The sequence below is a fragment of the Schistocerca americana genome, chromosome 6, assembly GCF_021461395.2.
Source record: "Schistocerca americana isolate TAMUIC-IGC-003095 chromosome 6, iqSchAmer2.1, whole genome shotgun sequence".
NCBI classification, from domain to species: Eukaryota; Metazoa; Arthropoda; class Insecta; order Orthoptera; family Acrididae; genus Schistocerca; species Schistocerca americana.
In genome coordinates, this window is record NC_060124.1 from 376,852,582 (window position 1) to 376,996,760 (window position 144,179).

The window sequence follows — 144,179 nt, forward strand, 5'->3', positions numbered from 1 at the left end:
TCGATCCTTATTATACCTGTCATGAAATGGATAAAATTGAGTAGCTATATTTTCTTTTATATTTGGCCATATGTTTTCCTAAAATATTATTGGAGGCATCCAAAAAATTTTCTAGGGCACTCCAGTGAGCCCTGGGGCACACTTTGAGAACCACTGATGCAAGGAATGCCCCACAGTTGGCAGCATACTACAGACAAATGGAATACAGCCACAATACTAGTTCAAAATGGCTGCCCCACTTATGACATGCACCAAGAAAGAACAGCAATCTGTCCTATATTTTCTGATCAGTGAAGGTATGGAACCTATTTAAATACATTGGTGAATGAAGGTCTAGTGCAATGATACACGTCTGTCATGGCAGCAAGTGTATGAGTGGAGTAGAAAGTTTGGGAAAATGCGTGACTTCTGTGACAGAAGCTCAGTGCCCGGGTCAGGCACACCGCTTTGTGATACCAGAGTCTACCAGTTGAAGCTGTTGTGCTGGAAAATTGCCATTTCGTAGTGGATGAAATAGCTGCAGATTTGAACATTACTCATCGCTCAGCACATCACATCACATCACATCACATCATTCATGAAGTGCTTGGAGTGTCTGCAAGAAGAGTGCTGCTGTAGTTCAGTCCAGAACTGAAAGAGTGACACATTGACATCTGTGAATAGCTTTTGCAGTGCTTCAAAGCAGAAGGTGATGTCTTCTTTGTGAAAATTATTACAGGAGATGAAACCTGGGTATGCTAACTCCAACCCAAAACAAAAAGAGCAAGTATGGAATGGTGCCATTCCTCATCACCAAAACCCAAGAAGTTTTGGAAGCAGCCATCTCCAGAGAAGGTTTTGCTGACTATGTTTTGGGATGAATGAGGTGTTGTTTTGGAATACTACATAACTTAGTTAAACTCGATCACCACTGTGCCGTATTCTGATATGTTAAAAATCAGCTTCAGCCTGCAGTAAGATCAAAGTGATGTGTACTTCTGAGTACAGATGTCGTTTTGCAATATGACAATGCTCAGCCTTGTACTACCTGTGCAACTGTCAGTGAGCTGCACTTTGGTATTCTGCCATATCCACCATACTCGTCAGATCTCGCACTGAGTGATCACCAGTTAGATATGTTTAGACCACTCAGAGAGGCAATGGGAGGAAAGAAATTTCATTACGATGACAAGGTGCAGCAGTGAGCAATAGTAGCTGCGCATACAATCACACATTTTCTGGTGCACGTACATCCAGTACATTTTACCAGTAACTGCTGTGCAGTTCTGTACTGACTCTTCTAACACTCCCTGTTAAGGGGGTTGCCTTCTTTGAAAGCATGAAAAATAAGTGATTTAGATGTGTGCAACTTGCCCCCCCCCCCCCCACCCAAGAAATAAAATATAATGGTAACTCCGATAATAGTTTGATTTCTTACACTTTTGTCTTTAAGAAATCCTTTCTGTGTCGACAACAAACATTCCTTGTAACTGGTGCACCAGGTGGAAGGACTCTCTGCAGCTTGAACATCAGTCATCAGCGGGAATTCGCGAATCCATCCTATTGTAGCTGTAACAAAACAATTTTGTGTAAGTTGTTTTCACTGTGTTTTGTATCAGCATACATAGGATAACGGGAAAATATTAAGTTCTAAAAAAAAGGGTGACATGTTGAAAAACATCATTTATTTCACTCAAAACATCAAAACAAAGCATGCACTGAGGATAGACTTTTCATGATATTGCAAAATGGCTACTTAGCGCTGATTGAGAATTCAGTTTGGAATGCCTGCATCTAATTCCAAGCAAAATCGTATGTGCCATTCTAAACATTTGTTTCCCATCAGATTGAAAAATATGGTTTTGAAAAATACATTTAAAAATTCGGGTTACATCTTTTGCAGCGAAGTTAAACATGCCTCTAGTCACCAGTCTCTGAGCCATACAGCGATTGATCCAAATATAAAAGGAGGTCCTCCCCCATCTTCTTCCTGGCCATAGTGGTCCTGCTGCCCTCTTTGGCAGCTTCTGTCATCCACTGCACTGCTTACTAGATACACTTTTCATCCAATTTTGTGCAGAAGTTGTAACATTGGCCGGTCCAACCTCAAGTTCAAGCGTTTTCGTAATGTCCTCAATGCATGGTAGGCCATCACTGAAATTACATGCTGCCACATTGGCCACAAAGTCAACCATTTTGGTGAATGGTTTTTGCAGACACTTTTTTCACAGATCATCTTGTAACTCTACTACAGAGTTTCTGGCAAGCTTGGGATGAACACGGCAATAAAGTAGATGTCCAAAAGAACATTGTAAGCAAAAATTACCCACTTAACATACAGTATTGTGTCCGCTTTACAGAATCATAAATTCCTTATTGCTTAATGAATACACTCCTGTTTATAAAATGGTAGCATTTTCCTATTCGGATATCTCAACAAAAGCAGCACAATGTACATGGTAGTTGTTGTTGTTGTTGTTGTGGTGGTCTGAAGACTAGTATGATGCAGCTCTCCATGCTACTTTATCCTGTATTGTCTCCAAATAACTACTACAACCTACATCTTTCTGAATCTGCTTACTGTATTCATCTCTCAATCTCCCTCTATGTTTTTTACCCCACCTCCTCACACACACACACACACACACACACACACACACTCTCTCTCTCTCTCTCTCTCTCTCTCTCTCTCTCTCTCTCTCTCTCTCTCATCTCCAGTATTAAATTGATGTCTCAGAATTTGTCCTATCAACCGATCCCTTCTTTTGGTCAAGTTGTGCCAAAAAAATTTTGCCTCTCCAGTTTTATTCAGTAATCCCTCTTTAGTTGCATGTTCGACCCATCTAATCTTCAGAATTCTTCTGTAACACTACATTTCAAAAGCGTCTATTTTCTTTTTGTCTGAACTGTTTATTGTCCACATTTCACTTCCATCATGGCTACACTCCAAACAAATTGCTTCAGAAAAGATTTCCTAACACTTAAGTCTATATTTGATGTTACCAAATTTCTCTTCTTCAGAAATGCTTTTCTTGCCATTGCCAGTCTACATTTTATATCCTCTCTACTTTGACCATCATCAGTTATTTTGCTGCCCAAATTGCAGAACTCATCTATTACTTTTAATGTCTGTCACCTGATTTAATTTGACTACAGTCCATTATCCTTGTTTTCTGATCCCCACATCATCTGATTTAATTTTACTACAGTCCATTATCCTTGTTTTTCATTTATTGATGTTCATCTTATACCCTTCTTGCAATGCACTGGCTATTCCGTTCTGTTTCTCTTCCAAGTCCTTTGCTATCTCTGACAGAATGACAATATTATAGGCAAACCTCAAAGCTTTTATTTCTTCTCCCTGAACTTTAATTTTATTCCAAATTTGTCTTTGGTGTCCTTTACTGTTTGTTCATTGTACAAATTGAATAACATCAGGGGTAAGCTACAACCCTGCCTCATTCCCTTTTCAACCACTACCTTCCCTTCATGCCCCTTGACTATTATAACTGCCGTCTGGTTTCTGTACAAATTGTAAATAGCCCTTTGATCCCTATATTTTACACTGCTACCTTCAGAATTTAAAAGGGACTACTCCAGCCAACAATGTCAAAAGCTTCTCTGAGTCTACAAATGCTATAAATGTAGGTTGGCCATTCCTTAATCTATCTATGGTAGGGTCAGTACTGCCTCGCGTGTTCCCACTTTTCTCCGGAATCCAGACAGACCTTCCCCAAGAGGTTGGCTTCTACAGTTTTTCCATTCTTCTGTGAAGAATTTGTGTTGGTATTTTGTAACCAAGACTTATTAGACTTATACTTTGGTAATTTTCACACCTGTCAGCAATTGATTTCTTTGGAATTGGAATTACTTACATTCTTCTTGCACCCTTAGGGTATTTTGCCTGTTCATGCATCTTGCACACCAGATGGAAGAGTTTTGTCATGGTTGGCACTCCCAAGATTGTCTGTAGTTCTGATGGAATATCGTCTACCCCTGGGGCCTTGTTTTGATGTAGATCTTTCAGAGCTTCATCATTCTCACAATATCATATCTTCTTCCTCCCCTTTCCCTGAAGGTCTCTTTAATTTTCCTGGAAGTGGTATCTATCTTTCCCTAGTGAAATATGCTTCTAAATCATTACATTTGTCTTCTCACCATTCCTTCTTAGCAGTTCTGCACTTCCTGTCAATCTCATTTTTTAAACATTTGTATTCCCTGTCGCCTGCTTCATTTGCTGTATTTTTAAATTTTCTCTTTTCATCAATTAAATTGCATATCTCTTGTGTTATCCAAGGATATTCATTGGCCTTGTCTTTTTACCAATATGATCCTCTGCTGCCTTCACTCTTTCATCTCTTAAAGCTACCTATTCGTCTTCTATTATATTCCTTTCCTCCATTCTAGTCAACTGTTGCCTAACACTCCCTCTGAAACTGTTAACAAACTCTGGTTCTTTCAATTTACCTGGGTTCCATCTCCTTAAGCTCGTACCTTTTTCCAATTTCTCCAGTTTTAATCTGCAGTTCGTAACCAGTAAATTTTGATCAGAGTCCACTTCTGCCCCTGGAAGTGTCTTAAAATTTAAAATTTAGTTCTTAAATCTCTATCTTACCATTATATAATCAATCCGAAACCTTTTGGTGTCTCCAGGTCTCTTTCATTTATAAACCGTTCTTTTATGATTCTTAAACCAGTTGTTAACAATGATTAAATAATGCTCTATGCAAAATTCTACTAGGCAGCTCCCTCTTTCATTCCTTTCCTCCAGTCCATATTCACCTGCTATTTTTCCTTCTCTTCCTTTTCCTTCTGTCTAATTCCAGTCCCTCAACACAATTAAATTTTTGTCTCTTTTGACTATCTGAAAGATTTCTTTTACCTCATCAACGGCTAGTTAGCAGGAATGTGCTTCATGCGTATCTTGGCTACAATAGTGTATTCACGATGCTGTTCATAGTAGCTTACCCACATTTCTATTTTGTTATTCATTATTAATCCCACTCCTGCGTTACCCCTATTTGACCTTGCATTTATATCTGTATTCACCCGACCGGAAGTCCTGTTCCTCATGCCACTAATTCCCATGATATCCAACTTCGTTGTATCGACTTCCTTTTTTAAATTTTGTAACCTACCATCCAATTAAGGGATCTAACATTCCATGCTCTGATCTGTAGAATGCCAGTCTTATTTCTCCTGATGATGACGTCCTCCTGAGTAGTCCCAATCTGGAGACCTGAATGGGGGACTATTTCATCTCCTAACTATTTTACCTAAGAGGACACTATATCATGTAACCATACAGTAGAGCTGCACGTCCTCAGGAAAAATTATGGCTTTAGTTTCCCCTTGCTTTCAGCCGTTCGCAGTACCAGCACAGCTAGGCCGTTTTGGTTGATGTTACAATGCCAGATCAGTCAATTATCCAGGCTGTTGCCCCTGCAACTATTGAAAAGCCTGCTGCCCTTCTTCAGGAACCACATGTTTGTCTGGTTTCTCAACAGATACTCTTAGTGGTAGTTGTACCTACGATACAGCTATCTGTATCACAAGCCACTCCACGAATGGCAAAATGCATGTTTTAGGGGGGGGGGGGGGGGGGCAGGGGCAGGGAGAGGGGTGTATTAGATACAAAAGGGGTGCTGAAATGGATCTGGATCCTTCATGTGAATACAATAACAACAACAACAGCAACATTAAAGTAATATAAAATGCTTCAGTACTTAACAATCACTACAGTGTGCATGTAGTAAGTCATTCTTCTTCAGTGGGGTCTTCCTCAATAACAAGATGAGATTTATTTTGGAAGTGTGGTAGGTGCTGCTCACTCTAAATATGAAACATAAAACGTGTCTACAAACACTGAAGAAAGACAAATTACATTGAAGAGTAAACAGGTAACAGCCGTTTCATTCAAAGTCGCCACCTTTCTAGATACCATCATTATGTGTGCAGCATCCCATGGAAGAGTCAGTGGAATTGCCCTGGGATATACTTTATTTTCTATCTTACTTTCCATACCTACTTCACTTTCCCAGGCTTCTTTAACAACAATTTCTCTGTGGCATAGAAAACCACTCCATATTTGTTTCCACATAATGTTTGAGCTGTGTCCAAATCATTTTGATGGGATTAAAGTGGCAGTGGTACACTGGAAGACTAAGGACCCTATGACCATGTTCTTTAGACATCTCATCAACAACATGTTGTTGAAACAGTGGCTCATTTTGCTTTCACAAGTTTCATGAGCTGCTCCTTGCACAAATTGTCCTGAACTTGGACAGACTGTCCTGAACTTGAGCAATGTGATGTTTCAACCACTCAATGTCAGTTTTTCCCTTTGCCACTGTTGGACCTTTACTATCTGAGCAGTATGGGGCATTACACACTGAAAAGCCAAAGAAACAGGTACACCTGCCTAATATTGTACAGGCCCCCATGAACACACAGAAGTGCCGCAACACGACACTAATCCTGCAGGGCTGTCCATAAACACGTAATAGTACGAGAGGGTGGAGATCTCTTCTGAAGAACACGTTGCAAGGCATCCCAGATATTCTCAATAATGTTCATGTCTGGGGAGTTTGGTGGCCAGTGGAAGTGTTTAACCTGTTGACTGCTGGAGGCACACCATCTGCTTGGCGCACTGAGGTGCCACAGCCTGCGGCATAATCTGGCTCTACCTGCACTAAGTGTCTCTTCCTTGAGCTGCTGCGAGGACCAGAGCGGCCTGTGCTGCCCAACTCACCATGTGCTGAATGCATCTGGACTGAATATCATTCGTGCAGAGTCAGGATGAATTTTTGGTGACTGAGCTGTAATATCTTGGAAAGTAGTTTTTGTTAAGAAATCAAATTCGTTCATCTTGTACAACTTTATGCGTTCTCTTAAGAATAATGATGAAAATAATTTTACAAGCCATATTGAGCCAGAAAATTGTAGGTAAAATCGGCTGAAAAAATTTTGAAGTTTGGCTTCTTGCCTCTCCTGGACTAATCCTATGATGCTGGACTAATCCTATGATGAATGTGAAACTTGGCATGTAGTAACCTAACAACACAAGGTTCTCAAATACAAAGTTTCATTTGCACAGTACTTTCCAGTACTGAATGAATTAAGCAGTAAATTGAAGATTTTGTAAAAATGTCAAAAATGCTGTATTTTTATTCTGATTTTGCTAAAAAACTATGTTCTATAAAAAATTCCAAGCTGTATAATTTTAATGAAAGTTGAGCCTGAAAGCAGTGTAAAATTCAGATTTGCATATCTAGTAGAGTGAACACATCATGAAAATGAAATTTAGAGTGCAATAGATTGATACCACAAAGATAAGGAATAAAAATTTTTATTTCCCTACTATTTTCCAATAATCTACAAGTTAGTCAAAAAGATGTTGATTTTTATGAAAAGATGAAAGTGGGGTATATTTAATACTTCTTTTACAAATACCATTTTCTATTAATGCTTTAAAGCCTGTCTCATTCAAACAATCAATTTTAAGCCCCCCACCCGCCCGTGAACAGTGAGTTTTAATTTCAAATATTGGCTAACAACAGAGGCAAAGTAGCAAGAAAAGTTGCACTGAGAACAGACTTTTAAATTCAGCATGTTATTTCTGGGATCAAAGGCGTTTGAAATCAGTTATGGAAAACAGGTTTTATGCAAGTAGACCAAATGTGATCTATATTTGTACTATTGAGAATAAAATAATATAACTGTCTATGTTATGTGTTAATAATTGAAATGTATCATACATATATCAATACATGGGTTTTGTTATACTGGCACAATGTACTTGGCGTAATTACATATGCCACAGTACAGATATTGCACCACTTCAATCACCAAGTCCATTCATTTGCCAGAAAACTGCTACATATGAAGAAGTCAGGCATTGTTTGAATAATTTTACACCTGTTGCAGCTATTTCCCATGCTTCTTTTCAATCCGGGCTTTGGACTGGCACTGACGAAGTAAAAAATAGATTTATATTTTCTTTTTTACATTTTTTCCCTTTTTTTAGTAATTCTTTCAGAAGTGTCAATAAATTTTCTCAGATTTAGTTCCCAATGATTAGTAATGCTCCTTTGTATGATAAGTCTCAAAGCAAGGTACAACACATGATGGAACGTTGCAAGTTTTGCACTGGTATCTAGTTTCCCAGTGCACTTTCTGTTTCGTGCAAACCACGCATCTGCACATTACTGTACTTTTCTGTGAATGTTCACTCACAATAACAGCTGGAAAATGTCTCCCTGTGAATCACAGAGGATTCTCGCCATCATAGCACCTTCCCCTACCAGCTTTCTTCCGTTCTGTAGCATATTTTTCTACAATCTCCCTTAAGAGAGAAAGGTGAAACTCTGTGAGTGCCATTTTTCACCCTGTTACCAACTGGTGGAGAGCATGAACATTTAGAATGCACAAATCCAGAGTGTTAAAAAAAATATTTCTTGTACCATTTCACAGTCTTACACACTGATCCCACTGAGCTCAGTAACATTTGACAAAGGTCAACTGCAGCCATACTCGAACTGTAATCTACAATTCCTTGCGGTTTCTTTATCTTTTCGCCAGTATTTCTGTCAGTCATCTCTTTTTCAACCATTTGTGTTGTTTAGCTTGTGGTCAACATGCACACCTCTCTCTTATCACACCACTTGATAGCAAGGATCTTGCCAGTGGACTTATACTCTGTATCTCCTCGTTTTAATTTCTTTTGCAGTTTTGGCATGTTGCGCCTATTCTTACAAACAGTGACACATGTGGATGTTCCATGGTTGTGATGCCAGAGGAACAGGTCCACACTGGAGTACCAATTATTGACATATGGGACCGTATTTGAAATACGGTCATATTCTATAAGAGTCACCATTTTTCCCTAAATTGTGGAACCCAGTTTCTGTTGTTGCACCTGTATATACAATAAAATCAAAAATATACCCACTCTGACAGTCACAGTACAAATGTCTTTATTCCAAATCTACTTCGCTTGGTTGGAAGAAAATGCTTACAAGATAATTGTCCTTAGAACAGTAAGAGACTTTCATCTATACAAAGCTTGTGCTGTGGATGAAATGAATTACGAAATGTCTTACCAATTTTGTCAACAATCGTCTTAATTTCAAATAGACAGTCACCTCCAGTACTCGCAGAGTTATCATTGAAGTGTAGCATTCTCAGAAGTAGATAAAAATGGTATCAGGATATAATTTCGCTGCAAACTGGTGTGTTCAAAAGTGTATCTTAACTTCTTAACTTGCACCATTAGGAGGCAGATAGCAACAAAACAATACATTTCCTCAAATTCAGTGTCTTTTCACACTGACAGTTGAGATTTCACAGATTCTGTAGTATTTTCTCTGGTGTAAACATAAAAAACGATTTCTTTTGTCTTCAGACATAAATATCACAAAGAATGAAAGAATGCTTGGATTAATATCTAGTTGACATTTGTGTTCTGAACTCAAGTCACCAAATTAATGGTTTAACGGCTGAAAATCGGTTTCTTTCTAGTCAAATGTGTCACTTAAGTGCGCTCTTTTCCGAAACATTTCACTGTCACTTTCTGATTCAAAGGAATTGCTGACTGTAATTCTTGCTCTCCCATCTGATGTAAAGGGCTGAGGACTACAGCTTCAAGATTCTTTTGAAGATTTGTCACTGCTAGCGGCATCAGATAACTCATACTCACAGTCACTCCTAGTGAGCATATCCAGGATCTTTTTGTCTGTGCAACCACAGCGACATGATATATCTGCCATGGAAAACAAGAAAATTGACAAAAACACAGGAATCAAAGTCAAATTCTGCAAAGAGGAACACAGTACTCTCAAACTCTAGAGTCAGACCACTGAACAGCTACTGGAAGATCAGGGCGGTAAGACAGCTCTGCATGTTTACATGACTGTCACACTCAGGTAGCTGTGACTCAGTGTGCCTAAACTCATCTCTAGAAGTGAAAAGGCCAGTGGCACAGTATGCAACATGTCCTTAGTGCTGTAGGGAAAACCCAAGGACAGCGCTTAAACACATCAGGCGCACTAGGGGAACAGCGAGGCTTGGCGAGTTAACACGTCCACTGCAGTCAAAGGGTTAAACTCAGAAGAGTGTTGTTGGATCCACTATGCAGCAATTCTGGACATACGGGGTGTTGCATTGTCCTGCTGGAATTGCCCAAGTCCATCGTAATGCACAATGTACATGAATGGATGCAGGTGATCAGACAGGATGCTTGCACGTGTTTCACCTGTCAGAGTTGTATCTAGACATATCAGGGGCCCATTATCACTCCAACTGCACATGCCCCACACCATTACAGAGCCTCCACCAGTTTGAACAGTCCTCTGCCGACATAAAGGGCCATGGACTCATGAGATTGTCTCCATACTCGTACACATCCATCCATTCAATACAATTTGAAATGAGATTCGTCCGACCAGGCAACATGTTTCCAGACATCAATAGTCCAGTGTCGGTGTTGATGGGCCCGGATGAGGTGTAAAGCTGTGTGTTGTGCAGTTATCGAGTGGACCTTTGGCTCCAAAAGCCCACATCGATGATGTTTCATTGAATGGTTTGCACACTGAAACTAGTTGATGACCCAGCACTGAAATATGCAGCAATTTGCCGTGGGGTTGCATGTCTGTCATGGTGAACAATTCTCTTCAGTTGTTTGCCCCTTTTTTGCAGGATCTTTTTCCAGCCACGGCAATGTCAGAGATTTGGTGTTTTACCGGATTCCTGATATTCACAGTACACTCATGAAATGGTCCAAAAGTAAAATCCCCACTTCATTGCTACCTCAGAGATGCTGTCTTCCATTGCTCATACGCTGACTATAACATCATGTTCAAACTCACTTAAATCTTGATAACATGCCATTGCAACAGCAGTAACCAATCTAACAACTGTGCCAAACACTTGTCTTATATAGGCGTTACCGACCACAGTGTCATATTCTACCTGTTTACACATCACTATATTTGAATACGCATGCCTATACCAGTGTCTTTGGTGCTTCAGTGTACATTACAGTGACAGTCAGATGATTTAACTCTCTCAACAGCTGGCCACTGAACTGCGTCATAAAACTAGTGTGCCTTACCTCCTCATGGCAACTGCTTGCTTTTCTCGATTTTTAAACCAGAGACATATAGGAAGTTGCAGCATATGAGACAATAATAGTTGTTTCCAGTCCCACAGGAACAACAGTACTTCCACATGTGTACCGTCGTCTCTCCAGTCTTTCATGCTTTAATGACTGGCATTTACCCACTTCACATCGAGCCACACAGTGCCCTCAGATGGTACCTTAATGATGTCTTTTCAGAGTGTATATGACCCAGGGGACAACCAGGAGATCCGGGAAAAACCCGGGAATTTTTTCATCCGGGAGAAAACCGGGAAAAACCTGGGAATTTTTCATTGTTTGTTTTCAGTTAAATTTTTGTAATTTTGACCGGTTAGAACCGACACTCTAACAAAGGATATTACTGCAGAATAATACTTCAACAATAAAACATGAACGAGAGTAAAAAACGAAAATAACTTAAATTGCAAAGGAAATGCGCCACATACAACCACACACAGTGCTCATGCAAGCGTCTGCCAACAGCAAAATGTGTCAAAGGCCTTAGGAAGACTATACAATGCTTCATAAGAGCGCCAAATTCATATTCTTGAGGAAAAGAACTTGTTTCACAAAATGCCTAGCGTCCAGCACATTTGTCTATCGATTATTCATATGAATATAATAGAGGGAAACATTCCACGTGGGAAAAATTATATATAAAAACAAAGATGAGGTGACTTACCGAACGAAAGCGCTGGCAGGTCGATAGACACACAAACAAACACAAACATACACACAAAATTCAAGCTTTCGCAACAAACTGTTGCCTCATCAGGAAAGAGGGAAGGAGAGGGGAAGACGAAAGGAAGTGGGTTTTAAGGGAGAGGGTATTTAAAAGTGTCTGCTTGTGTCTGTATGTGTGGATGGATATGTGCGTGAGTGCGAGTGTATACCTGTCCTTTTTTCCCCCTAAGGTAAGTCTTTCCGCTCCCGGGATTGGAATGACTCCTTACCCTCTCCCTTAAAACCCACTTCCTTTCGTCTTCCCCTCTCCTTCCCTCTTTCCTGATGAGGCAACAGTTTGTTGCGAAAGCTTGAATTTTGTGTGTATGTTTGAGTTTGTTTGTGTGTCTATCGACCTGCCAGCGCTTTCGTTCGGTAAGTCACCTCATCTTTGTTTTTATATATGATTATTCATATGATTTTGAAATGCTTCCCTGTTGGTTTTTGAACATTTTTGAACACATTTTTAGTTGATTTCTGAATGAATCACAAGTTGATTTTTGAATGCGTGATGTCTCTGTCAGGAGAATCCTCATCGTAACTAGATATAAACTTTCCGCAGACAAAAGGGGACGGGGCTATACGAGCTGAGCGAAGAAAACGGATGAATACGAATAATCAGTGTTGTTATAATTACTAGAGAAATCTATAGATTCAGACTACCAGAATGGAAATAAACAACTGACAGGAATAACAGGTGAGAAATATTACATATTATCTTCTCGGTGTATCCAAGCAAATGAAATTTTGACAGAAAATTTTTGGCCAGTTCGCTATACTAGCAAGGACCAGTTATACAGTCCCCAGCTAGCAGCCGCTTAAGTTATATTTTGGAAGTAACGCGGAAAACGAGTTGTACGAACACGTAATAGCTCCTAAACTGAAAATAATCGTGGGATAACTAAACCTGTGCCGGTCGGAGAGGCCGAGTGGTTCTAGGTGCCACAGTCTGGATCCGCGCGACTGCTACGGTCGCAGGTCCGAATCCTGCCTCAGGCATGGATGTGTGTGTTGTTCTTAGGTTGGTTAGATTTAAGTAGTTCTAAGTTCTAGGGGACTGATGACCACAGATGTTAAGTTCCATAGTGCTCAGAGCCATTTGAATCTCTTTTTTTTAAAATCACACAAAACAGCAAGTTATTAGCTAATAGGCAATATAGAGTGCAGATTTCCTGAAGAGTTCTTGTTCTCCCAATTACAAATAATCCCATCCGCTGTTAATTGCGAGATTTTTTTCAAGCAAAAAAAAGGGGGAGCAGTCTGTCAAACTGGCGGACTGGGAGGAGGAGAGGCAACACAGGACATTTCAATTTCCACTGTCCTGAATATAGTTTGATGGCATCCATCGCAAAATATACGCCTTTCAATTCCACAGAGCAAAATACATTGATGTGCTGCTGTAGAAGAATGCTTTATGAAGAGGTGTGGCACTGCAGTTTGGCACCCTTAAGACCAAATACTGTCTCTTAACATTTCCTCGAACACACAGTTTATGTTTCAGACTTTTCAGAAAGATATGCGCTACAAGATGAACATATTTTTGGAAATTCGATTTTTTTAGTATTGACCCGGTTCGCAAGTATCGTAGATCCAGGGCTGATGTGCATAGGAGTCTGAGTTATAGTGGGTAGTCTCCATGTAACCTGTGTTTATATTTAGTGATTTTGCTGTTTCCCCCTCGTTTACTCTCATGTCAAATGAAAACAAAACAGATATCTGTGGCCGGGAGCTATCAAGTGAATTACAATGCATTCATATAATTACGGTAGGCTAAAATATGTCATTAGTTTCAGATTTTATTTTATTTCCACTTTCCTGACAGTCAAGCATTAATCACCTTGCGGAACAATGAAGTTACTTTTGTCTGTTTGCTAAAGAAATTTGACTTTTATAAACTTTTTTCTGCAGAAGCAGTCAATGCATTTGAAACGAAATGTTTAATTCCACAGTACTGGCTAGTTTCAGCTGTTCGCAGCATTTCAAGTGCATGTTTTCATCTTCTAGCACATATGGCATTTTGCCATAATAAAGAACCAAATATGATATAATACAGTAATGGTGCTCCAAGAAAATTTACATCCTGAAAACCACACTGAAAAGCTCAATATTAGGTCGAGGTCTACTTCATTGGGAATCTGGACATACGAATGTGTACTTTAAGTATGCACTTTAAATGTGCACATTTTAGTATGGTTCATGAAATTCTGATGGTCGTGGAGTATCCTCTGATGTCTTGTTTCTGTTATGACATAGTGTATGATCTTTTAATATTTTACATGTACGTACATACGGGCTTCCTACGTCATGATGGCTGTGCAAACGCGGTGTCGCCTGTTATCTGTGCTCTTTGTCAACTGCTGAAACGAACCTATTTCTAACAGGTCGCGGGAAAATATTGCGAATGGTGGTTTGAAAAGCGTTACTTTGAAAGTAAATATCCTTTTACCTAAGTTGAACTATGTGCGAGAATGTACCATGAATTTATTAAATCACAGAGCATTTGACTCGCATTTAAAAATCAACTCTTTGATGACAAGCCATTTAGAAGAATTTTGAACCCTGAAGACCAGACATTTATGTCATTAAAAATTTTACTGGCTAATTTATGTGACATATCTCAAGTGTAACACGCGGAGAAAAGGTCAACATTATATGCGAAAGTTTGGCTTCTCTTGCAGCTTATTAACCTTAGAGACCAGTATTATATGTGAAAGCTTTACTTTTCTTGTAGCAACACTATGTGTATTAATTAGTGTAAATTGTTAACTTTCCCTGTTTTTGTGTTCGTGCTACTCACAGTGATGTTGCTGTTGGCTGACTACATCACGTGTCCTATGCTCTGAATATCGGCTGCCACCGCGTGCATGCATGTTGGTGCATATCAAAGTTATTTCCAAAACGTGTCTTTGTCCCTGAGTTTCGTTTTCTGAAGTGCGGGGAAATTCTACCCCCGTGTATAAAACCATAACTATTCAAAGGATTGATAAGGGAAAATGTACTGTCATTTAACACGGAAAACATGTGTTTTCACCCGGGAGAAAGTGTATTTTTAACCAGGATATCCAGGAAAAATCCGGGAATTTTTTTTCCTTGTCCACGTATACCCCCTGCTTTTAAAAACATACAATGCCACACAAGGATTTCACTTCTCTCCATTATAATTTTGCATCCCTTATTTTTTTTATACCTTAAACAGAGATCTCCAACAACTTTTTGACAAAGAAGTCTTGCTGCCACTAAATGATTCTGCTTCATGAATAGTTTTTGTATGATTGGATGTTTTTTTGCTCTCATAATGCTCATATATGAAGCGATGAATAGCAACTTATTGAAATGAGTCAAAGATCATTACTAGTTTTGTCTTCCTCTTTTCACCAAGTGTCTATAGCTTAGATGAACCAGCCATTCCTATTCTGCACAGTATTTTTCCTTACAAGCTTTCACAACAGTGTTTTTATGATCTTCAAAGCATCTACAGTCCTTTCCGCTACCTTCAACAGAGGTAGTAGTATGAAGACTTGGGCCAGTGCAGTGGCCCGTGTCATAGCTAGGGTATCTGCCACCACAGACAGCTGCAGTCAGTGACTTGCCGAGACAGCAGCCCAGCAGCAGCAGGTGCTTCCATGCGTTAACCTCCTTCTGTGTTGCTACAGCTGCCCTGCTACAGCTCCTCCCCCCCCCCCCCTTCCTCCCACCGTCTCCAGACTGTGGCTCCATGTTCATCACCCTGGGCAGTTCCGTGGTCCTCTGCTTGGTCGGCTCACCTGGCTTCAACTACAGATCACTGTGTTGCTGTGTCACCATCCTGACCAAGCAGCTGCTGAGTGTTGCAATGCAGAGGTAGCAAAGCTGTGCACTATCATTCACATCCAAGAGAATGGCATTTGTCAGCGCATCTGAATTGTCGTGCCTGGGGCCGAGGTTCAATCCTCAAGGCCTGCCTGCCGTATGCCTGCTGCAGGTACATTGTTCTACATTTTGTTCATGATTGGAGTTTCTACTTCACAAAATATTCCCGCACCAAATGTGCAAACTCATGTGTCTGACCATGGGAAATAAGAGACTGATGTTCTTTGTTTAGCAACCAAATTTCTCTGCACACTTATGCTGCAAACTTCAAACATTCTGAAGCATAAAATAGACTCACTGCACAGAGAAATGAAGCACACAGTAAAAGGGATCATAACTATTTGGCTGGAATGGCGACAGGACACAGCCTCTTGCAGATCCAGGTGGCACAGTGCTGCAAATCTTCTGTTTCCACTGCACTTAGTACAGGTGACAGCTACAGTGATGCATCATCTTCCTTCTACTAATAGCGTTTAAAGTAGTATTAACAGTGACTTCCACTGTTAGTTCACCACACTTATGATAAAACACTACTAGTTTCTACTGTTTGTTTCTCTTGTCATGCCTTCTTTATCTCCTCTTGTGTCAGCCAAGTTGTTGTTGATGTTGTTCCCCCACTGGCTGTTTACACAGATCCATGATCTATGCCTCCTTTATCTCCTCTTCATCTAAATCTCTGTGTCAGCCAAGTTGTTGTTGTTGTTGTTCCCCCACTGGCTGTTTTCACAGATCCATGGTGTATTGGTGTCACCAGTGAGGTTAGTTTGGCTAGTTTTCTTTTATCCTAGTCTAGTCACTCTCACGTTCTCAGATGTAGCTCTCTTTGTATCTCTTCTGGACATTTCATTTATTGAACGGAAATAAAAAGCTAGAATCAGTCTCAAACAGGTAATACTAGTCTTTAGTCCAACTGTGCAATAGGGGCCTGTAAACTATTGAAACAGATAATGTGAAAACAGCTGTAGAGGGTTGCCTGTAGTTTGCATTCCACTTGACATTTCAGGTTTCCCTAAATGCAAAACACTTAAAGTGAGGTAATGAAAATATTGTCGCTGAAATTATATAACAACAGTTCCAACACCTGGATTTTGGATAAGGGAAGCACATGAGAACTCGTGAAACTGAGCGGAAGGAGGAGAGTACTTCCCCCCATCCCCCCATCTCTCTCTCTCTCTCTCTCTCTCTCTCTCTCTCTCTCTCTCTCTCTCTCTCTCTCTCTCAGTACTGTCCTGCACCTTTTGTGAACAATCAGGTTAATTTGCTTTCCCACAGGGTGTCTGCAAGCTAATAATTATGTTTAACTCAACCAGTTTTTCCCATCTCGACTAAAAGCAATTAAGAACAATGTTCTCACACATTAATGGTAAAAAATCTTAACATGCTCTGATTTATTGTAGCATAACGTTTCCGTATGTTCCTTTTGACAGGTGAATGTAACATATTGTTTTATTATATATCTAAAAACAAAGATGGTTATAATAGAGGGAAACATTCCACATACGAAATATATATCTAAAAACAAAGATGATGTGACTTACCAAATGAAAGTGCTGGCAGGTCGACAGACACACAAACAAACACAAACATACACACAAAATTCAAGCTTTCGCAGCAAACTGTTGCCTCATCAGGAAAGAGGGAAGGAGAGGGAAAGACGAAAGGATGTGGGTTTTAAGGGAGAGGGTAAGGAGTCATTCCAATCCCGGGAGCGGAAAGACTTATGTTAGGGGGAAAAAAGGACAGGTATACACTCGCACACACACACATATCCATCCGCATATACACAGACTGTGTGTCTGTGTATATGCGGATGGATATGTGTGTGTGTGCGAGTGTATACCTGTCCTTTTCTCCCCCTAAGGTAAGTCTTTCCGCTCCTGGGATTCAAATGACTCCTTACCCTCTCCCTTAAAACCCACATCCTTTCGTCTTTCCCTCTCCTTCCCTCTTTCCTGACGAAGCAACCGTTTGTTGCGAAAGCTTGAATTTTGGTGTGTATGTTTGTGTTTGTTTGTGTGCCTATCGACCTGCCAGCGCTTTTGTTTGGTAAATCTCATCATCTTTGTTTTTATATATAAAAACAAAGATGAGGTGACTTACCGAACAAAAGCGCTGGCAGGTCGATAGATACACAAACAAACACAAACATACACACAAAATTCAAGCTTTCGCAACAAACTGTTGCCTCATCAGGAAAGAGGGAAGGAGAGGGGAAGACGAAAGGAAGTGGGTTTTAAGGGAGAGGGTAAGGAGTCATTCCAATCCCGGGAGCGGACAGGTATACACTAGCACACACGCACATATCCATCCACACATACAGATACAAGCAGACATATGTCTGCTTGTATCTGTATGTGTGGATGGATATGTGCGTGTGTGCTAGTGTATACCTGTCCTTTTTTCCCCCTAAGGTAAGTCTTTCCGCTCCTGGGATTGGAATGACTCCTTACCCTCTCCCTTAAAACCCACTTCCTTTCGTCTTCCCCTCTCCTTCCCTCTTTCCTGATGAGGCAACAGTTTGTTGCGAAAGCTTGAATTTTGTGTGTATGTTTGTGTTTGTTTGTGTATCTATCGACCTGCCAGCGCTTTTGTTCGGTAAGTCACCTCATCTTTGTTTTTATATATAATTTTTCCCACGTGGAATGTTTCCTTCCATTATATTGATATCATCTTTGTTTTTAGATATATTTTTCCCACGTGGAATGTTTCCCTCTATTATATTCATATTGTTTTATTATGTACAGAACCTGACCTTTGCTGTAACTACTATTTTATTTTAAAAAATAGAAGGCAGTTAGTATGAAAATAATGTTCTCTATTTAAGGCAGTTAATGTTGATTATTGACAGTGACTTTTTCTCATGTTTCTTTTTCGTTTTTGGTATTTCAAGTTTGCACTGTTATGTAACTACTCCTACCACCTGCAGTACTTCTAGCACAAAGGAAAATACTGTACATCATCTTCATTTCAGTTGTACACCTGGTAACACAGGAATAATACAACACTACATTGTAATTGTTCTCATCTAAATTCAGGACATTGTTTAACTGCCTCTACCTACGGAATTCGAATGTGCCAGATTTAAGAGAAATATCCTTCATACAAACTAATTCAGAAGAATATATTGAACTTTATGAAAGGATGACATAGGTCTATATGTTGGATGTAAGCTGGTAATGTGTATGTGGAGACACCTTCAGTCAGCCTGTTCTTATAAAGTTCTCATCTGGCACCAATAACATTTTGAAAATATTTTTAAAAAAATACAATTTTCAGTATGTTGTCACGTCTCGGCTACCACTCACATACGTATCAGTTTAGAGTAAGGAGAAAAATGAAATGAATTCCCCCCTTCTTCCCTTGCTCAGATGTGGGTTATGGTCTTGTGTTAGTTGCTTAAGATTAATTGGCATGAAAATCTTAAACTTTTCACCATTCACTGCAAAACTAAGATTTTCCCCCTTCCCCTCCCCTTGCTCAGATGCTGGATATGGTCTTGTCTTAGTTGCTTAACATTAATTGACATTAATAAGAAATTGTTTGATTTCATTGCTATTACATTTGCTCCATGTACCTTAATTATAATAATTCCATAGTTCATCACTGTGAAATGTGCAATAGAAACACAGTTACGAAAAGCACATTTTTAATAAAATTTTAAACATTAGAAATCATAGCTGTTATGTTTTATGTTCCAGGAAGCAACATATCACAAGACAAGACATTCAGTTGTAATACTCCTACAGATGAGCTACATCAGATGTTGAAAACATCAAGTGGTTTAGAATTTGATGACATTGAAAGTATCTACCTTTCCACCAATAAATCAATGCTCTCTGCAGAAGGGTTTGAAGAGTTTGATGCCATGTTATCAGACACAGAGTTTCAGGAATCCAGTGAACTGAAAGAAAACAAGGCACCGTCTTTCAAAACTCTTTCATCCAACACAGGTGATATTTCAGAAACTTGTGTTTCATCTTCAGCATTCGACCACGTGAAGTCAGCTCATTCCTCTTGCAGTAAATCATTTTATTCTCCTAGTTCACACTCAAGTCATAGTCAAGATATGAAGAAGTCATTACCAGAGATTTCAGCTATTGAGAAAATACAAGTTTGGATGAAAACTGTTCCAGATCCCAAATCTGAAACTTCTAATGTTTGTGAGAAACTTGTTCCAAAGTTACATTCAGCTGGTAATGACCCTGCCACAATTCTTTATACTAAACATTCTTCTGATTTGTCACCAAATACTGATTCATGCCATTCAGTTACCAACAACGAAGAATGTTCACTTGACCAGCATAGCTCTGAAAAGAGTGAAGGAAATTTAAATACATCATCCCCTGCACTTAGAAAAGATGAAAAAATCTCTGAATTACATGAAACTGATTCACAACATGATAGTGGTGATAATATATCAGATTCCTGTTCCAGATCTGACAATATTCAACAACTGACGGGTGATCAGCATTGTGGAAAGAGTTGGAGAATTACTGACTTGAATGCAGAGTCTAAGTCTGGTGAGGAAAATAGCTTAGATGTATTCACCTCACTGAAGAATGATGAATCAGAAAATAGTCTGTACAACAGTGCTCATCATGTGTCAAATTCTGGCTTATGTTTATTGAACAACACTGACTCAGCATCCGTTAATTCTCAACAAAGTTCTGAAAAACATGTGCAAATTTATAAACGGTCCTCACTAGCTAGTACCACTGAAGATGAAAACGTATCTTCTGTGTGCAAATTGTACACAAATTGTAGAATAAATAACATATCAAGTACCAGTGGATATGATTTATTAAACTCTGGGTTGCAGTCCTCTGCTGCTGATAATCAAGAGAACTGTAATAATCAACAATATGGTGAAAGGTTACTAAACGCTTTTGATACATCTGGCCCAAGTGAGAATGAAAATCTATCAGATGCAGGTCCATCAGTCGTATGTGGTAAGACAACAGATAAATCATGTAACTATCAGAAAGAACAGCCACTTTTTGATGTTATCAACTACCCTCATCGCAAACTAACAAACAGAACTACAGACTGCTTTTCTCCCTGTAGTTCTGAGTTTATTCCAATGTGTAATGATACTATGTACTCTAATTCCTGCGAAAACATAAAACTATCAGCATTTAATGAAATACCATGTGTATATTCTGAAACTAGTAATGTAATTCTTGACAATTGTGATTTGCTTCCTCAGCAAGACAGATCCATAGAACACATGTCTGTCACACAAAGTTCTTCCAAAATATTCAATACAGTCGTTATTGAATGCACTGAAGACATCCCACTTCCCTCTGCTGGTGACCTTGGAGCCAATGTAGTTGAATTTAGTGTGCTTAGAGGAGATCACGAAAGCAAAGAAGTTTATTGTGCATACAAAATTGTTAAATCTGATTCACAATACTCGTCTTACATGCCAGATGAAGACCATCATGTTTCTAATGTACTTGAATGTGAACATTGCAGAACCTTATCAGCTGAGCAAAGTAGATGTAACTGTTGGGAACATTGCAGAACCTTATCAGTTGAACAAAGTAGATGTAACTGTTGTGAACATTGCAGAACATTATCAACTCAACAAAGTGGATGTGAGTTTTGTGACACCAGTATGTGCAATTGCAATGAAGAGCAAGATATTTCATCCACGGGTTTATGGGCACCACCAGCTAATTCAGCAGATAGGATTTGTTGCATGAACTCTCGTTTACTGCAATGTGAAGAATGTTCTTTGACAGAAGTCAGCACCTCTGGTTCAAATCAAATGGAAATGATGACATTAAGAGAAATGCTGCATATACAAGAACCTATTGCGTCTCAAGAAATTGGGAGTAGTCCAGAGAACAGCAGCTCTACTGATCCACAACCTCACTGTGTGTCTCAGCAAGCAACCATAAATCAAAAAAGGAAAATAGACACTAACTCAGGAAAAAAGGCCCAGAAAAATAAAAGTAATAGAAGAAGTAAAGGGAAAAATAAAAGATTATGCATGCGAAAGCAAAGGGGAAAGACAGCAAGTAAATCAAGGTTTAACAAACAGGATATTGTAGCATCAGTTGTAAGACTTGATGTTTCTGATTTCAATGGAGATTTAGAACTGACTCTATTATAATGCACTTAAAAGCTATTTCCTGTTATTCATCCTTCAAACACAGTGTCACCTAGCATCTACATGAAAATCTAGTGAGTTGGAACTGTCAATGACAAATGTAAGGATATTTTTGTCGTCGTGTTCTTTCCTCAAGCACTAAGAGGAAACCCTCTCCCACATTCATCGTAAAAGAAGTTTTGTCTACAATCTAAAGTGTTAATGAAAACGGTCAAACCTGTAATGTGTCATTGTAACATTATATGAATAGCTAACCAAGAGTCCATATGTTTCACATATTTTACTAAAAAGGCTGAGTACACTATTTGTGGATGAGCAAGAAGAGACAAAAAAAAAGTTTATGTACTCTCTGCCTTTTCATTCGTACTCTGAAAGTCACCCTACAGTCTGCCAGAAGACCATTGTGTACCAGTTTAAGACGAATTCCTGCTGTGCAGACTTGAATATATCTAAGTTTACCATATTCTTCATCGAGTATTTATGGATATATGTTCCTTGTCTCCGAAAATTTGTTCACTATAGTTTCTTCAGCCTTTTTCATGGGAGTTTTGGAGAATTTCTGTGACAGTTTAAGTATGACTAAGATAACTCTTGATTGATTCAGATACAGTAACAGTACCCATGAATGGCTTGGACCAGTTCTGTAAGCAATAATATAATTATAATGTTCTACAACAAACCCCCATGACACTGTGTGTTACTTTTATCCTTATTCTGTAATGTGTGTGTGTGTGTGTGTGTGTGTGTGTGTGTGTGAGAGAGAGAGAGAGAGAGAGAGAGAGAGAGAGAGAGAGAGAGAGAGATATTAATGTCTGCCACAATTGTAGGCCTTTTAACAAATCTTGCGAGCAACTGGACTAGATTAAGGAGGTGCAATCTAAAACTGCACTTGTCTAATTATGCACCGTTGTCATTTCAACATACCTTCTCCTGAATTAACTATTGAGCATTATTACAGCTTGTGACTATGATTCAGATCACACCACATAAAGCTATTTGTACAAATAGCCTGTTTACTCTGAAATAGCATTAATCTAGTCACATAGAGACCAAAACAATGAAATATTTATGAATACAGCTGAGCACAATGCAGTTTAAACTGACACATACGGTATCAACAATAAATAAGGTTATTGAAATAAAGCAATCACTCCCATACTTTTATATCGCCACAGTCATACTACCTGTCATGTAAAGATATTCACATATGGTGTGATACATTGAATAATAAATGAAGTAAATAGTCTCAGTTTTCAAGGAAGCTACGTGACTCAAGTGCAGAGTCATCAGTTTAGTAATATAACAATGACTGCAATGAGCTGCAAAGTCTGTCACTATTGCACCTTCCTCCTTAGCAATTTACAGACTCCTTCATAAAGATATTGAGATTAATTTCATCATCTACTCCTGGTGTGAGAACTCTGACATCTGAAAGAAGTAATGTAGCTGTTATCATTGTTAATAAGTAACACTTTTCTAGTAATAAATTGTGTAAATGCATCATCAAAGAGATCAGCATGTCTGTCTAAACTCTTCAGTAGTGTCTACAGTTGTCATGCTTCATTGTGACAGCTTATAAGGTTACCAAACTTAGTGTTTCATCTGATGTCCCCACTGCCTTGTTTGGTGATTAAGTGATACATGTAGTAAAAAAAATTTCTGTGGTTAAGATGTCTCTTCAGAAATTTAAATTGCAGTGATTGTACATTTATTTTCTCAACCACACACATGATGATAAGCTTGAATTGTTTCACAAAATCAGGTCATTAACTTAGATAGATTTGAGGAGCACAGCTTAATAGTTACTGAATACTGACAATAAGTTGATTTCAATAGTGACTTTGCAATGTCTTGAGTGACATTTAAGTGACAAATTTCAGAACATAACTGACTGGCTGTTTAGCTGCTGCTACCTGTACATTGTTCACAATACCTATTTGAAATGCGCATAGGAATATTTCTAAAAGTAATTTAAAAATATTAAATTGTCTAAGTATGTATATTTATTGGATATCTAGAACAGGAACTAAAGCAGCACTTGTATGCATTTATGGATTAAATTATTCTTCTTTAATTATTGCCTAGGTATTATTTAAAAGCCTCTTGTATTGTCCTACTTTCTGAGCAGATTTTTGGTTGTGTAAATATCTTTCAGTTTTTTTAATAAATCCTGGCAATATTGTTATACAAGTACACACATTATCAGACCAAAAATACCCAGACACCATACATAATGCAGAATTGAGTGCTAGATGCCATGACAGATGGTTCCGCTTGAATAAAAGGAGAAGGGAAAATTGTGCTGTCTGTAGAGAAGCAGTAGCAGCATAGTGGGTCAGCCAGGAGAGCTCAGCAACTTTGAACATGGTCTAGTCATTCAATGTCACCTGAGTAGCAGATTCCTGAGGTACATTTCATCCCTTCTAAGGCTGTCCAAGTCAACTGTTGGTGATAATTGTAAAGTGTAAACATAAAGGAACAACCACAGCTAAACAAAGACCAGGTGGACCTCATATACCAACAAACAGGGACCATCAAGCATTGTAGAGGGTGGTTGCAAAAATCATATGAAATTATTGGAAGGAATCACTCACATATTCTAAAGTGCTACCAACAGACCATTAGTTCATTGACTGTACATAGGGAGTTTAAAAGAATGGCGTACAGAGTTCTACTGGTGCCTCATAATCCACACATTTCTGTAGTCAGTGCTAAGCAATGCTTGTGGTTGTGAAGTGTGACACTGCTAAACAAAGAATGACTGGAAACAAGTTATTTGGACTGGTGAATCATGCTATACTCTGTAGGAAACAGATGGAAACATTTGGGTTTGGCAGATGCCTGAAAAGTGTTTCCTGCCATTGTGTGTAGTGCCAACGGTGAAATATGGAGGAGGTAATGTTATATTATGAAGACACTTTTCATGGTTAGATGGTTATCTCCTTATTGTGCCTAAGAAAATGCTAAATGCAGAAGGATAAGAATATACGGGGTGTGGCATCATTCATTGTAGGATATTAAAAACACACCATCCGGCAGTAATTGCAATTCATTTATTATCTCTTGTGTCAATTAATAATTAAAGGTATGCCATATACTAATGTGTAAGTCATTGTCCATTGCATGGTGAGTATGACTCCTGTCAAATGATGCCCCCTCTGCACAACACATTCATCTAGGTGGCGTTGGAAGCTTTCCATAGCTCAGCGTAACATATTCCCTGGGACATTGCCAATGGCAGTTCTGATGTGATCCTCCAACTCGGGAATGGTGGCACAACGTGTTCGGAACACTTCTTGCTTCAGGTAGCCCCAAAAGAAAAAGACTGCACATGAAAGGTCAGGGGAGCGAGGTGGCCAGGAAATGTCACCAAAATGGGAAATTACTCTAGCGGGAAATGTCTGTTGCAAGAAATCCATGCAAATTCTGGCTCTATGAGAGGTCGATCCATCTTGTTGAAATCATACTTGTTCCACATCCACATCGACCATACCTAATTGGGGAAGAACGAAGTCTTGAATCATCTTTAGGTGGCGTTAAAGCCACACCGCTGTCATCCTCAAAGAAGTAAGGGCCAATAATCCCAAGGAAGCAACTCCACACCACACAGTGACATGAGAAGTGTGCAAGGGCTTGACGTGCAGTTCATGCGGGTTTACATCACTCCAATAACGCATATTCTGTTTATTCACTGAACCACATAACTCAAAATGAGCTTCATCTGACATCAGTGTGGTGTGCAAAATTTGTCGATTTTGGTGAAGGAGATCATGCATGGTTAAGCAGAATGTTTCACGTGAAACCCAATCACAAGGCCAAATCTCCTGAACAATCTGCAGATTTTATGGGTGAAAATGGAGATCTTCATGCAATATTCTCCTGAATGAGCGATTGGACATATGCACAGTTTGCGCACGATGATGAACAGATCTTTTCAGGCTACGCAATAGTGCAGCATGAACATTTTCCACAGCTTCTGGTGTCCACACAGTTCTTTCTCGTCTTCCCAGTTTGCAATTGCAAACAGAACCTATTGTTTGAAATGCACGAACCCGCCTCACAATGGTTCCTCTATCTGAAACTTTCCCATGATGTCCCTGGTTGAAATGTTGCCAAAATAGACGCTGGGTAGCAATAACAGAGTCATTATTCTTGAAATAACTTTCAACAGCAAAGGCACGATGCTGTGCACTCCAACGCTCCATATCACTGTCACACTCGAAATGGCAGCTCATTAGTACATGAATGTGGCACGAGCTGGTCCGCATTCCTGCAGTACATCATTGTACTATGCAAGTGAAATTATGTTATGAACACTGCTGCACCCTGTATTTTACAGCATTGTTCACTGCGTACAGTAGAGGAACAGTTCGGAGACAATGGTTTTGTCTCAGCATGACAATGCAACCTGTTATAAAGAAGCATCTGTAAGGCAATGGTTTGCAGACAGCAACATTCCACAGATGGACTGGCCTACCCAGAGTACTGGCTTGAACCAAATGTAAAATTTGTGGGTGAGCTAGAACATCAGCTTTGCTCCAGACAGCAATGTCCAACGTCACTATTTTATTTGGTTTCTGCTCCTGAAGAAGAATGGGTTGCCATTCCTAAGCAGACATCTCATTGAAAGTGTTTCCAGCAGCATACAAACTGTCATGAAGGTGAAGGGTGGACGCAAGCCATATTAATATCCACTAACAGGTGCCCAGATACTTCAGATCAGTTAGTGTGTTTCATCAAGTAAAAGATTTTCTCAGTAATAATATACATTTCTATCACCAGAAACATGAGGGCTAAAAAATGGCAACACTTGGTTTTTGAATAGTAATACTTCTTAAACTACAAAATTTTGAAAGACAACACAATCTTTTTCTGTACCCAGAAGAAAATAAGCATTTAAAATGAGGAATATTGTTCCAGCTTCAAACAGTTATTAATGGGGCCAAAATCTAGAGCTTGTAGTTTAACAAAGTCAAAATCATTATGACATTTCAGTAGATAATAATGTACAAGTATATGTATTAGATACAGAAACAGTATTTATAGTAGAAATTATATCAGAGAAAGTGTAGCTATTGTGCCTTGCTACGTTCCTTCACTCCTCAATTAATTGTAAAGATAATTATTGATAATAACTAGCTGCATAATCCAATATATAGTGTTACAAAACCAAAAATTTTGAATTAAAAATAATTACAAACATCCCCAAAATGTATTTATGTATTGTAGATTAACTACTTAAAGTCAATCATTAATGCTTATAAATCAAAAGTTTTTAACAAGAATATGTTACATCATATTAGATATGGCAAAGCTTTCAGTCTTTTCTTTCTAGATTAATATATTCTTCATATAAATTTACAATGACCAGACTTTATTTTTTTCTTTTAAAGTAGATGTGCTGTTAGTGTGTTTAGATGATCTCAAATATAAGAATGAGATTAATATACTCTGTCTGTCTGAACACCATGTAACTGTGCGGATGGGCAGTGTCAGTATAAATTGGTATAATTTAGCATCTTACACTTGCAGATCTAGCATGGATAAAGGAGGAGTTGCCATTTACACAAAACGAGGGTATAAATCCAATACTGTTGAAGCAAGCAAATTTTGTGTCGATCAGCACTTTGAAATTTGTGCATGTGAATACAGCTAGTGAATGTAGTGTTGATATTAGCAACAGTATACAGGTTCCCATTAGGAGATCGGGAGTTATTCATAAAACAGTTTACTCCCTATTATGCAGTCTGTCAGACAAAAATAAGTTATTAATCTGTGGTGATTGCAGTGTAAATTTTCTAAGCAATCCTGATAGGAAAAATGAACTAGAAGTCTTATTAATGACATATAACTTAGAATGAGTGATCAATTTCCCTAAACATATAGCTCAAGACAGTAGCACTCTAAATAGATAATGTATTTGTACAGCAAGAGAATGTAAAACTAACATATCCTTTCCCTGTCATTTATCAGATCATAATGCACAATTGATTAACTTACAAAACATAGCAGGGTGTACAGTTCAGAAACCATTAAGTAAAAGTGTAATGTTGCTCAACCCAGTAAGGTTTAATAAATGTTAATTGGTGAGATGTATATAATGAGCCATATGCTGATAATCAATGCAACGTATTTCTTCATAAATTTATAACACTTTTTGAACATTCTTGCCCAAAAGAGAATTACTAAATGTAACTCCAAACAGTTTTCAAAGAAACCTTGGATTAATACAGGTGTTAAAGTGTCTTCAGAAAGAAAAAGGAAACTGTGAGGCACCAAGAATTAGTAAAGACCCAGAAGTAATTTTATACTATAAAAATTATTGTAACATACTGAGAAAAGTCGTCAGAAAATCAAGAAAAATGTATGTTAGAGATGAAATTAACATCTCGTGCAATAGAATCAAATCAATATGGAATGTTGTTAGAAGGGAGACAGGAAAAGTAACCACTGGGCTAGGTAGTATTACTATTGAAAAGGATGAGACCCTCTTAACCAACAGTACACCAGCAGTTAATGTATTTAACAACCGTTTCTTTAAGTGTAGATGAAAAAATTGGCGAGAATAAATCAAAAGAAAAACCCAAGCAGTATATGGAAGAGTCAGTTTTGAGAAGACTTAGTCAGATTAATTTTTGCCTAACAACCTCTTATGAAATAAGGAAAATCATTAAATCTTTGAAAAATAAATGTTCTGTTGGAGTAGTCATATATCTAAGGAGATATTAAAACAATGTGGAGCAGTTACAGCTGATGTTCTGATTCACATATATAATGCATCACTAGGTCAAGGTATTTTCTCATACAGGTTGAAGTATGCCATTGTCAAGCCTCTCTATAAAAAAGGGGACACCACAGACATTAATAATTACTGACCAGCATCCTTGCTTACAGAATTTTCAAAAACTGTTGAGAAAGTAATGTACTCACGAGTGGTTAGTCATCTTAGCAGTAGTGGAATACATAGTAAATCACAGTTTGGATTTCAAAAATGCTGTTCCATTGAGACAGCAGTGTACAGTTTCACTGCCCACATAACAGAGTCCTTAAATAGTAAAATGTCACCAATAGGAATTTTCTGTGACTTATCCAAAGCAGGATATCACTGAACTTCGTTAATTTATACTAGTTTACAAATTCTATAGGTCAGTAAGCTCATCTTTTATTAGCTATTGGTTTGTCATTGTATTTGGTTGGCTCTGAGCACTATGGGACTCAACTGCTGAGGTCATTAGTCCCCTAGAACTTAGAACTAGTTAAACCTAACTAACCTAAGGACATCACAAACATCCATGCCCGAGACAGGATTCGAACCTGCGACCGTAGCGGTCTTGCGGTTCCAGACTGCAGCGCCTTTAACCGCACGGCCACTTCGGCCGGCCATTGTATTTGGTTTGTGTATTATTTCTCCTGGGTAGCTTCTGTTAAAGTATGCATTATTACTTTATGCCTGTACAATAGAAGCCCTGGATTTATTACCATGGGATCTGTCTTGTGTATTAAAATTTAGTTATTTTGGTAATTTTTAATTAAGGCCTCTTGCTCATTAATATGGCTATCAATAGTTCAGAAAAGTCAGATGATCACAAGTATATCAACAGATCCCAGAAATTTACAGTATGTTGCTATAACTGGCACTAAAAGTTTGGATCCTCTGAAATCTTTAACACTAGAAGTACCCCTTGGGTCATTTTGGGCTTTTCATGACTTCATTATTTATGGGGTTGTAGAACTCAACAAAATTTCATCCCCCTAGAGGCTCTTGATGTGGCTCCATAAACTTTCCCAGCATAGTAATTGAAGATATCCTCCCTCTGTGGGAAGGTGATATTTGAACTTGCAAGGAAGTTTGATAAACTTCGTAAGAAGAAGGAGAAGTTGCTGAGCACCCTCACTCTTCTGCGAATATGCCAGAATGAAGGTATAATACCTAAATTTGCCAGAATTGTTTATTGGGACAGAAATAGCCTACAAAAGTAAGAAGCATGCTGGTTTTGCCTTAGTGAGGGAGCACGTTCGTTTTACATGCAGACAACTGGATATCATATCCAAATATTTATTTTATTTGCGTTTGGAACACATTGCTACCTGTTGCATCCTGAGATTGGGTTGGCAGTTCGGCCTATGCAATGTCAGACTGGGTCTAAGCAAACACCATCAACAAGCAATCTTTGAAGCCTCAAGGCTTTCTTCTCAGTCGACAATAAGGGATGATGATACCTGTCGACATGTTGTGATTAATCTCCCAACCAAACAACTGGACCATGCTACATTGGCAGTATTGGAAAAAGGATTAAATTTTGCCCCTACATCTAGGAATGTTCCCATTACAAAATTCAATTCCACAGTTGAACAAGTAGTGTCCAGGTTTCCCAACAATTTAGCTGATAAAGCAAGAGGTCTCGCTTACGTTTTGTCGGGTGCCACCCCCGGTGAAGTAACATCTCCTCACTTGAAAGGGCCATGATTTAATCCATCAGAGAAGACCAGGATTTAGTAGTTCTACCAGTGGACAAGGACAGTGTAACACTTCTTTTTTCGTGGGATGATTATGTGGGTAAAATGGATCTTTCACGTGCAGACTTAGCATACCGAAGATTACAGAAAAATCCAATTGAATGTATAAAATGGAAGTTAATTATCTGACGGTACAAAAGCAAGGGGTTCCTCTTTGGCCTATTTTTAGCAATTTGGGCGCTCCTACTTACAACTTGCCCAAGTATTTAGCATTCTTTCTCAGTCCCCATGTTGGAAAATGTAAACATCATATTTGTAATTCTCTGGTTTTATTAAGCATTTGTAGTCTTTGTGTCTCAAGTCCCAAATGATGTGCTTGTTAGTTTTGATGTTGTCTCTTTCTACAAGTGTTCCTCGTGAAGATTCTTTGCAGTTAATTGGTGAAAAACTGAATGAACAAACAACTGAACTTTATTGTCATGTGTTGATTTCAACCTATTTTTTATTTAATGACAAATGCTTTGAACAAACTGATGGGGTGGCTATGGAGAGTCCACTATCCCCCATAGTCACCAGTTTGTTTATGGAAGAGTTGGAGAACATGACACTGAAGACATCATTCTTAAAACCAACTTGTTTTTGAAGATACATTGACAATACATTTATGGTATGGTCACATGGGAGGAATGCTCTGGATCATTTCCTAGATCATTTTAACTGTCTGCATCCCAATATTAAGTTCACAATGGAAGTTGAAAAGGATGGAAAATTTCCATTTCTAGGTGTCTTGGTCTACAATGGGACATTAGGACACAGTGTTTATCATGAGCCCACACATATGGACCAACATCTTCATGCATCAAGTTGTCATCCATCGTACCAACACATGGTGTCCTACATACATTGCTAAAAGGAGCTTATGCCATCTAAGATGCAGTTAGTTTGACACAAGAACTGGATCATCTAGAAGCTGTGATCAAGCAGAACGGTTATACCGACAATCAGATCCGCAGTGCTCTGTAGATTGGACCTTCATGGGAACCAACAGAAGATTCAGGCAAATCAGTTGCATTCCTACCTTTTATGGGAAGCATATCTTCAAAAATAGGAATAATGTTAAAGAAATTTGGTATTAAAGGTGTATTCAATCTGCCAGCTAAGACTACAACTCTTCTGGTTCAGTGAAGGATGATTTGGGTTTGAGGAAGCCCTGCCATTGTGAGAAAGCTTATATTGGACAAATGATTTGTACAGTCTGGAATTGATGTGTGGAGCACCATCACCACACATGTTTATTTCAGCCAGAAATATCTGTGGTTGTCTTACTGAAGGACATAAAATGTTGTACGATGAGACACAAGTGGTTGCCCCTGCATCGCGTTATTGGGACTGTGTAGTGAAAGAAGTGAAAAGGAGGAGGTCAACTCAATATAAATATAAAATTATCAGTGTGTGTGTGTGTTCCGATCATTTTACAGAGACTAGAAACAATGGACATGTGGTTACTATATGAGCCCCGTGGGGGCAGCAAACTCATTGTGTCAGAAAGTTTTGAACTCAAAAGCCTCAGACAAGTGATGCGATTTATTCGAAGAGAAACACTGAATTTGCAGTGTTGTATCACGAAATACATCAGCGTCAATGACAAGCTGATGTTGACGAACTTTTGGAAACAGTAACGTTCTTTCAACTACATACCTCCACTATAACTCCTGAATTCAACCCACATTTAGTTAAAAGTACGTATCAGCGAGAATGTATCACATCTCAAATAAGAGAATGTTATCATTTTGAGGTGAGAAAGTTACAGAAATAGCATTCAGCCAATTGAAACAAATAAATCCGTTGTCATCTTTTGGACAGAGTATTGCGATTTTAAATAAATTAAAAAAAAAAAACTGGACAAATGTCAGGACTCCCCACACTCTGAGGGTCCCATGCAAATTTAATTTTGTATACAAATAACAATAATATTTTCGTGTGGCTCAGCTCGATTGTATCAGCAGTGTGGTTTTGAAAATACACTCCAGATCACGCACAAAATACCAAAACGTTTTGCAGTGAACATTCTTGAAAAATTGAAAGCTATACACCAGGAGAAAATACCCACATGAAACTGTTGAGCATCTTTTAATATACACAAGAAAGTTTTCTCAAACAATGTTTTATTAATTAATCAGCATGGACATAACAACAATTACACACCTCAGAACACATAATAACCACCAAGAAATTGTAACACAACGAAGTAAACAAAAAAACTGTCGGTATCAATTTACATATTTTAACATGTCCCCTTAAACTTACATCAACACACAGCATGAAGTCGAAACGTACAGTCAGTCCTTCACTTATTTCACAAGGCCACAGTTTCTTACACATATTTCATGTCTGGCATTGCTAAGTGGTTTTGTGAAAGCATCAGCTAACATTTCTTCAAAAGGCATATGTTCAATGTTAATAACACCTGACTCAACATGCCTTTTTATGAAATGATACTTTTATATCTATATGCTTGGATCTAGAATTTGTCGTTAGATTGTTGGCTGACTGAATGGCTCCTTTATTATCACAATATACTGTAAATTACTTTATGACACTACTCGAATCTGCCTCAAACATAAGTTGTCTTAACCACAGTAAATCTTGAACAGTTGACGCCAAGGGCATATATTCAGCATCAGAAGTAGAAAGTGCAATATTTTTTTTGTTTTCTACTAGACTACAAAATTAAAGAGTTTTGCAATTTTGTGCGTGAACCAGGCTTACAGGGTGTCTGTCATTGATTTTATTTCCACACTCCGCGTCACTGAAGGCCATTATTTCTCCATCTAGAAAATTCTAACTTGTAGTCCATGGTGCCCTTTAAACATCTAAACAATCCTTTTACTGTCAACCAATGAATCTTTTTAAAGCAATTATTATATCTGATAAGGGGATTTACAGCAAAACCCGTATTAGGTGTGGAGATTTGAGATGGATATAGAAGACTTCCTGTTGCTTTTCGATATGGTACCTTAATATCACCTGATTTGACTGCTTCAAAGTCCAAGTCAACTTCAAGCGATGTTGACACCAGCTTGGCTTCACTCATTCCAAATTTATCCAGAATTTTTTTTGCATAGGACTTCTGGGAGATCCAAATTTTTCGTTTATCATGTCGGTGTTGTTTCCATGCCTAGGCATTGACTTATCTATCCTAAACCTTTTATCTCAAAAAAATCTCTTCAGAGAACGTTTAAAATGGTCCAAAATACTTCTATCAATTGAGGATAATAATCTTATCATCGACATATAAAGCTATGACGACTAGTTTGGTGCCATCTGTGTAAAAATAGATACATGGATCAGTGTTTGAACGGTTCGATTTAAGATTTCTTATCACCTCATCCTTCCCCCCCATAAACCATGGACCTTGCCGTTGGTGGGGAGGCTTGCGTACCTCAGCGATACAGATAGCCGTACCATAGGTGCAACCACAACAGAGGTGTATCTGTTGAGAGGCCAGACAAACGCGTGGTTCCTGAAGAGGGGCAGCAGCCTTTTCAGTAGTTGCAGGGGCAACAGTCTGGATGATTGACTGATCTGGCCTTGTAACACTAACCAAAACAGCCTTGCTGTGCTGGTACTGCGAACGGTTGAAAGCAAGGGGAGACTTCAGCCGTAATTTTTCCCGAGGGCATGCAGCTTTACTGTATGGTTAATGATGATGGCGTCCTCTTGGGTAAAATAGTCCCCCATTCGGATCTCCGGGCGGGGACTACTCAAGAGGACATCGTTATCAGGAGAAAGAAAACTGGCGTTGTACAGATCGGAGCGTGGAATGTCAGATCCCTTAATCGGGCAGGTAGGTTAGAAAATTTAAAAAGGGAAATGGATAGGTTAAAGTTAGATATAGTGGGATTTAGTGAAGTTCCGTGGCAGGAGGAACAAGACTTTTGGTAAGGAGAATACAGGTTTATAGATACAAAATCAAATAGGGGTAATGCAGGAGTCGGTTTAATAATGAATAAAAAAATAGGAGTACGGGTAAGCTACTACAAACAGCATAGTGAACGCATTATTGTGGCCAAGATAGACACGAGGCCCACACCTACTACAGTAGTACAAGTTTATATGCCAACTAGCTCTGCAGATGACGAAGAAATTGAAGAAATGTATGATGAAATAAAAGAAATTATTCAGATAGTGAAGGGAGACGAAAATTTAATAGTCATGGGTGACTGGAATTCAGTAGTAGGAAAAGGGAGAGAAGGAAACGTAGTAGGTGAATATGGATTGGGGGTAAGAAATGAAAGAGGAAGCCGCCTGGTAGAATTTTGTGCAGAGCATAACTTAATCATAGCTAACACTTGGTTCAAGAATCATGAAAGAAGATTGTATACATGGAAGAATCCTGGAGATACTAAAAGGTATCAGATAAATTATATAATGGTAAGACAGAGATTTAGGAACCAGGTTTTAAATTGTTAGATATTTCCAGGGGCAGATGTGGACTCTGACCACAATTTATTGGTTATGAACTGTAGATTAAAACTGAAGAAACTGCAAAAAGGTGGGAATTTAAGGAGATGGGACCTGGATAAACTGACTAAACCAGAGGTTGTACAGAGTTTCAGGGAGATCATAAGGGAACAAATGGCAGGAATGGGGGAAAGACATACAGTAGAAGAAGAATGGATAGCTTTGAGGGATGAAGTAGTGAAGGCAGCAGAGGATCATGTAGGTAAAAAGACGAGGGCTAGTAGAAATCCTTGGGTAACAGAAGAAATATTGAATTTGATTGATGAAAGGAGAAAATATAAAAATGTAGTATATGAAGCAGGCGACAAGGAATACAAACGTCTCAAAAATGAGATCGACAGGAAGTGCAAAATGGCTAAGCAGGGATGGCTAGAGGATAAATGTAAGAATGTAGAGGCTTATCTCACTGGGGTAAGATAGATACTGCGTACAGGAAAATTAAAGAGACCTTTGGAGAAAAGAGAGCCACTTGTATGAATATCAAGAGCTCAGATGGAAACCCAGTTCTAAGCAAAGAAGGGAAAGCAGAAAGGTGGAAGGAGTATATGGAGGGTCTATACAAGGGCGATGTACTTGAGGACAATATTATAGAAATGGAAGAGGACGTAGATGAAGATGAAATGGGAGATATGATACTGTGTGAAGAGTTCGACAGAGCACTGAAAGACCTGAGTCGAAACAAGGCCCCGGGAGTAGACAACATTCCATTAGAACTACTGATGGCCTTGGGACAGCCAGTCCTGACAAAACTCTACCATCTGGTGAGCAAGATGTATGAGACAGACGAAATACCCTCAGACTTCAAGAAGAATATAATAATCCCAATCCCAAAGAAAGCAGGTGTTGACAGATGTGAAAATTACCGAACTATCAGTTTAATAAGTCACAGCTGCAAAATACTAACGCAAATTCTCTACAGAGGAATGGAAAAACTAGTAGAAGCCGAACTTGTGGAAGATCAGTTTGATATTGGAACACGTGAGGCAATACTAACCCTACGGCTTATCTTAGAAGCTATATTAAGGAAAGGCAAACCTACGTTTCTAGCATTTGTAGACTTAGAGAAAGTGTTTGACAATGTTGACTGGAATACTCTCTTTCAAATTCTGAAGGTGGCAGGGGTAAAATATAGGGAGCGAAAGGCTATATACAATTTGTATAGAAACCAAATGGCAGTTATAAGAGTTGAGGGGAATGAAAGGGAAGCGGTGGTTGGGAAGGGAGTGAGACAGGGTTGTAGCCTCTCCCCAATGTTATTCAATCTGTATATTGAGCAAGCAGTGAGGGAAACAAAAGAAATATTCGGAGTAGGTATTAAAATCCATGGAGAAGAAATAAAAACTTTGAGGTTCGGCGATGACATTGTAATTCTGTCAGAGACAGCAAAGGACTTGGAAGAGCAGTTGAACGGAATGGATGGTGTCTTGAAGGGAGGATATAAGATGAACATCAACAAAAGCAAAACGAGGATAATGGAATGTAGTCGAATTAAGTCGGGTGATGTTGAGGGCATTAGATTAGGAAATGAGACACTTACAGTAGTAAAGGAGTTCTGCTATTTGGGGAGCAAAATAACTGATGATGGTCGAAGTAGAGAGGATATAAAATGTAGACTGGCAATGGCAAGGAAAGCGTTTCTGAAGAAGAGAAATTTGTTAACATCGAGTATTGATTTAAGTGTTAGGAAGTCGTTTCTGAAAGTATTTGTATGGAGTGTAGCCATGTATGGAAGTGAAACATGGACGATAAATAGTTTGGACAAGAAGAGTATAGAAGTTTTCGAAATGTGGTGCTACAGAAGAATGCTGAAGATTAGATGGGTAGATCATATAACTAATGAGGAGGTGCTGAATAGGATTGGGGAGAAGAGAAGTTTGTGGCACAACTTGACTAGAAGAAGGGATCAGTTGGTGGGACATGTTCTAAGGCATCAAGGGATCACCAATTTAGTATTGGAGGGCAGTGTGGAGGGTAAAAATCGTAGAGGGAGACCAAGAGATGAATACACCAAGCAGATTCAGAAGGATGTGTGTTGCAGTAGGTACTGGGAGATGAAGAAGCTTGCACAGGATAGAGTATCATGGAGAGCTGCATCAAACCAGTCTCAGGACTGAAGACCACAACAACAACACCTCATCAATTTTTTTATTCCAATTCCTACCAGCCTGATTGAGTCCATAAACAGCTTTCTCCAGCCCACGTACTTTTCCAGGAATTGAAAATTTTCTGGTGGAATGACATGAATTTCTTCATTTAAGTCTCCACAGAGATAAGCATTAGTGATGTCAACATTGTCGATCTCCAGGTCCTTTAGAGCTGCCATGGACAAGATATGTCTAATGGATGCATGCTTGACCACAGATGCAAAGGTTTCATGATAATTAACACCTTGAACTTGGGTGCATCCTTTTATCACTAGGCATGCCTTAAATGTTTCTGGTGTACTGCTAGTCCCAGGCTTTATTTTTAATACCCACTTAGTCTTGAGCGGTTTATGCCCCCTGGGTAGCTCTACTTCTACAAATGTGTTATTATGAACTAAAAATGAGAATTCTGTCGTCATTGCTTTTTTCCATTCTTCATTATTTGCCCCCTTCTAAAGCTTCCTAGACATTGATATCTTCACTTGGAAATCCTTCTTTCCTTCAGTGTGTACCCTCTTGAACTATGTTTCGACTGTCATAGCAGTTGTCTAAAGCCTCAGTTTCTATTGAATCACTATCAACGCCATAAAAGGGTTCATTATCACTGTCTTCTGATTTAACTTCTTCTTCAGTTTCACTGTCTTCTGATTTAACTTCTTCTTCAGTTTGTAAAGTACTGAGATCCTGAAGAAATGCCCTGGTCTTAGGTTCCTCTGTCTCTGAACATGAAAAATTCTCATCCTCCAGGAATTTTACATCGCTGTTGACAGTTATTGGGCCAGTCTCCCTACTGATGAATCGACAGCCTTTGGTTAACTTCTGTGACTTTTATCCCCTTCTTGTGATCTCAAAGTGTGGTGGACAGCAAATGATTTGACAGGTATGCAGCACACAGCTTCAGCCAAATATTCCTTTGGTAAGATCTGAGTTTCTCCTGGCGTATACAACTTTCAAATAACTTCCGGGAATTCAGCCAGGTAACACTTTCAGCGACCGCCGATATTTCGGCGGGAGAACACCCCGCCATTTTCAAGGCAAACTGCAACGGACAGGTGAGGACAGGTGACGTACATGCAAATTTAAAACCTTGGTTCCCGGACTGAAGCAGGAAAGATAACACACACAATGAACACTAGTGCCACCAAAGATGACCAGGGTAAGAGCTATCGATAGTGAGACTACGAATTCGCAGGTGAGGTAGCATTGAGTCTGTTCCTCTGTTTTTTTGACAAGGGAGAGAGCCGGATTCTGAACAGAGTTTAAACGGAAACCTCCATCCCTGTTAACGAGGTTGCTCGCTAATTTAATCTCAACTGCCTCTTTATAACACTGTCCCAATAGCTGGACGTGCATGCCAATATCTCGGTGGGGTGACCAGTATCCAAGCAATGTTCGGCAATAGCGGATCTACTTGACTGCTGTAATCGTGTGTGCCGTTTATGCTCAGTACATCGGTCTTCCACAGTCCTGATGGTTTGACCAATATATGCCATGCCGCAGCTACAAGGAATACGATATACACCCGCCTTACGCAGCCCAAGATCAGCCTTAACGGAACTCAAAAGCGCTCTAATTTTAGATGGAGGTCGGAAAAAACATTTCACATCGTATTTTCGTAAAATACGACCGATCTCGTTGGAAGTGTTTCCTACGTAAGGCAAAAAGGCAGTAGACTTAGGTGTTGATTCAGAATTATCATCAATCACCCGATGTACAATTGGTCGATAGCGCAATGCACATTCAATCTGTCTATCACTATAACCATTTTGACGAAATGTAAATTCAAGATGGGACAGCTCAGCTGGCAAAGTCTCAGCGTCAGAAGCGACATGTGCACTGTGTACCAAGGTACGAAGTACCCCTTCACACTGAGCTGGATGGTGACAACTATTAACCTGTAAGTACAAGTCGGTGTGAGTACGTTTCCTGAAGACTGCATGTCCCAATGATCCATCATCCTTCCTCCTAACCAACACGTCAAGAAAGGGAAGGCAACCATCCTCTTCCACATCCATCGTAAAACGAATGCTCGGGTTGATCGAGTTCAGATGTTCTAGAACAACATTCAAATTCTCCCGCCGAAATATCGGCGGTCGCTGAAAGTATTACCTGGCTGAATTCCCGAAAGTTATTTGAAACTCCTTTGGTAGGTTAGCATTGAACATCATGGTATGAGTTTTTCAACCAATGTTCTATTAGCTCTCTCAGCAACACCATTTTTCTGTGGACTGGAAGGCACAGTAAACTGGTGGATAGCTTCAGAAGTCAGAAGTCTTTTTAGTTCAAAATTGACACATTCATTTCTGTCGTCAGACTGCAACCTTCTTGATGTTTCTGCCCCCCTGTTTTTCCACCATGACTCTGAAGTTTTTAAATTTCTGTGTTACCTCACATTTCTTCTTCAAGAAATAAATGACTAGAGTCTTGAAATGTCGACAGTGAATATGAGAAAATAATGATTTCCACCAATAGATGCTGTCTACATTTGCTCATGCACATCAGAATATACTAAGTCTAAGATGTGTTTAGAATACTCTTTGCTAGTTTTGAACAGAAGACATGACTATTCCCCTATGGTGCACAACTCACTGGGATCCTTAACAGCTATGTCTTCATTTAGTTGAAACCTTTGACAATTTCAGCATACTTTTGCGATTCATATATCCTAGCCTGTGGTGCTATAAGAATCCACTACCTTTTGTTTAGTAGCAATGTTTCATTTCACTCGTATTCAAATAATACATGCCGCTCTTAGACATTTCTTTGGCAATTAGTTTGCCTTCCACATCGCAGAGGAATCCACCTTTTTTTTTGTTAAAAGTCACTTTATGCTCTTTGCTTACAATTTTACTAACTGACAGCAAATTTACATCTGGGTCTGGGTTATGTATGACGTCAGATGCTTCTACTTCTACAAATTTTATCACCAGTGTAGAGCGTCAGATCAACACAGTCTCTGCTACTAAGGCATCACCTCCCACATTGGTCACTGAACTATTACATGGCTTGACATTATGAAGCTTCCTTCCATCATTAGTAATGTGAGTCGACGCACAGGAAACTAAATGCCACATATCCTTTTCGTGAGACCGTTTAACATCAGCAGGATGAAAAGCTTTCTTTTGTTGTGTCTGTTTCCTAAATACATATCCGTCATCGTTATTTTTTCACGAGCTTCCTTCTTTTTCGTCGTCGCTAGAACAATATTTAGTAATGTGATTCGGTTTGCATTTGTGGCCTTTAATAACACGTTTTGTAGGCCTCTTCTTATTTGTATATAGAGCAGATTCTTCATTTCCACTTGCATCTTCGTGTTTGATGTCTTGTAGCAGTTTCATTTTAATAGAATATCTTGTGGCGTGTGTGCCACTATTTTCAAGTGCCATGATTATAGGCTGATAATGATCAGGTAACCCAGCCAGAAGCAACATTCCTATCCACTCTTCACGCACCACAAACTTCCTCTAACTCATAAGAGGTCGTTATTTTTCGATCGCTGTAGTCGTCTACTTACTTGCATTTGTCTAATTTGGTAGTGATTAATTATCTAAGCAACACTACTCTACATGTGAGTCCTGAGTATTCAAGTGCCTTTTCCAAGGCCATCCAGGCTTCTACTGCCGTCTCTGTGTCCCTTATGTGGGAATAAATCATCTTGTCGGCGAAAAGTATAATACAGGAATGTGCCTTTGTGTCTTCTTCCAAGAATTGTCCCGTTTCGTCAGATCCGAAAGAGGGTTTTCAACATCATCTCACAGTTCGTCAAGGGCCAAATGCGCCTTCATGGCAAATTTCCACGTCGAGTAATTTTCACGTCCGATCAACTTTTCAGTCACTGGAAGTCTAGCTGAGGCTGTACCGCTCATTTTTAGCTTTGAGTGAGGGAAAGAAATATCGTCAGTCTGCACGCAAGAATGATAAATCGGTAAAATATGAATGATAGGCACACGCATAACTTCCGTACCGGCCCTGGATTTCCGCGCACGACTTCGATTCCAACCTTACTTTCACACCTGTCCCTGGGCCCATAACCTTTTGCTGAGCATTTTTTAATATACACGTGAAAGCTTTCTGAAACAACGTTTTATTAATTAATCAGTATGGGCTTAACAATAGCTACACACTCCAGAACACATAATAATCGCTGAGTAATTATTAATCGCACTACCAAAGTTGAGCCCTGATGCTGTAGGTGGTGGGGGGAGCAGAATCGACCAAAGTCGAAAGACAGTATACGACTTTGTTTCGAATGTCTGCCAACCTTTCTCTAATATAGGTGCAGGGCAATACTGGTATTGTTGTTTTCAATCTGTGTTGCCTTCGATGTGTTGAGTTTTATGTTGTGCGCAAATACTGTTTTCAAAAGTGTTTCGTAATGAGTGGTGCTGGTCCTTCTGAGGAGTTATTAACTCCTTCCACTCCTAAATGCAAAGGGAGAAAATGTTGCGTAGCCAAACACATAAAATATTCGGCACTTATGCAGTTAAGCAGGTACGGAAAAAATTTATCAATTTTTTTCAAAATTTGATCGATTATAGTCAAATTTGATACGCTGATTACGAATACGATATTTATTTTCGCCCCAGTCAATTATTTACATCAAAAAAATTGTTTTAAATTTTTTTTTAATTTTTTTATTTTTCAATATTTTGTGAATTCTGATGCGCTGATTTCGAATATAACATCCATTTTCATTTTGCCTTGACCGTCGGCGATATCTTCTGCCCGATAAGCGCGGCGCTGCCGATGACGCAACATTGCGTAATACACTAACTAATCAGTATTTTCAAATCATTGGCGGCCGCTGCTGCGGCCGCATTCCAAAAAAAAAACTCCCAACCTAACCTCAAGTGGGCTACGCTATAGATCACTTTATTTATGAAAATACAAAGTACAATCACCAACAAACTTTACATATTCACCCACAAAGCTCTCCAAGCCAGATACATTTGGAATGAAAAATTTTTTCCGTACCTGCTAAACTGCATAAGTGCCAAATATTCCTTAAAGTCATAAAGTGCTGCAACGAAGAAAGAAAGCAGAAGTTGTTCTACCCACTTTCACAGGCGGGGAAGAGAGCTGCTAAGTACACAGGACGAAGTGAGTCGAGTATGAAGAGAATGGTAAAATTTACGAAAACTAATCCTGGCGAGTCTCCAAGAATGCCAAAAAGGAAAAGGTTAGTTTAATTTAGTGGTCTGCTGTTCCACTGTCCTTCGGTAGAAGCCTGTATTGGATATTAATTTTTCTTTTCATGTGTCGTTGATTACACTTAAATGATTTTGTGTATAAGTACTGTATTGTATTTCGATATAGTCACTCTACAATGCGATCAAAGTTTTGAAGAGGTGTTCCTTTCTTTCCTTAATAGGAGCTGTAGTACCATTCAAGAGGAACTGGATGAATTTGACAAGCGTGTCATTTGTGACGCGATAAGAGACTTTTATACTATACAGAAAGTTGTTCCCAGCATAACAAAACTGTTCCAGCATAACGAAACTGTTGCCCGTTCTGAGATCCAAGTACGATGTAATTGGTGTGGTAATTCGCTTAGAACAATTTAGAAGGCAATGGGCTTCATGTGGAAAACATCTCAAAACAAGAGGACATTGTCCCGGCGGAGGTTCGAGTCCTCCCTTGGGTTTGGGTGTGTGTGTTTGTCCTTAGGATAATTTAGTTTAAGCAGTGTGTAAACTTAGGGACTCATGACCATAGTAGTTAAGTCCCATAAGATTTCACACACTTTTCATTTCAGGAGGACATTGTTACTCGAACGTGAGGACATTGTGGAGTGGAGATGTCGTTTTCTTGTAGAGATAAAAGGCATTATGGAGGCAGGTAGCAAAATTTCCTACCTAGACGAATCTTGGCTCGATAACAATCTTACTTGCGGCAAATGTTAGCAAAGCGAAGACGTGGTTCGTGTGACAGCTTGGGGAAGAGTTTCTAAGAGATTAATAGTAGCATCTGTTGGTTCTAAGAACGGTTTTGTGACGGCAGCTGAGCTCAAGTTCTTTGCCAGAACCAGCCAAGGAGATTACCATGGGCAGATGAACTCTAATATCTTTGAAAAGTGGTTTGAAGAAATGGTTTTACCCAATCTCCTCCCCCCCCCCCCCCCGCTCAGTTATTCAGTTAGACAATGCGCCCTATCACAGTAGGCAGCCGGACAAACAAACCTCCCACATACTACGATCCCAAGGCGGAAATGCTCAAGTGGCTGAGGAAAAAAAACATCGAGTGCGACGTAAGCATGAGAATGGAGACTCTCTGCTCGTTAATTCGGCTACATAAGCCTGCAGATAAATGCTATGCTGTCGACACATTGGCTGCAAGCAAAAGTCACTGAATGATACGCTTACCACCCTGTAACTGTGACCTAAATGCATCGAACTTGCGTGGGCGAAAGTAAAGAGAGTGTTTAGGGAACAAAATGTCACTGGAAACATGTCTGCGGAAAATCTCCTTAAACTTGAGGACGATTCCCTTGTGCCAGTCATTGAGGATGACTGGGCAGGCTACTGTCGTAAGGAGGAGCATTTGGAGAGCGAGTACTGGACAAACGATGGTATTATGGAATTGCCATTGATAACATCAATTTTATTGTTGGATCAGGTTACTCCAGTGAATCGTCAGAATGCAGTTTAGATAGAGCTGAAGATGTTAGTGCAGTGTCTGACTTTGAATGACTTTGCACAGAATTCATATTCTTTCTTCCTAATTGCTTCATTTTCATACTGTATATTGTGCATATAAGAATATAAGTAAAAATCACTAGTAAACTTCTATTCCGTCTATCACATTTGCCTAAATACCTTCATACAGAGATTTCGTAGCTACTGCATTAAGCAAATTGTAGCAGTTGCTATGTTAATAAGCACGATGTTCAATAAGTTAAGACTTCTTTAACCATAATCACTGAAAGAATACGTATAACACTGATTCTGTCACTAACTCTCACACGTCTGCTATCGTAAACAAACAGATGATGCACTAACGCTGTAATGCTTTCTGCTAGCGTGCTCAGATTAGGCTGGCAAGGAGGGAAAGCTGTCACTGATGGTCGAATCAACCACCTCCTGTAAGTCAGCTCGCGGGGTCTCAACTTTGCACAATTAACATACCACAACGAAGCAAACAAAAAAATTGTCAATATCACTTAACATAGCTTAACAGAAATAATAGATGAGCATACAGAATTTATACACAGATACTACCTCAAATACTTTATTGAACTTTCAAGAGGACGAAAGTGGATGAATTAAGTTTGATGTTAATATATGAGCTCTTAGATCATTTTGTAGACACAGGGTTGGTAGATGATTGTGTAAATAATTAGTCTACACCAGACTATGTAAATAGATTATTTGGATATGTAATACTTTGGAAATATAAAAAACAAGGAAGTATACAAAATCATCTACTTTTCTCAGTGTGTACCATTTTGTGAATGAATGTTATATGAATGGAATTACAGTATTTGTAAAGTAGATTCAGAAAACAAGGTAGCAGATATTTCTACCAAATTTTTGAGCAAGGATAAATTTGGAAAATCTTGAGAAATGTTGAGTGTAATGTTATTTGCAGTGTACATGTAAGATGTGTTGGAGTGTGGCACATTTTTGTAGCCAGCATCGAGTGCTCTCAACACATACACACACACACACACACACACACACACACACACACACACACACACACACACACACACACACACATATATATATATATATATATATATATATATATATATATATATATATATATATATAGAGAGAGAGAGAGAGAGAGAGAGAGAGAGAGAGAGAGAGAGAGAGAGAGAGAGAGAGAAATTTTCAGTACTGCTAGCACCTAAGCTGAGAGAGTACTAACTTCCGTTGATGATTTGGTGAATAATTTACAACCAGTGGATTACAAGTAAACAGCTGCAAAATTCGAACGACACCTAATGGAATGCCATTTGCAATAGTGGCCCTAGCATTTACACTACAATGAATTCTTGTTGCCTGCTGCAGATTCGTTTGTGTTCAGTTTGGTGTAAAAGGAACTGTAGCAGGTGCCATGGAAAATTAGTTTTTGAAATACCTACCAACAAAAGGTGTAACTTGATACTGTATGTGTTTCACTTGCCTTGACATTTAGTCATTGTTCCAAGCTGATGAGCCGAAAGAAATGCTTGCACAACAGTTATTCATACAAGACTATGCCTCTGGGTCCATAGCCTGACAGAGATATAGCTCAGTGTGGTTGCAAGCAGTCAACACTCAAAGCTAAGAAAATTGGATTCATCGAATTTATTGTAATGTATTTGCTCACTCTTGGAAGTAACAGTCAAACATACATTATACAATTAGAGATAGGCCTACATGTATGATAATAGTTCTAAAACAAAGATTCTCAACTGTAGTTTTGTAGGAGCACTTATATTACATAAAAAATATTTAAATACGTATTGTGAAGCAAAAATTCACTTTATGAGCATGACCAATACAGAAGCACATGTGAATCACCAGCGAATCCAAATGAAACCATCTATCAGAGAAAGTGCTTTTATAAAGTGTACCATGTGCACTCTTGATTATCGATTGTGTCACTTCCACACAGCTCCCCACACCCCCTCCCAATGGGGAAGAACACCAGGGATGCCAGAGTACTTAAATCTGACCTCACACCCTGCACATGTATGGACGGTTGGGTGAGCTGGGTTGGTGAATAACTGACTATGCCTGCAGTTCCATAGTGTGAAGTTCAAGTATGGCACAGACCAGAGACGTTGGGGTCGCAGTTCTTTGAGGAGCAACATGTGAGTGCGTTGGGGAAGTGTTGGAATATATAAGAAGAGTGTTAGTTGATTTTACCCACCCGATGGAAACCTTGGTTGGTTTTTCCTGTAGAAGAGTGTCCACTATGTTTGTGTTTTCACGTTCCAAAACGTGGTGTTGTCTGGTGTATGGAAGTTGTAGAGAGGAGCTTAAAAGGTCCACTTGGAGCCTGACATGGGGACAGTTATCGAGAGAGTTGTTCATAAGAACTGGGTGAGGACCATGTTGTGATCCTGGAGGAGCACAAAATTTGGCAAAATGTTTCCAGAGCTGGTGTACCAGGTTGGATAACTGTATCACATTAGGGCATGGAACAGGTGCAAGAAATTCCAGCAGGACATATAGTGGTTCTCTATATACCAACTCCACCAATTGGCAACCGAGGACAATCCATGCATCCAGGAGTCTTCTTAGCAGATCAACATGGCGTTTAAAGTATTGTGCCACCTTTCCACCACGCTGTTGCTGGGTGGCAGTTTGTGGTTTGATTGTGCTGAAAGCTGTATAATCTTGACACTTCCTGAAAAAATGATAATTAGAATTGGTGCCCTAGTTGGCCATGATGAAAAAGGCGCACATAAAGCGCATCACCAAAATTTCGACGAACGACTATGCTGTTTTCTCCAAAGAATGTTTCTGCTCAGGATGGCCTCAGTCCACTGAGTCCAATGGTCCACCATGGTTAATAAGAGCCTACAATCATTTGAGGGGAGAAGGGACCCTACTAAATTAATGTGGGTGTGACCAAATCGTTCTGTATATGTCGGAAATTTTAGAGTGCTTGTGGTATCCCACTTTTCCGTTTTGCCACAGGATTCTTTTTCAAAGCTCCACAATGCGACCCATCACCAGTTTCAACGTTTAAAGCCACTTGCTGGAACTTGGATGTAATGTACAGTTGAGGTCTAGTACAGAAGTAGCATCATTTTGTAGCTGTGCCACATAGTAAACGCAGGCCAGAGGATTAGGCAGCTGCGGGCCGGAAAACTGGGCATTGGCTAGATCTGTATAGTTCAACACTTGTCTTGGTCGACTACTGCACAACAAATATCTGCCATGTAACTGTCAGCTCCTTGAACGTGACGCACATCTGTAGCAAACTGGTATATGTACTCAACATGGTGAGACTGATGGAACAGTTTGTCTCTGACTTGCTGGAAGGACACCATGATGGATCAGTGGTGTGCGAAAATATTGACAGGTCTGGCCCCTATAAAGGGGCGAAAGTCTTTGATGCTCATGTACATTTTGAAGCATTCCAGCGAGTTTGGACATGCTGTAGTTTCTGTGGCAAAAAAAACCTCAATGGCTGACAGTGTCTGCTCACTTTTTGATGAAGTGCTGCACCAATCACAAGCTGGCTGGTAACTACTAGTAAGGACAAATGTACGTGGGGATGGGATGTGATGTGTCATGTCAGCAAGGTTTTGTTTGTAGCTTCTTAAATGTAGAATCAATGACTGGCATCCACAGATGGAGGCGTTTGCCGCTTTTGTTGTGTCCAAATTATGTATTTGTTGGTGGTGTCTGAGTAGCAGCAGTTTGGGGAAGATGGTGGCTATAAAAGTTTGCCATTATTGCAACTTGCAGGGTTATTTGTAGTTCTGAGGTCATGGTAGAAAATGTAACACCTCCAACTTTTCTGGTAGAGGGGAGATGCCTTGGGCAGTACTCTGTAGTCAAGGAAAGTTACCATTGGCTCTTCAAATATGCTCTTATCTTCATTCAGCATGACTCCATCGGTACTTAGCCTGCTTTGCACTTCATTCAAATGTGTCTCATGGTCCTGGGCGTTTTCTGAAAATAGCAAAAGTCATCAGGATGAGCCAAGCAATAAGGCACTCTCCTCAGTACACTATCCAGAAAACGCTGCCAAACCTGTGCAGTATTTTAAGCCTGAATGGCATTACCAAACATTCAAATAGCCCAAATGGGGTAGCCACTGCGGTCTTCAGTATGTTTGGCTTTGCCATAGATATCTGTCTGTAAGCTTTACAACAATCTAACATACTGAAAACTTTTGCCCCAGCCAGTGAATTTGTGATATCTTCGACTTATGGTATCTATTTGGAATGGTTCTGGCAATCGATACCCAAAAGTGGATGCCATGGCCCATTTTTATTACATATGCAAGGTTCAGAGGAGAGGTCTATGGGCTGTCAGATGGGCATGTATTTGTCCTTCTTGTAACATCACACTGAAGATGCCTGTGATTTTGCATAGATGATCTAATGCTTTCCCAGCGAATGAGTGAGGAAACCAGTGGACCTGGCGTTGTCCAGGCATAGTGTACCATTTTGTGTTTGACAACACCTCTATCCGTCATTGGTTGCAGTGACTCAGAGGCTGTAGCAGAAGGTGAAAAATGACTCTTTGATGTTGTGCTGTGAGCCATTCCGTCGTTTTTCAAGTAGCCTCCAGGTTGGACTCCACTTCCAAAACAGCAGCCTCCAGAACTCTGTTCTCTCTACGTAATTCATTTGATTTACACTTTTTTGCTGCATTCTTCTCCTCCAATTTATGGATAGTTGAGTCCAGGTTTCTGTGATCATGCTCCCACCAAGTCTCATCTTTCAGGTGAAGCTTGCTGAGCTTGTTCACCCTGCTTTATACACAAAATGTCAGTTGTCCGGGTTTTTCATAAGGAAATTGGCTCCTAGAATGGGTAGGTCAAAATCGACGAGACAAAAGGTCCAATCATGCTTGGTAGAGAGTCCAATGTAAAGCACAACTCTTTTTAGTCAATTTGTATGGCAGAAAGGTTAACGTCTTGCAAGGGGTTGCATCAATACATTTGACATTGGGGAAGACACAAACAGGCAGTGAGCTGACTTTGTGCCCTCTGTGTATAGTGGTCATAAATGAATAGTCTTTGCACTGCCATACATCTGACCATTGCTGCGGAAGTCGACCGATATGCTATAGCATCACCCTTAATCCTATACGGCTAGTGCTTCCCAACACCAGCCTGTGAAGGTAAGATCTGTTGCACCTTGGGTGGGAGCATGGTGCTTTGCACCTCATAGCTTGAAAACCGAAAAGCCTGCAGAATCAGAAAAACCGTGTCTCGTTAGGTCCATGAGGTCCGAATTGCGAGTCTGCGTGACCAAGCAGTGTGCTTCTGTTTTTCACAGTTGCTGCATCTGCAGTTGTTTAGTCGATTTCTCGTCAGCAGCACAGAGAATAGGAAATACTTTGTGATACTCGGTGGTCGTCAGCTGGTCATGGCGGGGCAGGATGGCAGCACTGCATTAGCTGGATCCGGCAATGCTTTGTACTCTTTGTGAGCAATGGTAGTTGTGGTGGCGACCACGATAGCGTACGAGTCGGACAGGATGTGCCTTCTATTGGCATCTTGCAGTAACTCACATAATGGCCGAATTTCCTGAACAGTTAAGGTTAAACACAGCTACAAAGGAAACTGTTGCTGCCAAATGTGTAATAGGGGAGTGTCTGAAAGAATACTGGAATCAACCATAGCTCATAAGTGTCTACATAAGTCGGAAGACCACCTATCGTATCACTCATGGTAGAGAAGCGGTGTTAGTCGCTTATCCATTGGTTTCTTGGAACGAGAGATCAACACATCTTGAGTGTACTGTGGAGGGGATGTGTAAAATAATTACTGACACATTAGTCAAGGTAGCAGATCATCGATGTAAATTTTTCAGATACATCGCAAATTTGCTGCAGCATGAAAAGTTTCGCCATGATAGCAAAAGAAATATCCAGCTGTTTTGATACCAATGGCGGTCCCTAAATCACGACACAGGTGATCCACGAGAAGCTGTCAAGTGGAAGGTTTGTAGCTTATGTGACCAGCACTGGCACATGTGATTGAATCAGAGGATGTTCACATTTGATTTGATATCACACTGTCTTACTGTCTGGTTGTGCGAAACAATGTTTTGTGGCAGGAGGTGCATGAGTTGCGCAATCCCCTGACAATGGTAAAGTAGAAGGACATTTTAGAACCTCGATCTCATTCTTGATGTAATGCATTGCACCGTCAATGGCGCGCTATAAGGTGTGTATTGACGACATGCCGATACACAACGGGCCCGCATCTCGTGGTCGTGCGGTAGCGTTCTCGCTTCCCACGCCCGGGTTCCCGGGTTCGATTCCCGGCGGGGTCAGGGATTTTCTCTGCCTCGTGATGGCTGGGTGTTGTGTGCTGTCCTTAGGTTAGTTAGGTTTAAGTAGTTCTAAGTTCTAGGGGACTTATGACCACAGCAGTTGAGTCCCATAGTGCTCAGAGCCATTTGAACCATTTTTGATACACAACGAGGCGAGTTTGGCATTAATAATATGTCCACAACCACACTACTCATGTTCCAAGATCACTCCTTGTATAGCATCACTCATACTACATAAACAGCGTGTACACAGATACTGTACAGCAAAAATTGAGTTATTAGCACAACCAATACAAAAGCACATTTGAATCATCAGCGAATCCAGCCAAAACCATCTATCCAAGAATGTAATTTTATATAGGTACACTGCACATGGTGCACTGTCAAGTATGGATTGTGTCACTCCCACAGTGAAACACAGACACAGTCTAACATAGCAGTATTGACACTCTGCCTTGTTTTTGTAGCTCACTGTTAAAGCAGCGCAACTAAGCGGCCAGCAAACTACTACGATATGGGAAGAGTGCGAATGGTATCGTTTATATTGATTTGTAACGTATTTTTTACAATAGGGCACATTTGTCTTTCTTATTTTCGTAAGAACACTCCCTAAGAGATACGAAACAATACAGTACAGGACAGTTTATTTACGATTCTCTTATAGCTTGCAGATATTTACTGAAGAAAAAGTTTTCCGTTAAGAACAAAAAACTGCAAGTGAACTCTAGAAGACATGGAATATATATCCAACAGCGCGAAGTTTTGTTCGCTACACTTACAGTTAAATCAGTGAATGCGAATGTAGTAAACTTGCATGAAATGTAGTACCCATATTATTTAATATCCCAAATAAGCTACCACGCCTGTAGCGAAAGAGAAGCTACACAGACATGACAATAAAGTGTCAAGAACAATAAAACTGTTTCCTAACACAGAAGAAAGTAGTTCCACAATTTTGCTACATCTGAGCAATAAACAACAAGAATGTTCACAACATTCACTTCTGAAGCAAAAGCAGTTACATTTATAAAAATATTCGTGTATTAGAAAGTGGAGTGAAGAGTGGGAGAATCATTAAATCCTATAAAAAACTTTTGTGTCAAGGAAAGAGCCTATCATAATAAGAACAAACAAGAGAAATATATTCTTGTATTCTCTTGCTTTTAGCGGAGTAAGCTGCACAATTATCGATATATTCGAAAGTATTAATTCATGAATAAGTTGTCACGTCACTGAATCTGTGATATTTTGCCGTTTTACATTTTGTTTCATGATAATTCAAATTTCTTAGTAATTTACTGGCCTACGAAATACAAACATATATTAATTATTTCGTTAATCAAGTTGAAAAATACTTAAAAACAAATATTATCCTTATGACACTAGTTATTGTCTGCTTTCTCACTGGTTCAAAAATGGCTCTGAGCACTATGGGACTTAACATCTATGGTCATCAGTCCCCTAGTACTTAGAACTACTTAAACCTAACTAACCTAAGAACAGCACACAACACCCAGCCATCACGAGGCAGAGAAAATCCCTGACCCCGCCGGGAATCGAACCCGGGAACCCGGGCGTGGGAAGCGAGAACGCTACCGCACGACCACGAGATGCGGGCATTTCTCACCGGTTTGAGCACTAGTATCACTCCACCTATCAAACAGTAACAACTTTTGCAGCTGAAAGTGTTGCGGATGTATGTGTTATTCTGTGATATAGAACTGTTACTCCTTCACTTAGAATCGAGTCTATGAAGGCATGGCATGATTTCAGTCAAGGCATTTCTGCGATAACTGTACTATTACTGACTAATTGAAAGTAGCACAAAAAATCTAAATCAACTTTTGTACTGGCTTGTGTCACTGAAACAGAATTTTGCCCTTTTATACTACATCAAGAAGAGGATTATAATAAACATTGTGCTTTTTCAATGATTTTTCAAGTGATTGTACTGTCCTGAAGGTGGATTCATACTTGACAGGACAGAAATGATGTCAAGTGTCAGGAACGCAATGGAATGGAACGGGATGTCTATGTCAAGATTTCTATGAGAGAAAGTTTTGACATTGACGTTGGCGGTGGCCACTGTCATCGTTTGCTAATATTGGAAGTCAACGTGTTTTCGTGGCACTCAGTTACATTACAATAGTTCAGGGCTTTCCAACCTTTTCAGCTGGCGGACCCCTTCTTCAGTCGAAAATCCATGGTGGATCCCTAGTCAGTCAAGAGGACAGTAACTTTAAATTTCAGAGCGAAACCCATGGGAACTGAAAGCTTCTTAATGCAAGTGCCATGTTCCCAACAAGCCCCCCCTTCTCCTCCCCCCTACCCCCCCCCCCCCGAAGTATCAATAGTCTTTGGTTTAGAGATGAATGAAAACAACTTGAAATTAACGATCCAATTTGAATTCCCACTGTATCCAGACACTTACTAGTGGATTTACTCCCTTTGTTCAACACCCTATAGCCTGATTAAAATTACTTCGTAATTGGCATTTCACAGTTTCGAGCTGCCTTCCTCCAAGAGCAATCAACGTCACGTCCAAACTGTTGTTGTTGACAAGCTGCCGCTTGTGGTCTGTTCACTTCCACTTTTTGGTTACTGTTGTGTAAGGAGCATGCATATTTCGTAACAGTCGTGTGTGTGTGTGTGTGTGTGTGTGTGTGTGTGTGTGTGTGTGTGTATGTGTGTGGTTTTTCGTGAAATTGAAGAAAAATTTTCAAATGTATGTAAATTCTATGGGACTTAACTGCTGAGGTCATCAGTCCCTACTCTTACACACTATTAACCTAAGTTCAACTTCCACTAAGGACAACACACACACACACACACACACACACACACACACACACACACATGCCTGAGGGAGGACTCGAACCTCCAGCGGGAGCGGCTGCGCAATACACGACGATATGACGCCTCAGACTGCGTGGCCAATCCGCATGGGTGTGAAGAAAAGAGGCAGATCCATGATTTGGGATACAAACACATCACGAAAGAAAAGAGGCCAAGGAATTGCCTTTAAAGGACTATTGTGACATCTGTTGTGCAATGTGTGGGAATACATTCAACCAGTTTACATATGTTTCCAAAACCGGATTTCGTAAGCCGAAGTCCCAGTTCCACTTTTAGCTGGTCAGGTAAACACTTCAAAATAGAATCTGGAAATCTGCTTTTATAAAGCCGTTTTCCAGATCCACAATCGATTTTCGTGCCCATGTAAACAGCTCAGAAAGTCTAGTTATTTTTACGTCTTTGCGTATCTACTGAGCGGCAACTGTCAGTCCATAACCTGCAGCTAGCAGGCGGCGTTGCAACAGTGTACTGTCAGTTGGTAGCTGGCAACTGGCAGGCGGCGTGGCAACAGTTTAGCAACAGCTGACAACTTGGACACTATATCGTGGCAGTCAGCCTCGACTGTAAACAAATTGGGAAAACAAACAAACAGAATCTCTTATTTCTATATAAGAAGACAAAGCATTTCACAGAATGTAAGACTTTTTTCTCACAGGAAACAATTCTGGCAGAGGAGGTTTGCCTTTTACAAGGTGGCACGTGAAAAGTCCTCATTTGTTTACTCTCTAAGCCAGTTGCCACAATATAGTGACAGAGTAATAGCAAGTAATTGTAATTGAAGTATAGACAGGCCATATTTTTAACTGAGGGGATGGAATATATTATAAAGAAAAGAAATTAGCTTTAAAGATCATTTTAATTTTCGTAACAAAAATATCAATGCCAACAGAATTATGTTAATAATTATTTTGTAAACGGTAGAAGACATAAACAAAATTCCTACAGAGTTATAGTTCAGGTACGTTCACTGAGCATCTACGAAGAAAAATGCTTTCTTCTTTACTATAGATGAGTCTGTAGGAATAATAATAGAATCCTAATGTGTGGTTGAGGGTGCTTCTGCTGACACAGTTTTGAAAAGTTGGGTTCAATTCTTGACAACTGGAGACAGATGTCTGGTTCCGCATCTAGACAGCTTCGGTACTTAGTTTTGCGGGCAGTATAAATCGAGAATCCAGATTCACACGTGTATGTTGTTGCAAACGGAAGAAGTACACGTTTTGCCTTTTCAACAAGGGGGTAGTATTTCTTGTTATCCAAACAGATCCAAAAGTATGAGTAACTGTCAATGTCAACACTTTATTTCAAGGTAGGATCTGTGGCAATTTCTATCAACAACTCATATTCATTTGATGATAGAATGTTTGGCGTTTTGGATACAGTGAAGGGGTTGATCACCCATTCGTGTTTCTACAGCTTCTCATCTTCAGCTGTTGGGAAATGATGCTCCAACAATGACATCAAGCTTTGGAGATGTTCCAGGATTTGATGAAACAAATTCTTCCCAAGCGCCAATGTTTTGTACTTCAAAACCTCCTTGAGAAAAGGAAAACATTCGACCTCTCCCTCCTCGACACTCTCTACCCAAAAATTGATTTTCCTCTTCAATGCTCGAACTTTGTCGATAGCAGTGACCTTTGTTTCACTTTTCCTTTGAAGTGAAATATTTATTTCGTTCATTTTAGAGAAAATATCTGACAAATAGGTAAGTATACACTGCCAATTTTCGTCATTAAGAAGGTCTGCTAATTTGGTGTTATGGTCCAAAAGGAAAGCTAAGAGTTCCAATCTTAATTCGTACAAACGAGAGAGTGCATTCCTAGGTGAGAGTCACCTCACTTCTGTGTGGAGAAGCAGGGAACGATGAAGGCTTCCCATATCTTCACACAGTATTGTGAAAAGTCTTGACTTTAACGGCCTTGATTTTATGTAGTTAATGATTTGAATGGATTCGTCTAAAAATTTCTTGAATGAAACAGGCATTTGTTTCGTAGCTAAAGCGCATCGAGAGCACAATGACTACTGCTGGAATTCTTCGCATTTTCGCCGGCCGCGGTGGCCGAGCGCTTCTAGGCACTGCAGTCCGGAACCGTGCGACTGCTACGTTCGCAGGTTAGAATCCTGCCTCGGGCATGGATGTGTGTGATGTCCTTAGGTTAGTTAGGTTTAATTAGTTCTAAGTTCTAGGAGACTGATGACCTGAGATGTTAAGTCCCATAGTGCTTAGAGCCATTTGAACCTTTTTTTTTTTCTTGCATTTTCTTTTATTTTCGTTATTGCTCCGACTGTGGGACCTGTAATAGTTTCTGCACCATCTGTGCACACATGTATGCAATTAGTCCTTAAAAAATCATCCAATAGACGGAATATTTCAGCACCTGTTGTGTTGGCAGTTAGTGATCTGCGTAATAAGAGGTCCTCCTCAAAATATCCAGAATATTCATAACAGACAAAAGCCAATAAAATCGCTAATGCTGCAACATCATTGGATTCATCTATCTACAGGGAAAATGAATTGCGTTGAATGCGAGAAACAAGAGTGTCTTTCACATCATTTGACATGTCAACAATGCATCTCTTGAAGAATGAGATTTCCACTCTGCAGCGGAGTGTGCGCTGATATGAAACTTCCTGGCAGATTAAAACTGTGTGCCCGACCGAGACTCGAACTCGGGACCTTTGCCTTTCGCGGGCAAGTGCTCTACCAACTGAGCTACCGAAGCACGACTCACGCCCGGTACTCACACCTTTACTTCTGCCAGTACCTCGTCTCCTACCTTCCAAACTTTACAGAAGCTCTCCTGCGAACCTTGCAGAACTAGCACTCCTGAAAGAATGGATATTGCGGAGACATGGCTTAGCCACAGCCTGGGGAATGTTTCCAGAATGAGATTTTCACTCTGCAGCGGAGTGTGCGCTGATATGAAACTTCCTGGCAGATTAAAACTGTGTGCCCGACCGAGACTCGAACTCGGGACCTTTGCCTTTCGCGGGCAAGTGCTCTACCAACTGAGCTACCGAAGCACGACTCACGCCCGGTACTCACACCTTTACTTCTGCCAGTACCTCGTCTCCTACCTTCCAAACTTTACAGAAGCTCTCCTGCGAACCTTGCAGAACTAGCACTCCTGAAAGAAAGGATATTGCGGAGACATGGCTTAGCCACAGCCTGGGGAATGTTTCCAGAATGAGATTTTCACTCTGCAGCGGAGTGTGCGCTGATATGAAACTTCCTGGCAGATTAAAACTGTGTGCCCGACCGAGACTCGAACTCGGGACCTTTGCCTTTCGCGGGCAAGTGCTCTACCAACTGAGCTACCGAAGCACGACTCACGCCCGGTACTCACACCTTTACTTCTGCCAGTACCTCGTCTCCTACCTTCCAAACTTTACAGAAGCTCTCCTGCGAACCTTGCAGAACTAGCACTCCTGAAAGAATGGATATTGCGGAGACATGGCTTAGCCACAGCCTGGGGGATGTTTCCAGAATGAGATTTCCACTCTGCAGCGGAGTGTGCGCTGATATGAAACTTCCTGGCAGATTAAAACTGTGTGCCCGACCGAGACTCGAACTCGGGACCTTTGCCTTTCGCGGGCAAGTGCTCTACCAACTGTGCTACCGAAGCACGACTCACGCCCGGTACTCACACCTTTACTTCTGCCAGTACCTCGTCTCCTACCTTCCAAACTTTACAGAAGCTCTCCTGCGAACCTTGCAGAACTAGCACTCCTGAAAGAAAGGATATTGCGGAGACATGGCTTAGCCACAGCCTGGGGGATGTTTCCAGAATGAGATCTCATTGCAGTTGACAAAAATATTGTGTCTACTGAGGTCGAAGTAGAGTGTGATTGTGAAGTTTTCTGGACACATCTAACAGGGCTAGGAGAAATAAAGTTAATTGTTGGGTGTTATTTCCGGCCACCAGGTTTCACCATGACAGTTATAGAATCATTCAAAGGGAGTCTACACTCTGTATCGCAGAAGTACCCGGATCATGCTATATTAGTCAGAGGGGACTTCAACCTACCTAGTATAGACTGGGATGTCTATGGATTCATTACAGGTGGTACAGACAAGCCGTCGTGTGAATTACTTTTGAACACATTATCCGAAAACTGTCTTGAGCAGCTAAATCGACAACCAACGCGTAATGGAAATATTTTAGATCTGGTAGCCACGAACAGACCAGACCTCATTGACGGTGTCAGTGTTGAGACAGGGATTAGTGATCATGATGTTGTCATTACGACTATGGTTACGAAAGTTAAAAAGTCGGTCAAGAAGGCTAGGAGAGTATTCTTACTAGAAAGAGCAGATAAGCAGTTGTTAGCAACCCAATTGGTAAATGAATCGACTTCATTTACTTCCGGTACGATGGACGTGGAAGAATTATGGGCAAATTTTAAACACATTGAAAATCACGGAGTGGAGAAGTATGTGCCGAAAAAGTGGGTTACGGACGGAAAAGACCCACCGTTGTTTAACAGCACAATTCGGAGAATGCTCAGGAAGCAAAGACAGTTGCACTCGTGGTACGAGAAAGATCGGGAGAATGAGGACAGGCAAAAGTTAGTAGAGATTCGTGCTGCTGTAAAAAGAGCGATGCGCGAAGCATACAACCAGTACCACCGTCATACCTTAGCAAAAGATTCTTGCTGAAAACCCAAGGAAATTCTGGTCTTATGTAAAATCGGTAAGGCTTCCATCCAGTCACTCACTGATCAGTCTGACCTGGCAACGGAAGACAGCGAAACAAAAGCTGAAATTTTAAATTTAGCATTTGAGAAATCTTTCACACAGGAGGATCGTACAAACATACCGCTGTTTGAGTCTCGTACAGATTCCCGTATGGAGGACATAGTGATAGACATCCCTGGGGTTGTGAAGCAGCTGAATGGGTTGAAAATAAATAAATCGCCAGATCCTGATGGGATTCCAATTCGGTTTTACAGAGAGTACTCTACTGCATTGGCTCCATACTTAGCTTGCATTTATGGCGAATCTCTTGCCCAACATAAAGTCCCAAGCGACTGGAAAAAAGCACAGGTCACGTCTGTATATAAGAAGGATAGAAGGACAGGTCCTCAAAATTACAGACCAATATCCTTAAAGTCGGTTTGTTGCAGGATTCTCGAACATATTCTCAGTTCGAATATAATGAATTTCCTTGAGACAGAGAAGTTGCTGTCCATGCATCAGCACAGCTTTAGAAACCATCGCTCCTGCGAAATGCAACTCGACCTTTTTTCACATGATATCTTGTGAACCATGGATGAAGGGTAACAGACGGATGCCCTATTCCTTGACGTCCAGAAAGCGTTTGACTCGGTGCCCCACTGCAGACACCTAACTAAGGTACGAGCATATGGGATTTGTTCCCAAATATGTGAGTGGCTCGAAGACTTCTTAAGTAATAGAACCCAGTACATTGTCCTCGATGGTGAGTGTTCATTGGAGGTGAGGATATCATCTGGAGTGCCCCAGGGAAGTGTGGTAAGGCCGCTGTTGTTTTCTATCTACATAAATGATCTTTTGGATAGGGTGGATAGCAATGTGCGGCTGTTTGCTGATGATGCCTTGGTGTACAGGAAGGTGTCGTCGTAGAGTGAGTGTAGGAGGATACAAGATGACTTGGACAGGATTTGTGATTGGTGTAAAGAATGGCAGCTAACTCTAAATATAGGTAAATGTAAATTAATGCAGATGAATAGGAAAAAGAATCCCATAATATTTGAATACTCCATTAGTAGTGTAGCACTTAACACGGTCATGTCGATCAAATATTTGGGCGTAACATTGCAGAGTGATATAAAGTGGGACAAGCATGTAATGGCAGTTGTGGGGAAGGCGGATAGTCGTCTTCGTTCACTGGTACAATTTTGGGAAGATGTGGTTCATCTGTAAAGGAGACTGCTTATAAAACACTAATACGACCTATTCTTGAGTACTGCTCGAGCGTTTGGGATCCCTATCAGGTCGGACTGAGGGAGGACATAGAAGCTAGATTTGTTACTGGTAGGTTTCATCATCACGCGAGTGTTACGGAAATACTTCAGGAACTTGGGTGGGAGTCTCTGGAGGAAAGGAGGCGTTCTTTTCGTGAATCGCTACTGAGGAAATTTAGAGAACCAGCATTTGAGGCTGACTGCAGTACAATTTTTCTGCCGCCAACTTATATTTCGCGGAAAGACCACAAGGATAATATAAGAGAGATTAGGGCTCGTACAGAGGCATATAGGCAGTAGTTTTTCCCTCGTTTTGTTTGGGAGTGGAACAGGGAGAGAAGATGCTAGTTGTGGTACGAGGTACCCTCCGGCACGCACTGTATGGTGGATTGTGGAGTATGTACGTAGATGTAGAAGTAGATGTAGATGAAGTGGTCTTCCACAAGAGAGACCAGACATCTGACAGTGAAAAATATTTCGTTTCACAATACATTCACACATTGTGCATAAATAATAATATATGTTAAACTATTGAAGAAATTTTCTAAAACTCATCTGTATTGAAGGAGAAAAAGGTTAAAAGCCTTTATGCATTCACTTCAAATATTGTTTTATGTCTTTGTATGTAGGACCATATATTTACACTAGCAAATAAATATCGATGTTTTAAAATGTTTGGGTGACACTATAACTATTATATCACTTCTCAGCTGTTTACCATACAAACTGCATTCGGAGCGCCCATTATGAAGTTTGCTTTGGTTATCAATAAATTTTATCATTAATATGACACAATATTGCAAGTACTTGTAACATGAATCATGTCTGATAACATCACTGTCAACATTAGGTACTGGGTTAAGAGGAGTGACCATGTGCTGATGTTCTGTTTAGGGTGAATGCATCAAAATTTGACAATGACATCACCTGCCATTCTGTTGAACTCTAGTGTGAATCGGCCTTAATCCTTACGTGTGTCCATTCCTCAAGAAAACTCATTCTATTAAACGTTAACACACAAGCATCAATATTTCTTTCCATGTCAGGACGGGAGAGGCAAAAGTTTGATTGTTATACTGTCACAGGAGTCTTTATTCCAGTGATAACTTTCTCAAATAGTTAACAAGTTATTCGATAAGAAAAAATTGTGCGTTACTTACAGGTCTTTATGCAGTTAGGTGTTAATTATTTACACAGGACACCATAATTATATACGTGGTACACCAAAATAATACGCAACTGCTACGGTCGCAGGTTCGAATCCTGCCAAGGGCATGGATGTGTGTGATGTCCTTAGGTTAGTTAGGTTTAAGTAGTTCTAAGTTCTAGGGGACTGATCACCACAGCTGTTAAGTCCCATAGTGCTCAGAGCCTTTTGAACCATTTTGAACACCAAAATAATAACGAGACAACTAACATTACACCCAAACTAAAAAAATTATTTCAATTTTGCAATTACATAGATTCAAAATAATCCCCTTCCACCTCCACAAAACATTTGCATCATTCGTTACAAGTTGTCAAAAGAAAGTTGGTAGTCCTGATTGTGTATCTTATGCACTCTGTAGGTCACAGCACGCTAAATGTTCTCAGTTCTACCGAAACACTGCCTTTCCTGGAAATAGAAAAGAGTCTGCAAGTGCCATATCAGGCAAAAAACTGTTTTATAGGTACTGCGTAGTGACCTGGTGCATTGTCTTCTGAAAGAACCCAACTCTTGCTTTGAAATCGATGCCTCTTGACATAACACAGGCAAGCAGAGAGACGTTGAATGACTCCTAAGTAGTCCTAACCAGCCAAGTGTTGTATCCTCGGCAAAAAAGTCACTATGGAACACTCCGTGAACATATAAAAAACAAACGTCATTTCTTGATGCTTGACTTTTGCAACCTGTGCTTCTTCAGATTCGGTGACGATATTCCACGCCATTCCATATTCTGAAGTTTTGTCTCTGGACTGAATTGAAAACTCCAACGTTCATCCCAGGTTGAAATTCGTTTCAACAGATTGTGATCTTCGTCACATGCAGTGATGAAATTAGTGCACATGCAGCTCTATGCTCTCCCTGCTCTTCTGTCAATGACAGTGGCACAAACCGACAACAAATATTTCTCTTGCGCAACTTTCTCTAAAATGCCCTTGGCCATTTCCTTATTGGCACCCCAAGTTCCACAACAAGGATTATGGTGGCAATTCTTCTATCGCAGGCAACAACTTCCTTGCCTTTTACCACATTGTGGTCTGCCTGAACTGACTTAGGACGTCTGTTGCATGATTCATCTTCTAAGGATACACTTACATTCTTAAAAGCTGAGAACCAGCGAAAAACTGGTGCAATAATGAGATAATCATCCTGGAAGTGTCTTGTGCCAGTAAAAAGCCAGGTTGCGTTGACATTTCTGACAGGAAATTGACATCACATGACCATACTCATTTGGCTTCACAGAACACATGGCTGCTTATGTTCTTCCATTCTAAAAGTAGCTGCTAAGCTATGTGCTACACTTGCATACTCTCATATCACTTGCTTCTGCTCATTTCACTTGCCTGCTTTGTTGCTTACCGTTTCTGTCCTGTTATATTTGCACTTTCAGACATTATAAGTCTCAATAGTTTTAACTTTGCTAGGATGATGGTGTTGAATAAACTACCTTCGCCAGAGATACAAACTGCTAGAAAAATATGAGAATTTGAGGTCATATACAAGGTGCCAGCACCAATGTATTTCTGAAATTTAAAAGTGTTTTATATGGTTCACATATAACTTTAAAGTAATTTATGGGCATAGAATAAAAAAAGTACATCTAAAATAGCTGTACAAATGTTTTATTTTTATTTATTTATTTTCGAGTTCCATATATCCTTGGAACTCAGCATGAAGAGTAAGAGTAAATTGCAACCAAGGACATAGCAGTCAAGCTACACATTCAGTAGAAAGGTTAACAAAGAAGAGAGATTAAATGACCTTAAAGCAGACTATCTGGTGTGATTTGTCAGCAGGAAATAGCAGATATTGGGGCCAGTGACTCGCTTGAATGTCTCTTCCAGACATAAAGCAAAATTTGATGAAATTTTCCCAATAACCCTCAAGAAATATCCTGCAGGCAAATCAGAAGGAAGGGGAAACCTATTAAAGGGAACATGCGGTATACATCTGAGCTGGATAGATTAAAAAGGTATTACTGTTCAGGAACTATATGAAGACAGCTTTAGATCTTCCAACTAAGGTCCTGCTTCATTATAACTACTTAAGAGCCAAGAATTTTTGCAGAAAGGGAATGGGTGATGCATAGAGGAAGTTCATTAAAGGGGCTCATTAAAGAGGCATAAAGTAGTTTTGAATCTGGTAAATGAGCACAGAAAGAAACCTACCTTTGCCTTAAATTCCTATAGACCTGATGCCTTCAATCAGTAATTTTTAAGGATAGTAGGAAATACCATAAATGACTCAGGCTTCGATCCCACAGTTTGCATAAAAAAGTAAGCTGCTGCACTATTAAAAATTGGAAATAAGTGCATTTATCCTTTGATGTCTGGCCAGTATTCCTGAAATTAGTATGGATAGTACACGTCTACTAAGGTGACCCATATGAAATGTCCATTTGTAGATCAATTTCCATAATCCCCATTCTAACTAAATTTATGACATCTGTAATGAAACACCAACTACAAAATTACTTCCAAGACAATAAACTCTTTCAGGACACACAGCATGGTTGCTGCAAGGGAAAGTCGACCATTACAGCAACATTGGACTTAATTAACAAGATAAGGCAAGGGTTTGAAGACAGGAAAAGTGTGGCACTGACACTCTGATCTTAGCAAGGCATTGGACCGCACATTACATGAAATATTGATTATTTCTGCTGGCTACTCTTCAGTCCTCTCTTGAAATCCGAAAGCAGGTATTATCAGTTCATGGTGCAATCTCCCAAGAACAAAAACTGGAGCATGGCGTACTCTGGGACTCCATCACAGGATGTCTCCTGTTCCTTATTTACGTCAATGATATGCGTTGTAACAACCAAATGTTACAGTTTGCTGATGACAGAAGACATTTTGCAAAAGAAAAAGCTGCTGCACAAGCTCTGCAAACAAGAAACATGCTCTTTGAAAACACCCAAGGATCCAAGAAGTATGCTCTATGAAAACACCAAAGAATGGTTCATCGACAGTAAAATGAAAATGAATGAAGAAAAAACACATCTGACATGCAACTTTAGCATCACTGGATATCACAATACTGTTGAAGCTGTCAGACTGCTGGAATTCATGAGTGACAGCAAATTATTAGTGACTCAGCACAGCTCCTCTGAAGTATACCTTCTGAGCTGACTTAAAGGTGTATTAGCTGATACATACCTTATAACAGTGTATTATGCACTATTTCATAGCCACTTAAATTATGGCCTACTGTTGTGGGGACATTCTACAGGATGTATTAATGCCTGCTGAGGAATGCAGTGAGAATCATTGCATCAAGCAAAATACTGGAGCACTGCAAGCCTATACCTACCCAGTTGGAATAATGAAAATTTTCTGTCAGTGTGTGTTTTTATGCCTCATAAGTGTAAAAGAAAACCAAGCAGTTTTCAGCATGAGGTAAGCTGTACGAAATCATGACATCCAAAACAGGAGGGACAATGATGTACCAAGCTGTCAACTGTCTGGAACTCAAGTCAATTTCCCAGCAGTTGCTTTAAAAATGTTAAATTCATTGTCCCAAGAAGTACAATCCCTGCCACCAGAACCGTTCAAAAGAAAAATTACACAGTACCTGAAAGAATACCCGTAATAGTCCATTGAAGAATTCTTCTGCAGTGACAAAAAGTGAATATTTTTCTTTGTTCATATAACAAAAACGATAGATAACTTATTGGTATGTAATGCTGAAACAGTCTATCCAGTATTGACTAGCAAACGAAGCAGATCTAGTAATAAAGTAATAATAAACTAATGTATCATTAGCATGTAGAATGTGTCAGATATTAGAGTACTAATCGTATGTAAATGGATAGGCCTACAGTCTAAATCATATGTAATGAGACGAGGTTCAAGTTTTCAAATAACAACGCAGATTGTAGTAATAATAATGGTTACACAAACAAATTATAAGGTTTACATCCTAATCCGTATAAAAGCATTCTGTCAGCAACTGATATACCAGTGCTACATAGTCACATCTTATAGAAAAGCTTAAAATTAAACATATTTCACCAATTATTACTCATTGTCAAAAAATTCCTGTAAAGAATAGAAAACATTATTCAAAAGATAAAGTTAGACCTGTTTTTTGAATTTAGTCTTATCTCCAATGACAGACTAGAAGTTTATTGTATACTTTTATACTTGAATAATGTACTCGTTTCTGTGCCATGATGAGATTTTTTGTATCTTTGTGAAGATTATGTTTACTTCTTGTGTCATGATCATGATATTTAGCGTTTCTTCTGCTTCTTTGAAAATAGTAGTCACTGAGTTCTCTAGACTGTAGTTTGTTGATTTCTCTTTCATAATGGTTGTATCGTCGCAAATAGAGTTAAGTGTGCTTTTTGTGTCATACACCACAAGAGAGGACTGACAAAGATTAGGAAAATTAAGGGACCTAGCACTGAGCCCTGTGCTACTCCATAATTCACTGTGCCCAAGTCAGAGGCAGTCAGGTAAAATTGCAAAATTATTCAATACCACCTTTAGCGTTATCTCATCTAGATATGATTTGAGCCACATTTCAACTTTACTATATAAGCCATAGTATTCAGCCTTTGTAATTAGCATTTCGTGATCTACACATTTGATTGCTTTAAGACGATCCCAACTGGTGGCATTTTGTTGTTTATCTATTCGAGGAGCTGGTTGACACATGAAGAAAAGGCGTCTTCATTTGAAACACACTTGTGGAACCCAAACTGGTTTTTATGGAAAACTTTATATTTATTAAGATGATTGATGATTCTCTTGAACATAAGTTTTTCTAGAATTTCTGAAAGACTTTTTAGCAATAAAACTGGCCATTGGTAGGAAATCTTACCTTCATCAGATTTTCTAAACCGTGGCTTAACAATTGCGTATTTAAACATGTAACACTTCAGCCTCAGTTGCAAATAGAAACCAATCTTTACCTAGGTTTCAACCAAAATAATTTGGCCTTCTTCAGAAGCTGTTGACACTTAACTATTGCATGCCAAAGTTTGACCATGTCAAGTATAAAACTATAGCACTGTAGTACCCAGTCATAAATCTACATTACTTACCTGAAGAGAAACAGAGGCCCCACTGCATGGATGAGGGCGGTAGGCCGCGAGAGCTGCGTCGGAAATAATCGCAGCGAGCAGCTATGTATCGACCACTGCTGTGCATGACGCACCTGGAAATATAGATGCTTAACAGTAGCTACCTTTACGTTAGGAATTGGATTAATATAAGCATTAAAACTGTTAACGGCATAATATGCAACCAACCTTACTTCTGAGGAGAACGAGAACCCTATAAATGGATTTGGAGCCCGTAAGAAAGACTAGCTATTACTCAGCAAAATTATTCCTCAATTTTGAATACATTAGTATTTGATTAAAGAAAGTGGAGTCAGGCAACGGCAACTGCAAAGGCAACGTAAAATCAGGGCCAGTGAAGCAAAGGTTGAAAACCTACGAAAAAAATTCCTATTTCTCAATTGTAGCTGGTCATTAAGTAGGTTTTCTTTATCAAGCAACAGGTCTTTAAGGATTTGCAACTCCTCAAGGATGTCAAGCCTAGTGCCTTTAACCCTGCAATTTAATAGCTCTGTGTTATTTGGTACTTTGGGAGCATGGGCCAATTGAACAAGGTGTTTGGCAAAAGTCGAGCCCTGCATGCCATCACTACTTTTCGTGGGTATATGTGCTTTATATCTAGCTGAGAGGGCTCTCCCTGGCCGATGTAATAATACGGGCAATCAGTACAGGTGATTTTGTACACCCCAGAACGAGATAATTTGTCATTAGTATTCTTTAACGAGTGGATAATTTCAATGAAGCTGGTGGAGTTATCCTCTGGTGCGACACCTAGTGTAGATGAAGTCACAGTTTTTTACCTGTTTTCTTGTTAAAGAGCTGTCTCACAATTTCTGGTTTATATCCATTATTATAGGCTATATCTGCTAAGGTTTGTAACTCGTTCTCCATTGCGTCTGCTGAAAGAGGAATGGCGAGCGCTCGGTGTATGCAAGAATGGAAGAAGGCCATTTTGTAGGCTTGGAGGTGTGTAGAGTCGGCTTGGATGACACCTTTTCCGTTTATAACCCAACCCAACTATCGCAGAGGTTTTTTTTTCCCTTGGCTCTTGCCTTGGCACTTTTTTCCCTCTGCCCTCAAACCACTACCTTTCATCTAACTTTCGACTCAATCTATCTTCAGATGAGCGCTTATTGATGGTTAACCTTAACTAGATGTATGCAATCATCGTAGTACCCTCATCCTGCGACACCTCACTTTAGTGAGAAGTAGCCCTTATGTAGAGATGCCAGTAGACCTTTTGTGGTAACCATCATGCCAGCGTGGGCGTGGACTGGCTCCATGTCTTATAAAAAAAATCTTCCAGATAACTGTCGTCTTCTGCAACTCTCAGCACACCCACCAGTGAATAGTGCATATATTGATGTTACATAAGGGCCTTGTGTGATCAACAGTCCTTTTATACAACTTTTGATGTACAAGTTTGATTAAAATTCTGTTTGCAAAAGAAACAGATATAATAATAATAATTTTTAGGTACCATAGTGTGCCTTAATACAAAGTTTAAATATTTACAATTTTTGCTTGCAATGGTGAGTATTGTTGATTCACATGGTGCCTTTACTGTTTACGGTACCATTATGAATGGTACATCGTTTTATGGGATTTTGTGTCCTCTTTCCATTAATGTCATTGGTCTTCATGTATCTTCAATGAAATTTAATATTAAACAATAAAAAGTGACAATAAAAATAGTAAATCTTAACACCTAAATAGTGTGTGTGGTAAATAATAATCGCTGCAAACACATACTGTTATTCTGTCAGTTTATCTGCCTTCATATGTGTTAATTTTAATTAATATTCCAATTAAAATGTTTCTCAATGTTTAAATATTAGAGTTATTGAGCATTTATATAGTTCCATTGATGTCTTATCAGTAGCTACAAAATGAGTACCTGATCTCTTAGGCAGGATGAATACCTTAAAAGTTATAAATTATTTAGTAAACTACTCCTATTCAAACTTAATTGCCTCTGTATCTCCTCTTCATATAACATTTCTGGATCACATCTGTATACCATTGGATTCATAATCAAATTCACTTTTGTTGACACCTTGTTTTCCCTTGTAATCAGCACAGTTCATGTGCAAATAAGTGCAACGCAATTTGAAAGACTCAATAGCTACTGGACCTGACATCTCGTCGAGCCTGTGAAAAACCCATGTGGAGCAAGGCTGCCTTCACTGGAAGCAAGCCACTGCCCAGTGCCACTTGGTCTCTGCATCATGGTCGAATGGCTAGTACCGCAAATGCTGTCCACGCTCACTGTGAGTGCATAATTTAAATACTGCAGTCAGGCAAACAGAAGCCCAATATGCAGATAAGACTTGGCATGTTGCAAATCTTATCAGTGATGAGATGCAGAAATGTTTCAGAACACACTATCAGTTACACTGATATAGTGTGTAGTATTGTGATCTGATTCATCCATAACAATCCAATAATAAATAAAAATAAAACAGTAGCTTTAAATTTCCTTGAAATAAAGAAAAATAGACAATAACATAATGAATATCAGTGTAGTTGACACCCTGTAGGAACAAGTAAAGCATTGTGGCTCATCTAAGCATTCTTTCTGATCTTCCATTATTCTCTCATTTTTTCCATGGAGTTTCTTTCTGTCTTCAGTCCAGTTTGCCCCTGGGACTTCATTCTCTAACCTCACATTCCACTTTTGTATCTTATCTCTGCATATGTTTCTGTTTTCCACTCCTATTCGATCGATTTTTTCTTTTGCTAGCTCTAGTTAGACTTCTTTGATCCATAGCGTTGTTCATTTGACCACTTGTACGTTGTCAGAACTTTGTTGATGAGCCTTGTCGATGGTAGCCTGTTGATTGGGCTGTAAAACTTCAAACCTTCTTTTTCTGACAGCTGCCACTGTGTTTGATGTTGCTGTCCATCAGCTTTAGGACGACAGGTTTTCTTATGACTTTGTGTTCTCCCTTCAATATCCTTTCGATGTCACTTTCCATATTGAGTGTTAGTGTTTTCTGCTTCATTATTGTGTTATAATGTCCGAGCGTTGTGTGCATGGATATGTGTTCCCCAGTCCCAGATTATAGTGGAATGGCACAATAGAGCAGAGTAGAGTCATGCATTGTGCAGTTGCTGCTTAGTGTCCAGATAAACTGTGCCCAGGGAACAGCGAGCAGTTGGCAAACAATTCGGCTGATATGCAGTCTTTCTCAAAAGATTTTGAATAATCTACAGTAAACAAGTTCGATTCTTGCCGATCCTCATAATTATTGTGATACTTCAAAATTTAAGCAAGCTTCTGCAAGAAAGTCGAGTAGTTTGGAAAGAAAATAGAAGTCGCTATGAATGTGCATTCAGTGCATATTAGGTCATATGTTGCTGCATACCAAATGCAGTCAACATAATTAATCATTCCTTAAACTTGAGTTGGGACCTGTAACTCTGTAATGGATTCTTTTCAGCACATTTCATTTCACTTGTGCGCCCAGACGATAAATATTCGTAACACTCTCGTATCTCATAAATGGTTTGAGATGTCGAAACAAGATTTTGGCAAATGATAGCATGCAAAGAGGAGAGTACGTTGCCATATGCTTACTGTGCGTAACTTCCTTATCTAGCTCGATATACAAGTAGGTGCAGATTTTCTTTCAATGGGGTAACATAATTTTTTAAGGTCATTGACAGTCGGTGAAACAACAATTGTTATGGGTTACTAGAACCCAGAAGAAGTTTTCGAGACACAGCTCTGATGTTCACAATACGATTCACAAGCATTGTAAGAATTGTGGAGTCAACCAGTAAAGTATTGTGGGATTGCCTCTAGGCACTTCACATGAGAATGTCTTCTATAGGTGATTATATAAACACTATAAATGATTTATGTAACATACAGAATGTTCCAAATGCAATCAGAAATCTGTCTACAATTACCAGGAAGTTCTGGTACTATGTTTAATAGTTATAAACATTTTCATTCAGTCATAGTACAAGCAGTTGCAGTTCCTTGTGGGATTACATTATAATAATTATTAGGGGTTATTATTTTATGAAATGTGACAATTTATATGTGATGTGTTACAATAATGAAAGGCGCCTATGACCTGTGCCACGAGTTACGCGAAAAATGTAGCACAATATACACATATATGACACAAACATGTGTAAATCCGCCTGATGATGGAAGTTTAAATCTTCAAAACACATTGTGGATATAAATAGTGACTGGTAACAGTAAAATGATTGTTTCATTCGATCCAGTAACAGTCAAACTTCATAAAAATTACTGCACTGTATTAAGAAAAGTTATTAAAAAGCCTAGAAGTATGTGCATTACATCTGAGATTAGCACTCTGATAATAACATTAAGATGATTTGGAATATTGGTCAGAGGGAACCAGGGCAACTGATAGCACAGGAAGAGTGAATTTCTATCAAACTCAATGAAAAGTGTGTAAACACACAGACAGAAGTAGAACGTATTTTAATAATCATTTTTAAGTCTTATAGAGAAAATAGGATCCAGCTGCTCACTGGAAAAAAGCAAGGCTGTGTATGGTAGAGGCAATACATATGCAATTTGATAAAACTGAAATTCAACTCATCTCTACTACTGAAATTAGGAAAACAATAAATTTACTCAAAAGTAAAACCTCACATCGAATTAATGGCATTTCCAACAGAGTACTTAAAGCTTGTTCCAAAAGAGAAATAGGATTCTCAGCCCCATATGCTCACTCAAGCACTGCATTTTTCCAGATATACTGAAATATGCTATTTTTAAACCAATGCATAAAAAGAGGGATAGGTCTAATGTTAACAAATATCACTCAGTCTCACTTCTGACAGCTGTATCCAAAATTCTTGAAAAAGTAATGTATTAAGAGTAGCTTCACATATTTGTAAAAATGAAGTACTGACAAAATGTCAGATTGTTTTTCAGAAAGGCTTTTCAGCGGAAAGTGCTATATATACTTTCACTGACCAAATATTAAATGCTCTGAATAACCGAACATCACCCATTGTGATTTTCTGTGATCTCCCAAAGGCTTTTGACTATGTGAACCATGAAATTCTTCTACATAAGCTTACGCATTGTGGTATGAGTGGGACAGTGCACAAATGATTTAATTCGTATTTAGCTGGAAGAAAGTTGAAATTTGCAGTACAGATAGTCGGCAAAAATTATCTGAGGCTTCACAGTGTTCCATAGGGCTCAGTCTTGGGTCTCTTATTGTTCTTTATGTGTGTGTGTGTGTGTGTGTGTGTGTGTGTGTGTGTGTGTGTGTGTGTGTGTGTGTGTGTGTGTGTGTAGGTGCTATTGACTTATCACTCTGTATTCATGAAGATGCAAAGCTAGTTCTGTTTGCTGATGATACAAGTACAGTAATCACACCCAAGAAACAAGAATTAGCTGATGAAATTGCAAATAATGTCTTCCAGAAAGTTATTATGTGGTTCTCTGCAAATGAACTCTCAGTAAATTTTGAGGAAACACGGTATATAAGTTCTGCACAGCAATTGGTATAACGCCATTGACAAATATAAACCTGGAACAGAAATCTGTTACTAAGGCAGAGCATTCAGAATTTCTGAGTAAGCATTGATGAGAAATTGAATGGGAAAAACAACATGGATGATCTGCTGAAACGTTTGATTTCAGTTACTTATGCTATTAGTTTTACTACGAATTTTGCTGATAGACATGTTATTAAATTAGACTACTATAACTCTTTTTATACTCTGATTTCACATGGCATCATATTTTGGAGTAATTCATCATTAAGAGAAAAAGTATTCATTGCACAAAAGCTTGTAATCAGAATAATAGCTGGAGCCCACCCAAGACCATCTTGCAGATTTCTATTCAACGAACTGGGTATATTTGTAGTATCTTCACAATAAATATATTCACTTGTCCCATTTCAAGAATAATAGCAAAGTGAAAACCTGCAACACTAGAAGAAAGGATGATCTTCACTATGCGTTTGGCGTAGTGAGGGATGAATTATGTTGCCACAAAAGTCTTTGATTTTCTGCCAAATAGCATTAAAAATCTGACAGATAATCAGTCAACATTTACAAACAAATTAAGAGAATTTCTGAATGACAACTCTTTCTACTTAATAGATGAATTTTTAGATATGAAATAGTAATTATAAAAAATATATCTTGTAAAAAGCTTTATGTTAAAGTAGCCTGTCCCACATCATTACAAAATGTCGTATTCATGACATATGGAACAAGTTTTAATGTAACGTAACCTAAACTATACCGAGAAAGTCTGTTAACAAAGTTTCAAGAACAGGCATTAAGTGATGACTCTATGAATACACTAAGGCCCCTACGTATCGTTCACTTGGGGTCGTGAGGCTAAGATTAGAAAAATTAAACGACGCACAGAGACATTCAAACAATTATTCTTCCCCGCCCAATACGTGAATGGAACGGGAAGGGACCTTAATAACTGGTACAAGGGGTCATAACCTCTGTCGTGAACTTCACAGTAGTTTGTAGAGTACAGATGTGGATGTAGAGAGATGTAGATGCGTCACTGACAAAGGTATTTGGCGCTAGTCGTTCCATCTCAGTACAGCTACTGATTTGCATGCTAACAAAAATTCTTTCCTTATCGAGGAATGGTGTCTCATTTGATCAGTTCTCATGGAAAACAATTTGGAACGCGAAATAAGATCACAAAAATAGTATCGAGATACATACCGAGCGATCTATTGTGCACCAAGTACTCTTCGTCGTTGAGCTTCATTGACATTCACAGTGTAAGTTGTCACTTGTCAGATAGATGTAAACAAACAGTATGTGCCGCCTCGTGCCTTTTGTTAAGCGCGGTTAAAATTGGTGCTCTGTAGTGAAGCATGCAGGGAACAACGCTCTGGGTAAATTACGCATTAGTTGTTAGAAGAGTAGACATAAAAATTTTCTTTTGTGCTATCTCACTTATCACTAACAATTTTTCAGTAATGTGTTGGGGAACAACGCTCTGTGTAAATTATCTAGTTGTTGTCAGAATAGTAGGCATAAAAATTTCATTTGTGACTATCTCACTTACAATAACAATGTTTCAGTAATGCGTTGACCTCTTTCAGGAAGGAAGCACTTGTCCGCTCTGCAAAACGAAAGGAATTAATTCGAAACTGAAGTTTTTCCGCTTAAATTTACGTGTCGCAGCTTTGTTATGTAAACACAAAAAGGTATTTATATTTTGTTGAATGATAAGTTTTTTATCAGAAATAAATCCAGTAGCTGCCCGAGCTTTGATAAGTTATGTACTCGAATCTAGACTAATGTGTTTGTATTGCTGCATGTTCTGAGACTGAAGTTTGTGTGTTGGTAGATTGCCACAGTTCGTCACAGAGAGGTAGATACCTTCCATCAGCTTGTATTACATATCAGTACGTTGCTCTCGAGGTAAAAGTCTTGGGTCTTAGACCTTCCTTCCGTTTTTCGATATTTTGTGAACGTAAACATTATGCTGTGCTACCGGTGAACTTTTACCACTATCTTTATTGGTCTTTCACGTGCGTTGGCTTCTCCAGGAAACAACCAAATTACCACCTTTCAACCTTCCCTAGACCTCGGGCTGAGTTGCAGATCAATCTGACATAGCAGCCAAAATTACGTAAATGAGGGTGAGTCCAATATCACACTTTAACCGCATTTGTCTCATTCTGTCCTCCTTCCCTTTGTGGATCAAGAGAAGTATTTGATAAGAGTACCATCAGCTTTGACCAATTATCTAATATTAGTGCCTGCCGTGACTTCATGATTTGGTGTGTACATTCAGTCTTGTTGTTAGTTGGCAAAGCCAATAAATTGGAAAGGGGGGGGGGGGTGTACCTGGTTGTGGTGTCAAATTTGTCTGTTGCATAGCCCATTGTCTGCTGTAAGTAATTTGAAGGTGGCAATCTAGTTGTGACTTTGGGAGACCACAAATGTGAAGCTAAAAAACCTTGCTGTGGTGACAGCGTGATCTGTAGCATAGCCCATGTGAAAAACTTGCCCTAGGGATCTTGTTATAGTCATCATGTTGTTTATGTCATTTGTTCCTTATATCAGTAGTCAAAGCTGCTGACTCATATTGAATATTTCTCTTCATTCCCATATGTAACAGAAAAACTATGGGTCTTAGAATATTTATTTTTCTATTCAGCCAGTTTATTCATATCCAGTCTTATGATATCAGACATTTGTTGTAAATCTAGTGTTTGAAACCTGGAAAAATATTCATGTTTATGTTTATATGTATGTGTAATAGAGACCAATTAGCTTTAGATAGATCTTTCGAAAGCTTTGTTATTTGCTATAGTGTGCTTTCTACATTTTGTTCAACAATATTATTTGCATATTAAATATATGTCTGCCAAAAATGTGTATCAGCTTAGATAACATTGTATTCTCATTGTGTATAGGGCCTGTCCCATTTTCCGCAAGGCTCCTCATTTTATTTTTAATTAAATTTATGTCATAGCTTTCTGAATGTAAAAAGTCTAAATTTTACTATCCTGAAAAAAACTGCCAAAGCCACAAAATTATTTATAGGAATATAGTTAAACAAAGTTGGCACTTCTATGGATGAGAATGAAGGATAAAAAGTTGTCAACCATTTATTGGGCTGGTGCATAAGTTTGTAGCATTTTTCCATAAGTTTAATAAACACAATAGATGCCCATAGGAGACTTTAGTCATCAGTAATATATTCTTTGTCACTGTTTACAACAGTCTGCAAATGCTGGGGTAGCTTCTCAATTCCATGACTGTAGAAATCATGTGGTTTTGAGGTGAAGAACTATTTGAATCAGTAGAGAGCAGAAAAGGTGAAAATCTGAGGTTGCAAGATCAGGTGAATAAATTGGGTGTGGAATGGCTTCCCGTAATCCCCCCCCCCCTCAGTCTAGCGTAATGCGAGTGGGCATTATCACGGAGTAGCATCGCTTCATGCAGTCTTCCTAGTCATTATTCTTGGATTTCACCTGCAAAATGTCTCACTTGTTGACGATAAATGTCAGCACGTATGGTTACACCTCAGAGAAACAATTCATAGTGCACCACACCATCTCTGTTCCTCCAGATGCATAAAATTATATTTTGTGTATGTGTGTAGCTCTTTGTATGGGGAGTTGTGCTTTGTTTTGGCTCAGCCATTCCTTTCTTTTCTGTATGTTAGCATAAGTCACCATTTCCCATCACGGGTAACAATACAGGGTAGGGGCGGTTGGTGGTGTTCACAAGCCCGATGATGATGAGCAAGCAGAGATGCTCATGTGGCACCCACTGATTTTTGTGATTTTGGCTAAGAGCATGCAGTGACCATACACACAATTTTTGAACCTTTCCCATTGCATGAAAACGTTGCACGATGGTGGAATGATCACAGTTCATCACGTTTGCCAGTTGTTGCTGTTCTTGGGTACACTGATGTGGATAATTGTGGATTAATTATATGATCTTCATCAAACAATGAAGGTCTTCCTTAATGTGGTGAGCCACTAATATCAAAATGATCCTCCTTAAAATCAGAAAACAATTTTCTTGCGTACTCTGTCGAGTGGTATTATCCTCATACATGGTGCAAATGTTTCTGACTGCCTGCGCTGCTGTCATCCCTTTGCTGAATGTAAACCAAAGAATGTATAGGAAATGTTTCAATTTCTCCAATTGGCACTCCATTTTCTAGTGGCCACATTCAACTGACTACTTCCAAGTGATATGTAGACTCACAGAGCGACAATGAACTACAAGTGAGAAATGACAATCAATAAATAAACCAATATCAACCAGAATACAAACATGCAAGAGGAAAAACACCACACACTTATGCATGAACCTAATTAATTGCAGCTAGTTTCAGTTAAGTTTCAAGAACAGAATCTTAACTTTTAGACAAACTTCAGTTTTTAAAGGACAGTAAGATATTAAGTATGCAGCTGATTTACAAAAACGGCTATACATTTTGTTCCCCACCCATGATGAAAAAATGAAAAAGCGTACTCTACAACTTGGCAGTTGTAATGACTGTTGATTTTGGGATAGAAATGATAAAAGCAACTAAAAACATCTAGTCACCTACAAAGCAGTGTTTAGTAAGTAAATGACCACCTATAAATGTTGAAAATAATTAAGTCTTACCCATGACAGTTTTTTGGATTGTTGCTAAAATCTAAACCATTTAATGCTTCTTGGCATTCTTAAGTTACATTGGTTGGTATAACTATTGCATCAATGGTTAACACTAATATTCACATATTATTTATCCAGATAACAGGAAAAACAATGTCATCAGAGCATATGTGAAAACTTTGAGAAAAGTTACAAAAGGATGTCAGCAAATGCAACACCCAGAAAGAAAAACAAAGAGAACAGAATTAAAATAGGTGTGAAAGCATGAAGTTAAAGGCATCATCCTGTGAAAAATTTGTAATTGAACATTGTAAAGAGAGAGCTGAAGGAAAAATAAAGTACAGGCTTAAACAAAAATCTGTACCAGCTGAAGATTAGTTGGAAACCTGTGGTTCCCAGATAGGATCATATAAATGTCTGTAATCCCTCAGCAGGGGTGTTTCTAGGGTAAAGAAGGTGGTTCCTTGCAGCACCTCAAAAAATTCAGCAGTCATAAAAGAAGCTCCTATGGGAAAGCCTGCCTAAAAAGGTAGCAAGCAGATTTTCTAAGGAGAGAAGAAAACCTCGCCTTGTAACTACACTTTTTCACAATCAGTAGGCAGTTACCTAGTATGAATGATATCAATTCTATTGCAGATCCAGCAACTAGAAAAAGAGCTTGCAGAAACATTGCTTGAATATGACAGTAAAGGAACTTTACTTATATATATCTTCAGATACAGAAATCAATTTTTTTTTTTTTTAACACACAATGTACAATTTTTCAACTATACAATTTATAAAGTGTGTAATGAACACTCATATTGCAAAGACCTGCAGACACATATTCTCGATGAAATTACTGAACACTATTTGTTGAAGTTAAAAACTGCAAGAAAGAAATCAGCAGCCAAATGCAGGAATGCTGCAGTTGCACGGAAGACTCTTGAAGAAAATTGAGAAATACAAATGGTGTGTGTGAAACGTGTGAGAGAGACTCGGCAAAGATGTTCATGGTACATGAGAAGAATGTATCCTATATCAGGTTTCAATAAGTTCTTGCTATTCTCCAAGCTTTAAGGTTCACCGAAGACATTGTAATTCTGTCCGAGACAGCAAGGGACTTGGAAGAGCAGTTGAACGGAATGGACAGTGTCTGGAAAGGAGGATATAAGATGAACATCAACAAAAGCAAAACTAGGATAATGGAATGTAGTCGAGTTAACTCGGGTGATACTGAGGGAATTAGATTAGGAAATGAGACACTTAAAGTAGTAAATGAGTTTTGTTATTTGGGGAGCAAAATAACTGATGATGGTCGAAGTAGAGAAGATATAAAATGTAGACTGGCAATGGCAAGGAAAGCGTTTCTGAAGAAGAGAAATTTGTTAACATCGAGTATAGATTTAAGTGTCAGGAAGTCGTTTCTGAAAGCATTTGTATGGAGTGTAGCCATGTATGGAAGTGACCATGGACGATAAATAGTTTAGACAAGAAGAGAATAGAAGCTTTCGAAATGTGGTGCTACAGAAGAATGCTGAAGATTAGATGGGTAAATCACATAACTAATGAGGAAGTATTGAATAGAATTGGGGAGAAGAGGAGTTTGTGGCACAACTTGACTAGAAGAAGGGATCGGTTGGTAGGACATGTTCTGAGGCATCAAGGGATCACCAATTTAGTATTGGAGGGTAAAAATTGTTGAGGGAGATCAAAGCATGAATACACTAAAGAGATTGAACAGGATGTAGGTTGCAGTAGTTACTCGGAGATGAAGAAGCTTGAACAGGATAGAGTAGCATGGAAATACTTTCAGAAAATACTTCCTGTCACTCAAATGTATACTTGATGTTAACAAATTTCTCTTCTTCAGAAATGCTTTTCTTGCCATTGCCAGTCCACATTATATATCCTTTCTACTTCGACCACCATCAGTTATTTTGCTCCCCAAATAGCAAAACTCATCTACTACTTTAAGTGTCTTATTTCCTAATCTGATTCCCTCAGAATTGGCTCTGTTGTTAAATCTCCTGCCAATTGCTATGCATCCTACTTTAAAGAGAAGGCGAGCCTCCAACATCTAACAGTGTTGTGTGATGAGATGTGAACATAAGTTGTCTTCAACGATGCTGAGTTTATGTGGCTGCACTTCCTAAATTAATGGAGCAGTTATTGCGTCATAAAAACATGAAGATGTATGTACAAAATCGTGTCACCTCCTCATAGTTTTACCACCCTTCAACCACTTTCCTTAGATGCTAATGGGAGTAGTACATGAACTGCTGACCAGCTTAGCCATTTCCAAGATGTTCATTCCTTGACACTGTGCCATAACAATGCCCTTTATAATATCGATTATCACAGTGGATTTCACCATTTGCAGCCTGTATTGTTGCTGGAATTACTCCCCCACTTCTCTGCTCTGCTTATATACTGTCCTCACTGTATCATGTGCCTCCAACATCAATAAGTGGCATTCAGTCTTGTGATGGGAGTGGTCATAATGTTCTCGCTAATCAGTGTATATATTGATAACAGAAATGTCGACAGCAAAAGCAGAATGTGAAGGAAAGGCCATCCATAAAATTTGATTAATTCTTATGTTAGCATTACACCCTCAAATCCATGTTCATTGGCTCCCACATCAATTCTCCCATTGATTGCCTCCAGCTTTACATGGAGACACGTTTCCATGATCCTGCTGTGTCATGGTAGCTTGATTGATGCTTTTACTTATGTATATTGTACACGTACATACAAGTGCATACACCATCTTGTCTTGTGTTCTTAATACTTATGAATTCCTTAAATAATTTGATCGCCATTTGCAATAGTGAACCAGGCCGCTACTCAGTTCCAGTCTCAGTTCCAGTCATGATAGTCACGGAGCTGTAAGAGAGAATTTTCTCCAACTAACATAACTAAATTAACATATACTCTGACATCAGTTTAACTTATATGTTCTTCAGCATTGTAAAAAAATGTTTCACATTAACATCTTGAAGAATATCAGATTAATATTACAATTGCTAGAGCAGACAATGTTCTTTGTGACAGATCATCACCCAAGGTCAAAATCAACAAATTTGATATCTTTGCACAGAGAAGAAGCTGGTTGTGTATTGTCATTTGCCGCACTATTCCATGGGCTGAGCTCGTCCATGGGACAACACCAGCAAGCAGTAAGCAGCCTCATATTGCACCAGGTGGTGATGGTTTAACACCTGTAGGGTTCCCCAAATATACAGCATCCATGTATTACTCTGTCTCTGGACAGAAGTTCCCACACAGTGGGCTGTCTAGTCTTTTTGTCTAGCCTACACATTGAGAAATCTTCCAAGATATTTCATCAGCTAAGTTAAACCTTGAGTGTGAAATGCTGTTGTTGTTGTTGTCGTCGTCTTCAGTCCTGAGACTGGTTTGATGCAGCTCTCGTGGGGTAGGGGGTTTTACCAACAAATACAGTTCTAATGTGATGTGATTTGCATTTGCTTTTCCTGAACACATTCTTAATGCTATTTCATACAAAATAGCCTGTGACACTACATATCCCACCATGAAGGCTGTTTATGATCAGTGCAGCACTTAGTTATGATGTTGATTATCTGTCCTCTAATAATTCTTGGCACTTTCAAGTGACACATTGTCAACACTAGTTACTCTCAAATCCATGCTGTCTTTCAGTGGATGCAGCAAATCGTTAGTTTTCTTTGGAGGTTAGAATACTGGGCTATTACTATATTTATGTAATATGTGCCTGATTTTTCTTGAGGTCACCCTGCTGTTGGAAGGAATGCCGTGGGTTTGTCTTCTTCCATTGGCTGGATGGGTTTACCCCTATTTTTACCAACAAATACAATTCTAATGTGATGTGATTTGATTTTCCTGAATACATTCTTAACGCATTTAAATTTAGATTCCAAGTGATCCTGTTCTGCATTTCCAAGCAATGTCACCTGACCAGTGCCAAGCTCGGATGCCATTATAAAGGAAACAGACTTCACTTATGGTAGACAGTCATCTTCTGATGAAGAATATGGTGTTAAATCTTCAAAAAGCTCGTGGGACTGCTTGTCACTGCAGATGCGCTTTCCAATGGTGGCTAGGCTGTATGGAAGGGACTTCTTGGTATGGAACGGGTGCCAGCTGTCGAAATGGAGGTATTCCTGGTGGTTGGTAGGTCCGATGTGGACAGAGATACTGATATAGCCATCATTGAGGTGGAGGTCAACATTGAGGAAGGTGGCTTGTTGGGTTGAGTAGGACCAGGTGAGGTGAATGGGGGAGAAGGTGTTGAGGTTCTGGAGGAATGTGGGTAGGTTGTTCTCACCCTCGATCCAGATCACAAAAATTTCACCAATGAATGTGATCAAGGTACGGGGATTAGGATTCTGGGTATTTACAAAGGATTCCTCCAGATGGTCCATGAATAGGTTTGCACAGGATGGTGCCCTGAGCTTGCCCATAACCATACTCTGGATTTGTTTGTAGGGAATGCTTTCAAAGGAGAAGTAATTGTGGGTGAGGATATAGTTAGTCATGGTGACTTATTTGCCACATAGCTATCCTTAAAAGACTTCGACAAGCTGTATGGTTATGTAATTTACACAGTATTCTCAATGCTCACTTCTGCTAAATAAACGCACTATTTACAGATTAACTGAACCCTTTGAGACTGCTTTACGAACTCACAACCAAACTGTCACCTTTCACCCAAACCTAGACCTTGAGGTTTATTACAATCAATATCAGTATGAAAAAAAAAAAAAAAACCAGTCCAAAGTTGCAAAATTCAGTTTTTTATTCCCTCGGCTAGTTTCAGGCTGGTACCTATTTTTGAATCATTGTAACGTAGTTAAAAATGGTATTTCTGAAAATGCAAAAACCATGTCAAAAATGTGCAAACAAACAAATACAGTGCATACAGATAGTTGACAGTTTGCGTTTTCCAAAATACTATTTTTGACTATGTTACGATGATTTGAAAATGGGCCCCGGCCTGAAAGTCGTCTTTGAGTGAATCAAAAAAAGAAATTTCCAACTTTGGACTGGTTTTGTCGTTGTACTGATTTAACAGAAGTTGCTGACTCACAGCTATTCCAGCATGCTGGAAGTTCATGCAGGTCACTATGTCATCACAACTTGCATACAGTCAAGAAACTGCTACAGGCACAAAAGAAATATTTGCCATATTCTGTTCTCTGTCTGGTTGTACACATATGGCATCACATGCCACATTTTGATTATGTTAAAACATGAAGCTGACATTAGGTAAGTGTTAGTAAGTTCAGCTGACTACTGTTTTCTTTTGGTGCACTGCCCCTTTTCATAGAGTAATGTGGAATAAAAAATATGCCAAGTAAGCTACCACTTTTGTCTGTAGGTCTACACAGTGAGAGATGTTTATAAGGGCAAAACAAATGCTGGACTGAACTTCTTGATTACTTTATCTGTGTGTTAACTGTCTATTTTAACTTGTTATATATCCAAACTGGACCCCAATGAATTTTACACAGCATATTTTATTTAGTGTATTGCCATTAGTATCTACTTCTGGTACTAACAGGTTGTTGCTTGTTTGAAATCACATAATATGAGTATTTATGAGATTAAGACTTGAACTGTTAGCTGTTGACAACCTGTACACCTGTTCGGTTATCATCTGAGTTGTAGCTGCAAAAGTTGAGTTTGAACCCTTGGTTGGTATGTTTGTGTCATCAGAAAACACTAGTTTTTAAATTGCTCTTTAAATTAATTAGGAAATCATTTATGTAGGATATGAACAAGAGTGGTCCCAATGCTAATTCTTGTGTAGCCCTGCATTATGAGTAAGTATCCCCATTCTGAAGTTAGTTTTACCCCTATGACACAGTCCATTTGTGAGACTCTGTGGTTTCTTTTATAAAGATAAGACTCAATCCATACAAGAAAGGTGTCATTTATGCTGTAATATTGTAGTTTTCATAGTGGAATTTAGTGATCTACAGAATCAATAGCTTTGTCAAGATTGCAAAATATACCAATAGGATCATTTTTCATGTTTAGCTTTGCTAGCACTTCATTTGTAATGTATTCATATTGAGTTATCTGCAGAGTATTCCTTTGCAAAAGACAGTGACCCATTTAACAAGTTCTGATCAGTTAAATTAATCGGTATTCTATTATAGGCCGCTTTCCCAAGCACACCGGGAAAGACTGAAAAGAGCAAGAGAAACAGTTTGCCTATATCAAGTATGGTAACGAGTTTTACTGCATCATACTTGAGTCTGTCTAGATATATGGCCTGAGGCACTGATTTATCACAAATGTAACTTAAAGGTAATCCTTTCAAATCAGTTCAAAATTTTAATGTTATCCTAGAAACACCATCAAACCATCAGATTTACTACTTTCAAAATGGTCTTGGCAATTAAATTGACTCAAAATCTTTCACAAACAAATATATTCCATATATATGCAGTGTCTAATCTTTCAGACATGTCCTAAAGAATAGACATCACACACACACACACACACACACACACACACACACACACACACACACTATATATATATGGTGATGTGACTTACCAAACGAAAGCGCTGGCACGTCGATAGACACACAAATATACACACAAAATTCTAGCTTTCACAACCAATGGTTGCTTCGTCAGGAAAGAGGGAAGGAGAGGGAAAGACGAAAGGATGTGGGTATTAAAGGAGAGGGTAAGGAGTCATTCCAATCCCGGGAGCGGAAAGACTTACCTTAGGGTGTCTGTATATGTGTGGATGGATATGTGTGTGTGTGCGAGTGTATACCCGTCCTTTTTCCCCCCTAAGGTAAGTCTTTCCGCTCCCGGGATTGGAATGACTCCTTACCCTCTCCTTTAAAACCCACATCCTTTTGTCTTTCCCTCTCCTTCCCTCTTTCCTGACGAAGCAACCATTGGTTGCGAAAGCTAGAATTTTGTGTGTATATTTGTGTTTGTTTGTGTGTCTATTGACGTGGCAGCACATTCGTTTGGTAAGTCACATCATCTTTGTTTTTAGACATATTTTTCCCACGTAGAATGTATATATCAGTAAGATGCGAAGACTAATGATCCAATCTTTCAGTGCAGGTGCTCACCAGGCGCGTTCTTTTGCAGGAATCTGAAATGGAAGAGCGTTTCATGGGTATGTGACTCTGCACTATTAATATGCAACAGGGTGGTTATTTGGGTCGGATGGAAAGCATGCTCTGGTGACCCACCACAAAACTGGGCATAAGCTAACCATCTCTCTTGATCTTTCCAGTCTTTCCTGATGTGCTCGAGAAAGTGGTTTGTGATACAATACTGACTCATTTAGCTGATCAGAACTTGTTAACTGGTTCTCTGTCTATTGGGATACTCTGTGGATAAAGCAATATGAATACATCAGAAATGAATGCTAGAAGAACTAAATGAGAAAAATGATCCTACTGGCATATTTTGTGATATTGCCTAAGCTGTTGATTCTGTGGATAACAAAATTCTGCTATGCAAACTAAAATGTTTGGCATTAGTGGCAAACCTCTTGCTTGGATGGAGTCTTATCTTCATTATAGAAACCACAGGGTATCTGAAACGAACTTCAGAATGGGAGTACTTACTCTTAATGTGGCGTTCCTCAAGAATCATTACTGGGCACCCTCTTGTTTGTAACCTACATAAATGATCATCCACTCAATTAACTAGTGTTGCTGATGATACAAATATATTAATCAAGGGTTCAGACTGAACTTTAGCAGACCAACTCAGATGATATCTGAATAGGTGTACATTTGATTAACAGTTCAGGTCCTAATGTCATTCATATTACGTGATTTCAAACAAGCAAAAACAACTTATTAGCACCAGAAGTAAACACTAATTTCCACACAATAAATGAAACACCCTGTGTAAAATTCCATGGCGCTTAAGGCAACTGCTTGCATTAAGTGGGAGAGTCCTGGTCCGGTCCGGTACAAATTTTCACCTGTTACCTCTGATTCATTTTGATGGCCAAAAGTGGCTAGTGTCATTGAAAACCATTGAATAGATATAAGCCATTTGAAACAGTGAAATTATAAATGAGTGGACAGAAATTTCATGAAACATCAAATATAAAATTGGTAAGAATCCCAAAATTTTCAAAATTGTTGTTTCCATCTAGGTGGCTATTACAGTAGAAACACACATTAATAAAGTAACTGTCTCAAAACTCTAGGTCAGGGGTGATTGAAGAATAGGAAAATCAACATAAATGCTCACTATGGACAGATCTGAATTTGAAAGCCTAAGAAATTAGAATTGGTAGAGATAGAGTCAACAGCTGAGAAATTAATTAAGACTAGAGGGAGAAGTATAGTCACATATAAGAGATAAGTGGGCAGAAGAAAAGTAAGTTTTTTAGTGAAGAAAAATCATCTTAACAAAGAAAAATCGAAAAGTTGATAAATGAAAGAAAAAATGAGGGAGTGAGGGAGAAATGGATGGGAACAAGAGAGTGCCAAATACCATCAACATAATGGGTATCAATTGGGTGATAAGAATAACACGGTGTTGTTAAAGAGAAGGAAGATTTGTATTTCATGTCCTGTGGATATCAGTATCATTAGAGATGAAGCACAAATTTACAAATGGACAAGGATAGGGGAGGACTGGCTTAACACTTTGATCGGGAAGTGTCTTAGTGGTTACTTGGAACGATTTGTGGAAATCATAAGAAACTTACATTTGGATGACTGAATGAAGATGTAAACCCCATTCTTCCTGAGTACAACTTAACTGACTTAAGCACTGCATCACTTAGCCTGAGAAGGTGTTAGGAAGAAGATAACTTGCCCAAAAAGTGAAGGCAATTGAAGCTAACAAAAAGTTCACTCATGCCCAGTCAGATGGTATTTTCTTTTACAAGTGTAGCTTCTCTGTAATTATTCATCCTTGCTGGCATTCATTTGTTCCAGTAGTCTCTGAGCATTAGTTTAATCTGATGGCAAGTATTCAACATTTGACAGAGTAAACAATACCCTGTATTTGGAATGGCTTTGACAGTGAGTGAACTCTTATATAGAGAAAGCACGCTGACTATCTGCAAATTGCAGTCTGAATTGCATTTTTAATAAAAACTTTATAAAGTAGTTACCTATGATGATGATGATGATGATGATGATGATGATGATGTAATAAAGTCTACAGAAGTACTTTGCTACCAGAAAGTGGGAGTTCTACTTGCTTGAAAAGTATTTAGTTCCCTGTGAATTGACTGTTCCTAAACTTAGTTACAACTTGGTACATTCGTTCTGAATTGCAGTCCTTGAATTTTCTATTAACAATAACGTGTTAGAGGAGACGAATGAATATTTAGCGTCTGTGGCCAAGAGCTGCAGCAGATGACTATTGAAATGCACACATCACAGTAACAACTGTTTATTGCTGAATTAAGAAACTAAACTAAAAGACAGTTTTTGGGAATGAATCAATTGCTGATGTCTGGAAGGTGCCTACAGTGACGAAGTTCATAAAGCCATAGTACACAGTGGAGCAAAAAGGTGCCGAGAACGATTACCAATAGGATCCAGTAAGGCGAGGATGTGCCCTCAAAGATGACCCTACTTCTGGGATGTCAGCAGCTGATGAGTGTGTGGCTCAATCAACAGTAGCTGCCGTTGGGATGACAGTGACCCCAAGATGTTTTACTTCGACGGATGTTGGAGGCATGGCTTGATAATGGCTGCAGCCGGTGGGATGATGTGAGATAGTTGATTGAAGTGTGGTACCTGGGAGTGACAGAAAGGAATTCAGCAAAGTGTCAATAACAGCTGGTCACGGCAAGGGCAAAGCCTACTTCGATTGGTGGGCTGCAGATGCAGCTGGCATGGAGCCTGGAGTATCCGCTAGCCACAGTGTCATTGGGTGGCAGCCTATAAATACCCTCCAGTGAAGGATACTAGCATGACAATGAGTGGGCATGTGACCATGCATAGAAAAGTGTTGCCCATGACTACAGCACTATTTACAGCACAATAGCCTATTGGCGATGCTGGTTTTGCGCAACACTGCGGAGGCTGTGTGGGGTTATGATGTAAATGGCCCGAGCTGTCCGAGGCTAGGACATAAACAGCTTGGTGAGTTGTTGATGTGAGCTATAGATGTGCGATCTCCTGGAGAGGTGACAGCCCACAGTACAAGTCTGTTGTAAATAGCAGGTACAGTAGAATGAAACATAGTTTACAAAATTTTAAGTGTAGGTGAGAACTTGATAAGGAAACATGACATAGACCATCAAAGATGCCTGAGTTAGTATGCCTTCCTGCTTGTAAAAAATATAGAATAAGCTTATTTAGGTCTTGTAGCATAAATTATAGAGGAAATAAGTTAACAATGAAGTGATTCAGTTGAAATTATTTTCGATATTATCTCAAGCTATCTTTATTTTCCAGTGTCCATTTCCAGTGAGTACAGAGTATCCTGACACATTTGTCCGTGTTGGTCGAGATGGCAAGATTATACCAGGTTTGTCAGTTAATTATTCTCTAATTTCTCTCTCTCTCTCTCCCCCCCCCCCCCCCCCCCCCCACATCCTCCTTCTCTTTTTTGTGAAATATTGTTCATCGTTTCACTTCTCTCTCTCTCTCTCTCTCTCTCTCTCTCTCTCTCTCTCTCTCTCTCTCTCTCTCTCCTCCACCCCCCCCTCCCCCCATCCTCCTTCTCTTTTTTGTGAAATATTGTTCATCATTTCACTTTGTCAGCATGGCATTCATCCAACCATCTCACAGAAGCTCTCCATTTTTCATCTCAGAAAGACCTGAAAATAGCTGAAGCTGTTCTATAGATGTCATGGTTTTGGTACATCTTCCAGTTGTATGCCCATTTCCTCTATTTTTCATACATTCATGTACGAGGGCTTAGTTGTTTTTATTTTTGAATCAAATGTGTTTCATCCATTTAGAGTCATTCATTCCTCATATTTGACCATAAAACCAAACTCTGTAATTGCACATATTGTCTGATTTTTCTTTGTTTGGAATGTATTTGTTATTTCATTTTTTAATATAAATGTCTGGTTTCATTTTAGTGGTACAAGTAAACATCTCACAGATAGTACTATCTAGTCCCAAATGTAATCAAATAGCTTAGGTATTCTACTATGTTCACACATTTTATTGTTCTGTACTTTCTGTTTGTATGGTTTTTTAACATTGACATTTGATATTACTGTTGAGATATGTAAATTGATATCAACCTTTTTTTTTAATTGTAAATATTCGGTGGTGATTATGGATTCTGGGGTATGTAAGTGTTGTTACGCTCGTACTGGTGTGCCGATCTTTTAATTTTTGCCGATTGATCATTTACTTGTGCAGATTGCCAATATTTTTTTTGCCCCACCCAAAACTAAAAATGAGTCATACAGCCCGAACTGGAGTTCCAGTGGTTGAAAAGTTGATTGGATGTGAAAATTATTTGATGCGTTTATTTGTCTTGAAGTTGTATTTGACCCATGACGAACTGTGGGATGTTGTTGAAAACCAACCTTCAGATCCGACGAGATAGGACAATTCTTGGAATAATAGAGACAAAAAGCCTTGTTCCCAGATTACCCTTTTCATGGGAAAAATTCTCACATTCGTTGATGATTTTTCAAGATATTTATTTCTTGAAGAAAAAATGCAGGGTGACACTGATATGTAAAAACTTCAGTCATGGTGGGAAAGCAGACAGGCAGAAATATCAAGAGGTTGCAGTCTGACTATGGAAAGGAGTATGTCAATGATGAATAAAAAAGATTTCTGACTTCTGAAGGTATCCACCACCTTACAGTGCCTTACAGTCCACAGCAAAATGGTGTTGCTGAGAGAGCTAATAGAACATTGGTTGAAAAGGCTCATACCATTCGGAAGGACGACGGTTCAATCCCGCGTCCGGCCATCCTGATTTAGGTTTTCCGTGATTTCCCTAAATCAATCCAGGCAAATGCCGGGATGGTTCCTCTGAAAGGGCACGGCTGGCTTCCTTCCCCATCCTTCCCTAATCCGATGAGACCGATGACCACGCTGTCTGGTCTCCTTCCCCAAACCAACCAACCAAAATCACATCACAAGAAGGGGGGTGAAAAATCACAGAAGTTAACATTTGTAGGCTACTATCAAGCAACCGAAGGGTATCGTTTCGTCAGTTGGGAGACTGGCCAGATAATTGTCAGCAGGAATGTAAAATTTATGGAGGATGAGAATTTTTCAAGTTCAAAGATAGAGGAAACTGAGATCACAAGTGCCTTAGGATTGGAACAAGAAACATTTCTTCAGGACGTCAGTACTTCACAAACTGAAGTAGTAGTTAAATCACAAGACAGTGATAATGAACCCTTTTATTGCTTTGACAGTGATTCAATAGAAACTGAAACTCAAGATGAGTGTCATGAGAATCGATCCATAGTTCAAGAGGTTACACCTTGAAGGTCAAACAGAGAACCAAACCAAAGACATGGCCTGATCATTTTACTTACTATTTGAAAGAAGGACTTCCAAGTGAAGACATTGATGTCTAGGAAGCTTTGGAAGGGGGCAAATAATGAAGAATGGAAAAAAGCAATGAAGAAAGAATTATCGTCTCTAGTTCATAATAACACATTTGAAGAGGAAGAGCTACCCAGGGGACATAAACCACTTAAGACCAAGTGGTACTAAAAATAAAGCCTGGGACTAGCAGTACACCAGAAACATTTAAGGCATGCCTAGTGGTAAAAGGATGCACCCAAGTTCAAGGTGTTGATTATCAGGATGCCACTTGCACCAGTGGTCAAGCATGCATCCATTAGATACCTCTTGTCTATGGCAGCTCTAGAGAACCTGGAGATTGACCATGTTGACATCACTACTACTTATCTCTATGGAGATATAATAATAAATGAAGAAATTTATGTCATTCCACCAGAAAATTTTCAACTCCTGGAAAAGTATAGAGGCTGAAGAAAGCTGTTTATGGATTCCAAACAGGCTGGTAGGAATTGGAATAAAAAAATTGATGAAGTGATGAGAAAGCTTCCAGTCATCATAGCTTTATATGTTGATGATATACTATTATTCTCAAATGACAGAAGTGTTTTGGATCAATTCAAAAGTCCTTTGAAGAGATTTTTTGAGATAAAATGTTTAGGACAGATAAGCCAACGCCTAGGCATGGAAATTACATAGGATTGTGTAAAAGGAAAAGTTTGTATTTCCCAGAAATCCTACGCAAAAAAAGTTCTGGAGAAATTTGGAATGAACAAAGCCAAGCCGGTGTCAACACCACTTGAACTTGCTTTGGACTTTGAAGCAGTTGAATCAGGTGATATGAATGTAAGTTATCAAGTGACAATAGGAAGTCTTCTATATCAACGAGGTTGGTTTGAAAAGTTCTCTGAACAGAATAGAAAAAAAGTATGTACATCACTGAAACTTTTTTTATTTTTCAATGTAGTCTTCGTGTAGATTAATGCACTTGGTCTAATGATGTTCCAGTACCTTTATTTCATCTCGTAAAAGAGTTTCTTCCAGGCCTGCAAAATAGTTGTCAACTCTTGCTATCAATTCTTTGTTTGAAGTGAATCTTCATTCACCAAGAAAAATTTTAAGTTTTGGGTAGGGATGGAATTCTGACGGAGCCATATCAGGTGAATAATGTTGGTGTGGCAACAGTTCATACCTTAGTTCGTGTAATTTTGCCATGACTACGGCATGTGTGCGGGTGCGCATTGTTTTGATGGAAGATGACTTTCTTCCTTGCTAAACGTGGCCTTTTTTCACGTATATTTTGTTGCAATTTGTTCAGGAGGTTAGAATAGTATTCTCCATAATTGTTTGCCCAGTGAGGAGATAATCTACAAACAGAACCCCATTCACATCCCAGAACACTGATGCCGTGACGTTTCCCTCTGAAGGAATTGTCTTTGCTTTCTTTGATGGTGGAGAATCAGCATGTTTCCACTGCCCTTGACTGTTGTTTTGTCTCTGAGGTATAGTGGTGCACTCAAGCTTCATCTGTGGTTACAAACCAGTGCAAAAAATCGTGTTCATTTCTCCTAAAACGGGCCAAACAGTGTTCCGAAATGTTCATTCTAATGTGTTTTTGATCAAGCGTCAAGAGTCATGGCACCTATCTTGCAGTTAATTTTTTCATTTTTAATTCTTTAGTTGAAATGTGATATGCCCTTTCAGATGGCAAGCATGAACAATTTCATGCTCTTTCAATCGGCGATTCTCCATGACCATTTTGTGCACTTTTGCATTGATTTCTGCGATAGTGACACATCTTGACCGATCACTGTGCGGATCATAATCTAAGCTCTCCTGACTAAATTTAAATTCATTTGTCCACTTGGAAACAGTTGAATATGAAAGAGTGGAGTCCTCCAGTTTATTCTTTAAATTGGCATTAATGACCTTTGCTTTCATACCTTTCTTTACAAAGTACTTATCACTGCTCAAATCTCAGTTTTTTGTAAGTTTCCTTTTTCCATATTTAATGTGTCTTTTATCAACTTTTACTAAAGGTAGGGTCATTGGATTTTCTGTGAGTGCTTAAACAGCTAATGTGACTGTACTGAAACAGTATTACGTCCATTACTTGCACAATAAGTAATTTGCAGGCAATAAAAAGAATTTTTTGTAATGTAGTTGGACTCTTCAAACAAGATTGTGCAATATCTTTGTTTCAACATTGATACAAAAGATGTGAGCATAAACTAAAGAAATAGCTCCCTAGCTAAGGTAGATTCTGAAAAAATGTACCTTAGAATCTGGGGAAAAAAAAACCAACAACAACAAAGCTTATACCACATGGAATTTTACATTGCTGAGGCATCACTCCTACTTTGTCTTAATAAAATACTACATGCTGAGAGAAAGCCAGGTATCTATTATCGTAGATCTTAAAAATGCATATGATTTTGTTGACTGTTACATGCGGCTTAACATAGTGGCAGAAATGGGAATTTATGAAAAACTGCTAGGGATTATAAGAATTATCCTGGTGAACAAACAGCCCAAAGTAAAATTTCAAGCATGTTTCTCTAAACTCTTTGAAATCACAATAGGCATTCAACAGAGAGATGAACTCGACACTATTGTTCAACTATGTTTTTGAAAAAATAATACGTGAATCATGCAGGGAATAAAAACTTCAGAACCTGTCTTTAATGATCAGGACTAAGAATATTGGTGTTGAAATAGGATGTGTGGTTGTTATAGTCATAGTGACAGATTTTGAACAAGCAACAAAATAAGTTAATGTACTGAAAAGTAGCGGAAAAAACTGCCGTGCAAATATCTTGTGGGAAAAATATAAGTAATGTCAAATATCACCAGATATGGAACATTAAAACACATAAAGGGCTTTAAATATCATCATTACAGCACTTTTGCAAAATGAGTGTTATTGAAAGTATTTTAAATCCAGCTGTGCAATTGCAAGAAAATTTGTGTTTTGTCACCAAATGCATTTTGTGTTATAGAAACAAATAATTGTTAGTGGGCTGTAATGAAAGATCTTTACAATTTGGCTTGCTTTCTAGATTGGAAACAGTTTATTACAAAAGATGCTGATTTTATCTATGGTATTTTATGCAAGAATTTCACACATGTTAAGAAATGCCATCTGGTTGCACACTTTTGAGGTATTCCTTCATTTGGCTTTGTTGATTCCAACTTAATCCAGTGTCTTACAGAGTTATGCATTTCTTTATGTGAAACGCGAGTCACTGTAGTATCACTACATCTTTCTGGCTAAATATTTTCTTGTGTTTTGTGTAATGTTACCAACTTAACCACTTGTTTTTCCTTTAATATAAAAATGATTTCTTCCTCTGTGATTCATCATATGTATGTTATGTTGTTCCATTAATTTAATATATATTTATTTGATGTGTAGGACGAATGAAGGATTAATGATGGAGTTGAAGATCTAAATAGTATGTTGGGGATGGGGGCAAACTGTGTGAACAATGAGTGCAAAGTAGACGAATGGAGAGTGAGTTGGTAGTGAGACGGAGAAAAATGGGTGAGGAGCAAAAGATGAATAGAAAAAGGGAGGGGGGGAGAGAGTGAAGAATGGGAAAAGAAGAATTTTTTTTTTTTTTTATACAGGGTGTTACAAAAAGGTACGGCCAAACCTTCAGGAAACATTCCTCACACACAAAGAAAGAAAATATGTTATGTGGACATGTGTCCAGAAATGCTTACTTTCTATGTTGGAGCTCATTTTATTACTTATCTTCAAATCACATTAATCATGGAATGGAAACACACAGCAACAGAACGTGCCAGCGTGACTTCAAACACTTCGTTACAGGAAATGTTCAAAATGTCCTCTGTTAGCGAGGATACATGCATCCACCCTCCATCGCATGGAATCCCTGATGCACTGACGCAGCCCTGGAGAATGGTGTATTGTATCACAACCGTCCACAATACGAGCACGAAGAGTCTCTACATTTGGTACCGGGGTTGCATAGACAAGAGCTTTCAAATGCCGCCATAAATGAAAGTCAAGAGGGTTGAGGTCAGGAGAGCGTGGAGGCCATGGAATTGGTCCGCCTCTACCAATCCATCGGTCACCGAATCTGTTGTTGAGAAGCGTACGAACACTTCGACTGAAATGTGCAGGAGCTCCATCATGCATGAACCACATGTTGTGTCGTAATTGTAAAGGCACATGTTCTAGCAGCACAGGTAGAGAGTATCCCGTATGAAATCATGATAACGTGCTCCATTGAGTGTAGGTGGACGCCGAAACTAAAATGAGCTCTAACATGGAAATTAAGCATTTCCGGACACATGTCCACATAACATCTTTTCTTTATTTGTGTGTGAGGAATGTTTCCTGAAAGTTTGGCCGTACCTTTTTGTAACACCCTGTATACACACTGCTCTGCATAACATAATGCGTAATGTAGCAGAAATTTCATGCCTAAGAGAGAACATACTGTGCCATTAGCTATCAGTCCACTATAACTGTAATATGGAAAGTAGTATGGCCAAGAACATCTTACATAATTGTGGTTTTATGGCAAAAGAAGAATTCTTGTGCACTTTGTATTACCTACATTCTCTTATTAATACATTCTACTGAATGACTTATACTTATTTGAGCACTCAGTGTCTAAACATATGTCGGTGCTTCCTATTATTTAAAACCCAGAATTCCCCTTCATGTATTTTGCTAATTCCCTTTTTTGTGCCTGATTCCCTGTTAGTGCATTATCTCTAGAATCTGTAGTATACAAAGCTTATTGACATTTAGAAAGGTACATTTTGCATTGTGGATATGTAATTGACTGCGCGCAGCTGAAGGTTATACGAGGCTGTGTGTGTGTTCTGTGTTGGTTGATCAGCGGTCTTCTGTTTCCAGCACGCTTCAGAACAGTATTTGCTACTGTTGGTGGCATTACTCCCTTAAAAGGTTAAAACCAGCTTGCATGAACAATGTTTTGTGGGTAACTGTAACTTGATGTTAACTAGTGATGTGATGTCAACAGCTTGGTAAGGACTCTGGTAATTTGTCACAGATTTTTTTGTCTTACCCTTAGCAACATAGAAAGTGGATAGGAAAATCCATTGTCCAATTTTGAATTCTGGATGCACATTGCCTAATTTCTCTTGCTGTTCTGATGCTCTGGTATTTGCTTTCTGTATCTTTTCCACATGTCCTTCGAGCAAATTCCCTAACTGCTTCTCCATTCTTTCCTTCTTTGGGCTTAATAACATTGAATGGTGACAGCATCTTCCTTCCATAATAACTTCATAAAGGGGCATGCCCATTCTTTCGTGTGTTTTGGCACTGTATGTGCTTACACAGTGTGGAATGATGATATCCCAATTGTTGTGTTGGTCATTGATAAATTAACAAAGCATTTTCCCAATAATGTGGTGGACCCTTTCTGTCCATCTATTTGCCTGTGTTTGTAATGGGGTGGTGTGTAATTTATGTACTTTCAGCGGGACGGCAAAGTTGTTTCATGAGGTCGGACGTGAAGCTACTATCTTGGTCGGTTGTAAGTGCTTCTGGTACTCCAAATTTTAAAATTCAATTATTGACCATAGCCTGTGCGATGGTGTTTCCTTGTTGATCAGAGAGACTTAGATATCTTGAGAAACGATCTATAATTGTTAGTAAGTACCTATTCCCAACTGGTGTTTTATTAAAGGGACCAATACATCCATTCCTTCTATACGTTGACGGCAATAGTCTGCTCACTGGGTGCACAGTATGCAATTGTGCACATATTGTGCTACATTGTGGTTTCTTGTCTCCCACCAGGAACATTCAGCAATGTGTCTTTCAGTAGTTCTTTGACCACTGTGACCTGAAGGAATGTGTCCATGAGCCTCTTGCATGACTTCCTGTCAGAGGTGTTTGGGAACCATGATTCCCAGTCCAAGTCTAATTGTTCGATACAAGACTCCATCCTGTATGCAAAACTGCCATTGTGTCACATATCTTTTGCAATATGCATCTGAAGCCTGTGCCTTTTGCCATTCTTCTGCATCACGACCTGCTGCTTCTAATACTGCTAACTTTCTACTAAGACAGTCTGCATTGGAATGTTTCTTCCCCGGTTTATGAATAACTTCAAAGCCCATTTCGGAGAGGCATAGGGACCAACGTGTCAAATGACTTGATGGGTCTCTCAGCCCAAGTAATCACTTGAGAGCAGCTTGAATTTATGCCCATAGAGATAGCACCTGAAATATTTTGTACCATAGATGACACACAGTAACTCCTTTTATGCTGTTGAGTAATTCATTTCTGTCGTATTTAATTGTGCAGATGCGTAGACTATTGGATGTTCTGCACTCTTAATATTTTGACCCAAAACTGCTCTGATAGCATATCCAGATGCATTGCAGGACAGGATGAATTCTTTGCTGAAATCATGGTAGATGAATACAGGACTGTGTGTTAATTTGTATTTCAGTGTTTCAAATGCTGTGTAGCAATCTGTTGTCCAGTGAAATGTAGTACCTTTTTTCAATAATTGTGTGAGAGGTCTTGCTATTTCTACATAGTCTTTTACAAATTTGAGAAGCCTAGAAATTGCTGTACTTCCTTGGTAGATTGCGGTGTTGCAAAATCTTTAACTGCAGTTATTAGCCGTGGTTTGGTTTTGATTCCGTGTTAGCTGATAGCATGGCCTAAATATGTTACTTCCTTTAATGTGAAGTGCCACTTTTCCAAATTTAATGTTAATTTAGCATGCCTGAGATGTCTGAGAACTTTTCATAAGTGAATTGCATGCTCTTTGATGTCTTTTGAAAATATGATTACATCATCGAGGTATATTATGCATTGTTGAAGTTTTAATCCATGTAACACACCATCTAGTAATCTGTGGAATGTTGTGGGGGCGTTCTTTAATCTGAAAGGCATCCTTAAGAAATGCCAATGATCTGAAGGGGTGAAGAAAGCAGTTTTATGCCTGTCGTCTGGTGCAACTTCTATTTGATGATACCCACCACTCAACTCAATTGTGGAGAAATATTTACTGTTGATGAGATGGTCAATGATATCAATGATATTCGGTAATGGATACACGTCTGACATTGTTTTGCTATTTAAATGCATTTAATCACAATAGAGTCTAATGTTTTGCACTGTCAGCAGATTGGTTTGGCACAATTATGACATTTGCTCTGTATGGTGAATCCAAATACTCTATTATACCATCCTTTAATTGCTTATCTGTGAATTCATCAAGTAACAGTTGTAACTGGTGAAGAACTCTGTATGGTTTCCTATAAACTGGAGTGTTATCTCTTGTTGGAAGCCTGTGTTGTGTGATGTTAGTTGCTGGTAGCAGTCCCTGTGAACTAAACAGATCTTGAAACTTGTCCAACACTGCTTCTATCATATCCCATTCATTTCCTTTTAAGTGTGATATCTTCTGGCACAATGCAGTTTGGTAGGAGGCTGGTTTGTCCCTATTGTCTACATCTGACCAATCGAAATCATCTTCCTATACGGCACTTATGTTAGCTATTAACATTCCCTTTTGTAACTCCTTGTTTCTCTGTTCCAAAATTATCTATATGCACTAGTATCTTCTGTACTCCATCAATTGTTGTGGCACAAAGTATACTCCCGCGCACAGAACAATGTGCTGTGTCCAATTCATCATTTTCCTCTAACAGTTCCACTATGCATAGTGTGTTTGCAGGTAAAGCAGCATTAATGTCCACCCAAAGAAGCTTTTCTGTAGTGAAGGATTTTATCCTGCGAATCTACCTTCAAGGACACTGCTCGCAGTTTAGATGATTCTTCTTTCTGGGGAGAGGGCTCTTGCGGCAGAGCATCCTTGGCAGCTGTGTCATGTAATAGAAACAATGTCCTGCTAAGCTCCACTGTTTGATGCTCGAGGTTAATTTTAGCGTGATGTTTTTTCAGGAAATCTAACCGTAGGATAGCAACATATTCATTGCTTACCCTTGGTACGACTTCCACAACCTCCTGGAATCTTACACTCTCAATGTGAAGGTTAGTGACTTACAGCGTACTGAACATAAGTCATTTCCGCCTATACCACTTAACTTATATCTTGGACAGTCGTATCTGCTGACGTCAGTACACTGTTTACTTACGACTGACTCATGAGTCCCAGTGTCGACTAATAGTCTACGTTTTTTACCATTAATAGTGCCTGGTAACCAGCACTCTGCCTTTGCATGGAATTTTAATGGGAATGCCTGGCTGTGGTTTCAGGGTTCCCTTTCCTGTTTAACGGACCCCTGTTTGCAAATTTCCCAGCACTGCTACGCGCACCAAATGTATGGCTCACACTTTGACAATTTGTACACTATGATTGGTGACAGTTTTTCATGATGTGTCCCTGCCAATCACATCTGAAACAGCGGACCCCTGTGGACAATACGTTATTTCTTTCCTTGCACCTTGTCACGCTGTCTATTTCCTCTAAAGCTGTAGCAATGTTCACTGCATTCTTTGGACATTCTGCACTAACACAGCATAATGTTTGGAGTGGCAGTCCACACAAAAAGGTATCTAACGCCCTATTCTCCGCTTCTAGTATTGGCTTCATTGCTGGCTGACAGCTGGTAAGTGTTACTATTAACTTTTTGTATTCTATCCACAAAGCTTTCTATTGTTTTGTTGTGTCTTTGGAACATGGTGTTCAACTGCTCCCTATAAAAACAGCAACTGTTCTGCTTTTTAAATCTTTTGAACAAACCCTGTTACAATCCATCAAATGTTAATGTGTTTCATAACTCCTCATGATATAGTATGTGCGTCTTAGCTTGCCCGATTAACTGTAATTTTGTCATGTACAACATCTGTTCATCTGACCAAGACCCAAGTTTAGTGGCTGCTGACATATCAGCAAAAAATTCTTCTATATCCTCACTTGGCCTGCCAGAGAAGGGAGTAATAAGGGTGGCTGCTGATAAATCCAGTATGGGAGGGGTTGATCTAGATGTCAACCTATACTCGGATAATTGATTCCACAATTCGCTATTGTCAGACCTCAGTTGGTCATTAAGTAGGCTCTGAATAGCCTTGTGGGTAGAAACTCTTTGTGTCTTACTGTCTGTCATTGTGTTGCTTCCCTGTTTAACAAATGTTTATTCCCAAAAATATACTTCCTTTGACTACAAGAAAATAGGCTCAGAAAAGGAATTCTATAGTGTCAAATTTCTTTGAAAGAATGAGAGTTTTGCATCATTTGTTTTTTACACTGTGAAAGCATTACTTGAAAAGGAAATACATCTGGAACCAATTTGCACTTACCAATGTGCTGAGATACTGCCCGTTGGCTGCAGGTTGTAATCTGCTGTCTGTGGGTTGTTCATGGCCCGTCACTGGTGATGACATCATAAATTTCTTGTACCACAAATTCCCTACCATGTACACCTCAAAATAGAGCCAAGGTTATGTGACACCAAATGTAGTGGGTTGGGGTTTAGTGACACTAGATACTGAGAATCAATGACAGAGGGCAGCAAAGGTCATTATCTTATCAGGGATGGCGGGAAGGAAAGCGACACTTTGTGACCCGTGGAATGGGTTCTGTGTTTGGCTCAGTGGGTGAGGTGTGAGAGAAACATTGGTACTTCCACTAACAGTTATTGAAACATTCTAGGGCAGCGACTGACTCTTCAGTCATTGATCTACACTTCTCATGTTGGGCAGAAACATGACCAATGTCAACACATGTGCCGGCTTTCCATTGTTTTACCTCTATGCTGGCGTGTTCCCTGTCATCCTCCGCATCCGCATCGCAGATACATCATGCACATGAGTCCAGTATGCTGACAGTTCCTGGAGCATTGACTGCTGATGTGCGAACTGTGCTGGTCGTTGTTCTCCGTGGAAACGTTGCATGTGTGCTTGGTCATTAATCCGTCGAAGTGCTGACTGCTGCTGTGCAAACTTTGCTGTTCATCAGCCTTCTCATGTTGGGCAGAAGCATGGCCAATGTCAACACATGTGCTGGCTTTCCTTGTTTGACTGCTGTCGCTTCTGAATATCGTGGCTTAATGTGTTGAACTCTCTAAAATGTCGTTTAGCCTATAATAAGTCTTTATGTATTTTTGTGCTTTGAACGACCATAAATAATACATAATTATTATACACCCAACAATAAGATAAGTATGAGCTAGATAAAGTAATATGACATTTTTACTACTTGGTGCAAATGAATGAAAGTGTGGGAGCGTGTTGCCATTCTCACTGTCTTGCATAGTAAGTTGGATATCACACAGTGTGAGGTCAGCGTGATTGTATGCCAAATGCAGCTGGCCCTGCAATGCGTGGCAGTTGAAGAAATAGGAAAAGACAGTGTTTGTGGTTCAGTGAGCAGTTATGGTGCACTGTGGTGGTTTTCTTCATTACGGCATGGCCTGGAGACAGCTCTAGGATGGCTTCACTTTGAGAAAAATAATTGTGAACCTGGAGAAGCATCATGGGAAACTGGAAGGGGGACAAAGTGTAGGCCAGGAGTTTGGGACTGCTCACAGCGCTGCATCACATGTGTGTGGAGCATTTTGAACCACAAGCATTGCTGCCTGATGAAGAGGAGGTGGTTGACCACTGTCAGCTACAGCAGATGACCGCTACATTGCGCAACATGCTAAAAGGGACCCATATCAAAGCACAGGTGCAGTTGCAGACACAGGACTGCAAGGCATGCAATCTCATGTTCCATAGTGGCACAGCAAATGAATGGGGATGGTGTCTTTGCCCAATGACCAGTACAATGTTTTTCGTTGATACCTGCACATTGGCAGCACTGTTTGCAATGGTGCCAAGGGCATAGGGAGTGGACTAACAAAGAGTGGATTGTGTGATGTTCCCCGATGAGATTAGATTCAGGCTGAGTAGCGATTTTGGACATACCCTCATGTGCTGAGAGGTGGTAACACATAATGTACCTTAGAGCATAGTTAAATATTATTGTTTTAGCAGTCCATGTTTATTGTGTGGGGAGACCCAATGTTGCAGGGTGTACTGACCTCCATATCTTTCAGCACAGTACACGCACGGTATTTATGACAATGCATGACTACATTAAACACTGCAAGTGGAGGAGCTCTGGGAATGAGAGGGTATTTGGTGAATGGACTGTCCTGCCCGTTCCCCTGACTTAAATCCCATTGAGCACATGTGGGATGTGGTAGAGAGACATATGCACCAACGCCCCAGTGACCTCCAGCAGTTGTCAACCATGCTGGTGGAGAAATGGAATGTCCTACAACAAGAATTCCTTATCAGTCTTGTAGGCAGCATAGGAGCACGTTTCAGAGCTTGCACTTACGATGTGGTAGAAGTTGTATTTGAGGGAGAAAAATGTTTATTTAAAATTTCACTGGAATGGTTCAGTTTTTATTTCGGATTTCCATTACTTCATTGTTTTTTTTTCTAGCCATGGTGGCTACCCTCTGCAGTTAATTAAAATGGTTGGCATTTCCCCACTGTGTGTTCAGTGTGTCAGACTAGCTGACTTGCAGTTGGGATTTCTCATACCTTGAGCTCCACAAATCATTACGCATCAAAGGTGCTGCCACCTACTGGCCATGTTGTGCAAAGTTCATGCTGTCTAGCATGGCCCACAACTGTCAAACCATGCTCTTGTGGCCATCAACCCCCCCCCCCCCCCCCCTCCCCACTCGGCTGCCTGTATTATGACAGGATGCCTGTCTCTGCCATGTCTCTCTGCTGTTCATGATGATCACACATGCTATTAAGAACCATTTGCAATGTCCAGAGGACCATTGTGCCTTCAGGTAATTCACTGTAATTATTATCTTTGAATAAAAGTGTCATTTCTGCTCATCTCATCACATGTTTCTTTGTTCCCTTCTGTACTACGCTGAGGTGACAAAAGAAATGGGACAGCGGTATGCACATATATAGATAGTGGTAGTAACACGTACTCAATATATAAAAGGACAGTGTATTGGCCGAGCTATCATTTGTACTCAGGTGATTCATGTGGAAATATTTCTGATGTGATTATGGCTGCATGATGGGTATTAAGAGGCTTTGAGCACAGAATGATAGTTGGAGCTAGACACATGGGACAGTCCATTTCGAAAAACGTTAGGGATTTCAATAGTCTTAAATACGCAGTGTGCGGTGTGAAGATAGTGCCAAGAATACCAAATTTCAGGCATTACCTCTCACCACGGACATCGCAGTGACTGAATATGTTCACATAACATCTGAGAGCAGTGGTGTCTGTGTAGTGTTGTCAGTGCTAAGAGACAAGCAACACTGCATGAAATAACCGCAGAGATCAATGTAGGCTCTACAACAAGTATATCCCTTAGGGCAGTGCAATGAAATTTGGTGTTAATGGTCAATAGCAGCAGACAAGTGATGCGTGTGCCTTTTCTAACAGCACATCACTTGCAGCACCTCGCCTGGGCTTGTGACCATATCAGTTGGAACCTACATGACAGGAAAACCGTCCCTGGTCAGAAGGGTCCTGATTTCGGTTCGTAAGAGTTGATGGTGGGGTTTGAGTGTGACACAGACATCATGAAGCCATGGACACAGGTTGCCAACAAGGCACTGAGCAAGCTGGTGGTGGCTCCATAATGATGTGAGCTGTGTTCACATGGAATGGACTGGGTCCTCTGGTCCATCTGAACCAACCATTGACTCAAAATGGTTATGTTTGGAGACTTGGAGCCGATTTGCAGCCATTCATGGACTTCAAGTTCCCAAACAAAGGTGGAATTTTTATGGATGACAGTGCGCCATGTCACTGGGCCACAGTTGTTCCTTATTGATTTGAAGAACATTCTGGACATTTTGAACAAATGATTTGACCATCCAGATTGCCTGACATGAATCCCGTCAAACATTTATGGGACATAATTGAGAGGTCAGTTTGTGCACAAAATTCTCCATTGGCAACACTTTTGCAGTTATGGATGGCTATAAAGACAGCTTGGCTCCGTATTTCTACGGGGAACTTTCAGCGGCTTGTTGTCCCTGCCACATTGAGTTGCTGCACTACACTGGGCAAAAGGAGCTCTGACACAATGTTAGGAGACGTCCCATAACTTTTGTCACCTTAGCGTAGCAATTATTTCTATGTATATTCCAAGTTCAACTGAGCTGTGTTACTTGGCAATGAAGCATCATGTGAAAGTTGCTTTCGTCTTTCAGTTTTGTGTGCCAGTATATATGAATTTTTCAGTTACTTTATATAGTGTCTAGTTTCTTGCAATCTGGTCCATGAGGAACTGTTGTATGTTAATACTTTGTGTATGTATAAGTTTTCTTGGAACATTTCTGTAGTCACATCTTTTTCTGTGGTGCTTAGCCTGTAGTATTCCTGTTTGAGGTGGTTTGCAAATGTGTCGTTCGTACTGTATTTCCATGCCCTCAAGTGCTTTTCATATCTTGTGTCAAATCCAGATCTTTTTTTAATCTCTGCTGTTAGCGCCCGCAGGTGGAAATTTGAATTGTCAATTTTACCGGAGGACCAGGAATTTAACAGACTATATAATAGTTTGAATCCATTCGGACTGCAATGAATGACAACATATGTAGAGAAGCACTTATTATTGACAGCAATCACACACAAAGAAAATATACATATTCGCCTTTTAGCATATGAGGCGTGTGGGCCCCAACATGCGACAGCCGCCAGACCGAGTGTCCATTCACAACTGCAAATCTCCCATTCACAACTGCTTATCTCCCTCGCTGCAGCGAGTGTACCATTAGGTGCCCTTGGAGGGGTGGCACATTGACCACTCCCCCTCATGTACAAATACCTCCCGAGAGGGCAGCACTGTCCAGAGACTCAGTCACATGTAACGACCGAACGTACCGGCCGTCAAAGAAATATTAATTTCTTTCCAGCATAAAACAAGTAATACAACCCCTGCTACAACATAGACAATAACACAAGTAAATGCACACAACATTACGTCCTTGAATCAGGTATTCTGTCCATAGAGTTTGTAACTGATATCTAGAAATCACAACCACATAAACAAATATATATTTAATATAAAACATGTCGAAATACATTGAGTCTGCTTCAAGGTACACACAAGACAAAAGGAGAAACACACAAATAAAAAAGATGAATATACTGTTCACTTTTGTAACAAGTCACTTGGTAAAAGACATAGCTTGCAGATTGGTCTCTTGAAAACCCCTTGCGGTGTGTGAATAGTGGCCACTCGTACCATTCCATCAATCCCAGGGTGCACTCCTTCAATGATGGCCAGCTTCCAACATAAGGGTGGCAGGTTATCTTCTCTTACCATGACCAATGCACCAGGTTGCACATTCTAACTAGGGACCATCTACTTGGTCCGCTGCTGCAGGTGATGCAGGCAGTCAGATGACCAGCGCTGCCAAAAGATTTGGAAGCCTTGCGGCAGTAGTTCCCACCTTTTGTACAAGCTCTAGTTGGCTGTACATAGATCTGGCGGAGGGATGCTTGTGATTGCGGTTCCAATCAGGAAATGACCTGGAGTGAGAGCTTGGGGATCAGTAGGATCGCAAGACAGTGACATGAGAGGACGAGAGTTCAAGCAAGCCTCAATCTAGCAAGTCAGGGTTGTCAGCTCTTCGAAAGTTGGACATATGGTTCCCATCATTTGCTGCAAGTTGTACGTGAAGGACTTCACTCCAGCTTCCCATTTTCCACCAAAGTGTGGTGATGCAGGAAGAATGAAGTGCCATTCGACGCCTTCTTTGCGCATAAAGCTTTTCACCTGTGTCTGCTGATAATGACTGCTCACAGCAGCTTGTAACTCCCAAAGCTCTCGACTAGTTCCAGCGAAGTTTTTTCCATTGTCACTGTACAGGTTTTGGCACCTACCCTGCTGTCAAACAAATCTTCTGAGGGCTGACAGGAATGCTTCAGTCGTCAATTTGCCAACTACCTCCAAATGCACTGCTCGTGTAGCCAAGCACACAAACAGGGCAACATGGCACTTTTACTTTAATTTGGATCTCCGTGAGCCTGTTTTCACATAGAACAGTCCTGTGTAATCAGTCCCACAATTGAAGAAAGGCATCACAGCTTTTACACGTGGGGGTGGCAGGTCTCCCATGAGCTGTTGTGCAGGATTCATGTTAAATCGTTGATAAGTCAAACACTGGTGCAGAACACGCCGGATTGCATTTCGTACATCAAGTATCCAGTATTGCTTTCTGAGAGACGTAAGCAACAGTTGACACCCGTCGTGGGAAAGACAATGATGTTCACTTTCCGCTGTTAGTCATGTGAGGTGATGGTTAGGTGGCAGTATGAGTTGATGCTTCTCCTCATATGACAGATCAGCATATTGTAGCCTTCCTCCAACCCATAGCAGTCTCATGTCTTTGAGGATAGGATGCAGTGATTTGAGCTTGCTATTTTTATCCACTAGCGTTATGGTCTTCAAGTCTTCTTGTGCTATCCTGACACACTGTAGCAAAGCGTCATGCAGTTCATTGCGAGACAATTCAGCAGTTACTCTCATTTCCTTTGCAGTCTTGCAGTTATTAATGAATCTAAGGCATTGTGCCATTATCCACTGTAATCGTGACAACTTTGAGAATCGACAGATGATACTATCTTGAACTGCTCTGCTGATGTGACAGAGGACTTAAGCCCTTTCTTCTGGCTGCTCCTGGGCTACAGAATCACTAGAAGTGTCTATCACGGGCTATGAAGTGATGTCTTCCTTAAGCCAAGCTGGTCCTTCCCATCACAAGCCGTTTTCTTGCAGGTCTGCAGGAGATACTCCTCGCAAAGTCAAATCTGCTGGGTTTTCCATTGTAGATACATGGTTCCACATCACAGCTGGTGTATTTCCCTGTACCTCAGCGACAGGGTTCACCACAAATGTCTTCCACCGCTTGGGTGGAGAAGTGAGCCATGCCAGTACAATGGATGAGTCAGTCCACAAGTAAGTTTGTTCAGTGTCTATACCCAGCAAGCGAACAGCATGCTGTAGTAGTCATGACAGCAATAAAGCACCACAGAGTTCCAGACGAGGTAAGGACAACTTTTTCAGTGGAGATACTCATGTTTTGGAGCTAAATAATTTGATGCATGTGATTCTATGATGATTAGTTGATCATACATATATACAACAGCCGTAGGCCTTCTCTGAAGCATCACAGAATTCGTGCTGTTGAATGCTGACAAGTTTTCCTTCTGTAATGACTCTCCGATCGACACGAATATTATCTATCATACAAAACCCTCTGTGTACTGTCTGCCACATGCAAATCAACTCTTGAGGCAAGGGCTTGTCCCATGTTAACTAAAGCTGCCACAGACGTTACAGAAAGATTTTGAATGTGATAACAATGGGACTGATTAATCCCAGAGGATCAAAAATGGATGATGTGACAGCCAGTACAATGCGTTTTGTGGAGCTGTAGACCTTACTTGCTGGCTTGACATTATTCACAATTTGGAACCGATCAGCAGCTGGGTGCCAGAGTAAACCTAAAGTATTAATATCCTCGTCGTTATCAAGCCGTAAGGGTACTTGTGTCTCTCTTAACTCTGAGGGGATATTTTCAAGGAATTCCACACTTTTACTGGACCACTTCAGTTATTGAGAAATTACCTTTCTTCAAAAGCTTCATGAGACCTTGCTGGACTTTGATTGCAGCCTCTACTGTATCGTAACCTGAGATACAGTTGTCCACATAGAAGTTATTAGCAAGAATGTTTGCTGCCTTGTTACACCTGCCTTCTTCATGAGCTAATTGTAACAGACGTTGTACCGCAAGAAAATGTGCACAGGCCATTCTGTATATGACTGTCTTTAACCGATATTCCTGCAGTGGTGCAGATCTGCCACTCCTCCACAGTATTCGTTGGTAGGCGCGATCTTCATCCGCTAGCACAACTTGTTGCTACATCTTCTCTGTCAGCTGTGAAGGCAATGCGATGCATGCGGAAGCGTAATGTTGTTGTTGTTGTGGTCTTCAGTCCTGAGACTGGTTTGATGCAGCTCTCCATGCTACTCTATCCTGTGCAAGCTGCTTCATCTCCCAGTATGTACTGCAGCTTACATCCTTCTGAATCTGCTTAGTGTATTCATCTCTTGGTCTCCCTCTACAATTTTTACCCTCCACGCTGCCCTCCAATACTAAATTGGTGATCCCTTGATGCCCCAGAACATGTGCTACCAACCGGTCCCTTCTTCTTGTCAAGTTGTGCCCCAAGCTCCTCTTCTCCCCAATTCTGTTCAATACCTCCTCATTAGTTATGTGATCTACCCATCTAATCTTCAGCATTCTTCTGCAGCACCACATTTCGAAAGCTTCTATTCTCTTCTTGTCCAAACAATTTACTGTCCATGTTTCACTTCCATGCATGGCTACACTCCATACAAATGCTTTCAGAAACGACTTCCTGACACTTAAATCTATACTCGATGTTAACAAATTTCTCTTCTTCAGAAACGCTTTCCTTGCCATTGCCAGTCTACATTTTATATCCTCTCTACTTCGACCATCATCAGTTATTTACTACTTTAAGTGTCTCATTTCCTAATCTAATTCCCTCAGCATCACCCAACTTAATTCGACTACATTCCATTATCCTCGTTTTGCTTTTGTTGATGTTCATCTTATATCCTCCTTTCAAGACACTGTCCATTCCGTTCAACTGCTCTTTCAAGTCTTTTGCTGTCTCTGACAGAATTACAAGGTCATCGGCAAACCTCAACGTTTTTATTTATTCTCCATGGACTTTAATACCTACTCCGAATTTTTCTTTTGTTTCCTTTACTGCTTGCTCAATATACAGATTGAATAACATCGGGGAGAGGCTACAACCCTGTCTCACTCCCTTCCCAACTGCTGCTTCCCTTTCATGCCCCTCGTCTCTTATAACTGCCATCTGGTTTCTGTACAAATTGTAAATAGCCTTTCGCTCCCTGTATTTTACCCCTGCCACCTTTAGAATTTGAAAGAGAGTATTCCAGTCAACATTGTCAAAAGCTTTCTCTAAGTCCACAAATGCTAGAAATGTAGGTTTGCCTTTCCTTAATCTATTTTCTAAGATAAGTCGTAGGGTCAGTATTGCTTCACGTGTTCCAACATTTCTATGTAATCCAAACTGATCTTCCCCGAGGTCGACTTCTACCAGTTTTTCCATTCGTCTGTAAAGAATTCACATTAGTATTTTGCAGCTGTGACTTATTAAACTGATAGTTCGGTAATTTTCACATCTGTCAACACCTGCTTTCTTTGTGATTGGAATTATTATATTCGTCTTGAAGTCTGAGGGTGTTTCGCCTGTCTCATACATCTTGCTCACCAGATGGTAGTGCTTTGTCAGGACTGGCTCTCCCAAGGCCATCAGTATTTCCAATGGAATGTTGTCTACTCCCGGGGCCTTGTTTCGACTCAGGTCTTTCAGTACTCTGTCAAACTCTTCATGCAGTATTGTATCTCCCATTTCATCTTCATCTACGTCCTCTTCCATTTCCATAATATTGTTCTCAAGTACATCACCCTTGTATAGATCCTCTATATACTCCTTCCACCTTTCTGCTTTCCCTTCTTTGCTTAGAACTGGGTTTCCATCTGAGCTTTTGATATTCATACAAGTGGCTCTCTCTTCTCCAAAGGTCTCTTTAATTTTCCTGCAGGCAGTATCTATCTTACCCCTAGTGAGATAAGCCTCTACATCCTTACATTTGTCCTCTAGCCATCCCTGATTAGCCATTTTGCACTTCCTGTCGATCTCATTTTTGAGACGTTTGTATTCCCTTTTGCCTGCTTCATTTACTGCATTTTTATATTTTCTCCTTTCATCAATCAAATTCTGTATTTCTTCTGTTACCCAAGAATTTCTACTAGCTCTTGTCTTTTTACCTACTTGATCCTCTGCTGCCGTCACTGCTTCATCCCTCAGAGCTACCCATTCTTCTTCTACTGTATTTCTTTCCCCCATTCCTGTCAATTGTTCCCTTATGCTCTCCCTGAAACTCTGTACAACCTCTGGTTTAGTCAGTTTATCCAGGTCCCATCTCCTTAAATTCCCACCTTTTTGCAGGTTCTTCAGTTTTAATCTACAGTTCATAACCAATAGATTGTGGTCAGAGCCCACATCTGCCTCCGGAAATGTCTTACAATTTAAAACCTGGTTCCTAAACCTCTGTCTTACCATTATATGATCTATCTGATACCTTCTAGTATCTCCAGGATTCTTCCATGTATACAACCTTCTTTTATGATTCTTGAACCAAGTATTAGCTATGATTAAGTTATGCTCTGTGCAAAATTCTATCAGACGGCTTCCTCTTTCATTTCTCTCCCCCAATCCATATTCACCCACTATGTTTCCTTCTCTCCCTTTCCCTACTCTTGAATTACAGTCACCCATGACTATTAAATTTTCGTCTCCCTTCACTACCTGAATAATTTCTTTTATCTCATCATACATTTCATCAATTTCTTCGTCATCTACAGAGCTAGTTGGCATATAAACTTGTACTACTGTAGTAGGCATGGGCTTCGTGGCTATCTTGGCCACTATAATACGTTCACTATGCTGTTTGTAGTAGCTTACCCGCACTCCTATTTTTTTATTCATTATTAAACCTAATCCTGCATTACCCCTATTTGATTTTGTATTTATAACCCTGTATTCACCTTACCAAAAGTCTTGTTCCTCCTGCCACCGAACTTCACTAATTCCCACTATATCTAACTTTAACCTGTCTATTTCCCTTTTTAAATTTTCTAACCTACCTGCCCGATTAAGGGATCTGACATTCCATGCTCCGATCCGTAGAACGCAAGTTTTCTTTCTCCTGATAACGACGTCCTCTTGAGTAGTCCCCGCCCGGAGTTCCGAATGGGGGACTGTTTTACCTCCAGAATATTTTACCCAAGAGGACGCCATCATCATTTAACCATACAGTAAAGCTGCATGCCCTCGGGAAACATTACGGCTGTAGTTTCCCCTTGCTTTCAGCTGTTCGCAGTACCAGCACAGCAAGGCCGTTTTGGTTAATGTTGCAAGGCCAGATCAGTCAATCATCCAGACTGTTGCCCCTGCAGCTACTGAAAAGGCTGCTGCCCCTCTTCAGGAACGACACATTTGTCTGGTCCCTCAACAGATGCCTATCCCTTGTGGTTGCACCTACGGTACGGCCATCTGTATCGCTGAGGCACGCAAGCCTCCCCACCAACGGCAAGGTCCATGGTTCATGGGGGTAGGGTATTGTGGTAGGTCATTGTATGTCGTATTTTTGTGATTGTGCCACTTGCGTGTATTGATATTATATTTTTCTGTTAAGTTTCTTTGTACTCATTTTAATGCTGTTGTTTTATATTTGCTCACTCTGTTTCCTAATCAGAAGTGTTAAGGGGAATCTTATGGAGTTTTTTTAGTACGTACCTGATTGCAGCTTGTTTGTGATTCTGTGGGTGGTTTAAGGTTGCATTTATCATTGGGTCAGTTGTTATGGGTAAAAGGCGTGGTTGTGATTGTCTTTTATTGTGGTTACATCTAGAAAGGTTGGATGCGTGTCTTCATTCTTCATCTATTGTTAACTTTGCTCTCGTGTATAGCATTTATGTTTTAGTGTAATTATTGTATTTTTTCTGAGATTCATCAACCATTCCCATTATGGCATCCATTTATGTGTATCATTAGATGATGACATAGCTGTTCTTTGTTGTTACATCTTCTAATAGTAGTTCCTCTGTATGATTCATGAGGATGTTGGCTAGTGTTCCCAAAAGCTACATCAGTATCTACTGGTGCAGGTACATGGATATCATAATATGCATGCTAGATGAACTTCTGAACAAAATATTGTTTACAATAGAACAAGAAGAAAACACACTCAGCTTTCTAGACATAACCTTAACAGATGTTTATCACAACCATAATTTTGACATACACATATAACCCACAACAACAGACACAATAATAAATACAGCCTAAATCCACAGAATCACAAACAAGTTAGTCAGATACATGCTGAACAGACTCAATAAGATTTCCCTTAATACCTCTGATTACCAAACAGAGTGAGCCACTATATAACAATAGTATTAAAGAATGGGTACAAAGAAACATTGGTAGATAAAATTAATACAAAAATAAAGACACAAACAAACCAAATCACTCTCTGATACAAGCAACTCAGTCACAAAAAAATGGCATAAAAGTCTTACCTTTCTTAATGTGACTTTATGGGGTGTAATATATTAAAAAACAGGGCATAAACATTGCCTACAAAATGAATAACTCTATACAGAAACACATACAAAAACAAAAATAAAAAACCAGAAAGGTAGCAACAATCTGATATCTACCAGCTCAGTTACACAGCCAATGAAAAAAATCTACATTGGGATGACTGGCAGGATGTTTGACACAAGATATAAGAAGCACATAAGGGCATCGAAATAAAGAGAAAATTACTCAAAATTTACAGACCATCTGAAACAAGAATTCTGTAGGCCAAGGACAATAGAAAATTTATTCTTAACTGAAACTTCTGCTACATTTTATCACTGAAGCCTTACATAAAGACTTCAGTTATAAAATTTTGTTCAGCTGTAGCAGAAGTTTCAGTTATAAACACTTAATAGATGTCCAGCTAACAGAAAATTATATTGGACAGACACTATATAAAATAATTTTAAAGATCTTTTCTGCTCCCTCCTCCTCCCCCCCCCCCTCCCCCCCCCCAATATCTCTCTCTCTCTCTCTCTCTCTCTCTCTCTCTCTCTCTCTCTCTCTCTCTCGTGTGCATACTCCTCAACCCTGTTCCTACAGCATCATTACCAACTCATCCTCCAGTCTACTAAATTGCATTTATGATCCAATTAACTCCTTCATTTTAAATAAATATATGTAACATATGACAAATGGCAAATGAAGAGAATATTTTTAGATCAAAGAAAAAACTAACAGTTAAGTTGGTAACACTAAACAAAACACACAAGAAATATTTAGCTGGAAAGAAGCAAACATACAGTACTTGTGATACTGTATGTTGTGTTTCACAGTAAGAAATCCATAATTCTGCAAAGCAATGTAAGATTAAGACAGAACTAACAGTACCAAAGAAAGGAATTCTTCAGAAATATGCAAGCAGGGAGCATTTCCCGATGTCAATGAAATCTGACAATGTAGCATAAGTAAAATTAACATTTTTTTAATGAGCTGTTGTTTTATGTGGAAATCAATTAAAGTTGTAAATATATTTTATCACAGACCACTGACGATGATTTATTTCAGTATAACACATTTGGTGACAAAATATGCATTTTCTTGTATAACAGTTGTGGTGTCGCCGCCAGACACCACAACAGTTGCAAAGATTGATTTGAAATACTTTCGATAATTATAAAGCAACAACTGACAATATGGCCACAAAGATTAAGACAATGAGTATGCCTATATGCATCTGAGTGTCTTATTGTCTCTGAGAGTTATCAAGTGGTGGAATTATTTTTTAAATTATTTAAAAATCTACATAAAAACCTGAAACAAGAAATACATTGTGAAATATAAAAAACTACGAACACAATGCATAAAGACAGAGTTCTGTTTTATGAACATGTTAATAGAACATACGATTTGAAATGGGTGAAACACATCTTCAATACCCTTGACTCCAAACCAATGACAGAATGCAATAATATATGAATGTAATAAGGATCTGGAGGAAACGGGTATACAACTGGAAGAGACCAAAACTGATACCTGATACATCTTCAGAGTGGCTATAATGTCTTTTGGCACTTTCTGAGGTGAGAAATGAACAACTGCTCCAAAATGGTGAGATGTATTCCATGATAGACACAATGTATTGATGAAAAATACTTGGCTTAAATGAAAAAGGAAAAACAGAGCAACTATCACAGTGATTATAGGCATACAGAGTCCTCAGATGATTGACTAATGAAATAAAAATTATTGGGCAGTTATCAGAGAGCACTGCCCAATAATTTTTGGAACACATGAAGCAATACTGATCCTATGAATTATCTTAGAAGATAGATTAAGGAAAGGCAGATCTACATTTCTAGCATTTGTAGACTTAGAGAAAGCTTTTGACAATGTTGACTGGAATACTCTCTTTCAAATTCTGAAGGTGGAAGGGGTAGAATACAGAGAACGAAAGACTATTTACAATCTGTACAGAAACCAGATGTCAGTTACAACAATCGAGGTGGGGGGGGGGGGGGGTTGAGAAGGGACTGTAGCCTATCCCTGATGCTATTAAATCTGTATATTGAGCAAGCAGTAAAGGAAACAAAAGAAAAGTTCGGAGTAGGTATTAAAATCCATGGAGAAGAAATAAAAACTTTGAGGTTCGCCGATGACATTGTAATTCTGTCAGAGACAGCAAAGGACCTGGAAGAGCAGCTGAATGGAATCAACAGTGTCTTGAAAGGAGGCTGTAGATTAACATCAACATAACCAAAATGAGGATAATAGAATGTAGTCAAATTAAATCAGGTGGTGATGAGGGGATTAGATTAGGAAATGAGACATTTAAAGTAGTAGATGAGTTTTGTTATTTGGGAAGCAAAATAACTGATGATGGTCAAAGTAGAGAGGCTATAAAATGTAGACTGGCAATGGCAAGGAAAGTGTTTCTGAAGGAGAGAAATTTGTCAACATTCAGTATAGATTTAAGTGTCAGGAAGTCTTTGCTGAAAGTATTTGTATGGAATGTAGCCATGCATGGAAGTGAAACATGGACAGTAAATAGTTTAGACAAGAAGAGAATAGAAACTTTCAAAATGTGGTGCTACAGAAGAATGCTAAAGATTACAGTAATGAGGAGGTACTGAATTGAATTGGGGATAAGAGGAATTTGTGACACAACTTGACTATAAGAAGGGATTGGTTGGTAGGACATGTTCCGAGGCATCAAGGGAGGGCAGTGTGGAGGGTAAAAATCATAGAGGGAGACCAAGAGATTAATACACTAAGCAGATTCAGGAGGATGTAGGTTACAGCAGTTACTTGGAGTTGAAGAACCTTGCACAGGATAGAGTAGCATGGAGAGCTACATCAAACCAGTCTCTGGACTGAAGACCACAACAACATCACATAGCAGCTTTATAATGCAGTAGAAATAGTATGAATACCAAAATGGTTTGCATCAGCTATGTAAAGGCATCCAATATTTCAAAATCTAAGCTGGCAGAACAGCTGAAAATGAATAAGTCATTTAATGACAGAAAAAGATGTGAAACTGGTAGACAAAATTCTATTACAGAGAGGCAGCTAATGAACAGATTCATTGAATGTGAAATAATAGCACCTGGTATTGGTCACTTGACTTTCCAGACGTGTGATGCTGCTGATGTCATATGTATTGTCCTCAACTTTCATAGAAGACAAACTGAACAACAGATGGAGTACTAAACTAATTGTCTCTTCTTGGCCAAACATACTTCATTACCAACATCCATACTATTTTTCTACATTTTGTAGCACTCTGTTGCCTGACTATAATGTAGAAGAATAGAGAATGATGCAATCAAAGCCTTGTGTTGATACCTGAGTGAAATTTTCAATTTAATATCACTGTGTGTGTGTGTGTGTGTGTGTGTGTGTGTGTGTGTGTGTGTGTGTTTGAAAGTTGTGTGCAGTTTATTTGAAGTACAATAAAAATAAATGGTAGTGTGTGAACTATGTGTATAAAAAAGGTCCCCTTTATAGTCTACAGAATGAGAATGAGAAACAGTTTCTTTTTGTTACAGGTTCAGAGTCTGAGAGAGGTTGGCCACAGGAAGAGGAAGATGATTCTGATGACTCACCATATATTTCTGATACATCAGAAGAGTCTGTTACATTTCCAGATATTTTCCCAGACGTCAAGACTCTGCAAAATGTTTCATCAGAGAATACAAATGATAAAGGAGTCTTGGAAGTTGATGCATTTGATATAAGCAATATTGATTTTGAAACTGACGACAGTATGGATATATTCAAACTACGAAATGAGATAACTTCCCTAGAAAAGGAAATTACAAAGTGTGTAGAAAATATGAAAGCTGTGCCACCCCATGTTAACTATAAAGGTTCTCCAGTGCTTAATAACTACAGCGAAAAGTGTGAAAATCCAGGCACAGTGGCAGCCAAAGCTTTTACAAGTTTGGATGATAACATTTGTACTGATACACAAAGAGAATCAGGTACAAATTGCATTAGCTGTGTGAAAATGAACGAAAATGTGATGGAGCAGAGTAACAGTAGAAACTCTGGTAATACAATATTGCATGAACATGATTCACCTACTAGCATACCTAGAAGTCTTGAACTTACTGAAGTGAGTGAAGAATTAGCCAGCTGTATGCAGCATTCAGAAGTCAGCGCCCCGATTTCTAATATGTGTATTTCGAGCCACAAACATGCAGATGTTCAGAGTAAGAGCAAGAGAAATTGTAGAGGTGCAGGCCACAATGATGGTAGTGATCATGATGATGGTTTTGAAGAAGTGAAAAGCACCAGTAACAGTAATGACAACAATGTGAAAAATCCAGAGCAGGAACAAACAATACTATTAATTCCCCAAGATACAAAAAATACCGTGGGAAATGATTTATCTAGGGTGTGTGAATTACATGCAGAATTAGTCATTAGTGAATCAGTAAGGACTAAAAAAAATATTGATTGTGACAAGGAGATATGTAATGATAAAGAAGTGGTCATTATATTTGATGATGATAAGAGTAGTGAGTGTAATGACAATAATGCAGGAAAGCAGCTTGATGGTGTATCTATGGCAGATACCACAAATCCAGAACCTGAACCCCTGGTGTTGTTAAATCATCAGAGTACGACAAATACTGTAGGAAATCATTCACCAGGAAAGCTTGAATTATTTGCAGAATTAATCCCTGGTGTATCAACATTCAATAAAAAAGATAATCATTGTATGAAAGATTTGTGTGAGGATAAAGATGTGGTCATTATATTGGATGATGATAAGAATAGTGTTAGTACAAAAAATACAGTAGCAAATGATTTACCAAGAAAGAGTGAATTACAGGCAGAATTATTAAGTGCTGAATTAGTACCCATTCAGAAAGATGATGATGGTCATGAGGTGTATAAAATTGTGACAGTTGATAGTGATACATCATCCACAGGCTTCCTTGGGGATTCAAGAAACTATGAAGTTATAGATGTACAATTAAGTTCTTGTGAAAACCTGGAATCAACTCGAAACACTGACGGGAGGAAAACTACAAACGTGCATCACAGTGCTCAAAATACTATTGAGCAACTTGATAAGAAAAGCAGTATAACTTGCTCAAATTCAGGGAGTGTAACACCATCTGTAAAAATAAAAATTGTAGAAGAAGATGGACTATTTGTGTGCAAAACTGATGCACATTCTAGTGTTTCAGAAGTAGAGGAAACAAAGCAGGTTCAAAATACGTCTGTAAGAAACAATGCTCATTCTAAAAACTGTGTTTGTTTTTTATGTAAAGAATCTGATCAGAAGGGCATCACATCACATCTTGACCGGGCACTGGCAGATATTTTCCCAGAGGAATGTCCTACTGATAAACACTTGAAAGAGAGAGAACTTCGAACAGAAAGAGAAGTCATGAAAGACTTTCTTCGTTACATGACTGGAAATAATAGCCTGAAGGATGCCAAAAAGAGTCCCAAAAAGAGAAAACGTATCTTTCATCTATAATTCCCAACACTGTGTGCAGGAAGACTTCTGTATAATATCAGTATGTGACTCCATTCTAAAAGGCAAGTACAAAAATGTGAGTGAAATGTGAATAACTTATCTTTGAGCCACATCGCTAAATGCCTTAAAGTGCAAGAGAAAAGGGAATGAAGGCAAAAACCTGGAAGAGAAGAGAATGTGATACACAGAGTTATGCGAGAGATATGTTAGGGGCAAGAGTGTGGTCCATACTGACAAATGTGGTGTTCATAAGATTTACTGTATACCAAACGACTGCCTCTGCCAGCAAAATTTTTGTATTTCTTGCTTTTTCTCTCTTTGCATTGCAATTAGGCTCCAGTTTTTGAATTCTAGTCCTAGTGCAAAATTGCTTTTATATTCACTTGTTATTTATTTTTATTGTACTCAGAAGTGTTATTCCTATCAGCATTTTGTTGTCTGGTAACTAGTTATCTTCATTTGTTTCATTCCTTCTAAAATTCAATCTTGGCTTATACTTTGAATCTCCTTATTATTTAGATTGAATTTGGCGGTACTTTTGTCACACAAATAAACTAGTATCAGACACGTTTTTATGTATTTCAAGAAGAGGATGGGGAAATGGGTCTCAGGTGGAGTCTAGAGAGCGAAGTTGACAGTACCAAATTTTATGGAGCTATGCCTTACTTTAATTACCTAAATTCATTTTGATACACTAATCCCATTTCAAAAACTAATCTGTGTTACATGAGTGACATTGTGTATGAAAACATAACGCTAAATGATAACTTCTCTTCAGCACCTATAGTCATCACTAACAAAGTCAGATTTGCCATGAAAAATGGTGTATTTATTTATGTACCAAAATTATAGACTACTCACAAGTCGCATATAATTTTTTCTTTATTTTCACATGTTTCACTCGACTAAAGTTAGCATCTTCAGAAATTACATAGCAAGGGCTACATGATACAAGTATGGGGCTATGTGTAGTGGCGCTGTCATATGTAAATATACATAGCCTGATATTTGTAAAGTGTGGTCCTCGGCTACATAATTTCTGAAGATTTTTATTTTGGTCGAATGAAAAATGTAAAAATAAAGACAAAGTTATATGTGGCTTGTGGCTGATCCACAATTTTAATTTATAATTGTCACTGTTTCTCTGCAAGCAGATGCATGGGCTCACTACCAGGTGAAGAAGTATGAAACTGGAATTTGGTTGCAATAATGACACGTCTGTTGTTTAAAACTGATAAACATTGTTTCATTCAAAATAATCTCCATTGCTATTTATACATTTCTCCCACTTCTCTGGCAAGATATGAATGCCACGCAAAAGAAAAACAGTTCTTTTGAAGTGAACCAGTCATTGAGCAATTTTCGTACTACTGCATACGAATTGAAATGTTGTTCAGCTAGAGCATGTCCCAGTGATGCAAATAGATGTCAATCAGGTGGAGCCAAGTCTGGAGAATAAGCTGCATGCCCTAGTATTTCCCAACTGAATGCCTCGATCGTTCCCTGACCCGTTTTGCTGTGAGTGATCATGGAACAATATGACTTTGTGTTGCCTTTTTCCATATTCCTGTCATTTTTCATGTAATACTCAATTTAAATCTATCTTTTGCTGTCAGTAGTGATCAGTGTTAATGGTTTCACCAGGTTTTAGCAGCTCATAATAGATGACACTCTTCTGATCCCACCAAACACTGAGCACTGTTTTCTTTCCAAAGTGATTTGGTCTTGGAGTGGGTGTCGATGGTTTTTCGTATGAAGGCTTTCACGACCGGATGACATATCTTCTGGTAAACCTTGCGGGATGTAAGGTCGTGGTCCATGAAACTCTTCATGGACCACGACCTTACATCCCGCAAGGTTTACCAGAAGATATGTCGATGGTTTGCCTGGATTCACCCATGATTTATGATGCTTAGGATTTTCTCAAAATATATCCATTTTTCAACACCTGTCACTATTTGGTGGAGAACGACTTTCTTTTGTATCTAGCGAACAGCATTTCACAAGTGGTCTTTCTATTTGCTTGCAGTCTTTCATTCAGTTCATGCAGAACCCATTTTCTCACTTTCTGCACCTTTCCCACAGCTTTCAACCAAAAAGAAATGGCTTTCTGCGTCACATTCAATTGTTCCGCGAGTTCCTATTGAGTATGAGTATCATCTTCATCCAATAAGGCCTGCAATTTGTTTTCTTCAAACTTTTTGGTGGTTTGCCACACTCATCATTTCTCAGGTCAAAATTACCACTTTTGAATTTTTTGAACCACTCAAAACATGCAAGAGCATGTTCACTGAAAGCTTCGACAAGCATTTGATGTGATACTCCAGCAGTTTTCTTCAAATGATAACAGAAAACCAATGCTGTCTGCAAATTGTAGTTTGTAGGGACAAAACTTGACATGTTTACAGGTTTGAAACAGGTACTGATGTATGGGACTTGCGTTACTGTGTGTTGACATTTGTCGTCAGCTGTTACATGAAGCAGATGACACTGCAGACGCTTTCTCGTGGGCCCTATGCTGACAGCTAGCACCATCTGTAGGGAAATTCTGGCTTCATACGTCATCTGGTATATTTATCAGCAAATGATTCTATGAGACATATGAGCATTTTTCCCCTTTTTCTTATTTTGCCTTTGCCATTATTGCACAATTACACTGTTTCTTCATAGACCATAGATAGTGTATTACACCACAAATAATCCATATTATTATCTCACATTCAAAATAGCTACTTTCCTTTGCACAAAGTTATCAGAATTTCCTGCAAGGTAATAGTTAACAACACAAATACTCATTCATAGATTTTGTCTGATTTCATATTACTTACTCATCAACCGCTGACAATATATGTGTGTTTTGATGTGTATTCAGTAATAAAGTCATAAATTAAAAATTATACATTACATTTATATTGTACATAAAAAATGTCTGGTTTAGGATACCACACCATTATAGAATTCTTCAACATCATAAACACAGCTGTCGATTAATGGGTACCGTACATACCATCAAAGGAATTGTATGATAGGTCTCTCACTGCTAGGAGTAATTATTGCACAGATTTATGCCAGTGTAATATCTGATCATTGTTCTGTAATTGTGGATAGAACTTCAGTAAATTGAAATTTCTGGCTGGTTTTGTATTGAGATGCCTCTAAGTGCTGCTGTCCCACCCTGTCCCCCAGCCCCCACCCCTTAGTCCTCATAGTAAATTTATGGCATGTCATCAGTGAATACAGATATTAAAAAAATTTGTATAAACTAACTTTCCTTAATTTGGTTACTTTCTGTAATTTTTGTGTCTGTTCCATCTGCCATGTTGATGATAATAGGTAAATACAGAACTTTTATGCATGATTTGCAGAGGATATCTGGAAAGCAAGTTACATTCGGTTATAAATAGAATACTGGAATAGATACAGAAAATTGATAAGAAAAATCTTAAAACTACATCTCTCTATTATTATTTACAAATTCACCACTCACGTTGAAGGATTTGTCTTGTGTCTTAATGAGCTGACAGAATCCCTTTGCATGGATTTCTACTGGTTGAGATTGTAGCCACCCTGTAATAGCATCTTCCAAGTTCTTCCTCAGAGTCAAAATGTTGAGAGCCAAGGCACTTTTTCATGAAGAGATGAAAATCACTTTAAGTCAAGTTTGGGCTGTAGAGCAGATGTTAGAAAAAAATTTCGCATTTGAACTGGCGTACAGACCATGTGTTTGCTGGGCAGAGTCGTACAGACCATGTGTTTGCTGGGCAGAGTGGGACAAAGCATTGTTTTGCAAAAACATGACATTTCTTAATCAAGAGGCTATATCCTTGTTTTGAACAGTTCTTCTCAGTATGCTTCATCTCCAATAGTAGGCTTCAGAATAGATTGCCCTTCCACATTCTGTAGAATCTACAAACAAAAGTCCCAAAAAGATGGTTGTCATAGGCAGAATTTGGGGATCTTGACTTGAATGCTATTTTGTCTGCATGTTAGTGCAAGAAACAATTCTCATCTCCAGTTAAGATTCTATTCAATAATCCTCCTGCTTTCATCTCATAATGGAAAAGAAAAGAAACTACAGAGATGCAGTCATCCATTGAGTAATTTTATTCTCAGAAAAGAGTTTTGGAACTCAACAAATATAGAACTTATGGGATCCTAAGTTTTAGTCACAGTCTTGTGCAAAACACTCAGCGAAAGCTGCAGAAACGCGACCAACAATCGTGAAACCATTTATTTATTTTCAGTTGTTTTTTACCAGCATATAGCTGACTACAGATGAACCATCACAAAAATTCATTATTCCACTCTCAAACAAATGATGCCGTTGATGTGCAACACCCTTACTTGTCACTTTTAAAATGAATTTCACAATGGAAGGATTTTCAATTGCAGCACTCATTTTGAATGATAATTGTTGGCAAATGAAAAGCAAAGTGGCTTTTTCACTGTCTGACATCTAAACACGATGAACTACTGCATGAATCAGAAGTGACTATTTCATTTCCCCAACTGCTTTCCATGTTTAGGAACTGGAAAATTTTGTGTAAACCATGACACGTTGTCAGTAGTTTTTCGGGAAATAATGTGAAATCAGTTTTTACAAAATGTAGCAGAATTTGGCATTTTTCTGTCTCCGTGTAAAAATTTTGTAAGTATGAGAGCAGCATTTTGCTAATACGGGTAACTGATAGTTATTGACTGCTGAAATTGAATTTTATTTTTCTAAACACTGAGAATTATGTATAATCTTTAAGTGGCAATTAATTTCATGTGTAAAGAACAATGGCTGTAAATGTAATGTGAAACAAAAATACTCTATTTCCAATTAACACCATTCTGATAACAGTTTTAATCACTGACGTGACGATTCCCAATACTTTTTTGCACCCAATTATACAAAAAACTGACACGTTTTTGAGAAATATTTAATGTGATGCATGAACTGAACTTCATAATAGTAAAGTATAAATATGAATAACCATCAAATATAGCACTTCAGTTTTCCAGGCACATACATTAACATGGCATCTGTCAGCTTGCTTCTAGGCAAACATAGCATAGGATATGTAGCATCAAGTGAACACCACAGTCATCACGTATGACGACAGGAGAATTTAAATGTTGTTGCACAAGTAATATGATTGATAGCTTTGTATGGAAATGCGTTCAGTGTATTCACCAACTCTCAACCAAATTATCATTGTTCGACCTAACCTACGCCTTGGGATAAGCAACAGATCAGGCTTCACTACAAACTTAGTTCACATAATAGTAAGAATAATGTTGAATGTTCTGGTAGGTCTAATATGTTTGATAGCTTCGTATAGAATCACATTCATTGTCTTCATTCCAGTTATCATATTGTTATCTGTGGAAAGTCCTGTCTCATGCTACCTCACTACCCCTTCCTCATCTTGTGCATCCTTCCCTACCCCCTCCCCACCTCCACCTGCCCAGGCAATAGCTATCAATAATCTCCCATGGCCATGGGTGTGTACATTTGGGTGCTGTACTGTTGTTTGTATGAATGTGTGTACAGCTACTAGAGAAAGAGCAAAAGCTACAAATAGTTTTCTGTTGCATGTTTTTATGTGCCACACATCGCGCAGCTATAGAGAAGTGGTCGCCTTTCCTTTATTTTACCTATTATTCCAGTGAGGAATTTCCATTGTCATTATACATGTCTTTGTTGTGTTTTACAGACAGAAACACATTTGCGTGATGTCACATATCCTGTGCTTTGATTGGTTGTTGAAAGAAAAGTACCAGGTGTAATGTTGATTTACTTGTTTGTGAAGCTAGAGGGCATGAATTTGTGCTCTGTCTTTGATGATCTCATCGTCAGCATGATGCTAAACCCTGATGTGTCAACCCAGTATTGCAAAGTGAATCAGTGTACTTGCATAGGATCACATCAGCATGCCAATCAGATTCTTACAGCTACTTGATAGCTGGGATGGGGTGCCAAAGGACGCCTTTGCTGCCTCAGCAGCTCTAGTGCTATCCACCACTCCTGGCCATCATAAGTCAGCAAGTCAGCACCTGCGAGATGAAGGGAAGATTTTATAAGATTGTGCACCTCATGCAGATGATTTTGTATGTGTTCACACCTTGTTGAATTAGCATATTGAACATTTCTAGATGCTTCATATTAATTTGAATTATGTTGTTTCTTTTTGTTATGAATTCAAAGTTTATTTGTATCCCCTCTTGCCCCCCGTACGGATGCTTATGATTTGTTAAAGAAGATGACTTCACTAACTATCCCAGCAGCATTGACTTTCAATGAAATCTCTGATTTGCTTAGTTCATCCATTTATAAGAAACATCATATCATATCATGTCATTGTGGCCAGACTAAAACTGCCAGAACAGTTATAGTGGGCATTGATTACTAACCTACACAGGCTAAGCAAGTTTACATACCACCAATCTGACTTGGACTGCTTGATACACAACATTATTCAGTCTGCACACTAAACAAGGTGGTGCAGTGGTTATCACTCTGGACTCACCTTCAGGAGAATGGCAGTTCAAATGCCAATCTGACCTCCAGGTTTAGGTTTACCATGATTTCCCGAAATAGCTTCACATTCTTCACAAATCTGAGCTTGTGCTCCATCTATAATGATCTTGTTTTCAACAGAACAGTAAATGCTAATTTTCTTTACTCTGTCTGCAACCAACAGAGAAGTCTGGCAGGAGGCTCTAAGATTATAGGATGCTACATTAGATAAAATGTTTGCTATTGCCCGGAATCAAAACAAGTAATTTGAAAATTTACCTGAGATATCTACTGTATGTGCTCTACTGTTGTAATGTGTATAGTTGGATAATTTTCCCCGCAGCAAAACCAATTAATTTTTTCCAACACGCCTCAAAACCAACATATGGCAATTAGCGGCATACCAAGTGTTCATGGTTGCAGTTGTTGACCACACAGAGATGTGGTGGTACATTCTCCATAAGTGGGACCACATACACACATTCTTCCTCAGTAAAGCGCAGCGGGTATTCAGAGATGATACAAATAGACACTGCAAGAAGAAAACAATTTCTCGCAAAAAGTTGTTTATCAAACTGAATGTAAATCAAATTGTGGTCCAGTTCCACATCAGCACAGGTGCAGTAGCTTCCCTTAAGGCATGTGTCCACTAGCAAGTAACTTCTATAAGCACTTGCTGAAGTGTTTACATCAGAACAAAAACTTATGCAAGTTTATTTCTGCAAGTTACTTGGACAAGATAATTGCTGTAAGGACTTGCAGAAGTGTTTCCACTAGAGACACATTGTGAGATAGGCAAGTGGAAGTGTACAGTATCATGCTAAAAACAGAGCAGCCACCTTGATTGTTGCATCATTATTATTATTGAAGAAAATGCAGAGGTGTATGTAATTATCAAGAAACACTACTGAACAAATTAAAATTCGAGGACTTTGTTTACATTAAAAAAGTATGAGAATGTTGTATGCAGTTTTCGAAAATCTGTCTGTTGTACAATACAAATATTCAAAACCTGAATACAAATATGCTGCAAGCTGCATCACCAAGGGATCACCTTTTAATTAACTTTTTGCAAACAGTCTTCATTGCTTTTATTACAAATGTAATAAATTTAAAAACAGAACACAGAAATGCTGCAAGCTGTATCACCAAGAGATTGCCATTTAATTACTCTGATTTTTTAGCAAGCGTTATTTATTACAAACATAATGGATTTACATTTATGCTAAGATTAAAACCAGCTGAAATTTAAGGACATCTGTAATGGCATTCTCCTTTTCCTACTTGTGAAACAAAAGTAATCGGTTACTTTTTTTGCTCTTTCTTCACTGACTGTGGTCAAGTCTATATGTTTGTTGGTTCCCATGGTACATTTGTCTTCATTCTCCTTTTTGACATTGATAATGTCGTACCAATATTGAACACACAAACCCCCTGTAAGTTTGATGAAAAACTTCCAGCAACTGGCAAGTTTAGCAAGTGTTTGCAGCAAGATGCAAGAAGCTGTTTCCACTAACTTGTGGAAGCTACTTCTGCCAATAGACAGAACTTGCAGAAGTTGGCTTCCATGTCAAATAATTTGCAGAAGTTGCTTCTGCAAGTGACATGTGGAAGTTTACTTGTTGGTGGCTACATGCCTTTATAAATCTGGAAAACACACTGCCGTTTAGCAGCTTCAACTTACCACCATAATTTCGTTATTCACAAAAATAACCAGTATTGATGAAGGAACAGTTTGTGATCAATGAAGTACACGCAGGTCATTTGTTCTGTCATGCTGATAGTTGTTGACAGCTCCATGTTTCAGAACATCTTCCGAATGAATACTTTCAAACCCTTAGAATTCCCATTAAAAATTCTATCAATATGCTGAAGAGCCTTCCAAGTATTAGATGGTATTTCCATGAATCTACAGAAACCTTCTCTCCATGGTTACAATGTACAGCAGAGCATGAGAGTCATATACCATGAAAACAAGTGTCCTAGCCACAATTTCACTGTGCTTTTCCAGTACTTGTGTTAAGATCAACAGTTAAAAGAACAACTCAGTAGATTGCAAAGGCTCAATACTGTGGAATCAACCCCATCAGGCCAGTGGACATCACTCCTGAGAGTGGTTCGAATACCAGTAGCAGCTCTTCACCTGTGTAGCAACTCCAAGTCAACATTCAATTTGCAATCTGTCATTGAGTTTGGTGGCCTGAACAACTACTCAACCTATTATCTGGAGGTGAGTGTTCATCCAAAGTAGATTTGGTTGATGCATATTTGCATTTTACACTCATTGAGACCTTACAAAATATAACAGTGAAAAGAAATAGTTTGGTCTGTGTTACTAAAAGCACCTATGTTCATTGTAGCCAGTGCACCAGCAGTTTTCCAATGATTTTTGATCCATTACAATTCCAAATTTGCCATAGTCTGAAGTATCACATGCTCTTAAATCACCTGTGAAACAAGGTGTCCCCATCAAGTGGACTACAGAGTGCAACAGAGTATTCAGAACACAAAAGGAAGAATCATATTGGGGCAGAGAAATGCTCACATGTCAGAACAACCAATCACGTTTACTACCAAAACCGTAACACCCACACACACTTAACTGTCCACAGATTGAAAAGGGGGAATTGCGACATTTTGTATGCCATTAAGAAATTCCATGTCTTCAAATACAGGACCAAATGTAATTTCTTCATGAACCATAGATCACTGGTGGCTCTTTTTTCTCCCAATACTGAGAAATCAGCTCAAAGACTCCAGCGATGAACCCTGGACCCTGTTCCTAAGTCCGTATCACTATGAAATTAATTCTAAATAATTGGCTCCAGGTGTGGACACAATATTGTGATTTCATATGGGACCAGATCTACAGTTTGACGTGAATGATGTCATGTTTTAGAACGGGTGCACAATTGCTGCAGAATTTGGAGAATTTCCGGTTACAGTGGATCACATAGCTATGACTTTCCAAGACATTGTTGTGCTCAGTCTAGTTGTTCTTTATCTACAAAATGGTTGGCCCAAATGCCAGTTGTATCAGAAGGCACTAATCTGGAACTATGGTACAATATTACAGTGCTTGTGTTATTCCAAATGACAATGTTATGTTCCTTTGGACACACATGCATGCCTGCCCCCCTGTCATTATGCTGGTTTTACCACTCTAATGGTAATAAAATGCTGCATCATTTTGACAGATTTTCAAACTAGTTACGCATGTGAATTATTATTCTTAATTGTTTAAACTGTTAATTATCAGCTTGAGCATGCACAGTGTTATGACAGCACATTGCTACGTCTCACCCCACCTCCATTGTTTTTAAATTTTTCACGAGTTTCTAAAAACAGTACCACAAACTACATTTCAGTTCTTACAGCCATAGTGGTGCCACCACTCTTTCCAACGTTAACATTGTGTTTGACAAACTTTTCACTACGGATTCCAGTTTTTTTACCGCTTATACTAATTCTAGCCTCATTTTGCTGTTAAGTGCAGACATTATTACTCATCATCCAATCAAAATACTTATTTATTATAATCAATTTTCTGACTGTATTGTCTATCTTCTAAACCCCCTTCTAATACATGACTTTTGGATAGTGTTGTTTTACTGTGCCATGTATGCATACTCGGCCACCACACTTTGCACTTTTTTCTGTACATTCATTTCTATTCACCTTGTTACCCACATCATCACTTTACACAGTGGACATATTTGGAAAGGGATTCTATTTCTCCACTTCGGGGTTTACCATACTCAGGGAATATGGGAGGACAGTGCTGATCACCGCATCAGTGAGAGACTGCCGACTCCTTCTGCCCTGCTGCTGTTCTCCACACTGATCTCTACTTGTTGTCGCTTTTTCCTCAACTGTGGGCATTACGGTATCTAAACCAGATTTGTCATGGTGTTGGACCACCACTTATTGTCTTAAGCTATCGCTAAGTTCAGTGACCATGATGCCGTTGACTTGTCTAAACCTAAGTCGGTAACCTGAGCCTTTATGATCACTTTTCTCCACATCAGGAAAATGTTGGAAAGTTTTCATATTTATAGTTCGCACAGAGAATTGTAACTATTTTGTTTTCACAAACATTATTACTTAAAGTTTGTTATGATTGTACTTCTAATTATTGTAAATAGCACCTGTTCAGGGGTGTACGAGTTTTCTTATCGTTATTTCTGTATACAAGTACCTATATTTTCTGTTTGAGCTTTAAAGTATTCTTACACTAGTGCTTAGTCTTTGTTAACACATATTATCTACTTCCCTTAATTTGCAGATTTTTCAGTACTCTGGAGCTCAAACCTTCTCAGACTAAATCATACAGGTTTCTATTCAGCTATTTAATATAATATCGGCTGCTACCCGCATGCTTCACACTATGTATACATTCCAGGTAGTGTTAGCACGTTTTACCACTAAATTCAAAGCAATTCCATTGTGCACCTTTAGCAACACCTTGTCTCATACTTCAGCGTTTGTATATTTCACCCCTCGTGACAATACCATCGACCATCTAACTTTATTGTATGGCTCCTCAGTAGAGACCACTCAGGCTTGGGTGACGCTGTCAGTAGCTATGCTACCGCTGGCATAGCTCTCAACTTCATCGAAGCATGCATGTAACCCTTTACTGAATTATTCTCACCTTGTTCTGGGTAGATTCAGCTTTGAATGACATTGAACTTATTGTCATAATTTTGGATTTATGCCAAGTTTTTAAGAGCGCATAACACCATATTTTTGAATGGCACATTATGTAATGACATGATTTGTTTCTAACTTGGCTCAGTATGTTGTTCTACCTTTGTCATTTCAACAGGCAGGTGTGGGAGACAATTCGCCAAGAGGGACCCGATAACTTGTTCCACCCATGATGATGCTTTTGATGAGTATAAGGTGCGAATGGCAACCTGTGGTATAGCTATCCATAATTCACCTGGTTCAAAAATTTATATTTGGTACTTGGCATTGGATTACAGTGCTGCACTCGTCGTTTCCCCATATCTCACACATTTTCGATTGGTGACAAGTCTGCTGATCTGATGGGACAGGGCAAAAGGCTGACATCCTGTAACACCAAGAACACCCATGTTCATGCAGCAAGTTGTGGTTGTCCATTGTCATACTGAAAAATGGCATCTGGGGTGTTGTGCAGAAAGGGTATGGCTTCGGGTCGCAGGATGTCATTCATGTAGCACACACTGCTCACAGTGCCACGAACACGCACCAACTTTGATTTGTGGTTGTACCCAACAGCACCCCACACCACAAGACCTGGAGTTGGTGCTGCATGTTGTGTGTGAATGCAGTGACTGTGATGCAGCTCCCCGTCTCCTGCCTGTGGTGAACTAAAATGTGGCCATCATTTTCAAACAAACAGAACTTGAATTTGTCTGAAAACACTATCTGATGCCATTCCTCCCCCCCCCCCTCCCCCCCTCCCCACCCGTGGCATTGTTCCATACACCAATTGTCAAAGGTAGGCGAAGTGGATGGAGTGCACAATAACCCATGTGGTAATAAATGGCAACAGACTGGCACCCATAATAGTGTACAATGTGTTAGACTGTTCTGGTGTTGTGGCAGAGCCAAGGAGGTCGTGCAGATCTGTCCTGCAATGCCATTCGGATGAAATGTCAGTCTTCTCAGGAAAGGCGGAGAGGGGGGGGGGGGGGGGGGAGCTGATCCACCTCCTAGTGTTCTATGGCCTTCCGTGAAACATTCTGCACACACCCATTGCACTGCTGCTGAAACACTTCATAGTACAAGAGCAGCAATATTCTGGATAGATGCATCACATTCTTTCATTCAAATAATGCACCCTCTTTCAAATGAACTGATTTGGCAGCACAGTTCATGCATATGTCTGTGAGGCAACCTGCATGTCTGCTCAGGTTACTCTTATCTATTATCTTCAGTTTTTAGTGACATCTTCAGTTTCTACTGACAGTGAGGGCCGCTGGCAAATTTTACTGGTAGGTGGTGTTGCCCCATGATATCAATGTTGACCTTGAACCTGAAGGGACAGCGTGGTTCAAATGAAATCATTTCTGCAGAACATACTAATGTACATGTCCTGTGAATATGATCATCCTATCTCTAGTCATTCATGGTGTTCTGTTTTTTCTGGACATGAGTGTAGTTCGGATCTTGTGATTGTTCCTAAAACATAATGCACTACCACTATTTTTCATACCAAACAACAGTAATATCTTAAACTGATGGCACTTTTCCCTCAGCCAGAAATACAGTGTACTTCTAAAACCTTGGATGTGGCTATATTTGCCATTAGGTCACGTAGAGGTCAAGACTTGTCAGGACTTGACTAGATTTCTGTAAGGATTACAACTATGTTCAATAATGTTTTTATCAATCATTCAAGTAATCTCTTCTTTGATGGCCTGTATCTTGGGTTGCGGAATTGGATATTGTTTTTTTGAAAACAATATCCGTTTGAATTATTGTAAATTCATAGGTGAAGTCAATAATTTCTTCTACATGATTTGAAAGTACATTTTTATGGTTAAGAAGTGTGTGATACAATTCAGCCTGCTCATGGTCAGTAAACTGACCAGAGTTTTGCAGTTTGTTACCCAGCAGAGTTTCACCTCCTAATGTTACATCATTGTTAGTTCCACAAGATTTCAAGTCAGATGAGTATAGAGTAAAATCAGCAGCAGCGGAAAACGTATAATGGGAGTAGGATTTGTTATGAATTGGATGGTAGGGCAAAGAATGTGTTACTGTTAGCAGTTCAATGATAGGGTTGTTCTTATCAGAATCCACAGCAAACCGACACAGACAATGATAGTTCAGGTATGCATGTCGATGGCGCAAGCTGAAGACTAAGAGAGAGAGGAAGAGAGAGAGAGAGAGAGAGAGAGAGAGAGAGAGAGAGAAGATATACGAAAGGATATTGAAAGGGTAATACAGTATATAAATGTAGATGAAAATCTAATAGTCATGGTGGACTGGAATACAGTTGTAAGGGAAGGACTAGAAGAAAATATTACAGGAGATTGTGGGCTTGGGATGAGGAATGATAGGAGAGAATTGAGTTCTATAATAAATTTCAGCCAGTAATAGTGAATACTCTGTTCAAGAATCACAAGAGTAGGAGGTACACTTGGAAAAGGCTGGGTGATACAGGAAGATTTCAGTTAGATTACATCATGGTCAGGCAGAGATTCAGAAATCAGATGCTGGATTGTAAGACGTACCCAGGAGCAGGCGTAGATTTGGATCACAATGTAGTAGTGATGAAGAGTTTGAGATTAGTTAGGAAGAATCAATACGCAAAGAAGTGGGATACGGAAGTAATAAGGAATGACGAGGTATGCTTAAAATTCTCTACGGCTGTAGATAGAGCAATAAGGAATAGCTCACTAGGCAGTATAGTTGAAGGGGAATGGATGTCTCTGAAAAGGACCATTACAGAAGTTGGAAAGAAAAACATAGGTACAAAGAAGGTAACTGCGAAGAAACCATGGGTAACAGAAGATATACTTCAGTTGATCGGTGAAAGGAGGAAGTACAGAAATGTTCTGAGAAACTCAGGAATACAGAAATACAATTCACTGAGGAATGAAATAAATAGGAGGTGCAGGGAAGCTAAGATGAAATTGCTGCATGAAAAAATGTGGAAGGACAGACTTGGCATACAGGAATGTCAAAACAAACTTTGGTGACATTAGAAGCAAGGGTGGTAACAACAAGAGTGCAATGGTAATTTCACTGTTAAATGCAGAGGAGAGAGCAGACAGGTGGAAAGAATACATTGAAAGCCTCTATGAGGGGGAAAGAATTGTCTGATGTGATAGAAGAAGAAACAGGAGTTTATTTAGAAGAGGTAGGGGATCCAGTATTAAAATCGGAATTTAAAAGAGCTTTGGAGGACTTAAGATCAAAAAGACAGAAGGGATAGATAACACTCCATCAGAACTTCTAAAATCATGGGGGTGGCGGGGTGGGGGGGGTGGGGGGGGGGGCGGCAACAAAACGATTATTCACGTTGGTGTCTAGACTGTATGAGTCCAGCGCCATACCATCTGACTTCCGGAATAATATCATCTACACAATTCCGAAGATTGCAAGAGCTGACAAGTACAAGAATTATCGCACCATCAACTTAACAGCTCATGCATCCATGTTGCTGTTAAGATTAATATACAGAAGAATTGAAAAGAAAATTGTGGATGTGCTAGATGATGTTTAGTTTGGCTTTAGAAAAGGTAAAGGCATGAGAGGCAAGTCTGATGTTGTGGTTGATAATGGAAGCAAGACTAAAGGAAAATCAAGACACATTCACAGTATTTGTCAACCTGAAAAAAGTATTCGATAACACAGGCCAACGATGGAAAAACTTTTTTGCTGAAAATACCTTATTCTTATGTTTTCTAGGGTGGGAAATCCAAATATGATACTTGAAAAACCGTATCACCCACCATTCCTTCACATTTTACAGTTAAATTTATTAAATTAAGCTATTTCTTAAAGAATTTAACAGCTTTTATATAGCTAAAATAATTTAAAAAGGAGTTGCAATGAATGTAGATGACGTTTGTAGCACTGCTCAAAAACACTTGCTGGCAAAAAAAAGGTCGATTCTATTTTTGTGTTAGCAAATGGTGTTTTGTTTACTGTCAACCAAACCTCACTTTCCTGCTTCCTGTACGTGTGCTCAGTACAATGTCTAATCGTGGTTGTAAAAACTCTGCTGACAGTTTTTTGTTATATTTGTGGCGAATTTGTGATTAAAAAACGCCAAAGAAATTTTACAGACTTTGTAAAAAAGGTTTATCTATCATACTTTGAATCTAAACTTGTTTATCAAGATAAATCTTGGCCACTGCATAAGTTATGTTATGTGTGTGGTTGAAGATCTGAGAAAATGATCCAATAAAGAGAAAAAAGCCTTAGATTTGCTGCTCCTATGATATGGAGGGAGCCAATAAATCATTCCGATGATTGCTACTTTTGCAGTGTTGATATTACTGGTCATAATTCGAAAAACAAGAAGGTAATAAGCTACCTAACCTTCCGTCCACCATCCGACCAGTAGGGCATGGTGTAGATTTGCCATTTCCTGAACCACCAGATGATTTAAATTCTATTCCAATAGAAGTATTTTCTGATGTACAATCTGATTTAGATGAACCAAATGATGATGAATTCCATTGTAATACAGAAAATCTAGAGCCCAAATTGTTTACTCAGACCTAGTTTAACGATTTTGTTAGGGATCTGGGCTTAACGAAAGAAACGAATTGCTTGACTCTAGATTAAAAGAAAAGAACTTATTGGAAGTTGGAACCAGCATATACATGTATAGAAAGAGAGAACAGCAATTTTCCAAGTTTTTTCAACAAGAAGGTGATTTAGTGTACTGCTCAGACATTCCCAGTCTGATGAATGAGTTTGGTATTGGATACAAAAGTAAGACTGGAGGCTGTTTATTGATTCATCCAAAACGAGTTTAAAGGCTGTTTTATTACACAGTGGTAACATGTATGCACCTATACCTGTTGGACATTCTGTACATATGAAAGAAAGCTATGAAAACCTAGAAATAGTGCTAAATAAAATAGGCTATTCTACTCATGGTTGGGTGATATGTGGTGATCTAAAAGTAACATGCATGCTCCTTGGTCAGCAAGGTGGCTTTACCAAATTTCCATGTTTCTTGTGTGAATGGGACAGTAGGGCTAGCGATCAACACTGGTGCAGAAAGAACTGGCCTGTGACGGAGTCTTTAAAACTTGGTGAGAAGAACATTCTACGCAAAAACCTTGTAGATCCAAAAAACATACTCCTACCACCTGTACATATAAAGTTAGGCCTAATGAAACAGTGTGTAAAGGCTTTGCCTAAAGATGGACCATGTTCTAAGTATCTCTGCCAAAAGTTTCCACACCTTTCAGAAGCTAAACTAAAAGAAGGTGTCTTTGTCAGACCTGACATTAGAAAATTGAATTGATGTTTGATGTTAACTTTGAATCGACAATGACCTTAAATGAGAAAGAAGCATTTAAGCAAGTCGTTAAAAAGTTCTTAGGACATGAAAAGATGCAGAATATGTTTCTACTATACCTACAGTGTTAAAGAAGTCTAAAACTTTAGGATGTTTAATGAGTCTGAAAGTTCACTTCTTGAGCAGTCACCTTGGTTACTTCCCGGACAATATGGGAGATGTTAGTGAGGAGCAAGGAGAGCATTTTCACCAGGACATTTAAGTTATGGAAAAATGCTACCAAGGCCTATGGAACACAAACATGATTGGGTACTACTGTTGGTCACTTCACCGAGAAGTTCAGCAAGTGACTCATCATAGAAAAAGCTACACAAGAAGCTTCAAATACTAACCAATTCCAGCTGACAAGTGAAACCTCTATTAACACACATCATTGTTTTAACTAGCTTAATGTAAATACAAACCATGCTTATGTTGTAACAAAGCATTTCATTAATTTCCCCATTTACCGTATAGCATAGGATTTTTATAGTATATAATAATCTTGTTGTTGTAGTCTTCAGTCCAGAGAGCGGTTTGATGCAGCTCTCTATGCCACTCTATCGTAAGGTTCTTCATCTCCCAGTACCTACTGCAACCTACATCCTTCTGAATCTGTTTAGTGTATTCATCTCTTGGCGTCCGTCTACAATTTTTACCCTCCATGCTGCCCTCCAATACAAAATTGGTGATCCCTTGATGCCTCAGAATATACCCTACCAAGCGATCTCTCCTTCTAGTTCAGTTGTGCCACAAATTTCTCTTCTCCCCAATTCTATTCAATACCTCCTCATTAGTTATTTGATCTACCCATCTAATGTTCAGCATTCTTCTGTAGCACCACATTTCGAAAGCTTCTATTCTCTTCTTGTCTAAACTATTTATCGTCCACGTTTCACTTCCATACATGGCTACACTCCATACAAATACTTTCAGAAATGACTTCCCGACACTTAAATCTATACTCGATGTTAACAAATTTCTCTTCTTAAGAAATGCTTTCCTTGCCATTGCCAGTCTTCATTTTATATCCTCTCTACTTCAACCATCATCAGTTATTTTGCTCCCCAAATATCAAAACTCATTTACTACTTTAAGTGTCTCATTTCCTAATCTAATTCCCTTAGCATCACCCAACTTAATTCGACTACATTCCATTATCCTTGTCTTGCTTTTGTTGATGTTCATCTTATACCCTCCTTTCAAGACACTGTCCATTGCATTCAACTGCTCTTCCAAGTCCTTTGCTGTCTCTGACAGAATTACAATGTCATCGGCGAACCTTGAAGTTTTTATTTCTTCTCCATGGATTTTAATACCTACTCTGAACTTTTCTTTTGTTTTCCTTATTGCTTGCTCAATATACAGATTGAATAACATCGGGGATAGGCTACAACCCTGTCTCACTCCCTTCCCAACCACTGCTCCTCTTTCATAGCCCTCAACTCTTATAACTGCCATCTGCTTTCTGTACAAATTGTAAATAGCCTTTCGCTCCCTGCATTTTACCCCTGCCACCTTCAGAATTTGAAAGAGAGTATTCCAGTCAACATTGTCAAAAGCTTTCTCTGAGTCTACAAATGATAGAAACGTAGGTTTGCCTTTCCTTAATCTATTTTCTAAGATAAGTCGTAGGATCAGTATTGCCTCATTTGTTCCAACATTTCTACAGAATCCAAACTGATCTTGCCCAAGTTCGACTTATACCAGTTTTTCCATTCCTCTGTAAAGAATTCATGTTATTATTTTGCAGCCATGGCTTATTAAACGGATAGTTTGGTAATTTTCGCATCTGTCTACACCTGCTTTCTTTGGGATTGGAATTATTATATTCTTCTTGAAGTCTGAGGGTATTTCACCTGTCTCGTACATCTTACTCACTATATGGTAGAGTTCTGTTAGGCCTGGCTCTCCCAAGGCTGTCAGTAGTTCTAATGGAATGTTGTGTACTCCCGTTGTTTTGACTTAGATCTTTCAGTGCTCTGTCAAACTCTTCACGCAGTATTATATCTTGCGTTTCATCTTCATCTACATTCTCTTCCATTTCTATAATATTGTCCTCAAGAACATCGCCCTTGTATAGACCCTCTATATACTCCTTCCACATTTCTGCTTTCCCTTCTTTGCTTAGAACTGGGTTTCCATTTGAGCTCTTGATATTCATGCAAGTGGTTCTCTTTTCTCCAAAGGTCTCTTTAATTTTCTTGTAGGCAGTATCTATTTTACCCCTAATGATATGCGCCTCTACATCCTTACATTTGTCTCCATATCCCTACATTTGTTCTCTAGCCATTCCTGTTTAGCCATTTTGCACATCCTGTCGATCTCATTTTTGAGACGTTTGTATTCCTTTTTGCCTGCTTCATTTACTGCATTTTTATATTTTCTCCTTTCATCAATTAAATTCAGTATCTCTTTTGTTACCCAAGGATTTCTATTATCCCTCATCTTTTTACCTACATGATCCTCTGCTGCCTTCACTGTTTCATCTCTCAATGCTACCTATTCTTCTACTGTATTTCTTTCCCCCATTCTTGTCAATCGTTCTCTTATGCTCTCTGAAACCCTGTACAACGTCTGGTTCTTTCAGTTTATCCAGGTCCCATCTCCTCAAATTACCACCTTTTTGCAGTTTCTTCAGTTTTAATCTACAGTTCATAACCAATACATTGTGGTCAAGAGTCCACATCTGCTCCTGGAAATGTCTTACAATTTAAAACCTGGTTCCTGAATCTCTGTCTTACCATTATATAATCTATCTGAAACCTTCTAATATCTCCAGGCTTCTTCCATGTATGCAACCTTCTTTTATGAGTCTTGACCCAAGTTATGCCCTGCGCTAAATTCTACCAGGCGGCTTCCTCTTTCATTTATTAGCCCCATTCCATATTCACCTACTACGTTTCCTTCTCTTCCTTTTCCTACTATCGCGTTTGTCACTGATGACTATTAAATTGTCGTCTCCCTTCATTATCTGAATAATTTCTTTTATCTCATCATACATTTCATCAATCTCTTCATCATCTGCGGAACTAGTTGTCATATAAACATGTACTACTGTGGTAGGCGTGGGCTTCGTATCTATCTTGGCCACAATAATGCGTTCACTATGCAGTTTGTAGTAGCTTAACCGCATTCCTATTTTCCTATTCATTATTAAACCTACTCCTGCGTTACCCCTATTTGATTTTCTGTTTATAACCCTGTATTCATTTGACCAGAAGTCTTGTACCTCCTGCCACTGAACTTCACTAATTCCCAATGTATCTAACTTTAACCTATCCATTTCCCTTTTTAAATTTTCTATTCTACCTGCCCGATTAAGGGATCTGACATTCCACACTCCGATCCGTACAACGCCAGTTATCTTTCTCTTGATAATGAGGTCCCCTTGAGTAGTCCCCACCCGGAGATCCAAATGGGGGACTGTTTTACCTCCAGAATATTTTACCCAAGAGGACGCCATCATCATTTAACCATGTCCTCGGGAAAAATTATGGCTGTAGTTTCCCCTTGCTTTCAGCCATTGGCACAGCACAGCACAGCTAGGCCGTTTTGGTTAGTGTTACAAGGCCAGATCAGTCAATCATCCAGACTGTTGCCCTTGCGACTATTGAAAAGGCTGCTGCCCCTTTTCAAGAACCACACGTTTGTCTGGCCTCTCAACAGATACCCCTCCGTTGTGGTTGCACCTACAGTACGGCTATCTGTATCGCTGAGGCGCTCAAGCCTCCCCACCAACGGCAAGGTCCATGGTTCATATTGCTCAAAAACTATGGATGATACAAAAAAACTAAGGCTAGATTTGGATTCATTTCATAAAAATCTATAAAGATCAGCTATGAAAGTAAAAAAGTTTTTCATAAAAAATTGTCATTGGCCTGTGTAATATAAAATGGTGCAAAATGTTCAAAATTCTGAGAAAAGTAGGGGTAATGTATAGGGCGAGACAGGTAATACACAATATGTACAAGAGCTAAGAGGGAATAATAAGAATGGATGACAAAGAATGAAGTGCTTGGATTAAAAAGGGTGTAAGACAGGAGTGTAGTCTTTCACCCCTATTGTTCAATCTGTACATCGAAGATGCAATGATGGAAGTAAAAGAAAGGTTCAGGAGTGGAATTAAAATTCAATGTGAAAGAATATCAGTGATACAATTTGATGATGACAGTGCTATCCTGAATGAAAATGAAGAAGAATTACAAAATCTGCTGAATGCAATGAATACTCTAATAAGTGCAGAATACGAATTGAGATTAAATATAAGAAAGATTATGGTAATGACAAGTTGCAGAAATGAGAAAAGCGAGGAACTTAACATCAGGATTGGTGGTCATGAAGTAGGTGAAGTTAAGGAATTCTGCTACCTGGACAGCAAAATAATCAATGATGGATGGAGCAAGGAGGACATCAAAAGCAGACTATCACTGGGAAAGGGGGCATTCCTGGCCAAGAGAAGTCTACTAGTATCAGAAATAGGCCTTAATTTGAGGAATAAATTTCTGAGAAATTACGTTTGAAGCACAGCATTGTATGGTAGTGGAACATGGACTGTGGGAAAACTGAAACAGAAGAGAATCGAAGCATTTGAGATGGGGTGCTATACACGAATGTTGAAAATTAGGTGGACTGATAAGGTAAGTAATTAGGAGGTTCTGCGCAGGATCAGAGAGGAAAGGAATATTTGGAAAACACTGACAAGGAGAAGGGACAGGGTGACAGAACATCTGTTAAGACATTAGGGATTGACTTCCATAGTACTTGAGGAATCTGTAGAGGAAGGCAGAGATTGGAATACATCCAGCAAATAATTGACGATGTAAGTTGCAAGTGCTATCAGAGATAGAGAGGATGGCGCAGGAGAGGAATTCGTGGCAGGCCGCATCGAACCAGTCAGAAGACTGATGACAAAAAAAAATTTGAATGTTGATTATATTTGTTGTCATAATTTTTGTTCACCACGTTGTACCCTCATTGTTGACTACAGTATTGACTAATATGTTTCTTTTTACTGCTGCTAATCACATTATGACTTCACCCACTATCATGCCTACACAGTGGATGCTGTGAATTTTCGTTATGTTTATGATCAATACTACTTGACGTCCAACCTTGGTAATTACTGTTAGGATTTGCTAAATCATTCCCCTCAGTATTCTGGGTATGAAACATTTCTGTCAACCAAGAGGCTTCCAAAATTGCCTCTTCTGAAATTTTAATGGGTAACTTTGTAATAACCAGCACTTTAAAATCTTATTGTTTGGATTGGGTGAGACTTTTGTTTTTATGCCATAACACAGTGAAGTAATAAGTTAAGCACTTGCTATCAGAATCACTAAATGGTTTCTTGAGTTATATTTCAGATCTAATGCGAGCTCAGGTGTTGGGTGACCAGTAATTGTTAAAGAATTTATTTTCAAACTACATCAGTGCCTCACAGTTTTGAGTTAACTGTAAACAATTAGTGTTAAAAACTTAATACATAATGCGATTTATGTTGCTCACCCAAATGCACCGGAAATTGAATACGACAGAAAGGCTTTTGGAGAGATCTTCCCATTAGGTTTAAACATGTGGAACCATTTTAGTTTTAAATACCCTTCTGAGTTGGTGTTATCATCTGTGGTTATGCACTGTGAAGGCGTAAGTGCTGTTGACAGTACTGGGTGTTGGTCAAGAATCATTGTAGATTGATTGTTGTGCTTTGTGTCCAACTCTAGGAATTGCTGTACCTCCTTAATGGCATGTACTTACTCCACTAAATCATTGTACCATACTTGTAACTGCCCAACCGCTGCATACAAATCGTGCATCACTTCTAATATTGAAAATTTCTGGCAGATTAAAACTATGTCCGGACAGACTCGAACTTGGGACCTTTGCCTTTCACGGGTGAGTGCTCTACTGACTGAGCTACCCAAGTGCGACTCACAACCCATCCTCACAGCTCTACTTCTGCCAGTACCTATCTCCTACCTTCCAAACTTCACAGAAGCTCTCATGCAAAACTTGTGAGACCAGCACTCCTGAAAGAAAGGATATTGCAGAGATATGGCTTACGGTGTGGGGTATGTTTTCTGGGATCTAATGTTGATGATAAACGATTGAATATGAGGGGCATTCAAAAAGAAATGAGCTGGAGGCATAATTACAGAAACGTGTAACTGTATGTTAGAAGTATTGACGCTGGCTGTTGAGACACTTGTCCCACTGTGACACAAGGCAGTGAATGGCTGTCTCATAAAATTCCCGGGGCTGTGATGTGAACCAGTTCCACATGTAAAGATGGACGTCGTCATACACACGAGTGCAGGAAAGGTTATGCTGATGTTCTTTGACCAAGATGGCCCCTTCTGATTCACTTTCTGCAGCAGGGAACAACAGTGAATGCCCAGCGTTACTCTCAAACCCTACCACCCTTCGCCAAGCGATCAAATCAAAACGACCAGGGAATCTTACCCATGGCGTCATTCTGCTCCACGATAATGCAAAGCCTCATACGGCCAACACAGTTGTGGCACTCCTGCAGAAATTGAAACGGGAAGTTATCGGCCACCTTCCATACAGTCCGGACTCCTCTACTTGTGATTACGCCATTTTTGGTCCCCTGAAAAAGGCTCTGAGTAGCAAACGATTCACCTCAGACAACGACGTCCAGCTGTACATGCGGAACTGGTTCACATCACAGCCCCGGGAATTTTATGAGACAACCATTCACCACCTTGTGTCACAGAGGGACAAGTGTTTCAACAGCCAGGGTCAATACTTCTAACTTAACAGGTACTGGTTTCTGTAATTATGCCTCCAGCTTGTTTCTTTTTGAACGCCCCTTATAATATGCTTGTTTGAGCATCATGTTGTCTACTTTTTGGAGGCTCTAGTTCTGCAGTGAATAGGGATGTTTGTTTATCTTGCTCAGTGACTGATGTTACTTCGGTTATCTTTCCAGCATTGGATACGTCAGATTCAGATGTTTCCCTAGACTCCTGCATTTTATTACACTACTGGCCATTAAAATTGCTACACCATGAAGATGAAGTGCTGCAGACTTGAAATTTAACTGACAGGAAGAAGATGCTGTGATATGCAAATGATTAGCTTTTCAGAGCATTCACACAAGGTTGGCGCCGGTGGCAACACCTACAATGTGCTTCCATGAGGAAAGTTTCCAACCGATTTCTCATACACAAACAACAGTTGACCGACATTGCCTGGTGAAACATTGTTGTGATGCCTCGTGTAAGGAGGAGAAATGCGTACCATCACGTTTCTGACTTTGATAAAGGATGGATGGTAGCCTATTGCGATTGCGGTTTATCGTATCGCGACATTGCTGCTCGCGTTGGTTGAGATCCAATGACTGTTAGCAGAATATGGAATCGGTGGGTTCAGGAGGGTAATAAGGAACGCCGTGCTGGATCCCAACGGCCTCATACCACTAGAAGTCAAGATGACAGGCATCTTATCCACATGGCTGTAACGGATCATGCAGCCACGTCTCGATCCCTGAGTCAACAGATGGGGACGTTTGCAAGACAACAACTATCTGCAAAAACAGTTCAACGATGTTTGCAGCAGCATGAACTATCAGCTAGGACCGCATGGCTGCGGTTACCCTTGACACTGCATCACAGATGGGGAGCGCCTGTGATGGTGTACTCAATGACGAACCTGGGTGCACGAATGGCAAAATGTCATTTTTTCGGATGAATCCAGGTTCTCTTTACAGCATCATGATGGTCACATCCATGTTTGTTGACATCGAGGTGAACGCACATTGGAAGCGTGTATTCGTCATTGCCATACTGGAGTATCACCCGGCATTATGGTATGGGGGGCCATTGGTTACACGTCTCGGTCACCTCTTGTTCGCATTGACAGCACTTTGAACAGTGGACATTACATTTCAGATGTGTTACGACCAGTGGCTCTACCCTTCATTCGATCCCTGCGAAACCCTACATTTCAGCAGCATAATGCACGACCACGTGTTGCTGGTCCTGTATGGGCCTTTCTGGATACCAAAAATGTTCGAATGCTGCCCTGGCCAGCACATTCTCCAGATCTCTCACCAATTGAAAACGTCTGGTTAATGGTGGCCGAGCAACTGGCTCATCACAATACGTCAGTCACTACTCTTGATGAACTGTGGTATTGTGTTGAAGCTCCATGGGCAGCTGTACCTGTACATGCCTTCCAAGCTCTGTTTAACTCAATGCCCAGGCGTATCATGGCCGTTATTATGGCCAGAGGTGGTTGTTCTGCATATCTATGCACCCAAATTGCATGAAAATGTAATCGCATGTCAGTTCTAGTGTAATATATTTGTCCAATGAATACCTATTTATCATCTGCATTTCTTCTTGGTGTAGCAATTTTAATGGCCAGTAGTGTAGCATTAGCATACTTAATTATATGTTTACTGTCTCACTCAACTACTTGGATGCAGTTACAGACACGCTACTGACACACAAGGTGGAAGCACCATATATATGGTTAAGCTAATGATAGGCTCGGCAGTGTGTGCGTGGGTCTGTTACTCAGTTCCAGAACTGCTCCTGTTCCCTGTTGGCACAGCTGCTGCATAATGTTGAACTGTTTGTAAACATGACCACATATATACACTTCTGGCCATTAAAATTGCTACACCAAGAAGAAATGCAGATGATAAACAGGTATAATTCGACAAATATATTATACTAGAACTGACATGTGATTACATTTTCACGCAATTTGGGTCCATAGATTGTGAGAAATTAGTATCCAGAACAACCACCTGTAACATCCACGAGATAAATTTTAGCTACAGTGCGACGAGAGGAAATTATGCCTCTAATAGTTATAAACGTTATCTATTCGACATATGAAAAAACAGTGGAAACGATGATAAATATTAATTATTTATATAATATTTTATGATGTAATTGGACATATCGATGTGTGTCATGCAGAGAGTCGGCGTAACTTTGTGGAACACACTTGCGACATAGTAGGTCATCCTTCAGGTTTCAGACCTACGAAGGACAGAAGTACATGACTACAATCCAGCAACCTACCTTCTCTTGCACTTTTATCCTCCAGCCCCACCCGTTGACCCTGTTACACCCCCTTAATATGGCTGTACTACATTCAGGTATGGTACTCACATTTAATATTCATTCTTAACGCACTTCATTGAACAGTAAACGGTGGTTTTATACCAATCAAACATTGTTTTGATAATTGTGATTTCTCCTTCTCCATCATATACCGTATGGAAACTATTAGTCCTGAGAAAAAAAATAAGACATTTTTTGCAGGAAATTTAAAGTAGTTTTATTTTGTGCTGCTAAAAATTTTCGCTAGAAGCCATGGTTTTTCGGTCACTCGAGAAAAATGTAGACAAACAAGTGATGTTTAACAGTAGAAGTACCACATGGAAATGACCCATACCCATTTTAATGCAATTTGATGTCAGCAAAACCGATTTTCTCATACTAAATAGTTTCTGGGCATGCCTCGACGCTGTTCACAAAATGTTGGGTTATATTATGATACTTTGGGCCAAAAAGAATGTGAAATACGAAGAATTTGTACTGATACCTTATATCAGCACAGCGTCCCATTTTATACAGACTGGTAACATGCAGACCTACAGAGTGACACTGGGAGCTACAGAGTAACATATTGTACAGTGGGAAAGCTGCTTCCCCCTCCTCCACCTACACTGCTGCTGTCTAGGTCGCTGCTAATAGTTCTCTTACTTGACAGCAGATGTCAGGTGCGTCACTCTTACAGAAAATCACGACTAACAGCTTCACCTTCGTGAAAGTGGTGAATAATCTGAATCAAAAAGGAACAAGTTTAGTTGGCACTCTTTGGAGGTGGTCCCTCCTGAGGCGCGAAGTGGAGATGATGCATTGTATGCAACACACCTACAAATCAGGTGACAATCTACTCACAGCATACCAAGGGGAAAAAATCCTTATTCTGAGTAACATGCATGATAGATGTCAGATGACTGAGAATACTGAGAAGTGACTTGCAGAAACTGTGAAGTTTTATGATGAAACTAAGGGTGGAGACAATACAGTTGACCAAATGACTAGACACTACAGTGTCCGAGCTGGCACCCATCTCTTTTACAATATTCTTGGCCTTGTTATGATCAATTCTTACACAATTTTTTTTTTTTTTTTTTTTTTTTTTTTTTTTTTTTTTTTTTTTTTTTTTTTTTTTTTTTTTACTTACCTCTAAGATTTCTCGCCGAGACTTTATCCTCAGAGTAGTAGATGAGCTTGCTACCCTGTATAAACTGCAGAGGGGAGCAAATCTCCCCTTGCAGGTACTCGATACAGGCACTGGCCAATATGGAAATAGAAGGTGTTGTCAAATTCAAGTTTTTTTGCAAACAACAAAAGATGAATAAAACATCGAACGTAAGCTTCAAGTGCAACAAATGTGTGTGCAAAACCTGCAAAGCAAAAACTCTTGTTGAATGTCTCAATTGTGAGCCCATTCCAGCTTAGGCAATTCTGCCAAGACTTTGTTCCTAAATATTTCCAAATATTTATAATTATAGACTGAAGTTATTTGTTCTTATGTTTTAGTTCCTCGATTACAATAAGCAAGAAAACATGCAGAGCTTTTTAGTCACCTGCTGTGTTTCAGAATCTTTCACAAATACTCTGTACTTAATTTGTCTGTATGTAAAAGTAAAAATACTATTAGTACTCACATAAACAATATCTTTTGATTCTGTTTCAACACTTTGAGAAAGGAAAACATTGTTTTACTTATTTGTTTAAATAACGATTGATGAAAGACTGGAATTTCTTGTGTAAAATTTAAAACAAAGAGAAAGTTTGTTTCTGAAAATGTATGTTCGACAGTGTGCTGTTCATTTTAGAGACAAAATTATCCTTTGGTTACACTTTATAGTCTTTCTGAACATATTGTCAACATGGTGGTATTCAAGATACCACCCAAATATGAATAAAATGGTGGTTTCCTAATGACCCACATGGTATTACTAGGGTATAGTGAAGGCCTGTACATCTAGTGTTAAACACCCTATACCCCATACTCACACCCCACTGGTGTGGAGGTTTAATATACTGTTCATGACATTCCTTCCTACCGCTGTACAAACATTTGCATCTACATGATTTTCTCCCTTTCGACTTCTCCCCCCCCTCGTTGACTGGGCTATTAGTGGAGAAACTAAAATGCCATGTTCAACAGCACACTGGATAAAAGTCTAAAAATATTTGAACTTTTTATCAAAACACAAGAAGCCTGATAAATAAGAAAGATTACGTTCTCATATCACTATCAAAAGCAAAAATCAAAAGTTGTGTCTGGAGATATGTTATGTGTAATGGGACGTGGTTTGGAAGTTCCAGAAACTGAGCAGAGGGATGCAAGTTAGTATCACCATGCTGTAGGCATAGTATAAGGACATAAAGAAGATAACGGTTCAGGTGATGTACAGATCATCAACAGGTAATGTTTTAAACTCATCAGCAGTTAGACAGGATACTAAGCAAGACTTACAGAAATTATTGTAATTGTCTGTGGTGAATTCAATATCAATTTCATATTGGAAAGTACTGGCCAATGGTTCTGTCTGTTGCGGATGTCTAGCTTTGGTTTATGCCCCACAGTAACATTCCTAATGAGAATAGATTGAAATGCTGAAGCAGCCATTGATAATGTATTTTTAAATTCATGTATCTTTCATGACACAGATGTGAGCCCCAAAATCTTATGGACAGAGCGAGGTGGTTAGCACACTGGACTCGCATTCGGAAGAATGACAGTTCAAACCCTTGTCCAGCCATCATGATTTAGGTTTTCCGTGATTTTCCCAAATCACTTAAGGCAAATGTTGGGATGGTTCCTTAGAAAAGGCACACCCGACTTCCTTTCCCATTCTTCCCTAACAGGATGACCTGTGTTCGGTCCCCTACCCCAAATCAACCAACCAACCAACCAACCAACCAACGAACCAATCTTATCATGATGGTCATATGGCAGCAAGAAAGCATCCCCATCAAGCAGATTAAGCTAAAAAGAGTATGGGCTTATAGACTCATAATGCTGACTAGGTCACGCTATTCAGAGAGAATTTCACCAAGGGTTCACAGCAGCAGAGAGATTTAATTCTGTCCAAAAAGTATTCTTACGACAATGTTTAACCAGTCCTCGTTGGCAAGGGTCTTGGACAAGAATGGGTGGCAAAACGCTATGCTCAAAATATCTTGGGGCAGAAAAAAAAGCTTTGTTTAATACAGAATGGTTAGTTTTTATCGAAACTTAATAGGTACACTCCCCCCCCCCCCCCCCCCCCCCACCCCCATGAACCATGGACCTTGCTGTTGGTGGGGAGGCTTGCGTGCCTCAACGATACAGATGGCCGTACCGTAGGTGCAACCACAACGGAGGGGTATCTGTTGAGGGGCCAGACAAACGTGGTTCCTGAAGAGGGGCAGCAGCCTTTTCAGTAGCTGCAGGGGCAACAGTCTGGATGATTGACTGATCTGGCCTTGTAACAATAACCAAAACGGCCTTGCTGTTCTGGTACTGCGAATGGCTGAAAGCAAGGGGAAGCTACAGCCGTAATTTTTCCTGAGGGCATGCAGCCTTACAGTATGGTTAAATGATGATGGCGTCCTCTTGGGTAAAATATTCTGGAGGTAAAACAGTCCCCCATTCGGATCTCCGGGCGGGGACTACTCAAGAGGACGTCGTTATCAGGAGAAAGAAAACTTGCGTTCTACGGATCGGAGCGTGGAATGTCAGATCCCTCAATCGGGCAGGTAGGATAGAAAATTTAAAAAGGGAAATAGACAGGTTAAAGTTAGATATAGTGGGAATTAGTGAAGTTCGGTGGCAGGAGGAAAAAGACTTTTGGTCAGGTGAATACAGGGTTATAAATACAAAATCAAATAGGGGTAATGCAGGAGTAGGTTTAATAATGAATAAAAAAATAGGAGTGCGGGTAAGCTACTACAAACAGCATAGTGAACGTATTATAGTGGCCAAGACAGACACGAAGCCCAAGCCTACTACAGTAGTACAAGTTTATATGCCAACTAGCTCTGTAGATGACGAAGAAATTGATGAAATGTATGATGAGATAAAAGAAATTATTCAGGTAGTGAAGGGAGATGAAAATTTAATAGTCATGCGTGACTGGAATTCGAGAGTAGGAAAAGGGAGAGAAGGAAACATAGTAGGGGAATATGGATTGGGGCTAATTTTTTTTTATTTTTTTTTTAATTTATTTATTTATTTTTTTTTTTTTATTGTTCCGTGGGACCAAATTAAGGAGAAGTCTCCACGGTCATGGAACGAGTCAATACATGAAATTATAACACAATACCAGAAACAGATAAAAGGAAATATGAAAAAAACATATTCAGGTGACAAGTCGCAAGTTTAAATAAAGAAAATC

The 144,179-nt window shown here is 39.3% G+C and overlaps 2 protein-coding genes across 2 annotated transcripts; one reads left to right on the forward strand and one right to left on the reverse strand.

Annotated features, from left to right (window-relative positions):
• Positions 1 to 53,744: 53,744 nt before the first annotated feature.
• LOC124620156 (zinc finger BED domain-containing protein 5-like) lies at positions 53,745 to 54,725 on the reverse strand. Its single transcript, XM_047146825.1, has 3 exons — positions 54,577 to 54,725; positions 54,157 to 54,393; positions 53,745 to 54,024 (listed from the first exon to the last, which is right to left on the reverse strand). Exons 1-3 carry the CDS (start codon positions 54,723 to 54,725, stop codon positions 53,745 to 53,747), a joined length of 666 nt encoding a protein of 221 aa, XP_047002781.1.
• A 17,002-nt stretch (positions 54,726 to 71,727) lies between these two features.
• On the forward strand, positions 71,728 to 116,023 carry LOC124619275. Its single transcript, XM_047145544.1, has 4 exons — positions 71,728 to 71,838; positions 72,049 to 72,153; positions 85,482 to 85,554; positions 112,267 to 116,023. Exons 1-4 carry the CDS (start codon positions 71,818 to 71,820, stop codon positions 114,213 to 114,215), a joined length of 2,148 nt encoding a protein of 715 aa, XP_047001500.1. The 5' UTR covers positions 71,728 to 71,817; the 3' UTR covers positions 114,216 to 116,023.
• The last annotated feature ends 28,156 nt before the right edge of the window (positions 116,024 to 144,179 follow it).

Coding starts and splice junctions, on each gene's coding strand:
- LOC124619275 (XM_047145544.1), top strand. CDS start 71,818: ATGCAGGGAACAACGCTCTGG. Junction 71,839..72,048: donor TGCAGGGAACAACGCTCTGG/GTAAATTACGCA, acceptor GACCTCTTTCAG/GAAGGAAGCACTTGTCCGCT. Junction 85,555..112,266: donor AGATGGCAAGATTATACCAG/GTTTGTCAGTTA, acceptor TTTTTGTTACAG/GTTCAGAGTCTGAGAGAGGT.
- LOC124620156 (XM_047146825.1), bottom strand. CDS start 54,725: ATGCCTGTTTCATTCAAGAAATTTTTAGACGAATCCATTCAAATCATT. Junction 54,394..54,576: donor CTTCTCCACACAGAAGTGAG/GTGACTCTCACC, acceptor TTCACTTCAAAG/GAAAAGTGAAACAAAGGTCA. Junction 54,025..54,156: donor ACAGCTGAAGATGAGAAGCT/GTAGAAACACGA, acceptor TGACATTGACAG/TTACTCATACTTTTGGATCT.